General features: G+C 39.5%; 4 protein-coding genes, 2 long non-coding RNA genes and 1 pseudogene across 10 annotated transcripts; 3 read left to right on the top strand and 4 right to left on the bottom strand.

Annotated features, from left to right (window-relative positions):
* The first annotated feature begins 9,039 nt into the window (after positions 1–9,039).
* On the top strand, positions 9,040–22,662 carry LOC110739446. 2 transcript variants are annotated; one of them, XR_002514819.1, is made up of 3 exons: positions 9,040–9,553; positions 9,896–9,969; positions 22,526–22,662. It is a non-coding gene; the product is annotated as an uncharacterized LOC110739446 (long non-coding RNA). The 2 variants fall into 2 exon arrangements; XR_002514818.1 differs by lacking the exon at positions 22,526–22,662 and having other exon boundaries at positions 9,348–9,553; positions 9,896–9,970.
* LOC110739445 (protein ECERIFERUM 1-like) lies at positions 20,479–28,462 on the bottom strand. Its single transcript, XM_021919902.1, has 10 exons — positions 28,164–28,462; positions 26,475–26,695; positions 24,997–25,229; positions 24,563–24,782; positions 22,441–22,816; positions 22,020–22,127; positions 21,589–21,789; positions 21,374–21,475; positions 20,897–21,070; positions 20,479–20,791 (listed from the first exon to the last, which is right to left on the bottom strand). Exons 1-10 carry the CDS (start codon positions 28,221–28,223, stop codon positions 20,627–20,629), a joined length of 1,860 nt encoding a protein of 619 aa, XP_021775594.1. The 5' UTR covers positions 28,224–28,462; the 3' UTR covers positions 20,479–20,626.
* Positions 28,463–30,320: 1,858 nt separating this feature from the next.
* Positions 30,321–51,333, top strand: LOC110739444 (fatty acyl-CoA reductase 3-like). Of its 4 annotated transcripts, XM_021919899.1 has the most exons (12): positions 30,321–30,508; positions 30,851–30,924; positions 46,136–46,191; positions 47,656–47,759; positions 47,921–48,120; positions 48,253–48,353; positions 48,517–48,709; positions 49,444–49,605; positions 49,981–50,062; positions 50,333–50,599; positions 50,701–50,828; positions 50,949–51,333. In XM_021919899.1, exons 5-12 carry the CDS (start codon positions 47,930–47,932, stop codon positions 51,097–51,099), a joined length of 1,275 nt encoding a protein of 424 aa, XP_021775591.1. In that variant the 5' UTR covers positions 30,321–30,508; positions 30,851–30,924; positions 46,136–46,191; positions 47,656–47,759; positions 47,921–47,929; the 3' UTR covers positions 51,100–51,333. The 4 variants fall into 4 exon arrangements, with proteins under 4 accessions (XP_021775591.1, XP_021775592.1, XP_021775593.1 ...); XM_021919900.1 differs by lacking the exon at positions 46,136–46,191; XM_021919901.1 differs by lacking the exons at positions 30,851–30,924; positions 46,136–46,191.
* On the top strand, positions 38,565–39,458 carry LOC110739441 (uncharacterized protein K02A2.6-like). Its single transcript, XM_021919896.1, has one exon. It carries the CDS (start codon positions 38,565–38,567, stop codon positions 39,456–39,458), a length of 894 nt encoding a protein of 297 aa, XP_021775588.1.
* Positions 51,334–59,173: 7,840 nt separating the features above from the next.
* Positions 59,174–75,603, bottom strand: LOC110739443. Its single transcript, XR_002514817.1, has 4 exons — positions 75,278–75,603; positions 62,527–62,568; positions 60,152–60,197; positions 59,174–59,486 (listed from the first exon to the last, which is right to left on the bottom strand). It is a non-coding gene; the product is annotated as an uncharacterized LOC110739443 (long non-coding RNA).
* Positions 75,604–92,868: 17,265 nt separating this feature from the next.
* Positions 92,869–93,408, bottom strand: LOC110739447 (trypsin inhibitor 2-like). The gene has a single exon (XM_021919903.1). It carries the CDS (start codon positions 93,406–93,408, stop codon positions 92,869–92,871), a length of 540 nt encoding a protein of 179 aa, XP_021775595.1.
* Positions 93,409–104,454: 11,046 nt separating this feature from the next.
* Positions 104,455–105,294, bottom strand: LOC110739442 (annotated as a pseudogene).
* Between the last annotated feature and the right edge of the window lie 4,599 nt (positions 105,295–109,893).

Genomic DNA, 109,893 nt, shown 5'->3' with positions numbered 1-109,893 from the left:
GTGCATATCGTTGGAAGCGAGCATGTCTACCTCAAGACAGATTCTCAGCTGGTCGCCAATCAGATCCGGGGGGAGTATGAGGCTAAAGAGCCTTCAATGGCAGCTTACCTCACAAGGATCAAATCGACAATTGCGAAGCTGAGATCTTTCGAAGTTAGAGCTGATCCCAAGGGGTCAAAATGCTCAAGCGGACGCACTCTCCAAACTTGCAAGCTCAACTCTGACTGAGTTAAGCCGTTCTGTCTATGTGGAGGTGCGCCGAGAAAAGAGTGTAGCCGAAGCAATATCAATCTGCTGCGCTGCACTCGAGCCGAGCTGGATGGGATGACATCCTGGCTTATAAACTCAGGGACGAGCTCCCCGAGGATAGGAGTTCGGCCTCCAAGATAAAGCGGATCAGTTCACGATTCCTCGTCTTCGGCGGCCAACTCCTCAGAAAATCCTTCTCCGCTCCATTGTTGAAATGCGTGGGTCCAACGGATGCCGACTATATTCTCCGAGAGATTCACCTCGGCATCTGCGGAAACCACATAGGAGGGAGAACCTTAGCCCACAAAGCTCTCAGGGCAGGGTATTTTTGGCCTACAATGATCTCGGATGCAAAGAACATGGTCAGAAAATGCGAGAAATGCCAAAAATTTGCACCGGTAATCCATCGGCCATGCCTAGATCTCCAGCCAATTCTTAATCCTCTTCCATTTGCACAATGGGGGTTGGATATTCTGGGACCCTTTCCGAGGCCCCATACAAAAGAAAGTGGCTGATAGTCGGAATCGACTATTTCAGCAAATGGATTGAAGCGGAAGCTGCTTCAAGCATATCTGAGCAAACTGTCAGACAGTTCATCTGGCAGAACATTAATAACTCGGTTCGGCATCCCAAAAGTTTTTGTGTTCGACCACGGCAGACAGTTTGACAACCTGCCCTTGCGCCGATACACTGATCAATTCGGGATAAAATTGGCTTACTCCGCGGTTTGCCACCCTCAGAGTAATGGCCAAGCCGAAGCCGCAAATAAACAGATCCTTAACGCTCTCAGAAAAAGAGTAGAGGATCAAAAGTCCAAGTGGGTAGAGGAACTTCCGGGAACCCTCTGGTCACTCCGGACAACCGAGAAGGAGGCAACGGGGCATTCACCTTTTCAGCTGGTGTATGGATCCGAAGCAGTGCTTCCAGTGGAAGTGGGCTCAGAAAGCCTACGAGTAAATCTCTTCTCAGCCGAGGAAAATGAGCAGCTCATGAAAGAGTCCCTCGATTTCCTTGACGAGATTAGAGATCTAGCCCGAGAAAGGATGGCTGCACACAAGCTCAGAATGAGCAAGTCCTACAACCGAAGAGTCTATCAACGACCTCTCAGAGTTGGGGATTTAGTTTTGAGGAATGCTGCAGCTGTTTCAAAAAAGTCGCATTCATGGCAAACTCTCAGCATCTTGGGAGGGACCTTATGAAATTTATCAAGAGCTTCAGCCCGGTACCTTCAGACTCAAACAAATGGATGGCACCGAGCTGAAAAAACCATTGGAATGCCGATGTGCTCAAAAAATACTATGTGTAAATCCTTCGGATAGTACAATCCATGTAAGTACACTGATTTTGTTTGTAAAAAGGCCATCGAGCCAGTATTCATTCAGATTGCGTGTATTCTTTTAAGTCTTTATGCTTTCTACGGTTTTTCAAAAATTCAAGGTTTCATTCGGCGCTGTCCGGGGTATTGCATAATGATGCCTTGTACCTCGGCAAGCCGTAAAACCTGCCAAAAAAGGATACAAGCCCGAAGTATTGCATAGTGATGCCTTGTACTTCGGAGAATCTGTTCCTTTGGGCAAAAAGGCCATAGACTTATCCGAAACATAGCCTAAAAAATAGGAACTGATAAAGCCCCGAAGTATTGCATAGTGATGCCTTGTACTTCGGATGAATCAGTTCCGGGTGGTAGTTGCAACTCTGAAGTATTGCATGATGATGCCTCGTACTTCAGATAAACTGCTGCCCCGGCATGGTGTTTCGGATAGTTGTTCCCTTGGATGAATTGAAGAAAGTGTCACAAGAGTACCATCTCTAGAGTGAAAACTCTCAGGTGGGAAATCAGTACTTTAAAAACAGATGTAGAAAATAAAGCAAAGTGTTCAAAGATCCTCGGCTTAGCCGAGAAAAATTATCAGCCATTCCAGAATTCAGAAGACCTCATCTTCAGATTTCTGGGGGGGCAGAGGGAAATAGAGAAATGGCACAACTGATCTAATACCCTTCAGCTCAGCCGAAGTTTGATACTTATGTCAGTTTTTTCACAAGTTGAAAACATCCGAGTACAAACGGCAAAAAGAAGTCTCAGCAGAAATGATTCTCGCTAGCCGAAGTTCTGCACTTAGCAAATATTTGAAAGATCATTCAAAGAAAGCAGTAAAGTGCGAAGACTGGTAAAGCGAAGAAAAAAAATATACACAAGAAAGCTGAGAAAGTGAACTTCTTTGAAATAAAAATGTTGAATTACAAAAATAGTCGGCAGCCGCCCACAAGCGGAAAATAACAGCTGCCGAAATACGTACATAAGCAAAAAGTAAAACTGCTGTACGACAAGGCAAGCTGAAGCAAAAAACAAGGCAAAAAACTCAGAAAGCGGCGAGTCTAAAGTTAAGCACATGATGAACCGCAAGATTCTGAAGACGACTGCCCGAGTTCCTATGCTTCAGCCGGGGATCAGACTGATCAGCGTTGAGTCCCATGGTGGCCTCAGCCCCAGCAGCAGAAGAGGCGGGCTTTGCATTTTGCCGAGCCTCCCTTTCCCTCTGCTCAGCTTCCAACTCCAGTCTTTCAGCTTCCTCTTCGGCTTCCTCAGCCTTAAGAATTTCAGCTTCAGCTGGAGTCGCATACTTCATGTGAGGGTCTTCGGGATTCTGGGCCCACTCAGCACATTTAGACCAGTCCAGCTTCGGCTCAGCATGAAGGCAGAGTCTTCGGCATACTCGGAATCCGTTTCTGAAACCCATCTCATATTCCTCTTGGGTGTAAACACGGACTTTGAGTAAAGCCTCAGCATCAGCCAGCTTCTTCTGGGTCTCCTCCAAGTCCTCCTTGGATTTCTTCAGCTGTTCAGCGACTTTGGAGGAGGACCCCTTCAGCTCATTCAGCTCTTGCTGAATTTGGAAAGCCTTTGTCTGAGCTTGGGCCACTTCAACTTTCTGGATCAGCAGTTGATCCTCAGCCTCTTGGAATTTAGCTCTTTGAGCTTCAGCAGCAGCAGCAGCCTCTGAGAGTTGGACGTCTTTGGCCAAGAGCAACTCTTCAGCAGCCATTCGGCTGGCTTCAAGAGCCTCTAGACGCTGCTGCACTTCAGCTTGTGCAGCAGTTCCTTCTTGAATTCGGCTCTCAATAGCAGCCTTGAATTTGGAGACGTCCACTCCCATATGCTCCTGGAGGAATTTTTCCCCTTCCATCAGTGGGGGAAAAACCTCCATCTCCATAGCATCGCAGAAGGTTTTCAGAGCTTCGGCAGCTTTTTTACCGTACTCCTCAACCTCCTGCTGCTTCTCTTCAGCTGCTGCTTGCTTCAGCTTAGCAAGCTTAACTTCCTCTTCAGCCACCTTCCTTTCGTGCACAGCAGCGTCCACCCTATCTTGTAGGGAATCTATCAGCTCTACAGTGAGAGTCTGATTGTGCACGAACTGAAAACAGGGCACAAGTTAAAAAAGTAAAAAATAATAGCTGAAAGGTTGAGTTCAGAAAGAAATCAAGGCAAGGAAAAATTACCTGCATCATCAGCAGTTGGTTAGACCTGGCTGGGTCAGGAACTGATCTACTGGATTCGCCCATCCCAGCAGTGGCCTTCAGCGACCAGATCCTTGCCCTGTCTACTTCGGACATGCCAGCAAAATTGCCGAAGTAGGCTGCAGCTCCTTCTCGGTTTTGACCCCATATGAGGTCCCAGATGTGATCTGGGATTGGAATTCGGGGGGCCGAGAAACCCATTTCTCCAGAATGCAGAGTCTGGAAAGAAGGGAAGGACGACGATGGAGCTTGATTAGCTTTGGTTGTCTCAGCATCGTCCTTCTCAGAGGAGTCAAGTACTATGACCTCCTCTTCTTCAGGGGTGAGGACGAAAGCCTCAACCTCTCTTGCGATATCTGCCGTGAAGCCTTCAGCACTTGACATCACGGCATCTTTATTTTCGTGCTCAGCAGCACTCTCCTTGATTTCTTCTTGGACCCCTCCCTTAGGTCCGGGAGTTCTCTGATCCACCTCCATCTCAGGAGGTGGCGGAGGGGTCTTTTGAGGAGATTGGGGTGTTGGCTGGGGAACCCTCGGCGATCCATTGCCTTCCTCAGGTTCCCTTATTGCGACGCCGATGGTCATCGGCCTCTGCTGAAAATCATGAGGGCCGATGATGGCCACCCTTCGGCGCCTTTTCAGAAGGGGCTGCTCGTCCATATCTGAATCTGAAGACTCTTGTATTTGATCTTCGGGACGAACAGGAGCTTTGCCTTCTCTGTGTCTGTTACTCTCTTCAGACTGTAACAGACAGGGGGAAGAAGAGTGAGTAAAAAAAAAAGAAAAGAAAAGAAAAAAGTTGTCTAAAAACTCACCGAGGTCTTCAGCAAAGCCTCGTCTTCTTCAGCTGCTCTAGCTGCAGCTTCGGCTTCAGCAGCTCTGGAGGACCCTTCTCCTCCTTCACAAGCCTCAAGTACCCGTGCAACCTCTTCGGCTGTGCGGGCAGCTTCAGCTTCTTCTTCCAGCAGCTGAAACAAGGGATCCCTCTTCTTCCACCAAGGCTTCTGCCTCTGATACAGAGCAACAGCCTCAATTTGGAAGTGGGAAGAGTCTAGGTGAACCTCTCGGCGCCTTGGTTCAGTGATAGGGGGAGCCCGATCAGTTACGACTCGTTCTCGGTTGACGCCAAGGCGAGCGTAATCAATGCCGATGTTGGTCTCGTCCCGTTCTGAAAAAGAAAAGGGGAGAAGTCAATTCAGTTAGTTCGGCACATCACAAGAAAGCAAAATGAAAGAAGAAAAGAGATAATTAAAAGGCCTCGGCCCCAGCCGAAGAAGATTACCATCCCTAAACTTTCGGCTGAGGCCGACAGCTGCCAGCATATTCTCTTGGAAAACATAGTGCGTATCGGGGAGCCAAGTCTCCGGGATATGCTGCATTCGGCCGCTGCCTCCCCGGTTCGGCAGCTTGCCGAAGATGTTCTGCTGATTAAGGTTCGGGTCTGGCCCGCTATCTTCGGGAGGACCTAAACTTCCCATATCAGGATCCGGCTCGGCAAGATACCGGGGAGCGCTGAAAACATAAGGATGGCTCGGCTCCGTGGGCGCCCTAACCCAAATCCATTGACCTCTCCAGTCCTTGTCTGAAGAGTCGTTCGGCCACATGGTTAGGAACGGGGGCCGAGACTCAATCCGATACCACCCAGAACCATGGCTTCCGTGCCCACTCTGAATATTTGGCACTAGCCGATGGAGCTTTCTGAAGCAGTGCAGGTTCGGCACGTATCTGAAGAATTTGCAGACCCATAAGTACGTCATTACCCTTCGGATGCTGGTGGGGGTCAGCTGGCACAGGGAAACGTTGTAATGGATCAGCAAGTCTCGAACGAATACGTCCAAAGGGAACCTCAGCCCATACTGAAGCTGTCTCGTGTACACCCCCACATACCCCAGGGGTGGACGATGGATTCTATCGGATGCTGAGGGCATTCGGCACCAATATCCATCAGCTTCAAAAATGCCGTAGTGCAACTCAATTTGCTCAGCAAATCGATATTGATCGGCGTTCTCTACCCACCATGAGTAGGGACGGTTCTTTATCATGGCCGAAGCTACTTCGGCATCCTCCCACTCTGAAAACCCTGGGAGGATATCCCAAAGGACAGCGGGAACTTCATCATCCCGTCCTGAAGCTCTCACCCCCTCAGCCCTCTGAGGAGGAGCCGAAGAAATGGGAGTCGCCCTAACCCCTTCAGCAGGGTCAGACTCTGTCCTTCGTCCATTCCAGGTCCCAATCCTGACCCTGGGATCGGGGATTAGCCTTGCTCTTCTTGGAGCACGGGCTCCACCTCTAACTCCCCTCACCATTGACGAATTTCGAAGGAAAAAGTCGAAAAAGGGGAAAGAGTGCAAAGTCGAAGAAAGATGAAATAAAATCAAAGGAATTTACCTTGATCTGAAGCAAAAGCCGCCGATTTACGAATTGGTAGTGACAAGTCTCAGCTTCTAAGCTTAATGCTCGGGGAATTTGCGAAGTTTTGATGCGGGCTCTTGAGCGTTCTTGAGAATTCTGGGTTTGTGTTGATGAGTGAGTGGGGAGAGAAGACGCGCCTCTATTTATATCTCCAGAAATGGGAATTCAAGGAGTCTGCGTTTCAATTTCTCTCAAGCACCCCACTAAGTAACCGTTAAACACACGACCTTGCAGTTAAATCGCCCACTACCCGTCCAACTTCCGCAATTATCCACATTAACTGTTGTTATCTCATTAATCATGGGTTAATTACGGTTTAAATTCACATTTTTGGATCAACAAATCATTCACTTCCCTCCTTTTCTGATTAAATCAAACCCGACCCGTCATCCTTCCAAATCGGGTCTGGGGGGCAAGTTGTTTGGGTCCAATTTAGTCCAATTGGGCCTGGTCACTGAATGATCCAATTAAAAGCCCAAGGCTAAGGTTCAACTCTCCAAATATGCTAAAGTCAAAAACCAACATCCTCAAAGCCATGTCAAGGTCAGTCAACGGCCCAATCAGCTTGGCCCAGCCCAACTGACTTCCGGGCCCAATCCGCCTCCTTCATTAGCCAAGGTATAAAAGCCAACAATTTGGTCAATTCTTGGTAAGACAATAAAGCCTCAAGCAACTAAACTCTTGCACAGCTTTCTCTCTCTAATATACTGACTTAAGCATCGGAGGGGCCTTCCTCGGCGTCCCCCCCGAGGCTAGTTTACGTGTATTTGTTGTGCAGGAAACCCTCGGCTCCTGCGTCGTTCGGACCGAGACCAAGTTCCCTCAAGATAAAAGGATCTTCCGAGATTCGATTGTTTTCATCCGAAACATATATATATATATATATATATATATATATATATATATATATATATATATATATATATATATATATATATATCATGAATTTGTTAAAAATTTTAAAAAAATGAAACAAATACGCAATAAATAGCAATGACGAAGATATACTTGTAGTAAAATAGAGAGTACACCTTGAAGTTACCGAGAGGTTCCCACGGCCAGTGAGAAAAGATACCAGGAGTAGACGCCATACACTTTTATCTCTTACAACTTTAAACTAAGTAATTAGCACTCTCTCTTAAATTAATTAAAGCTACGACTTTATTACTATTATTATTATTATTCAAAGCCTATATATAAGCTACGTCCAACTTTATTATCATTCTCTCTTAACTTAATTATAGGAGGAGCCTGTAAGTAAGTGGCCCTACCCCTATCCCCGAGCGATTTGCTTGAGGCAACTAGCCAAGCTCTTCGTGGCGACACTCACACCAGATGTTTAATGAATATATCAATATATAATCTTAAAATAAGAAGAAAAAAAATATACGAGTAATTCCTTCGTTTTGATTTATTAAATCATGATTTTATGCTTGTCAATACATTACTTTGGCTATTAATATCTTTAATTATAATTTTGTAAAAATTATAAAAAAAATTAATATTCAACAAGTAGATATTAAGGTGAATCTAACTAGATTTCACATATATATTTGACCTTACGGTTAAATCACAAAAGATTGTCAAAAAAGATTATGTAATTAAATAGTGTCAAATTAAAGTCTTTATGGTGCAATAAAAGAAAAACAAAGGAAGTATATCAAATGTACAATATCTTTAATAGACTGGTTCACACTTATTTATTGTGAACCAATAATATTAGAGACACTATGGTTGTTTTATTACAAAAATTAAAAAAAAAATGGTCACTATATTAAAATAAAGGTTATTATGTTGGAATAAAAGTCATTGTGCCATCATAAAAGCTAGAGGGGGTTATTATTTTATTTTATATATGAATAATACAAGTTAATTTTTAAAACTAGGGTCACTATGCTCAACATAACATTGTACTTTAGGTTCATAACAATAATAAAAGTCACACAAGTTTTAATAAATGCTGCTATGTTAAAAATAAGGTTAATATATTAAAATTATGATATGTAGTATGTTCCATATAAAGTCAGCTGCGTGCGTATAAGTCTCGGGTTCACAATGATATTTTTGTGGATTAGCTCCACGCAAGTTTTTTCCTATCAGTTGAGCAAAAAGATCCTTGCCTTGATGGATAAAGGGGTTACATGCAATGAAAAAAATGAGGTTATTCTTTTAGTATATAAGGTGGGATTTTTCTTTTAATAGGAATAAAAAAAAAGGGAAAGAGGTTGCTCAAATGTTCGAACAAATGGGTCAATTTTTTTATTTTATTTTTTTTAATTAATTGATAAAATTAGGTATTAATGATAAAAACACGCATAGATCAGTGTAATTAGTGTGTTTTTGTCATGATTTTTTGAATTTACACAATTTTCAAGAGTGTTTTTAATTCTTACATGTAGCCCTAAGGGCTATGTATAACATGTTCCTATATATAATACTAATTGATAGATAAAATATACTCCGTAATAACATTGATCTAAAACAAAAATTAATGCTTGAATTCATATATTAATTATTAAATAATTAAGGATTTTGGCCAGCTAAATAATTGAGTGAATAATATCGAGAAGAAACATCATAACATAGGCTAACTGCCTTAGTCAAATCACAGATCACACAGATTAAAATGAAATTCAAAAATAGAAGTTTTAATGTCGGCAACTATCATGCATCGATCTTGTATCACTCCACGAGCGTTTAACTTGACGATAATGACTCGAACAAATTAAACATGGATATATTAATTTCTGGTCTTTATATTTAAATTAAAAGTTGGGTACGTATTATTATTATTATTATTATTATTATTATTATTATTATTATTATTATTATTATTATTATTATTATTATTATCAAAAACCAACAATGTCAATCAATTTAGAAGAAATTGGTGGGGAGCCGAGATACAATTTAGGTCTCCACCCCTCTAGTTATAGCAAATCCGATCCTGTTAGTTTTAGCGAACGCCTGAATCCGCTTCAACAGCGCAATAACATCCTTCCCTAATTCCCCCACGAAGAAAAGAAGAAAGAAAGAAAACCATAGCCAAATAGGTAATAGACATGCAACCTGCCCCATCCTTCTCTAGCTTCCAAAAATTGAAATGATCCCGACAAAACCAATAATTATTGATTCCGACAAAAGACAATTGACACCCTATCATTTCAATTTATTTTTGTTAGCACTAAACAGTTAACAGTATAAGATATTAAGAAAGGCAAGAACCACATTGAAATGATAGGGTGCAAAATCTCTTTTGTCTGGATCAATTTGTACTGGTTTCCGCCTCCACCATTGCCGGTTTACTGTGGGATGATGTAATAATTTCTGCCGTTTAGCATTATTTCACCATCGATCCTACTCATTTACACGCTAGGTATAACATCCGTTCTCTTATTTTCTTTCCATTGCTTTTATTTATTTATTTATTTAGGGCATTTAATTTTAACAGAATTTGGTTAAGAAATATAGAATTGTGATTTGCTAATAATCGAATTTTTATTGTGGGAATTAGAAATCATGAGTTTATTACCGGGTTTCAAATCGAATAGGGTATTAAATTGGTGAATTGTGTAGCCATGATTACCAAAGTAACCACCTTCGTAGCGTAGGGAAGTTGAAATTATAAGAGAAATCTTGAGATGCACCAATTTCAATTTCTTGTTAATTATTTGTGGCTGTTTTAATTTGAGTTAATTCTTGGTATTTTAATCAACAGTTGGTAGAAGTTTTGAATAAGTATTTAGTTGTGCAATGGATCCCTCTATCATGAAGCAACTCAAAGAGGATGAGGTATTTAATCCTCTATTGCCGATGTTTTCTAAGTACTTGTATATTACTTTGTGTTGTAAATTTCTAAGTATGTTTTGGTTGCCTTAGAGATGTGCCAGTCTTGGCAGTTATTTTTGCTTATCTGATCCGTCAACAACCCCTCACTTTAACATTTTTCAAAAGATTTCAATTGAATAATGCAAATGAAGTAAGTAGTAAAATATGGATGGTATATATTACTATGTATTATGAATTTTTTTGACGGGAACTATGTATTATGAAATTCAAGCAAAGTAAATTTGGTGAAAACTGAAAAATTATTATTAAACTTAATTCATTGAAATTTTATTATTTTGTATTGAAATTCTAGCATAGTGCATTATTTTGTATTGAAAAAATATCCACTATTATTTAATTTTTATAGGGAAAAAAGTTTGTGACGCGCATCCATTATTATTTAATCAGGGGTAGCTCGAGCCCCTCGGGATACAATGTAGGTCGTTTGCCAGTGGTCACCAGATAAGAATGTTAGTTGTTAGCTTGTTGCTAATGCTAGCTAGGGCCTAGTCCCGACATGTTAAGTGATAGGATGAAACTAAGTTTTCACTGTACTACATTTACAATAACAAAAATGTGAACTACAATTGTGGTGGATGTAGAACAATAATTTAATTGAGCGTACAGAATAAAATTGATTTTAAAAGTGATAAGATTAAGTGTGACATGCAAGTCATGTTAAAGGTGAGTTTAATTTGTACACTTATGTGAGATTGCATTCTAATTATTCCTTAATTGAAATTTTCTTCCTGTAGGCCTGCTTGTATTTTTTTTAAAAGGCGGAATGAATATCTAGTTATTTTATAATGAACATATAATTGTTTAGTAAAGAACATATAATTGTTTTATAATATACATAAAACTGTTTTGTAAAGAACATTCAGTTTTATGTTCTTTTTTTTTTTTATATCTAAAGAAAATCTGTAATGTTAATAAAGAACATGATAATATAATGTAATGAATATTATTCAATCACCATACTCTAAAGACAAAAGTCAAAGAATATTTCAAAATAAACAATGAACATTATAACATTGTACTGACAATCAAAGAACATGGAGATAAAGAACATTATTTAACCATATGTTCTTTTCACTTTAGGTTTATGTTCCTACATTTTACTACTATTTTCTTTTCACTATATGTATATATATGTTCTTTACATTTAATAGTATGTTTTTTTTAACTGTAATTATATATTCATTATATTTCTATAATATGTTCATTCCGCTATTTTTTTTTTACTCAAACGTATACAGTATGCACCAATAAGGATGGTGCAAAAGCCTCCAGGATCAAGCTTTGTTTCTTAATATCCATTAAATTTTAAATTAACCAATCTTCTTTCTTTTACAACGACAATTATTCACATAATTAATTCAATAGACATTTTACTCAAACACTTATCAATTTATATGAAAAAAAGAAGTGTGTGATGAATAAGAGAATCATGGTGAAGAGAAGTGATTTACAAAGTCCAAAAAAAAATGTTGTAGATATGTAGATATGTCATATGTGCAATAGATACAGTTATGCGGAGAAAGTACTTTGAAAGTAAGACATTTATGATAATGTTTACCAACAAAATTGATGTGAGAACAAGTCCAACGTGAATATTATATAGTCATTGTGATATAATTTGAAGCTAGGGTGTGTGTTGGAATTGGAATATGTGCTTCAAATTGTTAATGCGTAATTAATAACACCTAGGGCATGCTTGGATTGAGAGTAATACATTAAGGGGGTAATAAAAGTCAAACTTTAAAAAACAAAAGTAATTAGAGGTGGTGTTGTGGCAGTCCTAATATTTACGATTGAAATAAGATAGTTGTGCCATTAGGAAATGAGAGATGGAGGCCGGAATTATTACTCTTATAATGAGGGTAATAGTTACCCACCCTCCCCCTAGTGTAACCATTGCCTCCAAAATGAGGGTATTAATTCCTGATCTTTCTTTACCTAATACCATACCATCACTACATAATTTTCTTACAGTCACATCATCACTATCTCCTTCTTCCCTATTTTCACATTCATTTTGCTTAGTTTGACTTTTATTACCCCCTTAATATATTACCCCCAATCCAAGCATGCCACTAATGTAAAGGAATTTGCTCTCCAAAGTGATTAGTTTGCCTTAGCGGACTCTTAAGAGTAGTGGGTTAATGCTAGGCATCATCATCATCATCATCGAATCATGTTCACCATGTTTAAATACAAAATTAGTTTCATCTCTACAACTATAATTTAAGCACATTCAAGCAAAGCATGCTCACAATGTTTTGATGTCAACCGACTGCAAATAGTAGCTCTACTAAACTCAGCTTACATACAATAATGCTTTGGATGATTTTTGACTCAAGATCAATTGAAACTATTCGACATGGCGTTATTTGGATGATTATTACGGACTATAGAGTTGTTGAGGGTAAAAATACCCCGTATACGTGGACCAATCCCACAGTGACACGTGGCCCAATTATGGGGTGACACGTGTCACCACGGGAAGATGCCACGCAATCCAGAGTTTTTAAGGTCTCAGGCCAATCCCATGGTGACACGTGGCCCAGCCATAGGGCGACACGTGTACCACGGGAAGATGCTTCTAAAAAAGAGCACGCCAAAAAGCCCTAACAACGTCAGGGCCCAAATTTTGAGAGATGACATTGAAAGCCGCAAAACGGCGCCCTTGGAGGGGCACGTGGCGATCGTTGATTGCGCAGCCAATCACGTCACGCAAGTCTAGGGTATAAACCCTAGAGGGGCACGAATCCCACCCCTATAAATACCCCAATCATTTATGATGAGGGGGGAATTTTTTTCGGACAATTGAAAACACAGAGCATTAAATAGCTCCAACTTCTCTCTACTTTCTCTCTCTAGCCCTTTTTCCGTTCTGATCACTGACTTGATCGTCAGAGGCGAATATTCCGTTGAACGGAATATTCGTGGTTTTGCAGGTGGGACCAACGTATTGCCAGCAAACGTGACCAGTATCCCAGGAGATTCAAAAAAGACCCGAAACATTTGGCGCCGTCTGTGGGGATACTCGTACGTTATGGCGATATACGGCCAGACACCTAATCCAGGCGAGGATGGACATGTAGAGGATATAATCCCTACGATCCGTACTAGTGATCCTCTAATAGCCACATTTGAAGAAGATGATGATCCTCTTGTTACTGCAGCCTCTCTTAAGGCCGCGCTTAACAAAATCAGAAAGGAAATTGAAAACGGAGCCTCTACCTCTAGGCAGCCGCCCAGGAGAGAGGAACAGAGGGCTCCAAGAAAGACACACAGCAAAACAATCCATGCAACGGACGCCGGAAATACTCCATTTCGGAGGCCGACTGGAAGGTCCCCGAGAGTACCGCGGACTAATTTATCTGACTTGTTGGTGAAAACGCAGTCGGCTGGGGGAGGGGTAGGCAGCCTCGTAGAGAAGAGCCTGAACCGCCCAGACGATGGAAGGACGCAAGAGAGTATCTTAGGCATAAGCAGCGGGAACGCGTTGCCCACTCGGACACAGCTTCAACCCCAACTATGCCAGATAATTTTTCAGATCACTCTCTCTCCCAACATACCAACATGGCCACCTCCAGTGGAAGTCAGGCAATTCGCACCCCAACTCCTATTCCAGTCTTCCATGCTCCAACTCCTATTCAGGCCCAATCACTGCAATATCAACCTCAGGGGTTCAATGGCTTGATGCAGCCAAACCCCCAGGCATACGTACAATATGGGCCATATGGGCAGGTGTACGGACAAGCTCCCTATCTGACTGGACCGTCCGTTCAACCGCAACCCATTGATTGGCAAATGCGCCTACTTACTCTGGGAGATAAGCCGCCCCCGTTTTTGAAAGATATCCTAAATGCCCCTCAGCCACCAAAGGTGAAAAGTGTACTTGTGGGAGCCTATGATGGCACGGGCAACCCAGAGGAGCACATCACCTCGTACAGGAACCTAATGTACTTGCAAAGTGTAGATGATGCTACGTGGTGCAAATGTTTCCCGGCCACTCTGAAGGGTGTGGCACAGGATTGGTTCAATAGCTTGCCGGCCGGTTGTATCAATTCTTAGTTTGCTGTTCGTGGGAAATTTTTCATACAACATACCACCTCGAAAGACTAGCCTTAACTTGGCGACAATCGTCCAAGAAAAAAATGAGGGCTTACGCTCGTACGTCCAACGATTTAACCAAGAAAAAGCCCAAATTCATAATCTGCCGGATGAAATGGCTTACTCTGAATTTCTCCGGGGATTAAGGCACAATGGTTTTAAATTTGACTTGGTAAGGAAAAAGATTCGGACATACGCAGGTGTTCTGCGGGAAGCCGAAGCTTATATTGAGGCGGCGGACTTTTGTTCGCTCACTAAAGCAGAAGCGCCGGCCAAGGGGGCTGAGAAAAAATCTTCTTAGAAAGACTCGGCCGGCCAAAAGAAAGTAGGAAAAAAGAGAAAAGAAGTCTGGGTGGTTGATGGCCAGCCGCAGAAAACCACGAAGGTCAAGGCGTACGAGCCCTAGTTTGAATTCAACAAGGATTGTTATTCTATTTTGATGGAAATCAAGGATAAGTTTGAGTTTGAGAAGCCACAGCCGCTGAGAGGCCCGGCTCAGTACAGGAACAAGAACAAGTATTGTCATTACCACAAGGACGTGGGACATGACACAAATGATTGTATCAACTTGAAGAGACTGCTGGACAAATTGGCGAGAAGGGCATGCTGAATTCATATGGGATGAAGTCCAAATTCACTTACACACGGACAAACAACACGTCCGAGCAAAGACAGAAGAATGATAAGAACAAAGACAAAGAGGATTATGGCAACATCACTGATTCGGGCTTTGTGGCCGTGATATCAGGAGGATTTGCCTCAGGAGGTCCCACTATGAGAGGGATCAAGCAGGATGCTCGGAACCTGGGAAAGGTGATGCAGATGGATTCAGTGAAGGCTGAACCCTTCCCCGAGGTAATTATCAGTGAGGCCGATCGGGGGGAGGTCAAAGCCTTGCACAATGATCCCATGGTATTCATTATGAAGATAGCCAATCTGAAGGTCGGACGAATATTAATAGACACGGGTAGCGCGGCTGATATCATCAGCCTGGCCGCCTTGAAAAATCTAAGCTTTCCAAAGGATGCTCTCCAAGACATCACTCACCCGTTGGTCGGATTTGGGGGGAATGTCATCCACCCGGTGGCCGGATAGATTTACCCGTCCGATTTGGGCAAAAAGGGGAGGGAAGAAATATGGTCGTCCGCTTCTTGGTTGTGACAGAGCTTACTGGCTATAATGTCATACTCGGCCGTCCTACGCTGAATGCAGCAAAAGCAGTCATTGTGCCTCACCTAATGCTGCTAAAGTTTGAGAGGACGGACGGGAAAATAGGTACAATCCAAGGAAGTCAGAAGATGGCAAAGGAATGTAATCAGTTGGCGGTTAAGCCTACAGCGCGCGGACCAAAATCGTCCGAGCCAAAAGAATAAGGAACCTTACTCCCAAGACACCAGGTCGGCCAGAAGCATAAGGCGGCCAAGATAGAGCAAGCATAGCAGCTAATGACTGTCAGTCGGCCAGAAGAGTTACGACCCCATTCGGCCGGCAGTCACCAGGATATAGTGCTCGACCCCGATCAACCAAATCGGACAGTTAGTGTGGGCACAATAGCTTTGGGTGTGTTTGGGGATGAGTTAATTCAATTATTGAGAGAGTTCAAGGATGTATTTGCATTTGAGATCGGCGAGATGCCAGGCATAAGTCCAGATCTGACTGTCCGCCAGAAGAAAAGAAATCATGGAGAGGAAAGGAATCAGGCGGCCGCAGCAGAAGTTAAGAAGCTTCTGGACGCCGGTTTCATTCGGCAATGCTTTTACCCAGAATGGGTGGCTAATGTGGTCCTTGTCAAAAAGCCGAATGGAACTTGGAGAATGTGCGTGGATTACACAGATCTAAACAAGGCATGCCCTAAGGATAGCTTTCCCCTGCCCAAAATCGACCGGCTGGTTGATTCGACGGCCGGGCATGCCCTGATGAGCTTTATGGACGCATACTCCGGATTCCATCAGATTCCGTTATGGGAAGAAGACCAGGAGAAAACGGCGTTCGTGATTGAGCAGGGGTTGTACTGTTACAGAGTCATGCCATTCGGCCTTAAGAATGCCCCAGCTACCTTTCAGCGACTTGTAAACACAGTCTTCATAGATCAGCTCGGCCGGAATATGGAGGCGTACATTGATGACATGATTGTCAAGTTAAAAGAGTCGGCCGACCATTTGACGGATCTAAGAGAAACATTTACCGAACTCAGGCGGCATAAGATGATGTTAAATCCAAAGAAATGTGTCTTTGGTGTTGAGTCCGGTAAATTTCTCGGATTTTTAATTGATCAACGTGGAATTGAGGCTAACCCTGAAAAAATCCAAGTTGTCTTGGACATGAAGTCACCAAGGACAATTAAAGAAGTCCAAAGATTGACCGGCTGTTTGGCCGCACTTGGTAGATTTCTGTCAAGATCAGGGGATAAGTGCCGCTATTTCTTTCAAACCATAAAAAAGAAAGCTATGTTTGAGTGGACAGAGGAAGCCGAGGAAGCATTCGTACAGCTAAAGGGCCACTTACATACATTGCCTCGGCTTGTCAGTCCACTTAAGAGCGAAAAGTTGTTCATCTATCTTGCTATCTGAGAGCACTCCTTAAGTGACGTCCTACTTGCTGAGCGGGACGGCCGCCAGATCCCTGTCTACTTTGTTAGCCACGTCCTACATAACGCTGAGCTAAGGTATCCCCCCATTGAAAAATTTGGCTTGGCATTGTACATGGCATCAAAAAAGCTGCGGCCATATTTCTTGGCACATTCAATTGTGGTCTACACAGACCAACCTTTGAAGAAACCATTTACAACGCTAGAGGCAAGCGGCCGTATGCTCAAATGGGCCTTGGAAATGAGAGGTTTTGATATTACATTTGAGCCAAGAAAAGCAATCAAGGGACAAGCCTTTGCTGATTTTTTAGCTGAAATGACTCGGCCGGATCTTCAGACGGCCGAAGATCATATCTGGAAAGTGTTCGTGGATGGCAGTGCGACAGCCACTGGTTGCGGTGCGGGTGTTATATGCCAGTGGTCCATACGAATCACGACCAAAAGTTCCACAGGAGAAACTCCTTTCTTCCTAGTATATGGTGCTGAGGCGGTCCTTCCCATTGAAATGTATGAGCCCACTCTTAGGGTGATGCTATATGATGAAGCGGCCAATTGGGAAGCCATGAAGACCGCTCTAGACTTCCTTCCTGAAGCTAGGGGCAATGCGGCGCTTAGGCATGAAATCTATCGTCTTCGGATGACCAGGGCATACAATTGCCGAGTGTCAAAGCGGTCGATAAAATTGGGAGATTTGGTCCTAAGGAAGATGGAAGCGGTCGGGCGACCAAATGAGGATGGCAAGCTGACCCCAAATTGGGAAGGGCCTTATCGAGTCAGGGAAGAGGTCAGAGATGGGACTTACCGTCTTGAAGCCATGAACGGCCGACCCATCCCGCGTACATGGAACACCGACAATCTGAAGAAATATTATGTTTAATTACTTAGCCAAAAAGCTGTGTATACAGCTAGGTCTGTTGACCGAGCAATGTAAGCCGTACGTCCATGACAATGTAATTTTGACAGATTAATGAAAAAGTCAAACATTGTTATAATCATTTTTCCATTTTATTAATGCTTATTTGTACAAGTCATAATTTATACGGATAGGCCGCGTGAAAGTTTCAAGTAGGTTACTTGCAACATAGCAACACGGTCGCAGAACAAAAATAAATTAAATAAAATAAGAATGGGCAGCTTGAGCCCAAAATTCGCACGAATGCGTCCGCCCTAAATTAATGCGGACGATAGGGGTAAGGTACCCTGTGAAACCCACATAGTGGGGCAAGGGCATACCGAGGCACTCCAGCCTAGCCGAACATGAAAATTTTAAGTTGAGATCACACTTGGAATTTCCTGAGTGCGTCCGAGCGATAGTTTCAATGGGAAAACTCAAATAAATCCCATCGAACGGCCAATTTATGTGTTGATTCGGCGTACCACCAAGTCCAAGGGCAATCATTATTATGATTTGATTAACTTGGTAAAAGTCATACCACCTAAGGTATAAATTCTACCAAGCCAATCGAATCACCCAAAGTATGGACTAGGCGAACGCCTAATAAAGGGGCATACCCCCCAATTGTACGCATATAGAAATGCAAAAAACTCGTTAAGTATAAAATAGGCAAAGTATGAAGCAAAATCGGAAGCCAAATCAATAAAAGGGCCACTCAAAAGGCGGTAAAATATCTTACATAAAAACCGCTCAAAAAGGCGGTTGAAAAAGTCAAGAAAACTATACATAAATAGAGCTTAAAAACATAGAAAGCTGAAAGTCAGGGGGCGGCCGGAGCAGAAGCTGAGTCTTGGAATGGGATGGGATCCTGAAGAGCTGCAGGAGAGGCGTCCTCAGCTGGTACCTCTTTGCTCTCCGCTTCACCATCATTGCCGTCCGCCACTTGATTTTCCTCATCCTCTGAGGTTGTTGGTGTGGCGTCCAGCTCAAGAGAAGGCTGGCTTGCTTTCTTAGCCTCCTCCCTGAGGCAGACGAAGTTGAGGCGCTTAGTGAAGCGCTCTTGAAAGTAGGCGGCCTCCCCATCCTCCACCATGAGCTCTAACGCCTCGAAGAAGAAACTCTTCAGCCTATCCTCAGCGTTCTGCTCAATGCGGACGACCTCGTCTGCGCTAGGGGCCCGAGGTGTTTGCAACTGGAGAGTCAAATCCTCAACGGACTTCTTTAAACTTTCCACCTCGGCCCTCAAAGTGTCCGACTCGTCCAAGGCCTCCTTTAAGTGTTTTGGGCCAAGGCCACATCACTTTGGAGCTTTTTGGAGGCCTCGAACCCTGCCCTCCAGCGTTCGCCGTCCAGTAGGGCTTGGTCCCTCTCTTGTCTCATGGAATCCCTGGCCAAGGACTCTTGCTTTAGGGCCTCGCCCAGCTTCACCAAATCCTCTGCCTGCCGCGCAGCTTTGTCGGACAGCGCATTGATTTGGGTCTCAAAATAGCGGCGCTGGATGGCCGCCTCCCCAGTAACAGCATCCTGGGTCTTTTGAATCTGGGCCCAAGCATGCTTCAGCCGCTCGTTCTCCTTGTCCTTCCATTCCAAGAAGGCATTCAACCGCAAGAAGAGCTGCGTACAGGGTAAATGTGTTAGCAAAATGAGCGAAAAATTGGCTAAGTGCATTTGAGGGAAAGATTTACTTCAGCGTTGCAATTGATCATGGGGCCGAGGAAGCCCTCATGAATTCCCCGCAGCTTGTCTCGCTGCTAGCAGGGACGGCCCGAGCCATGGCCTCCGGCATTGCCTTCCTGTCCGCTCCAGTAAGGGACTGGCCGGGCAGCTTCATTTGTAGCTCCTCTGCAATGTCTGTAGACAGACGCAAAGAGTAAAAAAAAAAATAGAAGAAAAGTTATTGGAACTGACCATCAGAGAAGCTTGGAGGAGTTGGGAGGTTGAAAGTGAATGACGGGGGCGGCATCGGCTCATTACTCTCCTCCCCCGTCGGCTCATTATGAGAAAGTATCACCCTAAAAAGCATATTGCAAAACAAAAATATATAATGATGATCGAATATTTCTAATAGAACGTAAATTTTTCGAGTGAATAATATAACACGTACAGTTATAATTCAGTGATGTTAAAAAAAGCTTTATTGGAAGTTTGTATTTATATAAGGAATTATGGAAGAAAAGGGGTCAATAAAATGAATTAAGAATGTGAGTAAATTGAATTGAAAGATGGAGAGAGAAGAGAAGGTTTAAAAAATTCAATTTGTGATTTAAAATAGAGGTTCAAAAAATTACTAGAAATAAAGGGGGAGATGAAGAGAAGTTCTTTGAAAAGATAAGGAAAAGGGATTAAGGAAAAAATTGATTATGAGGAAAGGTAAAAGGAAAGAAAGACATGTGACAACTTTGGTTTATGTTTTTAAATCTATGTATAGAGTACAAATAGAGGAGCCCCGATCTACAATAGGTGCGTGGAGTCTTAAAAAATGGATAGTTTTTAGGATTTTTTTTTTTTTTTTTTTTTTTTTTTTCAGAAAATACCTAATAAAATCCAAAATTTATGAGAAACTATCCAATGAAAAAAATGTTATAAGAAACTATCTAATAAAAGGTAAAGAGTTTTAAAAAATTACCTTTGGGTGAATTTTCAACTTTGACCAATAATTTTTCAATGTTTACCTACCATGAAACTTCCCCCGAAACCGCCCTTTTTAATTTGGGGTTGAGAGTGGTTTCAGCTTGGCGGTGGCAATTTAAAGTGGGGTGTGTTTGTTTTGGGGATAAAAGCAGGTGGCTTTTGAGGTATTTTGTGGGTCAACATCGAAAAACTAGGTCAGTGATGAAAATCCGGCCAAAGGTAAACTTAACGATTATATAAATATGAAGTAGGTTATAAATTTAATACTTTCATGAGTTATTACAACTCCATCTCCATAATTTGAAGTTTGCACAATACATAGCAAATATTCATGGACTAATTAGTCACTATATACATCAATGCATTAAACTCTTGAGCTAATATGGCTAAGCAAAGGTCTTGGATGGAAGAAATCCATGTTGAAGGGAAGCTTCCCATATTTTTTCAACATCGAAAATCTCATCACCGCATTCATTCACATTCCACCCTTCTAAAGCATGTACAATCCCTGCCACACGCCTCGCGCTAATCACACTTCTTGGCAGCCAGTTCTGCTTATATATGTGCATGCACACCCAAAACACAAGCAATTAAGATCTTCAATTGAGGAATTAATACTCAATTAAGATGATTAATTAATAATGGATTGTACAAACCTCACAAGAATGCAAGTTTCCGAATGATTTAGGAGCCACCAATGATGGTGTGTTGAGATAGAAGCAATCATTTCTTATTTTCTTGGGAGGGAACTGAGAGAAAGGAACAAATATAGTTCCCTTTGATGCCATAGACTGCTCGTCTTTTGTTAAATCTTCTCCGACTAACCATACCTGCATCACATTTTATATGTTAATTATCTATAATTATATAAGAGTAAAAATTATAAAAAGTTGATATTGTAAAAGTATTTTACGAGAAGAATCTATAAAACCCACACATGACTATATTTTTCTTTACGTATAAATAATCATAATATATGATCAAATTAAACAAGCGTGATGAATAGTGTAAAAGTTCAGTTGTTGTAATATTACTAGAACCGAGGATGCATGTGTTCGGAAACATATTTGGAGTCTGCATGCATGCTACCTTCTGATTATACACATTAGAAGATTGAAAGAGCAAAAGCATACCTTTTGATTAAAGCCATTTGTTATAAGAGCCAAATTGGAGCCATCTTCTGTTGTCAAAGACTTTTTAAGCTTCTCATATTCAATATTTCTAATGGTACTAACCTAAATATGATAAAAGCATAGGTTAATTTCATATACTTATATATTGAAATTCACCACATCAATAATGTAGATATCAATGGAGTACATGGCCATAAAAGGCACAAATTTACTACCTGGATGCCCTTGTGACATAGCGCCGAAACAATGGAACAAGCAACCTTCGACAGCCTACCCCTAAACATAACCTGGGAAGTTCCCACAGGAATGCTATTAAGCACCACCGCGACTACTAAGCTACTACCATCTACCACTTTTACTTTGAGCTTAGGGTGCTTTTCCAAGTAAATTTTGCCGTTTCTATTGAACTCTTCCTCCTGAGAAGTTAGTGGTCAGAAGATAAAACTTTTTTTTTTTAAATAAAATTGATTCATAAATAAAGTCATACGACATCTAAAATTGATTTATAAATAACCTGAGAAGTTAGTGATCAGAAGATAAAACTTAGCTATATATATTTCATTGTTTCAATAACATAACATTTCGTTGTTTTAATAACATAACATAAAATCAAAGAATAATAATCATAACTTAATTAATAACTTGCCTGATTTAAAAGTCCTAGGCTTACTACTTTGACTCCTTTCTCCTCTGCCTCTAGTATGGCTTCTTCAATCAACTTGTTTATAGCATCTCCCTTCGTTTGTAAGAGATACTACACCAAATATCCAATAATAAAAGGAAAAATTATCAAAAATAATACAACCTTTGATCCATTTTTAAAAATAAATTTTTGGATTATTTTGTAATAATACAACCTTTAGGAGGTGTTCATTTAAACTAGACAAAATCAAATTCTCGTTGGATTTTGAGGTTACGAAAGATTGTACTGTATTATTTCGTAAAACCCCCTAAAAGTTGTATTATTACAAAATAACATTTTATGTCACTCATAATATATGTTAGTTCCATTTTATGTCACTCATCATATAGAAATAATGTCTGGCTAAGTGAAAATAATTACTCACTTCTTTCTTAAAGCATGGCACAATCCATAATTTTGCCTTAAGCTTCTTAAATGTGTTTCTTTCGATGATGAATGTCCTACCATAGGCCCAAGCTATGAGCGCGTACCAGCATGTGAGAGGCCAGATTAGCCACATGTACCATTTGGAGTTCAAAGGGTTCGAGGCAAGTGAGGCAAACCCAAGCCGGAGATGGTAGACAGACTGCAGAGTTGTCAGATGCGTAAGGTGAACCACATCCGGAACATCTTCCGGCTTCTTCAGAGAACTTTCATAAACTATATCTGTTGATTCATCCATTGTTCCATAGATGTAATCATAGAATGGCATGAAAAGAGAGTAATTTGTCCTGAAACGGGTGTGATGCATAGAGTGATACCTGTAAAATCAGAAAATAGAGCCTTATTACTTTTATGCATTTTAAAATGGAAATTTATCAAAAAAAAGTCCTTTTAAATAGGTCTTTTTGTAGTAAAGGTCCTTTCATAAAAAAGGTGGATCCTTTTATCACACTTAGGTCGTGGAGAGGGTCTTTTGATCAGATTCAAACCATTGACTTTTTTTTTTTTTTTTTAATTTCTGGCCAAAAAAATTCATGTGTGTTGAATATGATCACTTAAATTATAAATCTTTTTTCCCCCTTCCCCACCTCAGCTGGTTCGGTTTGTCTTCAATTGCCACAATTTTAATGTGAGAGACTAGAATCGGAGTTTGATGATTTTTTTTCTTCACAAAATAGGGTTCACTACAAGAAAAAGGTCTAATTCTGACGGAAGGGTTCCGACGGACATGAAAATCCGTCGGAAAACACTTAATTTCCGTAGGAAATTTGCGACGAATTTAAAATTTTCGTCGTAAATTAAGTGTTTTCCGACGGATTTCATTCCGTAGGAAATTTCCGACGGAATGTTTGGCCGGAAATTAAAGCTTCCGACGGAATATAATTCCGTCGAAGAATTTCCGACGGAATATTATATGTTTTCGACATAATTTATTTAAAAAAAAAAAAAACCCAAACCCTAATTAAAAACGGCGCCCCCTCCCTCTTTATATTCTTATTTCTCTTTCTCTCTCCTCTCTTCTCACTCCACCTCTCTTCTCACTCACTCTCCTCTCCTCTCTTCCTCCCATCCCGCCTCTTCTTCTTCGCTCCTTATCACCTATTTCCCATTCTTTTTCAGTTTTTTCTTCTCATCCTTTTCCCCTTTCTTTTTCAGTTTTTTCTTCTCATCCTTTTCCCCTATACTCACGCATGAACATTGAACTCAAATGGGGTTTTAATTTTTTGTATAAATTAAGGTTTTTCATGTCAAATTTGACCATGAAAACTCTAGATCTAGAGTTTTCATGGTCAAATTTAACGTTTAAAACCCAAAAACACGCCAATTTCAGAGTTTTGTTGGTAAATTGCAAGGTATGTATTTTTTTTCTTATTTATTTTTGGTTTTTGCGATTTTTTTTTATTTTATGGTGATTTTGGATGAATTGCGATGATGGTGAACTCGTGGGCGGTGGCGGTGGACTCGTGGGTTAAGATCTGGCCGTGGTCTGGATCAGTTTAAGGGTGGTCAGTTTTAGGGTCGTGGTTTGGGTGGGTCTAGGTGCGTCTGGGTCAATTTAAGGGTGGGTGGCGGTGGTGGTGGTGGTCTGTAGTGGTAGTTGGTTAAGGTTTAGTGGTGGTGGTGATGTGGGTTTGGTTGGGGTTGACAGGGGATTTATGGGTGGTTGGAGGTGGTGATACGCCGTGTCGGTGGTGGCACGACGTATTTTTTTTTAATTTCCCAAAAATAGTTTCCGACGGAATTTCTGTTGAAAATTTCCGACCGAATTATATATAGGGTTCGTTTGCGTTAAGGTTGACGATGAAAAAATTAGGGCTTATTAAAGGGAAAAGGGAAAAAATGGATTTTTGTGCAAGGCATGTGAATTTTTTTTGTTGAAAAAAATAGTTAACTGTTGGAATCTGGTCTCTAAGGACCCTTGTCACAACCTAAGTGCAATAAAAGGGTCTTTTGTGTCACCATTACAACAAAAAAAACCTATTTAAAAGGACCTTTATGAAAAATAATTTTCCTTTTAAAATAGATCGAGAATTGTATTGTACAGTACATGTAAAGTTACTTACGAGGGAGTGTACATGAGATATTTCAGTGGAGGAATCATATCAAACACCCATTTCGGAGTGAACTCAAAGTTGCAATGACCCATGCTGTTCATAAAGTCGATGTAAGTGAGATACAACGCCACAGTAGCTATAGAGATAGTTCCCATGAATGTGGTTACCATCAATGGTAATCCAAGGATAAAATAATATGCTATGTGTTCAGCAAATGGATGAATCACAGCTGCAACCAAAAAAAAAATTGCTCTAGATTAAACACATATAATAATGATGAGTAACATATAACAAGGTCTAGTTGAATTAGTTACTCCACCTATTTCCAATTGATATAACAGTACGTACAACTCAACATTAATTAATCTTATTTTGATTCATATATGTATTTTCCAGGATGTTTGATCATTATGTACAATGATTATTTTGTGTTGACGACTTACCAGTATGGGGTTGAGATACAATAGAAGAATGGTGATGAGAGTGGTAGCGAGAGTAAAGGAAGTGATGGTGTAGAGCGCGATGTAACCAATAGTAGAGAAACTCAACAGGACCAATATGAATTATGAAAACTAGAAGGAGACCATCCATTCTCCATAAAGGCATGTTCTTTGCATCCTCTAGCACCCAATATGAAATATAGAATAAGATCCCATTAAACAGAATCTGGTCATCCCTGATTGTATAATTTACCACATACATAAAATAAACGTGTCACATGTATACAAAGAAAAGGGGGAAGAAAAAAAAAAAGGATTTTTTTGAAAATAACACCACAAATTTTACAAAAAATGGATTATAACACCACATAATCTCAAACTTTGACTATAACACGACAAAAAAAAAATCCAAAAATTGGATTTCACCACCTTCTAACTGAATTTTGGATGAAATCCATTAGTGGGACCCAAGATAGACACGTGGCAATAACACATTGGTTTAAAAAATAAAGGTAAAAAAAATTTAAAAAAAAGAAGAAAAACACCCTATAACCCTAACCCAGCCACTAGCCCACCACCGGCGGCCGCGACTCCACAGCCGGAGACTCCTACTGACGCCGGCAACCCTTCCTTTACCGGCGAAATCACCGGCCATCATCCCCACCCACCACATCCCCCCTCCCCCCCCGCGCAAATCCCACCAATCAATCCGTGCAAACCCTTACCACGAACCACCGAAAACCACCCATGTCGTCGCCTCACCGCAAAATCGACCCAGCTGGGGCTTCGAAAGTGGTTTTAGACCGGTTTGAAGGTGAAGCGGAAGTACAGGGGTGGTTTTTCGGGGAGGAAGCAAAGTGGCTGGGAGGTTTCGGCTGGGTTGGGTTAGGTTTCGGCTGACGGTGGTTCGGCGACGGTGTGGGCTGGGGTTTCGACTAGTTTAGGTTGGGGTTTCGATGGTGTGGTGACGGTATCGGAGGTTTTGGGGCAGGGTATGGTGACGACGGTGGTTCAGCGACGGTCTCGGAGCTTCGAGGGTTAGGTTTGGGTGACGGTGGTGGCTGGTTTAGGAATTTTTTTTTAAAAAAAAAAATTATTTTATTTAATCCAATAGATGAGTGACATGTGTTCAAAGTGAGCCCCACTAACGGATTCTTGGATGGAATTCGTTAGTAGGTGGTGAAATCAATTTTTTTTTTTATTTTTATGTGGTGTTATAATACAAATTCGAGAAAAGGTGGTGTTATAATCCATTTTTTTAAAATAGTGGTGTTATTTTCAAAAAAATCCAAAAAAAAATTAATACCTTCATTTCATATTATTTACAACGATTTAACATAAAGTAGAGAGGAAAAATGTCTAATCGTTGCAAGTAAAATGGGACAGAGAGAGTATATAAACATGTAACTGTCATTATTGATACTATTGCCAAGGAAAAACAAGCAACATGGATGTAAGTTGAGGATGATAAATTACGTTACCATTTGCTTTCCCTGTCAACTTGCTCAAAGTCGATACTCCTATCGACAATAAGGTTGTTGCCTTTTGCTGTTCGATATCGAGACAAACTTATCCATAGCTTCTGGTGAAGCATCCTCCATAGCATACAAAAGAACACAAAGAGATAGAATGGATTTCTCTCATCCGATCTCGCCAAGTACAAGTATATGCTATGAATAATCCCTGGTGCCACTAAAACATACTTCAACCCATACAATTAAATCAACTAGTTAGAGGTTATTTTTAACTGTCATTCGATCAGCAATCAGCATACATGAAATTTTATATTTGTAATGATGAAATTTTGTTGATTTAGACTTTTTGAACGAAGATGTAACATCCAGGAGTAGACGCCTTAGAAAAAGTCATACTCCTGGTAATACAGTATTAAAGTAAGTCAATATATTCTCCACTGTATGCCAAAATAAGGAAAACTCTTGGCGCATAGGCGCTATATATTTTGCAGTTGTAAATATTAACAATAGTATAAAATACCGGTAAATAGTACCATTGAATGGTGTAATGGTATAAATATTTTTTCTAATGGTACAAATAAATATGTAAATGTTGTATCAAATATTGTATTATACCATTGTGAGATATAATAGTACTACTAATACAACCTATAATCTAGTGGTACTATATACATGTACAATAGTAAAAAAAAAAAAAAAAGAGGAAAAAAAAAGCCTACAAATTACCATTATAGATGTCGAACTACTAATGTGTTTCCAAAACACAAAGGGCTTATGCGCCTAGATGCACTACTCTCAAAATAAGTCAATATATTCTCCACTGTATTAAAAATACAGTGGAAAGATCATGCCAAAATAAGTCATGCTCATGGTTTTAGAATATATTAGAAAAAGTCATCCCATTTACTAAAAACTAATACAACTTAGAAAAAGTCATATTTGTTCTTTTGAAAAAGGGGCATATCTTAGAAATTCAACAATTTTAATGATGACATAACTAAGAAAACCCTTTCAAATTTTATGTTCTCCATGGGTGAATGAAATGTATGCGAAATATATAGAATTTGAGATAAACTTATTCATCCTATATATATATGGGGAAATTAAATTTCTCATTTTCAAAAGTAAAATGTCAAGTTTTTTTTTTGTGTTGACAGAGGTTGTAGATGGGAAAAAGCCTGTTGGTTTATTTATTTATTTAGTCTTTACATATAAGAAGAAGAAATAAATTGCTTTCAAATACTACATCATATTTAGTGGTTCATTTGATAGTACTAAAAATATATGATTAAAACTATAAGAAAATTCAATGTTACATATTTCGTATTAAATAATTTTGCTTTAAATATTTTGAAATGAATATATATAAATATTAAAATTTGTAAACTGTGCATCGCACGAGTGCTATACTAGTACTATTAAGATTGTGAGATACAGTCCGACCAAGGCGACCAAATAGTCAAATACTATTTGGTTGCCACGTGTTCTTATTAGGTCATGCAAAATACTTCAATGTTGTAGAATTGCACAATATATATATATATATATATATATATATATATATATATATATATATATATATATATATATATATATATATATATCATGAATTTGTTAAAAATTTTAAAAAAATGAAACAAATACGCAATAAATAGCAATGACGAAGATATACTTGTAGTAAAATAGAGAGTACACCTTGAAGTTACCGAGAGGTTCCCACGGCCAGTGAGAAAAGATACCAGGAGTAGACGCCATACACTTTTATCTCTTACAACTTTAAACTAAGTAATTAGCACTCTCTCTTAAATTAATTAAAGCTACGACTTTATTACTATTATTATTATTATTCAAAGCCTATATATAAGCTACGTCCAACTTTATTATCATTCTCTCTTAACTTAATTATAGGAGGAGCCTGTAAGTAAGTGGCCCTACCCCTATCCCCGAGCGATTTGCTTGAGGCAACTAGCCAAGCTCTTCGTGGCGACACTCACACCAGATGTTTAATGAATATATCAATATATAATCTTAAAATAAGAAGAAAAAAAATATACGAGTAATTCCTTCGTTTTGATTTATTAAATCATGATTTTATGCTTGTCAATACATTACTTTGGCTATTAATATCTTTAATTATACTTTTGTAAAAATTATAAAAAAAATTAATATTCAACAAGTAGATATTAAGGTGAATCTAACTAGATTTCACATATATATTTGACCTTACGGTTAAATCACAAAAGATTGTCAAAAAAGATTATGTAATTAAATAGTGTCAAATTAAAGTCTTTATGGTGCAATAAAAGAAAAACAAAGGAAGTATATCAAATGTACAATATCTTTAATAGACTGGTTCACACTTATTTATTGTGAACCAATAATATTAGAGACACTATGGTTGTTTTATTACAAAAATTAAAAAAAAATGGTCACTATATTAAAATAAAGGTTATTATGTTGGAATAAAAGTCATTGTGCCATCATAAAAGCTAGAGGGGGTTATTATTTTATTTTATATATGAATAATACAAGTTAATTTTTAAAACTAGGGTCACTATGCTCAACATAACATTGTACTTTAGGTTCATAACAATAATAAAAGTCACACAAGTTTTAATAAATGCTGCTATGTTAAAAATAAGGTTAATATATTAAAATTATGATATGTAGTATGTTCCATATAAAGTCAGCTGCGTGCGTATAAGTCTCGGGTTCACAATGATATTTTTGTGGATTAGCTCCACGCAAGTTTTTTCCTATCAATTGAGCAAAAAGATCCTTGCCTTGATGGATAAAGGGGTTACATGCAATGAAAAAAATGAGGTTATTCTTTTAGTATATAAGGTGGGATTTTTCTTTTAATAGGAATAAAAAAAAAAGGGAAAGAGGTTGCTCAAATGTTCGAACAAATGGGTCAATTTTTTTATTTTATTTTTTTTAATTAATTGATAAAATTAGGTATTAATGATAAAAACACGCATAGATCAGTGTAATTAGTGTGTTTTTGTCATGATTTTTTGAATTTACACAATTTTCAAGAGTGTTTTTAATTCTTACATGTAGCCCTAAGGGCTATGTATAACATGTTCCTATATATAATACTAATTGATAGATAAAATATACTCCGTAATAACATTGATCTAAAACAAAAATTAATGCTTGAATTCATATATTAATTATTAAATAATTAAGGATTTTGGCCAGCTAAATAATTGAGTGAATAATATCGAGAAGAAACATCATAACATAGGCTAACTGCCTTAGTCAAATCACAGATCACACAGATTAAAATGAAATTCAAAAATAGAAGTTTTAATGTCGGCAACTATCATGCATCGATCTTGTATCACTCCACGAGCGTTTAACTTGACGATAATGACTCGAACAAATTAAACATGGATATATTAATTTCTGGTCTTTATATTTAAATTAAAAGTTGGGTACGTATTATTATTATTATTATTATTATTATTATTATTATTATTATTATTATTATTATTATTATTATTATTATTATCAAAAACCAACAATGTCAATCAATTTAGAAGAAATTGGTGGGGAGCCGAGATACAATTTAGGTCTCCACCCCTCTAGTTATAGCAAATCCGATCCTGTTAGTTTTAGCGAACGCCTGAATCCGCTTCAACAGCGCAATAACATCCTTCCCTAATTCCCCCACGAAGAAAAGAAGAAAGAAAGAAAACCATAGCCAAATAGGTAATAGACATGCAACCTGCCCCATCCTTCTCTAGCTTCCAAAAATTGAAATGATCCCGACAAAACCAATAATTATTGATTCCGACAAAAGACAATTGACACCCTATCATTTCAATTTATTTTTGTTAGCACTAAACAGTTAACAGTATAAGATATTAAGAAAGGCAAGAACCACATTGAAATGATAGGGTGCAAAATCTCTTTTGTCTGGATCAATTTGTACTGGTTTCCGCCTCCACCATTGCCGGTTTACTGTGGGATGATGTAATAATTTCTGCCGTTTAGCATTATTTCACCATCGATCCTACTCATTTACACGCTAGGTATAACATCCGTTCTCTTATTTTCTTTCCATTGCTTTTATTTATTTATTTATTTAGGGCATTTAATTTTAACAGAATTTGGTTAAGAAATATAGAATTGTGATTTGCTAATAATCGAATTTTTATTGTGGGAATTAGAAATCATGAGTTTATTACCGGGTTTCAAATCGAATAGGGTATTAAATTGGTGAATTGTGTAGCCATGATTACCAAAGTAACCACCTTCGTAGCGTAGGGAAGTTGAAATTATAAGAGAAATCTTGAGATGCACCAATTTCAATTTCTTGTTAATTATTTGTGGCTGTTTTAATTTGAGTTAATTCTTGGTATTTTAATCAACAGTTGGTAGAAGTTTTGAATAAGTATTTAGTTGTGCAATGGATCCCTCTATCATGAAGCAACTCAAAGAGGATGAGGTATTTAATCCTCTATTGCCGATGTTTTCTAAGTACTTGTATATTACTTTGTGTTGTAAATTTCTAAGTATGTTTTGGTTGCCTTAGAGATGTGCCAGTCTTGGCAGTTATTTTTGCTTATCTGATCCGTCAACAACCCCTCACTTTAACATTTTTCAAAAGATTTCAATTGAATAATGCAAATGAAGTAAGTAGTAAAATATGGATGGTATATATTACTATGTATTATGAATTTTTTTGACGGGAACTATGTATTATGAAATTCAAGCAAAGTAAATTTGGTGAAAACTGAAAAATTATTATTAAACTTAATTCATTGAAATTTTATTATTTTGTATTGAAATTCTAGCATAGTGCATTATTTTGTATTGAAAAAATATCCACTATTATTTAATTTTTATAGGGAAAAAAGTTTGTGACGCGCATCCATTATTATTTAATCAGGGGTAGCACGAGCCCCTCGGGATACAATGTAGGTCGTTTGCCAGTGGTCACCAGATAAGAATGTTAGTTGTTAGCTTGTTGCTAATGCTAGCTAGGGCCTAGTCCCGACATGTTAAGTGATAGGATGAAACTAAGTTTTCACTGTACTACATTTACAATAACAAAAATGTGAACTACAATTGTGGTGGATGTAGAACAATAATTTAATTGAGCGTACAGAATAAAATTGATTTTAAAAGTGATAAGATTAAGTGTGACATGCAAGTCATGTTAAAGGTGAGTTTAATTTGTACACTTATGTGAGATTGCATTCTAATTATTCCTTAATTGAAATTTTCTTCCTGTAGGCCTGCTTGTATTTTTTTTAAAAGGCGGAATGAATATCTAGTTATTTTATAATGAACATATAATTGTTTAGTAAAGAACATATAATTGTTTTATAATATACATAAAACTGTTTTGTAAAGAACATTCAGTTTTATGTTCTTTTTTTTTTTATATCTAAAGAAAATCTGTAATGTTAATAAAGAACATGATAATATAATGTAATGAATATTATTCAATCACCATACTCTAAAGACAAAAGTCAAAGAATATTTCAAAATAAACAATGAACATTATAACATTGTACTGACAATCAAAGAACATGGAGATAAAGAACATTATTTAACCATATGTTCTTTTCACTTTAGGTTTATGTTCCTACATTTTACTACTATTTTCTTTTCACTATATGTATATATATGTTCTTTACATTTAATAGTATGTTTTTTTTAACTGTAATTATATATTCATTATATTTCTATAATATGTTCATTCCGCTATTTTTTTTTTACTCAAACGTATACAGTATGCACCAATAAGGATGGTGCATAAGCCTCCAGGATCAAGCTTTGTTTCTTAATATCCATTAAATTTTAAATTAACCAATCTTCTTTCTTTTACAACGACAATTATTCACATAATTAATTCAATAGACATTTTACTCAAACACTTATCAATTTATATGAAAAAAAGAAGTGTGTGATGAATAAGAGAATCATGGTGAAGAGAAGTGATTTACAAAGTCCAAAAAAAATGTTGTAGATATGTAGATATGTCATATGTGCAATAGATACAGTTATGCGGAGAAAGTACTTTGAAAGTAAGACATTTATGATAATGTTTACCAACAAAATTGATGTGAGAACAAGTCCAACGTGAATATTATATAGTCATTGTGATATAATTTGAAGCTAGGGTGTGTGTTGGAATTGGAATATGTGCTTCAAATTGTTAATGCGTAATTAATAACACCTAGGGCATGCTTGGATTGAGAGTAATACATTAAGGGGGTAATAAAAGTCAAACTATAAAAAACAAAAGTAATTAGAGGTGGTGTTGTGGCAGTCCTAATATTTACGATTGAAATAAGATAGTTGTGCCATTAGGAAATGAGAGATGGAGGCCGGAATTATTACTCTTATAATGAGGGTAATAGTTACCCACCCTCCCCCTAGTGTAACCATTGCCTCCAAAATGAGGGTATTAATTCCTGATCTTTCTTTATCTCATACCATACCATCACTACATAATTTTCTTACAGTCACATCATCACTATCTCCTTCTTCCCTATTTTCACATTCATTTTGCTTAGTTTGACTTTTATTACCCCCTTAATATATTACCCCCAATCCAAGCATGCCACTAATGTAAAGGAATTTGCTCTCCAAAGTGATTAGTTTGCCTTAGCGGACTCTTAAGAGTAGTGGGTTAATGCTAGGCATCATCATCATCATCATCGAATCATGTTCACCATGTTTAAATACAAAATTAGTTTCATCTCTACAACTATAATTTAAGCACATTCAAGCAAAGCATGCTCACAATGTTTTGATGTCAACCGACTGCAAATAGTAGCTCTACTAAACTCAGCTTACATACAATAATGCTTTGGATGATTTTTGACTCAAGATCAATTGATACTATTCGACATGGCGTTATTTGGATGATTATTACGGACTATAGAGTTGTTGAGGGTAAAAATACCCCGTATACGTGGACCAATCCCACAGTGACACGTGGCCCAATTATGGGGTGACACGTGTCACCACGGGAAGATGCCACGCAATCCAGAGTTTTTAAGGTCTCAGGCCAATCCCATGGTGACACGTGGCCCAGCCATAGGGCGACACGTGTACCACGGGAAGATGCTTCTAAAAAAGAGCACGCCAAAAAGCCCTAACAACGTCAGGGCCCAAATTTTGAGAGATGACATTGAAAGCCGCAAAACGGCGCCCCTGGAGGGGCACGTGGCGATCGCTGATTGCGCAGCCAATCACGTCACGCAAGTCTAGGGTATAAACCCTAGAGGGGCACGAATCCCACCCCTATAAATACCCCAATCATTTATGATGAGGGGGGAATTTTTTTCGGACAATTGAAAACACAGAGCATTAAATAGCTCTAACTTCTCTCTACTTTCTCTCTCTAGCCCTTTTTCCGTTCTGATCACTGACTTGATCGTCGGAGGCGAATATTCCGTTGAACGGAATATTCGTGGTTTTGCAGGTGGGACCAACGTATTGTCAACAAACGTGACCAGTATCCCAGGAGATTAAAAAAAGACCCGAAACATTTGGCGCCGTCTGTGGGGATACTCGTACGTTATGGCGATAGACGGTCAGACACCTAATCCAGGCGAGGATGGACATGTAGAGGATATAATCCCTACGATCCGTACTAGTGATCCTCTAATAGCCACATTTGAAGAAGCTGATGATCCTCTTGTTAATGCAGCCTCTCTTAAGGCCGCGCTTAACAAAATCAGAAAGGAAATTGAAAACGGAGCCTCTACCTCTAGGCAGCCGCCCAGGAGAGAGGAACAGAGGGCTCCAAGAAAGACACACAGCAAAACAATCCATGCAACGGACGCCGGAAATACTCCATTTCGGAGGCCGACTGGAAGGTCCCCGAGAGTACCGCGGACTAATTTATCTGACTTGTTGGTGAAAACGCAGTCGGCTGGGGGGAGGGGTAGGCAGCCTCGTAGAGAAGAGCCTGAACCGTCCAGACGATGGAAGGACGCAAGAGAGTATCTTAGGCATAAGCAGCGGGAACGCGTTGCCCACTCGGACACAACTTCAACCCCAACTATGCCAGATAATTTTTCACATCACTCTCTCTCCCAACATACCAACATGGCCACCTCCAGTGGAAGTCAGGCAATTCGCACCCCAACTCCTATTCCAGTCTTCCATGCTCCAACTCCTATTCAGGCCCAATCACTGCAATATCAACCTCAGGGGTTCAATGGCTTGATGCAGCCAAACCCCCAGGGATACGTACAATATGGGCCATATGGGCAGGTGTACGGACAAACTCCCTATCTGACTGGATCGTCCGTGCAACCGCAACCCATTGATTGGCAAATGCGCCTACTTACTCTGGGAGATAAGCCGCCCCCGTTTTTGCAAGATATCCTAAATGCCCATCAGCCACCAATGGTGAAAAGTGTACTTGTGGGAGCCTATGATGGCACGGGCAACACAGAGGAGCACATCACCTCGTACAGGAACCTAATGTACTTGCAAAGTGTAGATGATGCTACGTGGTGCAAATGTTTCCCGGCCACTCTGAAGGGTGTGGCACAGGACTGGTTCAATAGCTTGCCGGCCGGTTGTATCAATTCTTAGTTTGTTGTTCGTGGGAAATTTTTCATACAACATACCACCTCGAAAGACTAGCCTTAACTTGGCGACAATCGTCCAAGAAAAAAAATGAGGGCTTACGCTCGTACGTCCAACGATTTAACCAAGAAAAAGCCCAAATTCATAATCTGCCTGATGAAATGGCTTACTCTGAATTTCTCCGGGGATTAAGGCACAATGGTTTTAAATTTGACTTTGTAAGGAAAAAGATTCGGACATACGCAGGTGTTCTGCGGGAAGCCGAAGCTTATATTGAGGCGGCGGACTTTTGTTCGCTCACAAAAGCAGAAGCGCCGGCCAAGGGGGCTGAGAAAAAATCTTCTCAGCAAGACTCGGCCGGCCAAAAGAAAGAAGGAAAAAAGAGAAAAGAAGTCTGGGTGGCTGATGGCCAGCCGCAGAAAACCACGAAGGTCAAGGCGTACGAGCCCTAGTTTGAATTCAACAAGGATTGTTATTCTATTTTGATGGAAATCAAGGATAAGTTTGAGTTTGAGAAGCCACAGCCGCTGAGAGGCCCGGCTTAGTACAGGAACAAGAACAATTATTGTCATTACCACAAGGAAGTGGGAAATGACACAAATGATTGTATCAACTTGAAGAGACTGCTGGACAAATTGGCCGAGTAGGGCATGCTGAATTCATATGTGATGAAGTCCAAATTCACTTACACACGGACAAACAACACGTCCGAGCAAAGACAGAAGAATGATAAGAACAAAGACAAAGAGGATGATGGCAACATCACTGATTCGGGCTTTGTGGCCGTGATATCAGGAGGATTTGCCTCAGGCGGTCCCACTATGAGAGGGATCAAGCAGGATGCTCGGAACCTGGGAAAGGTGATGCAGATGGATTCAGTGAAGGCTGAACCCTTCCCCGAGGTAATTATCAGTGAGGCCGATCGGGGGGAGGTCAAAGCCTTGCACAATGATCCCATGGTATTCATTATGAAGATAGCCAATCTGAAGGTCGGACGAATATTAATAGACACGGGTAGCGCGGCTGATATCATCAGCCTGGCCGCCTTAAAAAATCTAAGCTTTCCAGAGGATGCTCTCCAAGACATCACTCACCCGTTGGTCGGATTTGGGGGGAATGTCATCCACCCGGTGGGCCGGATATATTTACCCGTCCGATTTGGGCAAAAAGGGGAGGGAAGAAATATGGTCGTCCGCTTCTTGGTTGTGAAAGAGCTTACTTGCTATAATGTCATACTCGGCCGTCCTACGCTGAATGCAGCAAAAGCAGTCATTGTGCCTCACCTAATGCTGCTAAAGTTTGAGAGGACGGACGGGAAAATAGGTACAATCCAAGGAAGTCAGAAGATGGCAAAGGAATGTAATCAGTTGGCGGTTAAGCCTACAGCGCGCGGACCAAAATCGTTCGAGCCAAAAGAATAAGGAACCTTACTCCCAACACACCAGGTCGGCCAGAAGCGTAAGGCGGCCAAGATAGAGCAAGCATAGCAGCTAATGACTGTCAGTCGGCCAGAAGAGTTACGACCCCATTCGGCCGGCAGTCACCAGGATATAGTGCTCGACCCCGATCAACCAAATCGGACAGTCAGTGTGGGCACAATAGCTTTGGGTGTGTTTGGGGATGAGTTAATTCAATTATTGAGAGAGTTCAAGGATGTATTTGCATTTGAGGTCGGCGTGATGCCAGGCATAAGTCCAGATCTGGCTGTGCACAAATTAGCGGTAAATCCGGCCGTTAAACCTGTCCGCCAGAAGAAAAGAAATCATGGAGAGGAAAGGAATCAGGCGGCCGCAGCAGAAGTTAAGAAGCTTCTGGACGCCGGTTTCATTCGGCAATGCTTTTACCTAGAATGGGTGGCTAATGTGGTCCTTGTCAAAAAGCCGAATGGAACTTGGAGAATGTGCGTGGATTACACAGATCTAAACAAGGCATGCCCTAAGGATAGCTTTCCCTTGCCCTAAATCGACCGACTAGTTGATTCGACGGCCGGGCATGCCCTGATGAGCTTTATGGACGCATACTCCGGATTCCATCAGATTCCGTTATGGGAAGAAGACCAGGAGAAAACGGCGTTCGTGACTGAGCAGGGGTTGCACTGTTACAGAGTCATGCCATTCGGCCTTAAGAATGCCCCAGCTACCTTTCAGCGACTTGTAAACACAGTCTTCATAGATCAGCTCGGCCGGAATATGGAGGCGTACATTGATGACATGATTGTCAAGTCAAAAGAGCCGGCCGACCATTTTACGGATCTAAGAGAAACATTTACCGAACTCAGGCGGCATAAGATGATGTTAAATCAAAAGAAATGTGTCTTTGGTGTTGAGTCCGGTAAATTTTTCGGATTTTTAATTGATCAACGTGGAATTGAGGCTAACCCTGAAAAAATCCAAGTTGTCTTGGACATGAAGTCACCAAGGACAATTAAAGAAGTCCAAAGATTGACCGGCTGTTTGGCCGCACTTGGTAGATTTCTGTCAAGATCAGGGGATAAGTGCCGCTATTTCTTTCAAACCATAAAAAAGAAAGCTATGTTTGAGTGGACAGAGGAAGCCGAGGAAGCATTCGTACAGCTAAAGGGTCACTTACATACATTGCCTCGGCTTGTCAGTCCACTTAAGAGCGAAAAGTTGTTCATCTATCTTACTATCTGAGAGCACTCCTTAAGTGTCGTCCTACTTGCTGAGCAAGACGGCCGCCAGATCCCTGTCTACTTTGTTAGCCACGTGTTCGTCTATCTTGCTATCTTCAGACGGCCAGAGATCATATCTGGAAAGTGTTCGTGGATGGCAGTGCAACAGCCACTAGTTGCGGTGCGGGTGTTATATGCCAGTCACCTGAAGGAGATAAGTTTGAGTACGCCCTGAGATTCCAGTTTCAAGCCTCTATTAACGAGGCCGAGTACGAAGCCCTCTTGGCCGCCTCAGAATGTGTAAGGCGGCAGGAGCGACAAAAATTGACGTGTGCTCGGACTCCCTACTTGTAGTCGGCCAGGTGAATGGAGACTTCGAGGCGAGGGAGCCAGCCATGATAAAGTACTTGAAGATTGTAAAATAGGAGGCTGAGAGCCTAGATCATTTTACCCTACAGCAGGTCGCACGTTCGTCCAACCATCAGGCGGACGCCCTCTCTAAGTTAGCATCCTCAGCATCATGTGATACTCCCAGGTCAGTGTTTTGGGAAGTAAAGGGGAAGAGGGGCATTGATGTTGAGCCAGTGCATGCAATTGATAGAAGCTCCACTTGGATGGACGAGATCCTGTCTTACCTCAAGGACGGATTACTCCCGGCTGATCCTAAAGAGAGCTGGTTGATGAAAAAGAGAGCGGCTTGGTTTGAAGTTAAGCAAGGAGAGTTTTTCAAAAAGGTATTTGTAAAGCCGTACCTGAAATGCATTACTCCTGAGAGAGGGTATGAGGTCTTGGATGATATTCACTAGGGGCAGTGTGGTTCTCACATTGGAGGACGCGCTTTGGCTGAAAAGGCTGCCCGCCTGGGTTACTACTGGCCGAGCTTAAAGTCGAACGCAATGGAAATGGTGAGGAAATGTGACAAGTGCCAGAGGTTTGCAACATTAATTCACCGACCCGCCAACAGCCTTTCGGCCATCAGTAGTCCGCTCCCCTTTGCCAAATGGGGGGTGGACATCTTAGGTCCATACACACCAGCGTCCGGCCAGAGGCGGTATGTGTTTGTAGCGGTTGACTACTTCACAAAATGGGTAGAGGCCGAGGCCGTCCGAGGCATCAAGTGGACAGATGTTACAGCCTTCATATGGAAGAGTATCATCACGCGTTTTGGCGTTCCCCAGTCTATGGTGTTTGACAATGGACCTCAGTTTGAAACGCCTCAACTCAAAAAATGGTTAGAAGACCAAGGCACAACTCATTGCTTTGCTTCGGTCGGCCGCCCACAAGCGAATGGTCAGGTAGAGGCATACAACAAATTGATCTCCAATGGAATTAAGCGCAAGCTAGAAAAAGCAGGTGGCTTGTGGGATGACGAGTTGATTAATGTGCTGTGGTCCATACGAACCACGGCCAAAAGTTCCACAGGAGAAACTCCCTTCTTCCTAGTATATGGTGCTGAGGCGGTCCTTCCCATTGAAATGTATGAGCCCACTCTTAGGGTGATGCTATATGATGAAGCGGCCAATTGGGAAGCCATGAAGACCGCTCTAGACTTCCTTCCTGAAGCTAAGGGCAATGCGGCGCTTAGGCATGAAATCTATCGTGTTCAGATGACCAGGAAGATGGAAGCGGTCGGGCGAGCAAATGAGGATGGCAAGCTGACCCCAAATTGGGAAGGGCCTTATCGAGTCAGGGAAGAGGTCAGAGATGGGACTTACCGTCTTGAATCCACGAACGGCCGACCCATCCCGCGTACATGGAACACCGACAATCTGAAGAAATATTATGTTTAATTAGTTAGCCAAAAAGCTGTGCATACAGCTAGGTCTGTTGACCGAGAAATGTAAGCCGTACGGCCATGACAATGTAATTTTGATAGATTAATGAAAAAGTCAAACATTGTTATAATCATTTTTCCATTTTATTAATGCTTATTTGTACAAGTCATAATTTATATGGATAGGCCGCGTGAAAGTTTCAAGTAGGTTACATGCAACATAGCAACACGGTCGCAGAACAAAAATAAATTAAATAAAATAAGAATGGGCATCTTGAAACCAAAATTCGCACGAATGCGTCCGCCCTAAATTAATGCGGACGATAGGGGTAAGGTACCTTGTGAAACCCACATAGTGGGGCAAGGGCATACCGAGGCACTCCAGCCTAGCCGAACATGAAAATTTTAAGGTGAGATCACACTTGGAATTTCCTGAGTGCGTCCGAGTGATAGTTTCAACGGGCAAACTCAAATAAAGCCCATCGAACGGCCAATTTATGTGTTGATTCAGCGTACTACCAAGTCCAAGGGCAATCATTATTATGATTTGATTAACTTGGTAAAAGTCATACCACCTAAGGTATAAATTCTACCAAGCCAATCAAATCACCCAAAGTATGGACTAGGCGAACGCCTAATAAAGGGGCATACCCCCCAATTGTACGCATATAAAAATGCAAAAAACTCGTTAAGTATAAAATAGGCAAAGTATGAAGCAAAATCGGAAGCCAAATCAATAAAAGGGCCACTCAAAGGGCGGTAAAATATCTTACATAAAAACCGCTCAAAAAGGCGGTTGAAAAAGTCAAGAAAACTATACATAAATAGAGCTTAAAAACATAGAAAGCTGAAAGTCAGGGGGCGGCCGGAGCAGAAGTCGAGTCTTGGAATGGGATGGGATCCTGAAGAGCTGCAGGAGAGGCGTCCTCAGCTGGTACCTCTTTGTTCTCCGCTTCACCATCATTGTCGTCCGCCACTTGATTTTCCTCATCCTCTGAGGTTGTTGGTGTGGTGTCCAGCTCAGGAGAAGGCTGGCCAGCCTTCTTAGCCTCCTCCCTGAGGCAGACGAAGTTGAGGCGCTTAGTGAAGCGCTCTTGAAAGTAGGCGGCCTCCCCATCCTCCACCATGAGCTCGAACGCCTCGAAGAAGAAACTCTTCAGCCTATCCTCAGCGTTCTGCTCAATGCGGACGACCTCGTCTGCGCTAGGGGCCCGAGGTGTTTGCAACTGGAGAGTCAAATCCTCACGGACTTCTTTAAACTTTCCACCTCGGCCCTCAAAGTGTCCGACTCGTCCAAGGCCTCCTTTAATTGTTTTTGGGCCAAGGCCACATCACTTTGGAGCTTTTTGGAGGCCTCAAACCCTGCCCTCCAGCGTTCGCCGTCCAGTAGGGCTTGGTCCCTCTCTTGTCTCATGGAATCCCTGGCCAAGGACTCTTGCTTTAGGGCCTCGCCCAGCTTCACCAAATCCTCTGTCTCCCGCGCAGCTTTGTCGGACAGCGCATTGATTTGTGTCTCAAAATAGCGGCGCTGGATGGTCGCCTCCCCAGTAACAGCATCCTGGGTCTTTTGAATCTGGGCCCAAGCATGCTTCAGCCGCTCTTTCTCCTTGTCCTTCCATTCCAAGAAGGCATTCAGCCGCAAGAAGAGCTGCGTAAAGGGTAAATGTGTTAGCAAAATGAGCGAAAAATTGGCTAAGTGCATTTGAGGGAAAGATTTACCTCAGTATTGCAATTGATCATGGGGCCGAGGAAGCCCTCATGAATTCCCCGCAGCTTGTCTCGTTGCTCAGCAGGGACGGCCCGAGCCATGGCCTCCCGCATTGCCATCCTGTCCGCTCTAGTAAGGGACTGGTCGGGCAGCTTCATTTGTAGCTCCTCTGCATGTCTGTAGACGAACGCAAAGAGTAAAAAAAAAATAGAAGAAAAGTTATTGGAACTGACCATTAGAGAAGCTTGGAGGAGTTGGGAGGTTGAAAGTGAATGACGGGGGCGGCGTCGGCTCATTACTCTCCTCCCCCGTCCGGCCAGGCTGATCGCCGGCCGACTGATTGGCATCAAGCCAATCAGATTCATTGACTCTTTGGACGGGCGAAGTCTCTTCTGGCCCGGTCGGTTTTGCCTAGGTCGACTTACCCCTATCGTCCGATTTCTCGGACCTAACATGATCCGGCAAGGCGGCCGGATCCATGGACTTGGAGGCCCCGCTATCACTTAGCCGGGGTTGTTCTCCTTTGGACTGTCTTGAGACAGTCCGCGACGTCGTCTTGGCCGCAGAAGTGGAAGTGGTCTTGGATGCGACCGTCTTCCTTTGCTTGGAGGCCTGGCCGTCCTGATCCGTCTTGGACGCAGGAGATGACTGCTTCCGCTTGGAACTGGGGGTTGGAGTGGCCAGCTGTAGAAACAAAATTTAGAAAAATAAAGCAAGATAATATAATAGGCCGAGCCTAGTCAGGAAGAAGATCTCTTCCGTAATGCATACACGGACGTAAGAAAGAAAGCTAGATGGGTTTACTTACTCCTTTAGTTTGCTTGTACAGTCTTTGGCGAGCCTTGTACCGAGCCAGGTCAATCTCGGACATGTTGACCTCCCCTTTTTTCTCCTTGTCCAGCATCTCGTACGCCTCAGCTGAAAGAAGAAGAAAAAGAGTTAGAAGATTTTTCAAGATCAAATATTATGTGTAAGTGTAAGAATATGTGTCTGTGCGTCCACCTTGGGGCAGGTTTCTGTATAGGTCGTAGGCGGACATGAAGGTGGGATCCCGCAGCTAGCCGGATAAAGGGACCCAGTTACTTGGAACGCGCTCAGTCTTGCCGTTCCTTTTCACCCGCTTGACTTTGAAGTATTCAAGCTGGTGTTCCTGGCTGGGGTGGACGGGTGGCTTATCGGACTTGAGATCCCCGCGTCCAATTTGAATTGGCTCAGCATTGAACCGATTCATCCGCAAGTTAAATTCGACGTCCTTAGTTTTGACGCGGTAGAATCGGTGCTTCCAGTCACGCCACTTGGAGACGCGGTCCATCACCACCATGTAATCCCTAGTGGTTCTCAAGATGAGCCAGCCGTCCGTATCCGCGTCCAGCTTAGTCAGTGAGTGCATCTCGCAGAAAACAGCAAAGTCTGGCACGAAGCCCTTGCAGATGCACGTCACCAGGTATCCAAAAATGTTCAACCAGCTGTTTGGCATCAGCTGGAAGAGAGCTATGTCATACTCGTCCAAGATTGTGCGGACGAAAGGATGGAGGGGGAAGCGCAGTCCAACGTCTAAGGCCGCCCTGTAGACGCTGAAGGATCTTTGGCGCGGCCTCTCTTCTTCCCAGGCGGCCAAGGAGCGGGACTTCCTTGGAGGCTGGATCTCAAATCCTTCCCTGAGGAGGAGGAATGCCTTGTATTCCTCAAAGTTGTGGTTCAGGTAGCCCAAGGCCGCGCTACCCACCATGCAGGCGTACGGATCCTTGAAGTTGTCAATATTGGCAACCTCTTCATCGACCGCCCCTTCGCCCTCTGCGGCCGCCGCTCCACCCTCGGCCGCATTTTCAGCTTCGCCCTCCTCTCGTTGAGGAGCGCTCCCAAACTCGGAGGACAACACTCTATCGAGGTGAGCTGCCTCCGCCGAGCTGCGGCTCCTAGAGCTATGGCAGCCTCGGAGGGAGATTGTGTCTTCAAGTGGTCGTTTGCCCTCACCGGCCGCCTGACTCCCAGTAGGAGGGGCTCTGCGAAGGGGCAGGTCGGACGGTTCGTTAAGAGAAATCCCCATTCTTGGTCTGTCCGACCCGCCATATCGGAGATAGAGTTCTGAAGGAGTGGGGACGGACGCATAAGCGTCCGCTCAAGAAGAGGAAGGAGGCCCCTCACAGAGTAGCAACTCGGCCCCATCCATGACCGAGCTGGCATATTGGGGGAACCTCAACTCCGGAGTTTGCCCGGACGTTCCCCCCCACTAAAGGAGCGCCTTGAGTTCTTTGACGCTATTCAAATGAGGAAGTTACCTCCACGGCCAAGCAGTGAGTGCCCGTGGAAGCGGTCGTAGGAGTAGTGGAAGGGGTCTCAGCATTAACTCTGTTTAGGTCATAAGGCAGCCTAGGGTTTACCAGACTTCCGTCTGGATTTCTGGCCGCGTGACGGTCGTGCGTTTGCATCGTTCGTGCCATGTTCAACTGCAGGGACAGAGAAGAATGGGTGGATATGAGTTGGTACACACTAGAAATGGACCCACTCCATGAAGGAGACAACTCGTCTCCGTCCACTCTAACTCCTCAGTCCCAGGCGAACGACCGGCCTCATGAGGAGAAACGGACGAAGCCGAGTGTTGAGCCAGCTTTTAAATAAACAAAGAAATAAAAAGACAAGGAAAAGAAATGCAGGCGGCCTACCTCTGTACGTGTTGAAAACCTGGAGAAACTTGAAGATTGATCGGAAACCTCACCTAATGTCACCGGAAAACTCAAAGTCGTGGCGGAGCTCTTGAAGATTCAAAGGAAAAAACACTTTCTCTCTCTAGGAGCTCTGACTTCTCTCTAGAAAATGTAAAGTTCCAAAGTGCCAAAATGAAGTCAAAGCCCTTGTATATATAGGAAAAATTTATGGGGGTAAGATGGTAAATTCAACTTTCCCGCCCAACATAGCTAAACGGTTACAATTTGAAAAAAGTGACCTAGAATTTGGAAGGACACGGAGCAATTCCGTCAAAATAGACGGAAGGAACGACCTAATAAACGGCTCGTCCAAGGGAAAGCTGGCAGAACTAAGGCTCATTCCGAAACGGCAAGACGGCCGCAAAAATCGACAGCCCAACTTCGTCCGCGCCGCTCGAATAGACAGGCGTTCGCCTTAAAAATGTTAGGCGGACAGAAAGTCGACAAACCGCTAAAACATCTGTACGCGCCAAGGCTATCAAAGGTCAGAGGAGCCGGCCTATTAGCGTGCAAGCCATCCCCTCTGAGGGGCAAATGTTGAGGGTAAAAATACCCCGTATACGTGGACCAATCCCACAGTGACACGTGGCCCAATTATGGGGTGACACGTGTCACCACGGGAAGATGCCACACAATCCAGAGTTTTTAAGGTCTCAGGCCAATCCCATGGTGACACGTGGCCCAGCCATAGGGCGACACATGTACCACGGGAAGATGCTTCTAAAATAGAGCACGCCAAAAAGCCCTAACAACGTCAGGGCCCAAATTCTGAGAGATGACACTGAAAGCCGCAAAACGACGCCCCTAGAGGGGCACGTGGCGATTGCTGATTGCGCAGCCAATCACGTCACGCAAGTCTAGGGTATAAACCCTAGAGGGGCACGAATCCCACCCCTATAAATACCCCAATCATTTATGATGAGGGGGGAATTTTTTTCGGACAATTGAAAACACAGAGCATTAAATAGCTCCAACTTCTCTCTACTTTCTCTCTCTAGCCCTTTTTCCGTTCTGATCACTGACTTGATCGTCGGAGGCGAATATTCCGTTGAACGGAATATTTGTGGTTTTGCAGGTGGGACCAACGTATTGCCAGCAAAGCGTGACCAGTATCCCAGGAGATCCAAAAAAGACCCGAAACAAGAGTAGCCTTTTAACTTCCAGGTTCAATATATCTTAATTAGACAAGTGTAATGTACATCATTTATTATAGAGTGTTAAATGTTAATTGTGACTTGAAATCTAGTGACTTGAATTCTTGAGTTGATTCAAGTTGGAGGTGATAGCTTGTTTAAAATGTTTTCCAACGATAGGTCATATGGCCAATTTCGATTAGAAATGAGAAAGTTATGTGCCCTTCATAGCTTGTCCATGCTTGGTCGCGTGAGCGTTTTTTTGCTTCCAATTTTGGGTACGTTTATGACAGCTACGTTACTAATGATATTCATTGGGGAATAATTAGAGTTTTCTTATGTTATACTGTATAAGAAATCATTGGGTGGACAATTATTAAGTGTTTAAGTAGTGCTCAGATTAATTAGCCTAGCCAATTCAAGCCAATATGTAATACTCTATTCCAGATGTTTTGTGAGATAAAGATAGTTGTATCTCCTTGATTATATCTCTTGTTTATCCTCAGAACGGTGTACATTTCATGTCATTTTTATCCGAATATTATATTTGCATTAATTTATCTAATCCCCCACCCTCTTTTTTAAGTGTTACATTTTTAATTTCTAACGTGACTTTTTTTTTTTTTTTTTGGAGTTTCCAAATGGTACCACTAAATTTGATTTTTTCAAATGGTACCCTTATTTTATCTTTCTTCCAAATAGTACAATTACACTTAGTACAATTACCCTTATTTTAGTCTAATAGCTACGTACAGTAGGTTTACTAAACTCTAAACTTAATTAACAGTGGATTTACTATAGCTATTAGATTTTTTTTTTTTTTTTGAACAATACTATAGCTATTAGATTAATAATTCAATAGTACTATATAATTGAGTATGCAAATTATAGGGTAACTAAATTAAGAGAATTGGTCGTTCATTTGAATTACTGAAGAAAAACATAAAAGAAATCAAAAGAGAAAATGAAATAATGACCAATAGATGTTATTATCAAGTGCGTGCAAACGACATATTTAGTCATACTAAATTACATGTAAAATCACGGACCTTTGCAAGGTTGGCTTTCTAAGTGATTTAGTAAATAGTGTGTTTTTTGTACAAAATAAAATTTCTGCCACTTTCAATTCCTTTTATTCAATTTACAGGTGTGTGTACCCGATGATGATAACATGCTATACCCTAAGTGACAAGGACATTTGAGGTAAGAAGATTACTAGCAAAATGTGTACCAAATAAAATACAAGTAAAAAATAAAAAAATAAAAAATAAAACTACCGTAAATAGTTGATTGGTCAACAAATTAGACGGGTTGTATGTCACTTTAGCTACTTGCTTGGCCTTTGTTCTGATCCTATAAATATGTTAAGCAAAGTGAGCTTATATCATCTTTGTCAAAAAGCTTATTTCATTATATTATAAACAAATCCAATCTACAAGTAAATCAAACTTAGCTATATTTTTGTGAGTTTGATCATGGATTTCAGAAGCATAACCGAGTTTTTAAGCAACAAAACTATCTTAGTTACCGGTGTTACGGGCTTCATTGCTAAGAGTAATAATTTCTCTATCTCCCTTAATAAAATACTATATTGTATAAGGGCCTGTACAAGCAGACCCTTAACATAAGGCTCCAAGTTCATAGGGCCCCGAATTTTGAAGCCTAAATGATTTTTCTTTCTTTTTTTCAACATAAAAATTGCTTCCTTTTGCTTTCCCCATTAAATCAACTTTCAAGTTTCAGTTATACGCTTACATGGTTCAATATTCAAGATTATACTAGAAGTGATAAAAAAATAAAATAAGTCGGGTTGGGTCAGATTTAACATTATATCTCGTGTCCTAACCCGCAAAAAAAATATCAAACTTGTCTGCCCAAAATGGGATTTTGGGCTGGTTTCAGGTTTTTAGGCTTGCCCAAACCCGCCTTATTCATATATATGCTTTTCATTCTAATTCCTCATAAATATTTTGTTTGACAAAATTTTCGATACCACTCATCTTCCTCACTTAATCGACAATTAATTAATTTGAAGTCATGTGTTGTGAGTTGTGACATTGCTGTTATTTTATTTATTTCCACTATTCTCCATTTTTAATATATGCTCCAACCTCCTCTTGCATATGGGTATTTTTATTTTTGGTTGCTTTTGGGAGGTGAAGAAGATGAAACTTTGAAATTTGAAGTCGTGTATTGCGACTTTGCTGATTATTTTATTTTATTTTATAATTAAAAAATATGGAGAATAAGATTATACTTGATATGCTTTGTATCTAGCATGGGGACTTGCTATTCAAAAAAAAAAAAGCATGGGGACATTAGTCATAATTTGAATAAAGTTTGGCTTAAATTTGAATTTATTTATTTATTTATTATTATTATTATTTTCATATACCAGTAGACACTAATATACGATTATACGTAATAATTTTAATACAGTTTTGATATTTTTTTATAAATAAATTATAAATATGAAAATGCATACATTTTTTTATGATTAGAAGCCCACTTTTTAATATTATTAGAACAGGGCCTTTAAAATATTTAAGACCACCCACAGTATTACATACATAAACATAGTGTTATTATGTGCATGCTAGTTTAACATACTTCCTAAGGTTATTTTTTAACGTGTACACTTTAATATATATGTACCATGAATTGCAGTACTTGTGGAGAAGATACTTAGGGTTCAACCAAACGTGAAAAAGTTGTACCTTCTTGTAAGGCCTAGAGATGCTCAGGCAGCCGATGTTCGGGTGCAAGATGAGGTATACTACGACCACAAAGTTATATACTTCGTATAAAATTTATCGAACGACTACTATATGTACGTAGTACATTAGTACTGTTTATTTTCTTGTACCGTTGGAAGTACGTGTAATAACATATATATCTTACGTCGTATTTTGTTATTATGTCTTGGACGTAGGTTTTAGGCATGGAGTTGTTCAAAGTGTTAAAAGAAAATTTGGGAACAAATTTTGAGGCTTTCATGTCGGAGAAAATAAGTGTAGTTGCTGGTGATATTTCGTACGAGAACTTGGGAGTTACTACTGATCAAATGAAAGATATGTACAAGAGAATAGATATAGTTATTAATGTTGCAGCAACTACAAAATTTGATGAAAGGTATACATTAAACTAATTATATTAACGGATTTATTTTAGATTAAATTTATACATAAATAGTAATACGAATAGTTTATTTTGAAACGAAGGAAATATAGTTAATTACGAATGAATTAATTTTAATGAGTGTAGGTATGACATTGCACTGGGCGTGAACACCCTTGGAGCAAGAAACGTCGTAAAATTTGCCAAGACTTGTGCTAATATACAGTTGCTCATCCATGTCTCAACTGGTATGTGATCGAATTCAAAGGTTTTATCCGATGATTTTAGATAATCATATATATATATATATATATATATATATATATATATATATATATATATATATATATATATATATATATATATATATATATAATTAGCTAACAAAATTTAACTAATTTTGTGTTTCAGCGTTCGTGTGTGGAGAGAAAAAAGGATTAATATTTGAAAGTCCATATGCCATGGGTGAGACACTAAATGGTGTAAATGGGTTGGATATTGATTATGAGAAGAAGCTTGCTGAACAAACATTAAGTAATCTTAAAGCCAAAGATCTTCCCGAAAAAGAAATCAGACTAATGATGCAAAATTTAGGGAATCAAAGGTATGAATTTTACAAGTATAGTCAATTTAATTTGATATATGGCTGACAACATTAAATTTATTCATATATGGTACATCCCAATTAAGCTTAATTTATATCCAACAGTTCGAGTTTAACCTTAAGATCATGGGTTTGAAATCTAAGTCTCTATTATTGAAAAATTTTGAAAGAGCTGAGAAGTTCTCAATTTTCCTTGGCCAATCTAATTCTATGCTCGGACGTGATCTAAAATTTTCTACTCTAAATTGATTTTCTAATTTAACTAAACTTAGACCTTATTATATAAGCACTAATTCTTAAGAAAAACAAATTGAGTAATAACGTGTAATTTTCATAAGTTTTTATGTATATGAAGATATTTAATAAACAAACACAAATAATATAATTAAACAGATTTGGTCTAACTACTATGTCGATATGATATGATGTGATCATTTTCGAAATAATTAATCAAGTGCTCAATTATATGTATGTACTTAAATAAGTTGAAGTGAAAAAATCTTAATTATTATGTTCAATGCTCTCATTAATCAAATATATTAAAATCTTATAGGACCACATACACATTAGTCGTTCTATTACATGTTTAGAGCCATTTTGTCCTCTTTTCATATTAATGCCACATTTTTCGTATAATCAACCAAAGGTTATTAGGAGTATTAAAAATCTATAGGTTCATTGACACTTCAAATAATTGATTTGATATTAATGTTCTTATTTACTACATAAATTAGGGCAAAACATTACGGATGGCCAAATACTTACGTTTTTACAAAGGCAATGGGAGAGATGCTTGTAGGGCATTTCCGAGGCAATTTACCAGTGGTTATCATGAGGCCTACCATCGTGTGTAGCACATTGAAAGAACCTTTTCCTGGTTGGGTTGAAGGTTGCAGGTATATATTTTTGAACTTAATATCATGTTTAATATGAAATTTTTAAGAATATAATCTTATGTAACTATTACTGAATCGTGTTCATGATCTATATATATACTACCGATGTATTCACAACTAGCTAGTTAGTCACCCCGACTCAAGTCACTCTACACGATTTGTAAATGTAACTTTGTGTGATTCAAGTAATGGGTGACTAAATCGACTTAATATGTATATTACATCGACATAGTGTATATGCTAAGTTTCCTTACCTATATTGGATTTTATAAACTAAGTCTCTCTAATACAATAGCTCTATTACAAACTATTGAACTTATTGGTACAAAGTAGTACGAAATATTAAAATTTTCATTTCTACTTATTTGATTGCAGGACTATTGATAGTGTGGCCGTGACCTATGGAAAAGGTATCCTAAGTATCTTTCCTATAGATAGGAATATGGTCTTTGACTTGGTTAGTCCTCCCTTACCCTTTTCATTTATTATAGGTAATCGTCTCAAGTTACTTTGTCCATTTGACTTTTCAATTTTCGACCATAAAACCTTAATAAAACCGATAAATCAATTTACTACCTCCGGTCCAAATTACTCGTAACTTTGGGGTATTATTTGTGAAATATAAAATATTCCAAAGTTGCGAGTAATTTGGACCGGAGGTAGTATATCATTATTTGCGAATTTTGGCTATAATTTTGATGATGTTAACCAATTAATAACTATGCAGATACCTGCAGATATGTTTGTGAATTCGATAATTGTGGCAATGAAAACCCATGTCCGTATACCTTGTTTGACAATATATCAAGTCGGAACCTCATACAGAAATCCTGTAACTTTTAAAGAGTTGCATGACATCCACTATCATTACTTCACTAACAATCCATGGAGCAATGGTGAAGGTAACCCTGTCATAATTCGGAAATGTCTTGTGTTGAACAACATACAGATATTCGAAATCATTCTCTTCGTATGTCAATTTTTTATTCAAACCGTAAGTTTAATTTTGTTTTATAATTCAACAATAATGTTTTCGCTTATCCTTTAAAATTAATTATTATTGCGATTTTATCTAATTACTCAATTTGTTTTCAGATTCTATTATTTGCTACTAGAATGGGTCTTAGTGACTTGCAACGTACCTTGTTTAATTTCGACAAAAAGCTGAAAAAAGCTATGAAATTGGTCAACTTGTACAAACCCTACTTGTTCTTTAACAGCATGTAAGTTCAACTTTTGAGCTTAATAATAACATAACTTTTTTCTTTAATTCTCTAGCTATTCAATTCTTATGACTAGTAAGAGTAATTGTATCCTTGCTAATGAATGGTTTCTCTTTATAGATTCGTCGATACAAATACCGAAAATTTGATCAAAACTGCCCGTGAAAATGGTTTGGATGAAGATGTGTTTAACTTCGATCCGTTGTGCATCAATTGGAAAGACTACTTCATCAATATTCACATTCCATCAATTGTTAAATATTTGTTCTAGTTGGTATCTTTGTCAGATTTGCAAGGCCTTGATCAACATGTTATTAGTTCGATCAATTTCTTAAACAATCTAGTAACTATGCACTCTTCGGCCTCATTTAAACAAAGAGTTGATGTATCATATATATAAATCTCGAATACTCATGTATGTGGAAAATTTTATTTGCGAAGACTATATTATATAATTAAATCAATAAGAGTTAGTACATATAATAAAATTTTTAATTTTTGTTGCTACATCGATTTATCATTATCTTAAGTGTTTTATAAATAAACAGTTTTTAGGCTTGGAGCCTCGGACGATTTCTCATGCTACTGCATTATTTCCACGATAAAAATCTTTATTAACATTTATTTTTTTAATAAAATGGCATGTAATATGGTAATAGCTTAGTGGCTAGCACTTTTAAGATTAAGCTTAAGGTTGTGTGTTCAAATCTTGTACCATATTTTTTAAACACGGTGTGAAATTAAATTAAACAAGAGAGTGCAACATGGCTTACACATATGGAGTATTAAAATGAGGAGAGAGCCACGTGGCCTTTTGATAGATATTATAGATATGGATATATATCTTCTGCGTTTCATAATCTCTTACTGCCATACATTTTTAACAAAATCTACTTTCATTGTTTTCTGATACATGTAATCAGATTACTTTAGTATACACTCAACGTCAACTTGTTGCACCTGTTTTAATTGACTGAACTAAACTGGACTTATTGTAGCTGAACTGAACTACTCTGAACTAAACTGAATAGAGCTGAAATAAATTATTTATGAGAGTACGAAATTAGGAGCTAAACTGAAATTAACTGATTGAAGCTGAGCTGAACTGATGAATTTAATTGAAGTTAAGTTGAAGAGAACAAGCCCTAACTCTATACAACATAGTTTACAGTAATTATCACAAGCTTATATTAGGTGGCTTTACATATTAATGTATCATCATGATAAAGTCTCAACCTACAACAATATGAAATCACAAGGACAAAATGTTAGTGCATAGCCTTATTAATAAATGGTGTATGTAGAAAACTTGATCCCCATCACAATTTCCGCTTTGGAATTAAGTAGATAAGTGGTTGTGTCAAATCCCATCTCCTAGGGTTCCTTTATTATTGAATTCAATTATCTTAACTCGTCAATTAGCTATAGATGCTGTATAATTGATAATTTATTAACAAATTAAAAAATTTAGTTCTTGTTTAACTTATCGTTTAATTAATGCTTAGCTTATTAGTACACCTTAGTCATTGTGGATTTCGATCCTTGTTTAACTTGTGCTATATATTGGTGAAGTTATGTTTTTGTTTGAATTAGGAGGCTAACCAACAACCTCATTTCCCTATCTATTTTATGGAACATCAATAATTAATTTTGGATCAAATGTTTCTGGTAACTTAGGGTCAAAATAAGTCTAATTTTACTTTACTCTTTAAGAGAAGATGAAATGGTTTTCTCCTTGACGTCATCAATAGGAGTAGTGACAGTTTGTCAACTTTGTCTATTTAGTTTAACTGTCTATAAAACTTACATATTTGTATTGCTTAGTAATCTAACATGTAGTGCCAGTTTTTAATGAATTAGTGACTTTTTCAAAGTTACCTTTTTACATATAGAGATTCGATATTTTAAATATCTATCCGTGTTAACACTTGCTATAGATACCAATATTTATGATCCCTATTGCTAGTAATATACTTATAGTTATCTGTGTCAAATTTAAATAAGCTAATAGAAGTGCTTGGTGATGAGCTGATTTCACCAAATAAACTCATTTTAAATATAAGCTGCTCAGAAAACTTTTTCATTAACTTATTCATTTATTTTAATGCGAAATGACAAATTATACCTTAAATTAATCTAAAACCCTAACACAACTGAAGATGGCAACGTTCATAATAGTTATTTTCCATACTCAAATAACTTCAAGAAATTAGCTTTTTACCAAACACTTTTTTTATAATCAGTTAAACAAAAGTAGCTAACATGACCAATTTTGTCTTAGTGCTTTCCACTAAATAATAATCTCTCTATTCTATTAGTTTACGTTTGATGATTCATTCATATGAGAATCATAATAACATGCAAAATGAAAGTTAAAAAATAAATTACATATATACGTGTTCCAATCAATATTATATATTGATAAAGTATATAAACTAATTTTTAATCAATTTAACCTAAGTTAATGGTTGAAGTCGAGGATTGCTTAATGTTCTATTCTAATGTACTTTATCAAACAGAGTACATAATATATATAAAAAAACCACCACCACCTCTACCACCAACCAACAACCTCTTCACCTTCTTCTTTCCTTTCCCCCTCCCCTGGCAGCAATCCCCTCACCCACCGGACCCGCCACCTAGATTCTCCCACCTCCGGCGACCTACCTTCACCGTCGGTTGACCCTCCCTTTCACCCTTATCTCCGTTGGCAACCACTATCCCCTTCAAATATCTGGTTCTTATCTACTCAAACATGCTCAAATCAAGTCCAAAACAATTGCAATTTGCTTCTAAATCACCCTAGCATCACATACATACAAAATCAAAGTCAAAACAAGCATCAATTACAAGCAAGATATACAAATTTAAAAACTCCTAAATCTGTTTTCTAGGGTTTTTTAAAATTAAGGAGGTGGTTGTTGCCGGCTGTGATAAAAGGGAAAAGGAGGGTGGTTCGGTGGTGGAGGAGGTTGCCGGAGGTGGGGGGATCTAGGCAGCGAGTCTGATGAGAGAGGGGGTTGCTGCCATGGAAGAGGGAAAGGGAAGAGGAAGGAGCTGAGGAGGAGGAGGAGGAGGAGGGAGGAAAGGGAGGAGGAAGGGGAGGGGGTGGTGGGATTTTTTTTATATATATATATATAAATTTAATCGAATTATTTAATATTTGGTGGGTTAGAGGTTAATTAGAAGAAATAAGAAAAAATTAGAGTCTAATTAAGTTAGTTAGAGCGTGATTAAGGAAATAGGTTTCTTCAAGTAAAAAAAAGAACTAGGTGGTTTTTTTTAACCAAAAAGCTTTTAAAAGGTTTTTTTTTTCTTCGCAAAATGGTGCTTTTAAAAAGTTTTTTCTAACAAATTTTCATAAATATTAATATCAAATATAAATGAAGATAGCATTTCATTACTGGTCAAAGCAAGCACTATTTCCGGTTTATGTTCATCTGAACCCCATCTAAGTTGAATGAAGCCCAATATCCCTCTCTGGTCCTTACATGCCAAATAAGGCCCGAGGTAAGCCTGGCTACCAAATTCATTATTGCTAGTTTTGCAACTCCTTCGGTGCCTTTTCTTTTTTATATTTTGACTTTTATGATCAAATTTATAAAATTTTGACTAAAACAATTCACTTTTATGAATATCAAAACTATATCATATGACTTTTTTTTAATCATATTTAACTTGAAATTTTTTTTATTCATGACGAATCTTTTTGTAAGCGTAGTGTTGTCAAAAGACGGGAGCGCGAAACTCTGATAGATATATAACATATTACTGGCTTCAATTATTAGGTTAAACCTTTGGTTGAGTTTGTCCATTAACATGGTATCTAAGCTGATCTGATATACAGGTCATGGGTTCGAATTCCATGCATATAATAAAGAGATAGGGAGAGATGGGGTCTCCCTGCCTTAGACCTCTAGAGGCTTGAAAGGATCTGGTAGGCTTGCCATTCACCATGACTTGGAAGGAGGAGGAAGCAACACAATTCATAATGAGGTTGGTAGAGGGCTCATCAAAACCATTCCTAGCAAGGCAAAATCTAATGAAAGGCCATTCTAGTCTATCATAGGCTTTTTCAAGATCAATTTTAAGGGCAAACCAGCCAGTAGAACTATTCCTAGTTCTCATGGAGTGCAAAATCTCAGAAGCAGCAATGTAGTTGTTCTGGCACCCCCTACCAGGGAGGAAACTACTATGATTGGGAGAAATAATAGAATTTATCCTAGTTCTAATCCTCTGAACAAGGATCTTAGAGATGACCTTATAGACAGTATTGCAAAGACTGATAGGCCTATACTACTTAATTGATTCAGGGTTCTGGACCTTGGGAATAAGGCAGATGGAAGTTCTATTCACCTCAGCAGGGATAGAGAGAGAGGAGAAACAGTTCTGAGAGAACTCTAAGAGGTCCTTCCAAATGAAGGACCAATGCTTCTGATAGAAAAAAAGGATGGAACCCATCCATACCAGGTGCTTTGAATTTTTTCATGCTAAAGAGAGCCTGGTGCACTTCATACAGGGCAGGAGGGTGGGAGATACAAAAGGAAGACCCATAAATAGGTTGACCAAGGGGGATAGTAGCTTCAGAAGTGAAAAGATTGGAGAAGTAGTTAGCAATATGGTAATGCAGGCAAGAGCTAGACACAGGTTCACCCACCTCATTTGACAAATTTTGGATTCTATTATAAGATCTCCTAATAAGGACAGAGTTATGAAAGAAGGATGTATTTCTATCTCCTTCAGTCAACCAATTAGACTTAGCTCTCACTACCTAGAAAGCTTCTTCCTGGGCATAAGCAGAGGACAGGGAGCAGGACAGGTGGGACTCAAGATTATGCAGGAATTGGTTATTTGGTTCCCTTTCAAGGGCACTTTGGACACCAGCAATCCTTCTATGGAGCTTTTTAGTAACAAGCAGAGGGTTAGGAACAACAACCTTAACCCAACACATAATGGAAGAGGAAATGGACTTTAGTTTCAGATGGATAGGCATAGAATCAAGGGGCCAAGCATTTTCAACCAAATTTCTAAACCCAGGATAGAAGTACCATAAAGGTTCCATTTTAAAGGATCTCAGTGCTTGGTCAGAAGGCTGAGGCTGAACACATTGGAGTTTAATAGGACAATGATCAGAGGTGTCCCTAGTGAGATGAGTAAGGCTAGTTTGAGGAAATTTCTGGATCCATAGGGAGTTTATCAGGGCTCTGTCTAATCTCTGGAAAATAGGCCTCCTCTTTATTTTATTAGACCAGGTAAATCTATTCCCAATGAACCCCACATCAATAAGGCCACAGGAATGGATGCATTCAATAAATCTAGCAGCCCTTCTTTGAACAATGGGCCTACCCCCCAATTTTTCATTAGCAGCAACAATCTCATTAAAATCCCCAATAAAAATCCAAGGCACATTAATAGAAGCACACAAATTTTCCAAATCATTCCAAGTATCAATCCTACCCTTAAACTTAGTACTAGCATAAATAGCAGAAATAAAAAAAGAAAAATTTGAGGAGACTACCTTAAACACACCATGAATGGCATGGATGTCCCTGCTGACAGAGCAAAAGTCCAGCACCTCAGATTTCCAAAGGAGAAGCACCCCTCCAGTTAATCCTCTAGGTTCAGCCAGCTCAAAACGATCATAGGGAAGGTCTTGGATTATGTGCTTGGTGTGAGCACGACTAGTTTTGATTTCAGACAGAAAGATGATATCAGGGGTGTGTTCCTGAATGAGGTGATGCAAATTTGTGAGGGAACCCTTTCTGGCGATTCCCCTCGCATTCCAGGCAACAATTATCATGGGTTCAGGCAGAGGGTCTCGAAGGAAGATTTCCTTCCTCATATGGAGTGGGGTTTGGGGTCCTAGATTGAAGAATTCGTACATCTTGGAGGAGTGAAGTCTGGTGTTTTGCGGCTGGAACACTGCTTCCATCAGCCACAGTTGCAGATCCACATCCAGGAAGAACTTTGCAGTAACCTCCAGCTGCCTGAATTCCATCTCTGTTTTCGTTACAAAAAGGTCATTGCTTGCTTCTAAGAAGGTCAGTTTCTGAGATTTTGAGGTCAATGTATAGATCTTTCTTAATTGAGGGAGCATCGGAGATGGATCCACCAGAAAAGCCAGTTGTGGATGTACAATCCAAGGGAGGTTTTGAAGTTGAGCTTGGTTCATCCACCAAACGAGGAAAGCTTCCAAAACCGGGCACATCGCCTTCAGATCGCAGAGGGAGGGAAGATGGCCTGGTAGGAGAGTCCCCTCCGGTTTCTTGACCATCATCAGCTCTAGGTACGGGGCATCCACCAGATAGGGGTGAAGGATGAAGGAGCGGATCTGATGAATGGTAATCCGCACCCATTTTGACAGGGTTTCGAGAAGGAACTCCATTTTGTTCACATCCGTTTCCGGATATGTTGGGATTGGAGGATCTAGACATTGCACAGAGATTGGGTTCCCCTTGGATCGATCTACCAGGATCGGGAATGGAGGTTGAAGAGGTTGTTTCTGAAAGGGTAGGTAGAATCGAGGATTTTTGATGTGGTACTGACACATGTGTTTGATGAGAGATTGTGGGTAAGGAATTGATTCCTCCTCCTCTGAATCTGTCTCGTGTTTGATAGGGCAATCCGAAAACTGGTCCGACTCGCTGGAAGACATTTTTGCTATGGGTTCGTTTTGCAAGTGGTAGATTCTTGGCTTTTTGTGGGGCGTTGACTGGTTTTTGGTTCAGAGCTGTGGTGGGAGATGAAGAAGGTGTAGCTGCAAAGAGAAAGTGAGGGTTAGGGTTAGGGTTTGGATTTGGGATCTGGTTGTTAGACGAGGGCAAAGGAGTGAGTGAATCAACGGCTGTGATTGAATCCAATGGTTGATATTGCGACACAGGGGCTTGGGTGGTTGAGCAATTAATAAGGGTAGAAGTGGAATTTCCTTTTTCTATGGGTTTGGAATTACCCGGGTTCGATCCTTTTTGAATTGATTTTCCATTTTTGGCAAATTCCCGCTTCTTTTGACTTTTCGATTGAACTGTAATCCACTCACCCTCCTCCGGTGAGTCGACATCCATCTGGTTGGTAGATTGCTTATCCGCCGGAGCATTTCCCGACAATCTAAAGCATTCAGAATCGGAATGACCAATTGCTGAGCAGAGAGAACAGATAGGGGGTATATGACCATAACAGAGGTCCTGCTTATGAGCTCCCAACCAAACAGAGTGCTTTCTTTTTGCTTCAAGGTCGATTAGGCAAAGAATTCTGGCTTCTTGGAAGCGGTTCGAAATTGAAGGAGAGGAATCAGCTTTAATGAATAACCCTAGAGAATTTCCAACCTGGCGAAGGATGAGCGAGTTGTGGAGTTCAATTGGGAGTTCTGGGAGGGTAATCCAAACAGGGACAGAGGTAATTTTGGCTTTCGAAGCTACAAAGCCTGCTTTCCATGGTTGAACATGGACTAGGAATTTCCCTATAAACCAGGGACCCTTCGATAAGATTCTACTCTGCTCCTAAGAAGAAGGGAGATTGAGAACATAGAAACCTCTGCAAAGGGATTGAATAGCAGCATTGGGTTGGAAGTTCCAGAGGGAGGACAGTTTTGATTTTAAGTAATCAAAGGATAAGGATTTACCAATAATCTTAAAGATAACAGCATGTATCCAAGGAGACACAAAATCGGAGATTGAATCCAAAGGAATGGGGATGACAATGTCAGAGTCGAAGACGGAGGAGGCAGAAGGAGGCGAAGAAAGAGACGGGAAGTCGGTTGGGTTGATGATTGAAGATTGAGGGCGTAGGAGAGCATCGGAGAATTATGCCACGGGAATTCTAAATTCGTGGCATAAATTGATCTAGCCACGGGAAAAATAAAGTCAACAAAAAACTTGATTTGTCAACAATATATTATGCCACGGGAAAAAGGAAATTCGTGGCTAATTGAAACTTGTGCCACGACTAAATTTCTTTTCCGTGGCAAATAAACACTTATGCCACGACTAATTATGTTCCTGTGGCAAATTGACACTTGAGCCACAACTAATATTATTCTCGTGGCAAACAAACACTTGTGTCACAGCTCACAGGTATTATTTTCGCCGTGGCATTCAATCTAACACTTGTGCAATATAAAAATTTATTTTTGTGGCAAACATATATTGATACAAACCGATCACGTTGTTTAAGAAAAATAAACTAGGATTAATTCCGTGAATCTTACAACATAGAAGTAATTATTATTTTTATGGTTTAATTTACAATTATTTTTAACCAAGAGATATATCTAATTCCAATAATAACAATAATAATAATAATAATAATAATAATAATACAATTTAAATCAGAATTTATAGGAAAAAAAAATTAGAATTTTATTTATATAAATTAAAAGTTTGTACATTGTTATTTATAAGGAAAATTACAAAATTAAATTATCACTAGTTAAACTAAGAATTCCTTCCCGAAAAAAAAAATTAAAAAAAAAACAACTAACAAAAAACAATTAAAGTTAAAACTAAATCATTTTGTCCCCTAAATAATTTCAGCAATTATTCTTTGGACTGCATTATCATTTGTTTCTCTTGCTTGCAATTTAGGAACAATTCAGGAAGCATCTTCTTCAGCTTTAGTATCCACCTCTAGCATTTTTACACATATCCAATTGATCTAAATCCCCTGATAAACAAAACAAATCAAAACGGTATTTTATATAGATTAATTGAGCACTAAAAAAAAGGAACTTGATGTTTTTTCCCCCCACCCTGAAATTGAAACACACTACTAGAATCGAGTTCATTGAGGACATAAAATCCCGTCGTAAACCTATCATAAAGGTTCATTTATGAATGCATTTTCCATCCAGAGCCCGTCCTAGAAAGGGGTCGTCGTAGAATGTATAACCTGTTATAATCCCATCGCAAAAGCCAATTACCAAGGGCTAAAATCCCGTCATTAAAGCCATTTACGACGGGCAAAAATCTCTTTAAAACCTTGTTGTACTTTTATCATTTACAAACCTGCTCCAACAACTCGAACAAAACAAACAGAACGACTACTACGATAAACAAAGCAAACAGGCTTTTATATGTAACCAGCCAATTAAATCAAACAAGAACAAAGCAAATTTGTATCATAAACTTGCTTACACTCTTTTTTTTCATAGACTTAAATAATCCTCAGTTACACTACTTGAGAAATCTCAAATCTAAGTGATATAATTAGTTTGCCAGATAAACAAATTAATCTAATTTATTTAACAATATGAAATAAGTCACCAACCTTCAAATCATTAGAAGGAGAAGAGACGACACACATAAAATCATTAGAAGGAGAATACAAACCTGCTAGTATAGAATTCAAGGCAGCCTGGTGATATTGTATAAAGTACTGCAGAAAAGAATGTCGAGATTCAGAGAGTGTAATAAACAAAACAAATAGAGCGACTGCTATGATGGTAACCATAGATTGATCAAAAGGCCTTGATATCATGCATGTCAGCATTGATACACCTAGGAGTGTCGAAAAGAGGGATGATACCACTAGGTTGTAGAGAAGTACCTATTGAGAAACACCAGTGCAAAATTTGTAATAATTTCCATCACCATTAGTGGTAGTTAAGTAACTTCTTGAATGCCAGCCAAAGAATGGGAAAGGGATGTAATAAAATGAATAGATTAAGCAGAATAACCCCCTATAAAAACAAGAAGAAATACATTTCATGGGTTTCTGCATGGCAGCATCTACTGCATCATGGATTTCAGAATTGTGTAATTCATAAAAGCTGCTCCACTTCTGGAACTCTCGAGTTGTAGTAAAACAACTCTAACAGAGCAAATAGATGAGACTAAGGCTATGTTTGGATAACAAAAAATGGAAGGAAAGGAAGGGAAGAAAAAGGGAGGGAGACAAACTTCCTTGTTTGGATAAAATGTTGGGGGAGGGAAGGGGAGGGGGAGGGAGGGATCCATTTTCCCTCCTTTAATAAAGACCATCCCTTCAAAATTGGAGAGATTTGGAGGGAAAATGGAGCTCATCATTTCCTCCACTTTCCCTTCCTCCCTCTTCCTCCTATTTCCCTCCCTTCCATTTCCCTTTTTATTTGTTATCCAAACATAGCATAATGAACTACTTACGGGGAATTATGTGTTTCACAAAGATGGTACGCCAAAACTACTCCACCCTTAACTATATCATTCTATCCTCATTATATGGAAGATATTGTGACTGATAAACAGCAAGGACTCAACCCAAGTCGGGTTAAGATAATGGTGCTGCTAAGGTTTTATGTCCAAGATAAAATTCTTAGATGTAAGGTTCTTCTATTTGCAGGTATAAATTTGTAGGATAATTAAGCAATAAAGCAACACTAGCCATAACAATTCACTTGATTATTAATTCGATTAACTTAATGAACATCATTATCTCTCGGCTTTTCATTTATGATTCGAATCAAGTACAACAAGCACACAATAGTGCGACAACAAGTGGCCAGCAGCAGTATTATCACAAAAACAGGAAGGGATGAAATAGTAGGGTAGCAACAGAGGGAAATACTAGGGAAGCAACAACATAAGGACTGCATTTTACTATCAAATAAATTTACATATATACAAGTTTCGAAAACAAATCGAATACGAGACACTGCTAAGTGAAACAAAAGCTACTAATAGAAATCCATGAATACACACGCTTACACAAGCAACATCATTGAGCTAAACAAGCAGCTTTTGGCAAAAGTAATAATAAAACAAAAACAAAAAAAAACAAAAGCCACTCCTTTAGATGGTATGTTACTGAGGCTCCACTGGTGCCTAAGTGTCAACAATGAGTGGTGACCCTGTAATCGCTTAGATCCACCTAACTTCTGAGATAACGAATCAAGGTGATTAAAATCACCCTGAACAAGAATATTAGGGGGCAAAGAATGGAACATGGTATAAAGCTGGTTCCAGACAGCAGAACGTAACTCAAGGTAAGGCGAGCCATACAAAAGGACTAGAGTCCATTCATTCATAGCATAGTGACACACATCTGAGACAGAGCAAATAAAAAAGTTTGGTACATTTCACCCTAACCGACAAGGGTATACTCATTATCCAAAACATTCAAATGTAGCATGTAGAGTAGACTCAATACCATTCCCACAGTCACACACACCGCGTTAGAGAGAAAATGCATATAATGTAGCCTTTCTCAAACTGCAAAGAAACCCTTACAGGCCCTCCAAAGTGTCTAAGCTAATTTCTATTATGTGTCCATATTTCCATTTATCATCCACAAGAAGGGAAAAATAAAACCTTTTACAAAAATATTAAGTATAGATATTATGTGTCTAGTATAAACAATACTACAGAAAGGCATATTTTTCTCAAGAAAGGGTATGTATATCCTGTTAACTTCACTGATTCAGCACTACATTTTCCAATTACCACATCGTGGTTCCATCAATGTATAGGTCTTCTATATGATAAGCTGCTGCACAGCTCTCACTAGAACTTTTATCGATGGTTGAAATACTAAGAAGAAATTAGAGGGTATATGATGTTCTAACCAATTGGACGCAATCAGTAGATAGCATAAACAATATATAGCCCCAGAAAAAAAAAATTAATAATGTTGATGGCAAATATATAATCCAATAACAGACACTATTGACATTTATAAACAAGGTAGTTTTCTTCTTAATTGTCTACAATGTACAGCCAAAAACGATTACCTGCATTCCATGTTTTTTTGCACCTTTTGCATCAGCTAGAGGCTGTCATGAAACAATGATCTATTTTAAAATGCAATCTAGCTAGTGAAATCAGTTCTCGAAAACGCATCAGGCATCATATTCATTGATGAAACTGATTAACTTTTTGATCGCTAATGATCGATTAAACGAGTAATTCAAAAGACATGCTTGTCAACCCCACCCTAATAAAAATAACAACTGCAGAAATTAAGCATTCTATTGATCATAAACATTACAAATAAGGTATCAAATGAACTTAGAAAGCAATCATAAATAAAAAAAAATTACTGAAAACCCAACAAAAGCAATTACAAACTTAGTGTATTGGGTTTACTTAATCTTACTAATTCCCGGGAAGCATAATGCACAGGACCTAGAAAAATTATGGAAAACGATTATGCAGAATTCTTGGGAAAAAAATAAAGTAGAACTAACTAGAAAATATGGAAAAAGATTATGCAGATATCATCAACTAGAACCTAGAAAAATACAGCAAAAAAAATGGCAAAATAATTATACGATATACCACTGAATAAAACGTGAGGAACACTCTTCAATTTCTACAAAATTAACAATTATCAAATAAAACCCAAAAAATTCAGGCTAAGCAATATAACCCAAAAAAATCAAATATTTTCAGAACTCAATGCAGATCCGACCTCAAATCACCCATAAAATGCCCAAAAAAAAAAAAAAAAAAAAAAGAACAAAAACAACTAAATCAAGTAATTATTAATACATCAGCTAATTCGCTGATGGTGACTAGATTGAATACAATTTCACTACCCATGGAAACCTCAAATTGATATCACTCATGTTTGGGTCCAATTTAGTCCAATTGGGCCTAGGCATTAAATGATCCAATTAAAAGCCCAAGATCAAGGTTCATCTCTCCAATTGTGCTAAAGTCAAAGATCAGTCCTCAAGGCAAGCCAATTGGGCTAAGGCCCAACTTCTCCATGTATGCAAAGGTATAAAAGCCATCAATATTACATTTGTACATTCATTCAAGCAAAGCCTCAAGCAATTAATTCTCTTGCATAGTGTTCTCTTTCTACACACTGTACTGACTTTAGCATCGGAGGGGCCTTCCTCGGCAACACCCCCGAGGCTAGTTTACGTGTGTTTACTGTGCAGGAAACCTTCGGCCCAACATTACTTGGATCGAATCTAGTCTTCTCCACTTCATCGGACCTTCGACAAGGTCCCATTGTTTTCACCCGAAACAATTTGGCGCCGTCTGTGGAAAAGACTTTCAAAATTCTTTAAGCCAAATTTCTAACCAAGATCATCTTGCAATAATCTTAGTAGCAATGGCTAAGAACCGCAAGAGCAAAGGCCTCTGTCAAGGAGCAGGCGAAAAGCCTAAAACCCCTACACCATCACCCTCGCCGGACCGGAACTCTCCCGAGGGTGCCAGCTCGGGGGGAGGATCATACAGGGAGGATTCCCTTTCTCCCGTAATTCATAACTCTCATCATAGGCCGAGTCACTCTCGGTCTAGCAGGGGTGAGTCCGATCATAGGACACATTCAGTGCCCCAAAGCCAACCATCGACTGTGCGCTCTCATTCCCATACTCGGCCGAGGACCCCTTTGGCGGGGCCCAGCTCGGAGGAGGTGGCAAGAGCGCTGGCAGTGCTCATGGAGGCAATGAGGGCACAAAATATGCCACCACCTCGTGATCGAACTCCTCCGCATACCCGGCATCAACGGAGGAAGCTAGACCATGATGGTGGGAAGCTTCCTTCCTCCCGGGAACTGGGAGAGTGGGAAGAGGATACCTGGAAAACTGAAAAAGAGAGGAAAAAGAACCCTCAATTTTTCAAAGGATCCTCATCCTCCCGACCTGAAACGCATAAGAGCAGCAGCTCAGCTTCTCGGCCAGAATCTACTCACCGAGAACGACCTGAGACTATTCGCCGAAGCGTCCTCGAGCGACTCGGCGGCAAGGAACCGAGCGTGCACAGTCGCCTCTCGTTCCCTGCGGCCGAGGCCCAGACTTCCCAGCCAGGGACGAAAACCACTCCTACCTCTCTAAGAGGGCGGAGCGCGGTCCCTTCGGCCAAGAACAAGGGCAAGGTCGTTATGCTACCCGCCAGTTCGCCATTCGAGCAATGGATACTGGAAGAGCACGTGCCCACGGTTAAAATACCGTCGCACATCACATATGACGGGACCTCGGATCCGAAGGACCACGTGGCCTTGTATGAGACTCATATGCATCTTTGCCCCAGATCCGAAGCGACTTGGTGCAAATATTTCCCAACCACTCTCAAGGGGGTCGCGCAAGCGTGGATCTCCAAGGGAGTAAAGCAAGGCTCCAAAACAGGGTGGGATGATCTGTCCTCCAAATTTAGGAGCAAGTTTTCCACGGCAAACCGCCGACAGAAGACTATTGCAGAACTCATGAGTCTGCAACAGGGGGAAACCGAAAGCCTCCGAGACTATCTGACCCGTTTCAGTAACGAGTCATCCAGCGCCTCTCAGCTGGACCAGGGACTAGCCGTTTTTGCAATGCAGAATGGCCTTCAGCCCGGGAAGTTCCTAGACTTCATGGTCATGCATACCCCGCAGACCTTGGACGAAGCTCTGAATGCCTCGGATAAGTTCATCCGAGCCGAAGAATGGAACAAAGCGAAAACCCAACCTCAATTCGGGGGAGGGAAACAAAGACAAATACCCTTGTCTGAAGGCCAAGGCCATAAGGAAAAGGGAAAGTCAAAGGCCTCGGAGCAATCTTCGGCCAGCGACCCAAAGAAGGAAAAATCTGCCTCATACACAGGCAGATACGAGTCCTACACTCCGCTCTCTCTTCCACGCGCCAAAATTTACAGCGTGACGAAGGAGGAGTAGAGTTACCGAAAGCCGAGACCACTCCCAGAGTGGTATCAGCGAAAAAATAAAAATCAGTGGTGCGAGTTCCACGAATCTCCTAGACACAACACCGAGGAGTGTATCCAACTGAAGGACCAGATAGAGGACATGGTCCGGAAGGGATACTTGAAAAAATACATCGAGGATCACCGCGAGAAAAAAGAGTCCGAGAAGTCAGCAAAGGACTCTCGGCAAGACCTCGATTTCCCCCGGAAGAACAGTAAAAAGCCGGAGGGGAAATTCTCTCCGATCAATGTTATCTCGGGAGGAATATGCTCTCGGAGGGAGCACAAGAGACACCTTAGGGCTTTGACTCACCAGGTGAACAACGCTGACATTCAGTCTCCCCAATCGCCGGTGCCGAACATGACGTTCACAGCCGCCGACTGCCGGGGGATAACGTTCCCTCACGAGGATCCGTTGGTGATCATCGCCACGGTGGCCAACCACGACGTCAGTAAGGTCCTTGTTGACGGTGGAAGCGGAGCAAACATTCTGTTCCGAAAGGCCTACAATCAAATCAAGCTGAAGCCCAAGCACCTTACGCCGGTACCCTACCCGGTATCCGGGTTCAACGGGGCTTCAACTTATCCAGATGGGAAGGTGACACTTCCTATCACCATCGGCTGCGATGAGGCAGCCAGGAACGTCATGATTGAATTTTTGGTCATTGACGCTCCTTCAGTGTACAACGTGATTTTGGGGAGACCCATAATTCATGAGATCCAAGGGGTCGTCTCAACTTATCATCAGCTGATGATTTACGTCTCAGACGCTGGCTTCCCCGAAAGGATACAGGGCAACCAAAAGGACGCCCGAAGGTGAAACTACCTCAAGCCATCCAGTAGCCGCCCAGATGACGACAAGGATGAGGAGGAGAAAGAAAAAGAAAGAGAGCCAAGCACAAAAAAGCCGAAAGGCCTAAGTGCTTCGGCCCAAGGATCTGTACCCAGAGGTAAAGGGCCCGAAAGGGAAAAGGCTAGCTCTTCAGCTGAACAGCAAGACTCAGAGAGCCAGCCGAAGAAACAAAAGACTGGGACACCTGCTGACATAGGCAGCAGACCAGATTCTGAAGAGTCCAGCCCATCAGCAATGGACATGGACCAACTGACTGAAACAGTTGAGTTGGCCGAAGGAGACGTTGAGAAATGTGTAACAATCGGGATGGACCTTGATCCGAACACCCGTTGTGAACTTATTCAGCTCCTTCGGGACAACAAAGATGTGTTTGCTTTCTCGGCAGCTGATATGCCCGGGATAAGTCCAGACCTCATCTCCCATAAGCTTAATGTTGACCCAACGTGTCGACCAATTAAGCAAAAGAAGCGGAATTACTCCGCTAATAAGAACCGAGACATCGCAGCCGAGGTCAAAAAATTGGTGGAGGCAGGCTTCATCGAGCCTTGCCAATATCCAGAATGGCTGGCAAATGTGGTGATGGTTCAGAAGGCCAATGGTACCTGGAGGATGTGCGTTGACTTCACGGACCTAAATAAGGCTTGTCCGAAGGATTTCTATCCCTTGCCGAGGATCGATCAGCTAGTCGATTTGACAAGTGGCCATGCCTTGCTTAGTTTCATGGACGCATTCTCGGGGTATCATCAGATCTTCATGCACCCCAACGATCGAGCAAAGACAGCATTCGTCACGAACGCTGGGGTGTACAATTACAAAATGATTCCCTTCGGATTGAAAAATGCGGGGGCAACCTATCAAAGGCTGGTGGATCAAGTTTTTTGCCGATCAAAAGGGCCGAAACATGGAAGTCTATGTCGACGATTCGATCGTCAAAAGAAAAAAACCTGAGGACCATGTTATGGACCTGGCTGAAACTTTCGCCACCTTAAGAAAGCATCAAATGAAGCTGAATCCGAAGAAGTGTGTCTTCGGCGTGAAGTCAGGGAAATTCCTTGGGTTCATAGTCAGCAAAAGGGGGATTGATGGCAATCCCTCCAAAGTCAAAGCAGCGCTCGACCTTCCTGAGCCGAAAACAAAGAGGGATGTTCAGCGGCTCACCGGAAGAATGGCAGCCCTCTCGAGGTTCATTTCCAGAGCTTCGGATAAGGGGTTACCTTTCTTCAAAGCCCTGAAACTCCCGAAAACAAAAGAGCTCGTTTGGGAGGAAGAGCAAAAAGACGCCTTTAAACAGCTTTGGGAGCATCTGGCTCAACTCCCAACGCTGGCTAGCCCAGCAGAAGGAGAAACTTTGTACCTGTATGTGGCCGTTAGCCCAGCCACCATCAGTGCAGTACTGCTGAAGGAAGAAAGTAAAAGTCAGCAACCGATCTACTTTGTCAGTCATACACTGACGGATGTCGAGACTCGCTACCCTCTACTCGAGAAAGTCGCTTTCGCGGTAGTAGTAGCTGCTCGGAAGCTGAGGCCCTATTTTGATTGCCATCAGATAGTGGTCTTAACTGATCAGCCGTTGGAAAAAGTTCTCGGCAAGGTTGAAAAATCTGGTAGGCTAGCCAAGTGGGCTTTTGAGCTCACCGAATTCAGCATCAGCTACCGTCCGAGGGCTGCCATTAAGGCTTAAGCTCTAGCAGATTTCTTGGCCGAATGCTCATACCAAGAAGCGCTAGACAATGAAAAGAAAGTCTGGACCGTGTTTACGGATGGATCTTCCACCGAAAACGGTTCGGGGGCAGGAGTAGTGATAACTTCTCCCGAAGGCAAATCCTTCGAGTATGCACTAAAATTTTCTTTTAAGGCCTCGAACAATGAAGCCGAATATGAGGCAGCAATCGCCGGCCTAGAATTGTGCATCTCCCTGGAAGCCGATCATGTCTGCCTGAAAACAGACTCTCAGCTAGTTGCATATCAGATTAGCGGCAGCTACGAGGCCAAAGAGTCCTCCATGATAGCTTATCTTGCCAAGACCAAGTCAGTCATTGCAGAGCTGAAAACTTTTGAGGTTCAGCTGATCCCAAGGGGTCAGAATACTCAAGCCTATGCACTCTCCAAACTTGCCAGTTCAACTCTTACCGAGCTGAACAGATCTGTATATGTAGAAGTGCGTCGAGAGAGAAGTGTCGACAAAGCACCTGAAGTGTGCTGCGCTGACCCAGAGCCTAGTTGGATGGACCCCATCCTAGCTTTCAAGCTTCGGGGAGAAACTCCCGAAGATAAAGCTTTGGCCTCCAAGATGAAGAGAACCAGCTCAAGGTTCATTGTCTTCAGGGGGGAACTTCTGAAAAAGTCCTTCTCAGCCCCATTGCTGAAATGCGTGGGACCAACAGATGCAGATTATATCCTACGGGAGATTCACCTCGGCATCTGTGGGAACCACATTGGGGGAAGGACCTTAGCCCACAAGGCATTGAGGGCTGGATATTACTGGCCCACCATGATCGCAGATGCTAAGGAGCTGGTCCGGAAATGCGAAAAATGTCAAAAATACGCTCCAGTTATCCACCAGCCAGCAAGGGATCTTCAGCCGATCCTTAATCCACTCCCGTTTGCCCAATGGGGACTGGATATACTAGGACCATTTCCAGAGGCTGTGTACCAGAAAAAATGGCTGATAGTTGGTGTTGACTACTTCAGTAAATGGATCGAGGCCGAAGCAGCCTCGAACATTACAGAGCAAACTGTCAGAAAATTTATCTGGCAGAATATCATCCCTCGTTTTGGCATCCCGAGAGTATTTGTCTTCGATCATGGGAGGCAATTTGATAACTTACCACTGAAGCGGTATACAGATCAGTTCGGCATCAAACTGGCATATTCAGCGGTATGCCACCCGCAAAGTAACGGACAAGCCGAAGCTGCAAATAAACAGATCCTAAATGCCCCAAGAAGAGGGTGGAAGATCAAAAGTCCAAGTGGCTGGAGGAGCTCCCTGGAACCCTTTGGTCCCTTCGGACAACTGAAAAAGAGGCAACGGGCTATTCACCTTTTGAACTGGTGTATGGTGCCGAAGTCGTTCTTCCAGTGGAAATTGACTCTGAGAGCCTACGAGTGCACCACTTCTCGGCTGAGAATGAGCGACTGATGAGGGAATTTCTCGATTTCCTCGACGAAGTAAGAGACTCAACCCGAGACAAAATGGCCGCTTATAAGCAGAGAATCAGCAAATTTTATAACCGAAGGGTCCATGCAAGGCCTCTTAAAATTGGAGACCTTGTCCTTCGGAATGCTGCTGCAGTTCAGAAAGGCCGAATCCATGGGAAACTCTCAGCTGCATGGGAAGGGCCTTATGAAATCTGTGATGAGCTTCAGCCAGGGACATACCGACTTCGGCAGTTGGATGGAACTGAGTTGAAAAATCACTGGAACGCTGATGTACTGAAAAAATATCATGTGTAAACCCTTCGGGGCAGAACAATCTTTGTAAGTACATTTTGAATTAATGAAAGGCCTTGGAGCCGCCATTTATACAAATATTCGCAACTTTTTATCCTTTCAAAGTTTTCTCAGTTCTATCTACTCTTTAAGGGTTTTTTATTCAGCCTCGTCTGAAACCTTCGCCTTCGGGTAACTGGGTTTCAGATTGCTGACAAAACTCGTCTTTTTAAAGAACTCTAGTCTTTCAGCTGAAGTCAAGCTTCAGTAAGACTTGTTCTCCAAAGACATGAGTCCATGGACAATTCTGGGATATTGCCTTAACTGAGCCTTGTATCCCAGAAAGCCATTATCCGAAACATTGCCTTCAGTTGGCCCTGTGTTTCGGATATCCATTTTTCAATGATAGACAGTAAATCAAGGATAACAGCAACTGTTGGAAATTGTTTATTCAGCCTCGTCTGAAACCTTCGCCTTAGGGTAACTGGGTTTCTGATTGCTGGCAAACTCGTCTTTTTAAAGAACTCTAGTCTTTCAGCTGAAGTCAAGCTTCAGTAAGATTTGTTCTCAAAAGGCATGAGTCCATGGACAATTCTGGGTATTGCCTTAACTGAGCCTTGTATCCCAGAAAGCCATTATACGAAGCATTGCCTTCAGTTGGCCCTGTGTTTCGAATACCCATTTTTAAGAAATAAAGAAATTGTTTATTCAGCTGAAGCCATACTTCAATTTCTGGGGGGGGGGGGCAAGAAGCACTACCAGTGCAAGTTTATGTTCAGCAGAATTGAAGAAACAGTAAAGCACTCAAAAACAAAGCAGCTGAAGAAAAGAACATCAAATTAATAATTTATGCTCAGAAATTGAGCTACAAGTTCAAATAAGTTAAGAAACTATATCGGCAGCCGCCCACAAGCGGAAAATAACAGCTGCCGAAATACGTACAGAAGCAAAAAAATAAACTGTTTTGTACGACAAGGCAAGCTGAAGCAAAAAACAAACAAGGCAAAAATTCAGAAAGCGGCAAGTCTAAAGTTGAGCGCATGATGAACCGCAAGATTCTGAAGACGACTGCCCGAGTTCCTATGCTTCAGCCCGAGGATCAGACTGGTCAGCATTGTTGGGCCCCATGGTGGTCTCAGCCCCAGCAGCAGAAGAAGCAGGCTTTGCACTCTGCCGAGCCTCCCTTTCCCTCTGTTCAGCCTCCAACTCCATTCTCTCAGCTTCTTCTTCGGCTTCCTCAGCCTTAAGGATTTCAGCTTCGACTGGAGTTGCATACTTTATATGAGGGTCTTCGGGATCCTGGACCCATTCAGCACATTTGGACCAGTCCAACTTCGGCTCAGCATGAAGGCAAACTCTTCGGCACACTCTGAACCCGTTTCTGAAACCCATTTCATATTCTTCCTGGGTATAGACACGGACCTTGAGTAGAGCCTCATCATCAGCCAACTTCTTCTGGGTCTCCTCCAAGTCTTCCTTGGATTTCTTCAGCTCATCGGCGAGCTTGAAGGAGGAACCTTTCAGCTCATTCAGCTCCTGCTGAACTTGGGAAGCCTCTGTCTGAGCCTGGGCCACTTCTTCCTTTTTGGCCATCAGCTGATCCTCAGCTTCTTGGAGCTTAGCTCTCTGAGCTTCAGCAGCAGCAGCAGCCTCTGAGAGTTGGACATCCCTAACTTGGAGCATCTCTTCAGTAGCCATTCTGCTGGCTTCAAGAGCTTCTAGCTGTTGCTGCATTTCAGCTTGTGCAGCAGCTCCTTCCTGGATTCGGCTCTCAATGGTAGCCTTGAATTTGGAGATGTCCACTCCCATGTGCTCTTGGAGGAATTTTTCCCCTTCCATCAGTGGGGGAAAAACTTCCTTCTCCATAGCATCGCAGAAGGTTTTGAGGGCTTCAGCAGCTTTTTTCTCATATTCTTCACCCTTCTGCTGCTTCTCTTCAGCTGCTGCTTGCTTCAGCTTAGCAAGCTTTAACTCCTCTTCGGCTACCTTTTTGTCGTGCTCGGCAGCGTCTACCCTATCTTGTAGGGTATCTATCAGCTCTACAGTGAGAGTCTGATTGTGCACGAACTGAAAACAGGAGCACAAGTTAAAATAAAAAATAATAATAATAATGATAAGTAAAGAGCTGAATTTTAAAGGAGATAAAGGCAAGGAAAATCACCTGCATCATCAGTAGTTGGTTAGACCTGGCTGGGTCAGGAACTGATCTGCTGGATTCGCCCATCCCAGCAGTGGCCTTCAGCGACCAGATTCTTGCCCTATCTACTTCGGATATGCCAGCAAAATCGCCGAAGTAGGCTGCATCACCTTCTCGGTTCTGACCCCATATGAGGTCCCAGATGTGATCTGGGATTGGAATTCGGGGGGCCGAGAAACCCATTTCTCCAGATTGTAGAGTCTGGAAGGAAGGAAAGGATGACGATGGAGCTTCTTTAACTTTGGATGGCTCAGCATCCTCCTTCTCAGAAGAGTCAATTATTATGACCTCTTCTTCTTCAGGGGTGAGGACGAAGGCCTCAACCTCTCTTGCAATGTCTGCCGTGAAACCCTCAGCACTGGGCATCACGGCATCCTCATTCTTGTGCTCAGCAGCACTCTCTTGAACTTCTTCTTGGACCCCTCCCTTAGGTTCGGGAGTTTTCTGATCCACCTCCATCTCGGGAGGTGGCGGAGGGGTCTTTGGAGGTGATTGAGGTGGTGGCCGGGGAACCCTCGGCAATCCATTGCCTTCCTCGGGTTCCCTTATTTCGACGCCGATGGTCATCGGCCTCCGATGAAAGTCATGGGGGCCGATGATGGCCATTCTTTGGCGCCTTTTCTGAAGCGGCTGCTCGTCCATGTCTGAGTCTGAGGACTCTTCTTGTATCTGGTCTTCGGGACGAACAAGGGCTTTCCCTTCTCTGTGTCTATTACTCTCTTCAGACTGTAAAATACAGGGGGGGAGGAAGAATGTGAGTAAATAAAAAAAACAAAACAACAAAACAACAAACAGAAACAGATAAAATTAAGTTTGAAAGCTCACCGAGGTCTTCAGCAAAGCCTCGTCTTCTTCAGCTGCCCTAGCTGCAGCTTCTTCTTCAGCAGCCCTGGAGGACCCTTCTCCTCCTTCACAAGCTTCAATAACCCGTGCAACCTCTTCGGCCGTACGGGCAGCTTCAGCTTCTTCGTCAAGCAGCTGAAACCAGGGATCTCTCTTCTTCCACCAAGGCTCCTGCCTCTGATACAGAGCAACAGCCTCAATTTGGAAGTGGGAAGAGTCTAGATGAACTTCTCTATGCCGCGGTTCAGTGATAGAGGGGGCCCGATCAGTTACAACTCGTTCTCCGTTGACGCCAAGACGAGCGTAGTTAATGCCGACGTTGGTCTCGTCCCGCTCTGAAAAAGAAAAGGGGAAAGGTCAGTTCAGTTAGGTTGGCACAGCATAAAAAAGCGAAGTGAGAGGAGAAAAAGAGATAATTAAAAAGCCTCGGCCCCAGCCGAAGAAGCTTACCATCCTTAAACTTTCGGCTGAGGCCGACAGCTGCTAGCATGTTCTCTTGGAAAACATAATGCGTATCGGGGAGCCAAGTCTCCGGGATATGCTGCATTCGGCCGCTGCCCCCCCCGGTTCGGCAGCTTGCCGAAGATATTCTGTTGATTAAGGTTTGGATCTGGGCCGTTATCTGCGGGGGGACCTAAACTTCCCATGTCGGGATCAGGCTCGGCAAGATACCTGGGAGCGCTGAAGACGCAAGGGTGGCCCGTGTCCGTGGGTGCCCTAACCCAAATCCATTGACCTCTCCAGTCCTTGTTTGAAGAGTCGTTCGGCCACATGGTTAGGTACTGGGGCCGAGACTCGATCCGGTACCACCCAGAACCATGACTTCCGTGCCCACTTTGAATATTTGGCACTAGCCGATGAAGCTTTTTGAAGCAGTGCAGGTTCGGCACATACCTGAAGAACTTGCAGACCCATAAGTATGTCATCACCCTTCGGATGCTAGTAGGAGTTAGCTGACATAGGGAAATATTGTAATGGATCAGCAAGTCTCGGACGAATACGTCCAAAGGGAACCTCAGCCCATACTAAAGTTGTCTTGTGTACACCCCCACATACCCCGGGGGTGGACGATGGATTTTATCGGATGCCACGGGCATTCGGCACCAATACCCATCAGCTTCAAGGATGTCGTAATGCAACTCAATTTGTTCGGCAAACCGATATTGTTCGGCATTCTCCACCCACCATGAGTAGGGGCGGTTCTTTATTATGGCCGAAGCTACTTCGACATCCTCTCACTCTGAAAACCCGGGAAGGATATCCCAAAGGACAGCGGGAACTTCATCGTCCCGCCCAGAAGCGCTCGGCCCCTCCGTTCTCTGAGGAGGAGCCGAGGAAATTGGAGTCGCCCTAATCCCTTCAGCAGGGTCAGACTCTGCTCTTTGTCCATTCCAGGTCCCAATCCTGTTCCTGGGATCGGGAATTGGCCTTGCTCTTCTTGGAGCACGGGCTCTACCCCTAACTCCTCTCGCCATTGATAATTTCGAAGAAAAAAGTCGAAAAAAAGGGAAGGAGTTCAAATTCGAAGAAAAATAAACTAAAATCAAAGGAATTTACCTTAATCTGAAGCGAAAGTTGCCGATTTACGAATTGGTAGTGGCGAGTCTCAGTTTCTAAGCTTAATGCTCGGGGAATTTGCGAAGTTTTGATGCGGGTTCTTGGGTTCTCTCGAGAATTCTGGGTTTGTGTTGGTGAATAAGTGAGGAGAGATGACGCGCCTCTAATTATATCTCCAGAAATGGGAATACGGGGAGTCCGCGTTTCAATTTCTCTTGAATACCCCACAAAGTAACCGTTAAACACACGACCTTGCGATTAAACTGCCCATTATCCGTCCAACTTCCACAATTATCCGCCTTAACTGTTGTTATCTCATTAATTACGGTTTAATTACGGTTTAAATTCAAATTTTTGGATTAATTAAATCATTCACTTCCCTCCTTTTCTGATTAAATCAAACCCGACCCGTCATCCTTCCAAATCGGGTCTGGGGGGCAAGTTGTTTGGGTCCAATTTAGTCCAATTGGGCCTAGCCATTAAATGATCCAATTAAAAGCCGAAGGTCAAGGTTCATCTCTCCAATTGTGCTAGAGTCAAAGATCAGTCCTCAAGGCAAGCCAATTGGGCTAAGGCCCAACTTCTCCATGTATGCAAAGGTATAAAAGCCATCAATATTACATTTGTAAATTCATTCAAGCAAAGCCTCAAGCAATTAATTCTCTTGCATAGTGTTCTCTTTCTACACACTGTACTGACTTTAGCATCGGAGGGGCCTTCCTCGGCAACACCCCCGAGCCTAGTTTACATGTGTATACTGTGCAGGAAACCTTCGGCCCAACATTACTTGGATCGAATCTAGTCTTCTCCACTTCATCGGACCTTCGACAAGGTCCCATTGTTTTCACCCGAAACAACTCATATAAAAAAAGGAAAAAAAAAATTAAACCAATAGAAACCACAAATTGATTTGAAAAAACCTAACTTTAGAGAAGTATTAAATTTCAGATCTTGGAGAGAAGGAAATTACCTATGAATTATAAATTTCCCACTTCAGTTGAGAATAGAGTAGGGTAGAAATGGAGTATGGAGTATGGAGTACGGAGTATGGAGCATAAGTGAAGGGTGATTTCCCATTAGAGAAGTTTTAGTGTTTTAGTTCGATTTTTCACATCTTTTTCTTTTCATTTTTTTAATTTCATTTACATGTACTTAGAGGAGTTGGAGGGAGTTTATCCGCCAAAATTACTTCCGGAAGGATGAATTTTCCCACAAAATTTTAACCAAGTTAAATGCTTTATTGATTATGGAGGTAGTTTTCCCACAAAATAAAAATTTAACCAAGTTAAATGCTTTATTGATTATGGAGGTAATTTTCCCTCCTAAATTTTCATTTAAAAATTGTAAAATTTATAAACAAATTTATTTGTAATATTGTAATTCCATAACCGAGTTTCTCGTTAAATTTAAGATATTGTACAACAATTACATAGCACTTGAGACATGAATAAATATAAATTTACCCGTTCAAAAATATATGTTTATATATATATATATATACGGGGAGGTTCCGCTAAAAACAGAGCTTATGGTGAAAACTAAAAACAAGCAATCTTAGCCATTCATTACTAGCACAAAAGATCAGACGGTTCTAAAGCCCTAAGATCATTCCAACCTTACATATAATCAATTCAACCGTTTAAAAGGTCACTACATGCTTAAAATAAGGTAACTTCATCTAAATTGACGATATTTACATAGAGTCACTATATATAAAAATAACGTAACTATATACAAAAATAGGGTAGCTATATCAATTTTTACAATATTTACATTAAGGTCACTATATACAAAAATAGGGTAACTATTTCAATTTTGACCATATTTACATAGAGGTCACTATATACAAAAATAGGATAACTATAACAATTTTTACAGCATTTACATAAAGGTCACTATATACAAAAATAAAGTAACTATATCGACTGAGTTTTTGACACCATTTACATAAGGGTCACTATATACAAAAATAAAGATCACTATATATAGAAATAAGGTGATTGAAACAAAATTTAAAGCATTTCCATAATTCTAAGGTCATTATATCGAAAATAAGGTAATTATATATGAACTTCGGGTAATTATATCAATTTGACACCATTTACCCAGAGGTCAATAAATATAAAAATAAGTATTAAAAAAGTCCATGTAGGATTCGAACCTACATCCCGTGATTACACGGTGCTCGACCAATTGAGCTAATAGGCTTTCAACATGCCAAAACAACCAATAAAAGCATACCAACATCACAGACCAACATCATACAGACTGAAGCAAAACAAGCTTGACAAGATCAACGTTTTAAGGACAGAAGTAGAGGCAAATGAAAGCATACCAGGAAATCATGATACGAGCAAGCCACCTGTATATGAGGAATCCCGATAAAATGTAGATATTGAACAGGCAGGCACCAAAAATCATACAATCAGAGATAAATCTTCACAAAGGCTGAAGAAGGTTACTACACTAACTCCAGCTGACAAGGTAAGATCAGGAATGATAGAGCTCGCAATAATGCAAACTAGCATACTCGAGTTCTAGAAATAAATTTCTAAAGACACACTTCTACCATTTAACTAACATGTCCTTTACCCTGCATGTTTCAAGATGATAATAAAGTATCAACAGTTATTGAAGATCAAAGGGAAAAATTGATACCTGGTGAAGTACAAATCATGCATCAGATAACAGAAAAAGGTAAGCAATTACATGCCTAAAATTTTCAAGAGCAATTCTTAAAAAAAGACTCCAATTCCCCAATAAAGGAATATACCATCAGAGACTAGAGGATATGTATCCTCTACGAGTTTCTGATCCAAACAAATCTGTTCATTTCCTGTCCATATTCTTTTTTCCATTTGATTCTTACACATATATATTACCATGTTCAAACACCATTTAAACCACAATTGCAAGAACAACCATCAATGCTCTTGGTTAAAGAAAGAAACAAACAAGCTTATCAAACATCCTATAGTTCATCAAATATTATCTTCCTAATATCTGATCAAGAAAAACAGATTTTCAAAACTAATTTATATGTTTTAACGAAAAAGAAATAGATACTAATCCTTCACATTTTACACTACAGATGTCCAAGAGGAATGCGATAATAACTCCTGTAATCAACAACAGAAGCACCAGGAGCCTATAAAGATGGTAAAACAAGAGCCACTCACAGAAGATGAGTTGTTCTTGAAGTAGAAACTCATAAAGAGCTTATCAAATTCTTGAATATTCCTCAATGATTCCAGCAAAATGCAAATATCATAGCAAATCAACGCAAAAATCACAAACAAAAACCAAATCCAAACCCTAATTAACAGATCTACCAAACAAAAAAAAAAGGAAAAAATTAATTAAACCTGAGCAGCCTTGTAGGCTGTGAGAATACTCTCAACGGCTTCTTTCCTCTCAGCACCAATCTTAAACTCAGCCGCAAATACCTATGATAATCTCCCATCATCTTCAAATAAAAGACCTTAGAATCACCACTACTAGCAGGAGGAATAAGCTTAGTGTCCAGAATCTTCAAAATACCGTCACAAATATCAGAAAGGTAATTCTCAATGCAAGTGAAAAATCGTGAAAGCTGTAGATCTTCTTCTACTTAGATCTCCATCTCATCTATCGGCGCTTCCTCTTCAATCTCCTCAAACGCTTCTTCTTCCACTGCAAAAATCAATCAAATCAACAAGTTGAACTTCAAATTAGTTAACAATGGTGGAAAAACTCAACTGAACCGAACAAATCAATGAAATTAAGGAAGAAACTAAATTTAATCGATTAGTAAAACAGGAAATCGAACTAAATTGAACAAAATCGAACAGAAAATCGCAAAATCAAACAAAATCTAACAAAATTGATGAAAATTTCAGAAACCTTAAAACCTCAAATCATGCAAAAAATAGCGAAATTAACACAAAGAACTCACCTGATAATAGATCGTAGAGCTGAAAAATTGCTGAAATCAAAGTAATTGAAGCTGAATTTGAAAAAAGTAGCGTGAAAATTGGGGAAAAAAATGTCGAGAAATTAGGAGAGAGAAAGCAGGAGAGAGGAGGAAGAAAATAACGGAGGAGAGAGAAATTGTTTCGTGGGAGGAGAGAGAAAATTAGTATATAAACGTTAGATGTCATCCGCTAGATTATAATCTACGGCTAGGATGAATCGTTTTCAGTTTTCACCCTAACATTTGTTTTCACATGATCCATACTCTCTCTCTCTCTCTCTCTCTCTCTATATATATATATATATATATATATATATATATATATATATGTAGTTGTAAAATTGCACTACAATGATAAGACAAGCATATGAATTTGGAAAATTTGATTCAAGTAATATAAATCAATAACAATACACTAAAAGACACACCAGCAATGACACGTGTCATCTTCTGATGTGTCCTTAGTATTTTTTTTTTTTTTAAAAAAAAAAAACTTTTATAAAATTGATAAAAATATACGTAAAATATTTACTTCCAAAGTTTAGGAAAAAAAAATTGTAGAATAGTACATTTATAAACTTAAATACCTAACCATATCTTTGTATAAATAAATTCTTATATTAGTAATTACTTTTTGATGTATACTATTTATAGTAAAAACATATCATGAATATATATCTTTCAACTTAACATAGTTGGTGAATGAAAAATTATCATTAATTGAAAAAAAAATGCTATCAAGGTTCAAAATAGAAGAAAGCAATATGATATGAATTCAACAAAGATAAAAAAATAAAAAAATTAAGTAGCTTGATTTAAGATAAAATTAAAAAAAAAATTAAATTGATACTCCGTGACAAAGATTGAAAAACCGTGCATAGCACGGGATCTAACATAGTTTATTAAAATAGTTTAGTTGGGTGGATGTGTAAAACATAAATGATATAATTGAGTAGTAAATATGAGCATATAGTTGAAAAACTGCATATGACGTAATAAGTTGCGATAGCCAAAGACTAAAATATTATGTAGCATTACTAGGTTTACTCTAATCGTATCAACTTTTAATTCGAGATAGTTTACCTTCAATTGAAAACCCTTTTATGAGTCGTACTTGATTAAAATAATTGAAACATGGTTGTTAAAACATCTTATAACAATAAACTAATTACTTTGATAATGTTGTTAGTAAGTTTTTATGGGTCCATTAATTTTTTAAGTTACTCTTTGACTCTTTCTTAGTTAAATGGTTATTTAAGCCTTTGTTAAACAAATTAAAGAATATATATACATATGTAATAACCTCATCAAATATTCAAATCTTAGTTGTAAGAAAGAATCATAATATTATTCATTACTGATCGACTTTATAGCAATGTTTTGTGTTGTTACATGACTTGTACTATGTCTTAGAGATTGATTGCCAAAGTTCACTTTAAAGTCAATTAATAATATTTTAATAACTCAATGAAAGACATTAATTCAAACTCTATAATGTCAGCTGATTTATTTCATTCTTCACGTATGACAAACGAGAACTTTAACCATCAATAACTGTTATTATAATCTATAAGTAAAAATTATTCTCTGGCTATATATGTTCAAATAAATGAAACATTTTCTTAATTTAATAAATTTTCTCTTTTAATTTTGAAATAATATACTATCTATCTACTTTTTAATTAATTTAACTAACCTTCCTAAAATTCCGTGAAAATTAAAAATTTTCATTTATTTAAACACAAAGGGGGTTCAAATTTAACTATATGAAAGGACGTAATTAGCTTATTGATAGGCTCATAACAAATTTTTACATGAATATGTTTTCCCTTCAAATAATTCATAAAAGATGAGTGATTAATAGCGTAAAACCCAAACATAATCTATTAATCTAGATAGGCAAAACTACACGAACCTAATTACCCGAGCTTTATTTGACCTGGTTAAGCTAAAGTACAACTATTGACATGATGTAGTTTTTTAGTGGCATGGTGCGTCGTTCATCCTTGTAAATGTGACGTAATATAATTACTAATTGACTAATTTGAATTTATCTTAAAGTATCTAGAATAACTTATGTATACATTCAGTGTACAATAATTTACAGTACAGCAAGGGTCACTTTTATAAAATTTAGGGTCAATTTTAAAATTTTTTGGGTAACTTTTATCAATAATGAATAAATACTTCGTAACTTTTATTTATGTTAGGGTAACTGTTATTCATACTAGGGTAACTTTGGCTCAATTTAGGATAACAGATGTACAATATTTGTTGTACATCCGATTTATTTAAAAGTTTGTCAAGTATCTGTCCAAAATTGACCCGATCTGAATATCACTTTGTCCAATATATATCGAGACCGAAGATTTATGCAACTTCTAAAGGTTAAACTAGTGTACGATGTAGTATTGCATACATTTTTTTTAGAGAATTGACAACACATTATATTATTATTATAATTATATTATAATATCATTAATAAATATTTCCCATAAGGTAAAAAAAATAATAATACAGCAAAATCAAAACACAGAACCCAAAACTAATTAGGCGCTTAAACTCACTTTCATGTTTAATTATCCGCCAATATTAAACACAAGAAATAAAAAATAAAAATCATCTAAACATTGTAAAACCTTGTTTTATTTGAGAGTTGAGACTCAGAGCAGTTCGCACCCAAACGCTAAAGAGTGAAAGGCAAATTCGTTGGATTCGTGTAAAGACCAATTGCAAGACAAATTCCTTCAATTCGTTGAAAGACCAAGGTAAGATAGTATTTGTTTCGGGTGAAAACAATGGGACCTTGCCGAAGGTCCGCTGAAATGGAGAAGGCTGGATTCGGTCCAAGTTATGTTGGGCCGAAGATTTCCTGCACAGTAAACACACGTAAACTAGCCTCGGGGGTGTTGCCGAGGAAGGCCCCTCCGATGCTAAAGTCAGTACAATGTGTAAGAAGAAGACACTATGCAAGAGAGCTTGTTGCTTGAGGCTTTTATGGAATATATGAGAATATATGAATCTATGAATGAATCCGAATCTTCCCTTGAATGTATCAATATGATGGCTTTTATACCTCATCATACATGGAGAGGTTGGGCCTTAGCCCAATTGGCTTGCTTTGTGGGCTGACCTTTGACTTTAGCACAATTGGAGAGTTGAACCTTGACCTTGGGCTTTTAATTGGATCATTTAGTGCTTAGGCCCAATTGGACTAAATTGGACCCAAACAACTTGCCCCCCAGACCCGATTTGGAAGGATGACGGGTCGGGTTTGATTTAATTCAGAAAAGGAGGGAAGTAAATGATTTAATTAATCCAAAAATTTGAATTTAAACCGTAAATAATGAGATAACAACGATTAATGATTGTGGAAGTTGGACGGATAATGGGCAGTTTAATCACAAGATCATGTGTTTAACGGTTACTTAGTGGAGTACTTAAGAGAAATTAAAACGCAGACTCCTCGTATCCCGTACCTGGAGATATAAACATAGGCGCGTCATCTCTCCTCACTTATTCACCAACACAAACCCAGAATTCTCGAGAGAGAAACCAAGAACCCGCATCAAAACTTCGCAAATTCCCCGAGCATTAAGCTTAGAAACTGAGACTTGCCACTACGAACTCGTAAATCGGCAACTTTCGCTTCAGATTAAGGTAAATTCCTTTGATTTCAGTTTATTTTTCTTCGAATTCGAACTCCTTCCCCTTTTCTTTCGATTTTTTTCTTCGAAATAATCAATGGCAAGAGGAGTTAGAGGTAGAGCCCGTGCTCCAAGAAGAGCAAGGCCGATTCCCGATCCTAGGAACAGGATTGGGACCTGGAATGGACAAAGGCCAGAGTCTGATCCTGCTGAAGGGATTAGGGCGACTCCCCTTTCCTCGGCTCCTCCTCAGAGAACGGAGGAGCCGAGCGCTTCTGGACGGGATGATGAAGTTCCCGCTGTCCTTTGGGATATCCTCCCCGGGTTTTCAGAATGGGAGAATGCCGAAGTTGCTTCGGCCATGATAAAGAACCGCCCCTACCCATGGTGGGTGGAGAATGCCGATCAATATCGATTTGCCGAGCAAATTGAGTTGCATTACGGAATTTTCGAAGCTGATGGGTATTGGTGCCGAATGCCCTCGGCATCCGATAGAATCCATCGTCCACCCCCGGGGTATGTGGGGGTGTACACAAGACAACTTCAGTACGGGCTGAGGTTCCCTTTGGACGTATTCGTCCGAGACTTGCTGATCCATTACAACATCTCTCTATGTCAGTTAACTCCCACCAGCATCCGAAGGGTGATGACATACTTATGGGTCTGCAAGTTCTTCAAGTACGTGCCGAACCTGCACTGCTTCAAAAAGCTCCATCGGCTAGTGCCAAATATTCAAAGTGGGCACGGAAGCCATGGTTCTGGGTGGTACCGGATTGAGTCCCGGCCCCAATACCTAACCATGTGGCCAAACGACTCTTCAGACAAGGACTGGAGAGGTCAATGGATTTGGGTTAGGGCACCCACAGATCCGGGCCACCCTTGCGTCTTCAGCGCTCCCCGGTACCTCGCTGAGCCTGATCCCGAAATGGGAAGTCTAGGTCCCCCCGCAGATAACGGGGCGGATCCGAACCTGGATCAGCAACATATCTTCGGCAAGCTGCCGAACCGGGGGGGCAGTGGCCGAATGCAGCATATCCCGGAGACTTAGCTCCCCGATACGCATTACGTTTTCCAAGAGAACATGCTAGCAGCTGTTGGCCTCAGCCGAAAGTTTAAGGATGGTAAGCTTCTTCGGCTGGGGCCGAGGCTTTTTAACTATCTCTTTTTCTTCTCTCGCTTCGCTTTTTTATGCTGTGCCAACCTATCTGAGCTAACCTTTCCCCTTTCCTTTTTTTAGAGCGGGACGAGACCAACGTTGGCATTAACTACGCTCGTCTTGGTGTCAACCGAGAACGAGTTGTAACTGAACGGGCCCCGTCTATCACTGAGCCGAGGAATAGGGAAGTTCATCTAGACTCTTCCCACTTCCAAATTGAGGTTGTTGCTCTGTATCAGAGGCAGAAGCCTTGGTGGAAGAAGAGAGACCCCTGGTTTCAGCTGCTGGACGAAGAAGCTGAAGCTGCCCGCACAGCCGAAGAGGTTGCACGGGTTCTCGAAGCTTGCGAAGGAGGAGAAGGGTCCTCCAGAGCTGCTGAAGCAGAAGCTGTAGCTAGAGCAGCTGAAGAAGACGAGGCTTTGCTGAAGACCTCGGTGAGCTTTCAGACTTAACTTTTTCTTTTTTCTTTTCTTCTTCTTTTTTTTTTTACTCACATTCTTCCTTCCCCCCTGTCTGTTACAGTCTGAAGAGAGTAACAGACACAGAGAAGGGAAAGCTCCTGCTCGTCCCGAAGATCAAATACAAGGAGAGTCCTCAGACTCAGATATGGACGAGCAGCCCCTTCTGAAAAGGCGCCGAAGGATGGCCATCATCGGCCCTCATGACTTTCAGAGGAGGCCGATGACCATCGGCGTTGCAATAAGGGAACCCGAGGAAGGCAATGGATCGCCGAGGGTTCCCCGGCCACCACCCCAATCACCTCAAAAGACCCCTCCGCCACCTCCTGAGATGGAGGTGGATCAGAGAACTCCCGAATCTAAGGGAGGGGTCCAAGAAGAAATTAGGGAGAGTGCTGCTGAGCACGAAAACAAGGATGCCGTGATGTCCAGTGCTGAGGGCTTCACGGCAGACATCGCAAGAGAGGTTGAGGCTTTCGTCCTCACCCCTGAAGAAGAGGAGGTCATAGTAATTGACTCCTCTGAGAAGGATGATGCTGAGCCATCCAAAGCTAATCAAGCTCCATCGTCATCCTTCCCTTCTTTCCAGACTCTGCAATCTGGAGAAATGGGTTTCTCGGCCCCCCGAATTCCAATCCCAGACCACATCTGGAACCTCATATGGGGTCAGAACCGAGAAGGAGCTGCAGCCTACTTCGGCGATTTTGCTGGCATGTCCGAAGTAGATAGGGCAAGGATCTGGTCGCTGAAGGCAACTGCTGGGATGGGCGAATCCAGCAGATCAGTTCCTGACCCAGCCAGGTCTAACAACTGCTGATGATGCAGGTAATTTTCCTTGTCTTCATTTCCTCTGAAATTCAGCTCTATATATTTTTTTTTTATTTATTATTTATTTATTTTTTGTCTTCCTGTTTTCAGTTCGTGCACAATCAGACTCTCACTGTAGAGCTGATAGATACCCTACAAGATAGGGTAGACGCTGCTGTGCACGACAAGAAGGTGGCTGAAGAGGAATTAAAGCTTGCTAAGCTGAAGCAAGCAGCAGCTGAAGAGAAGCAGCAGAAGGGTGAGGAGTATGAGAAAAGAGCTGCTGAAGCCCTCAAAACCTTCTGCGACGCTATGGAGAAGGAAGTTTTTCCCCCACTGATGGAAGGGGAAAAATTCCTCCAGGAGCATATGGGAGTGGACGTCTCCAAATTCAAGGCTGCTGTTGAGAGCCGTATTCAGGAAGGAGCTGCTGCACAAGCTGAAGTGCAGCAACGTCTAGAGGCTCTTGAAGCTAGCCGAATGGCTGCTGAAGAGCTGCTCCGGGCCAAAGATGTCCAACTCTCAGAGGCTGCTGCTGCTGCCGAAGCTCAGAGAGCTAAACTCCATGAGGCTGAGGATCAACTGATGACACAAAAAGTTGAAGTGGCCCAAGCTCAGACAAAGGCTTCCCAAGTTCAGCAGGAGCTGAATGAGCTGAAAGGTTCCTCCTCCAAGCTCGCTGATGAGCTGAAGAAATCCAAGGAAGACTTGGAGGAGACCCAGAAGAAGCTGGCTGATGCTGAGGCTCTACTCAAAGTCCGTGTCTATACCCAAGAGGAATATGAGATGGGTTTCAGAAACGGGTTCCGAGTATGCCGAAGAGTCTGCCTTCATGCTGAACCGAAGCTGGACTGGTCTAAGTGTGCTGAATGGGTCCAGAATCCCGAAGACCCTCATATGAAGTATGCAACTCCAGCCGAAGCTGAAATCCTTAAGGCTGAGGAAGCCGAAGAGGAAGCTGAGAGAATGGAGTTGGAAGCTAAACAGAGGGAAAGGGAGGCTCGGCAGAGTGCAAAGCCCGCTTCTTCTGCTGCTGGGGCTGAGGCCACCATGGGGCTCAACGCTGATCAGTCTGATCCTCAGGCTGAAGCATAGGAACTCGGGCAGTCGTCTTCAGAATCTTGCGGTTCATCATGTGCTTAACTTTAGACTTGCCGCTTTCTGAATTTTTTGCCTTGTTTTTTGCTTCAGCTTGCCTTGTCGTACAGCAGTTTTATTTTTTTTTTGCTTATGTACGTATTTCGGCAGCTGTTATTTTTCCGATTGTGGGCGGCTGCCGATTCAGTTTAATTGAACTTGTAGCTCAATTTCTGAGCATGAATTATATATCTGATGTTCTTTTCTTCAGTTGCTTTGTTTTTGAATGCTTTACTGTTTCTGTTTCTTCAATTCTGCCGTACATACTTGCACTGAGAGTGCTTCTTGCCCCCAGAAATTGAAGTATGACTTCAGCGGAATAAGCTATTTCTTCACTTCTTCAAAATGGGTATCCGAAACACAGGGCCAACTGAAGGCAATGCTTCTGGGATACAAGTCTTACTGAAGATTGACTTCATCTGAAAGTTGGATATCCGAAACACAGGGCCAACTGAAGGCAATGCTTTGGATATTAGCTTTCTGGGATACAAGGCTCAGTTAAGGCAATATCCCAGAATTGTCCATGGACTAATGTCTTTGGAGAACAAGTCTTACTAAAGTTTGACTTCAGCTGAAAGACCAGTGTTCTTTAAAAAGACGCATATCCGAAACACAGGGCCAACTTAAGGCAATGTTTCGGATAATGGCTCTCTGGGATACAAGGCTCAGTTAAGGCAATATCCCAGAATTGTCCATGGACTAATGTCTTTGGAGAACAAGTCTTACTGAAGTTTGACTTCAGCTGAAAGACCAGTGTTCTTTAAAAAGACGAGTTTTGTCAGCAATCTGAAACCCAGTTACCCGAAGGCGAAGGTTTCAGACGAGGCTGATATAAAAATTTTCAACTGTTGCTGTTATCCTTGATTTTCTGTCTATCTTTGAAAAATGGATACCCGAAACACAGGGCCAACTTAAGGCAATGTTTCGGATAATGGCTCTCTGGGATACAAGGCTCAGTTAAGGCAATATCCCAGAATTGTCCATGGACTCATGTCTTTGGAGAACAAGTCTTACTTAAGTTTGACTTCAGCTGAAAGACCAGTGTCCTTTAAAAAGACGAGTTTTGTCAGCAATTTGAAACCCAGTTACCCGAAGGCGAAGGTTTCAGACGAGGCTGAATAAAAAACCCTTAAAGAGTAGATAGAACAAAGAAAATTTTGAAAGGATAAAAAGTTGCAAACATTTATATAAATGGCGGCTCCAAGGCCTTTCATTAGTTCAAAATGTACTTACAAAGATTGTTCTGCCCCGAAGGGTTTACACATGGTATTTTTTCAGTACATCAGCGTTCCAGTGATTTTTCAACTCAGTTCCATCCAACTGCCGAAGGCGGTATGTCCCTGGCTGAAGCTCATCATAAATTTCATAAGGTCCTTCCCATGCAGCTGAGAGTTTCCCATGGATTCGGCCTTTCTGAACTGCAGCAGCATTCCGAAGGACAAGGTCTCCAATTTTGAGAGGCCTTGCATGGACCCTTCGGTTATAAAATTTGCTGATTCTCTACTTATAGGCGGCCATTCTATCTCGGGCTGAGTCTCTTACTTCGTCGAGGAAATCAAGAGATTCCCTCATCAGTCGCTCATTCTCAGCCGAGAAGTGGTGCACTCGAAGGCTCTCAGAGCCAATTTCCACTGGAAGGACGGCTTCGGCACCATACACCAGTTCAAAAGGTGAGTGGCCCGTTGCCTCTTTTTCAGTTGTTCGAAGGGACCAAAGGGTTCCAGGGAGCTCCTCTAGCCATTTGGACTTTTGATCTTCCACCCTCTTCTTGAGGGCATTTAAGATCTGTTTATTTGCAGCCTCGGCTTGTCCGTTACTTTGCGGGTGGCATACCGCTGAATATGCCAGTCTGATGCCGAACTGATCTGTATACCGCTTCAGCGGTAAGTTATCAAATTGCCTCCCATGATCGAAGACAAATACTCTCGGGATGCCAAAGCGAGTGATGATATTCTGCCAGATAAATTTTCTGACAGTTTGCTCTGTAATGTTCGAGGCTGCTTCGGCCTCGATCCATTTACTGAAGTAGTCGACACCAACTATCAGCCATTTTTTCTGGTACACAGCCTCTGGAAATGGTCCCAGTATATCCAGTCCCCATTGGGCAAACGGGAGTGGATTAAGGATCGGCTGAAGATCCCTTGCTGGCTGATGGATAACTGGAGCATATTTTTGACATTTTTCGCATTTCCGAACCAGCTCCTTAGCATCTGCGATCATGGTGGGCCAGTAATATCCAGCCCTCAATGCCTTGTGGGCTAAGGTTCTTCCCCCAATGTGGTTCCCACAGATGCCGAGGTGAATCTCCCGTAGGATATAATCTGCATCTGTTGGTCCCACGCATTTAAGCAATGGGGCTGAGAAGGACTTTTTCAGAAGTTCCCCCCTGAAGACAATAAACCTAGAACTGGTTCTCTTCATCTTGGAGGCCAAAGCTTTATCCTCAGGAGTTTCTCCCCGAAGCTTGAAAGCTAGGATGGGGTCCATCCAACTAGGCTCTGGGTCAGCGCAGCACACTTCAGGTGCTTCGTCGACACTTCTCTCTCGACGCACTTCTACATATACAGATCTGTTCAGCTCGGTAAAAGATGAACTAGCAAGTTTGGAGAGTGCATCGGCTTGAGTATTCTGACCCCTTGGGATCAGCTGAACCTCAAAAGTTTTCAGCTCTGCAATGACTGATTTGATCTTGGCAAGATAAGCTATCATGGAGGGCTCTTTGGCCTCGTAGCTGCCACTGATCTGATATGCAACTAGCTGAGAGTCTGTTTTTAAGCAGACATGATCGGCTTCCAAGGAGATGCACAATTTTAGGCCGGCGATTGCTGCCTCATACTCTGCTTCATTGTTCGAGGCCTTAAAAGAAAACTTTAGTGCATACTCAAAGGATTTGCCTTCGAGAGAAGTTATCACTACTCCTGCCCCCGAACCGTTTTCGGTGGAAGACCCATCCGTAAACACGGTCCAGACTTTCTTTTCACTGTCTAGCGCTTCTTGGTATGAGCATTCGGCCAAGAAATCCGCTAGGGCTTGAGCCTTAATGGCAGCCCTCGGACGGTAGCTGATGCTGAATTCGGTGAGCTCAAAAGCCCACTTGGCTAGCCTACCAGATTTTTCAACCTTGCCGAGAACTTTTTCCAACGGCTGATCAGTTAAGACCACTATCTGATGGCAATCAAAATAGGGCCTCAGCTTCCGAGCAGCTACTACTACCGCGAAAGCAACTTTCTCGAGTAGAGGATAGCGAGTCTCGGCATCCGTCAGTGTATGACTGACGAAGTAGATCGGTTGCTGACTCTTACTCTCTTCCTTCAGCAATACTGCGCTGATGGTGGCTGGGCTAACGGCCACATATAGGTACAAAGTTTCTCCTTCAGCTGGGCTAGCCAGCGTTGGGAGTTGAGCCAGATGCTCCCGAAGCTGTTTAAAGGCGTCTTTTTGCTCTTCCTCCCAAACGAGCTCTTTTGTTTTCGGGAGTTTTAGGGCTTTGAAGAAAGGTAACCCCTTATCCGAAGCTCTGGAAATGAACCTCGAGAGGGCTGCCATTCTTCCGGTGAGCCGCTGAACATCCCGCTTCGTTTTCGGCTCAGGAAGGTCGAGCGCCGCTTTGACTTTAGAGGGATTGGCATCAATCCCCCTTTTGCTGACCATGAACCCCAGGAATTTCCCTGACTTCACGCCGAAGACACACTTCTTCGGATTCAGCTTCATTTGATGCTTTCTCAAGGTGGCGAAAGTTTCAGCCAGGTCCTTTACATGGTCCTCTAGTTTTTTGCTTTTGACGATCGAATCGTCAACATAGACTTCCATGTTTCGGCCCTTTTGATCGGCGAAAACTTGATCCACCAGCCTTTGATAGGTTGCCCCCGCATTTTTCAATCCGAAGGGCATCATTTTGTAATTGTACACCCCAGCGTTCGTGACGAATGCTGTCTTGGCTCGATCGTCGGGGTGCATAAAGATCTGATGATACCCCGAGAATGCGTCCATGAAGCTAAGCAAGGCATGGCCACTTGTCGAATCGACTAGCTGATCGATTCTCGGCAAGGGATAGAAATCCTTTGGACAAGCCTTATTTAGGTCCGTGAAGTCAACGCACATCCTCCAGGTACCATTGGGCTTCTGAACCATCACCACATTTGCCAACCATTCTGGATATTGGCAAGGTTCAATGAATCCTGCCTCTAATAATTTTTTAACCTCGGCTGCGATGTCTCGGTTCTTATTGGCGGAGTAATTCCGCTTCTTTTGCTTAACTGGTCGACACGTCGGGTCAACATTAAGCTTATGGGAGATGAGGTCTGAACTTATCCCGGGCATATCAGCTGCCGAGAAAGCAAACACATCTCTGTTATCCCGAAGGAGCTGAATAAGTTCGCAACGGGTGTTCGGATCAAGGTCCATCCCGATTGTTACACATTTCTCAGCGTCTCCTTCGGCCAACTCAACTGTTTCAGTCTGTTGGTCCATGTCCATTGCTGATGGATTGGACTCTTCATTATCTGGCCTGCTGCCAATGTCAGCAGGTGTCCCAGTCTTTTTGTTCTTCGGCTGGCTCTCTGAGTCTTGCGGCTCAGCTGAGGAGCTAGCCTTTTCCCTTTCGGGCCCTTTACCTCTGGGTACAGATCCTTGGGCCAAAGCACTTAGGCCTTTCGGCTTTTTTGTGCTTGGCTCTCTTTCTTTTTCTTTCTCCTCCTCATCCTTGTCGTCATCTGGGCGACTACTGGATGGCTTGAGGTAGTTGCACCTTCGGGCGTCCTTTTGGTTGCCCTGTATCCTTTCGGGGAAGCCGGCGTCTGAGACGTAAATCATCAGCTGATGATAAGTTGAGACGACCCCTTGGATCTCGTGTTATTCTGTTGAGCTGGCACCGAGTTACCACCTTGACCTGGTTTTTCGACCACCATAGCTGGTTTCTGTCCTTTAGGAGTGTATTTGCGAGCTGGTTTTTTCACAAGCATCCACGACCCAAAGTCCTCTGTTTCTTCTGGTTTGGGAGCTTGATGGAACAGAGGATTTTCCTCCATTCTAACGCTGGTATCATTCCCCATGTCATCTTGTGGAGTACAGTCATCTCCTATATGGCCTAGCTTCCCACATTTGAAACATACCATACGAATTCCTTCATATTGGACTCTCCATATCCTTCCTTTTAACCAAAATTTCGAAAGAAGAGGCTTTGACAGATCGATTTCCACGCTAATTCTTGTGAATTGACCTCGCTCCGCTTGTGCAGTCGTCTTATCCGCCCTAAGAACTTTTCCAATTCTTGAACCAACTTTGTTCAGGAAGTTGATATCAAAATATTCAACCGGCAAATTTGGAATTCTTACCCAAGCAGTAAGAACCTTGATTGGGGACTCATCTGGAACAAAATTAGGAACCCATTTCCTAATGGTTAAGTAGTGATCATCCAATAGCCATGGACCCTGTGTGAGTACATAGTTATAGTCCGCTTGATTATATAGTAGCTACATCCAATATCAGTTAGAGAAAGCTCTCCTTTGATATTCCATTTCTTCTTGAGCCTACGCATCAGTCCCATATAGCCAATTTTCCCACTGAACATCTTTATTATCAGGGATGTTTTCCAAGGCCTGCGAAGCCTTTTCTTTTCCTCTTTTGATAATTTAATAACAGGACATCTAGCATCGTTCAAGATTTCTTCTGGAATTGTTTCATCGTCAGAAACATCCTCCTCCTCTTCATCATCGATAATGAAAATTGATAAGGTTGAATTTTGTCCTCCATGTCCTCTTACCAGATCTCTGAAGAGAGGAGAGGGATTTCCAGGCCTTGAATTTATTATCCCTTGTTCTCCATTAGGGTTGTCTATATTCATACCAGAATTCTCATCTTCTTCCATCATATCATCCTTTTTTTCATTGTGATTATTGAGGATGAATTGTGTAATCTTTCTCTTAGGTTTTTTATTCGAACGATCTAATTGGTCTCTTTCTTCAATTGATTTTTCAATTTCACTCGCATTCGCATTCAGAGGGTTTTTCTCCATTTTTTTTGGGTATTATTAGTGCCAAATTAATTCATGAACTTTCAGTGTCATAGGATATTTTGTAGACTAACTTTTTTTTTTTTAAATAAGTCTAGAGTGACCTTACACTACATACGAAGCAACACAAGCAACAACGAGAACAGACACAAGGATACTTTTATTACTTTGAGAATGAGATTACTAAACAAGGCAAAGTACCCGAATGAGTGAATTAACAACTAAGGCAAGTCCTCTATGTATACTATTCAAGGGCTGACCATAACCTGGCCAAATAGGCATAACTACCCGCTACGAATTGTCTTACATGAAGCACTATTGCATACCATCTATCAATCTAGGAGTAGTGGGCTACATTGGTGGTTACTATAACTGTCTACTTCTCCACTATATACTCCTTCTAAATTAAAGGAATGACTGACACATCATCATAATGCATCTCAACTGATGAACAGTTACTACTCATACTAATAGTCACCCACTATTCCTACTAAAGGGGTAACCGTGTCTAGTAACTCTTAACCATCGTGTTTAAGGCATGGTGCACCAATTCCGTTTAAGCCGTAGCTGAAGCCAACTACTTAGCCAAATCCCACAGGGCCGTAGCTCCCATAGGCCATCCTATGTCTTAGTCTATGCCCATGGACTTTGGCCATGGAGCCACCCAAGGTCGACCACCAACCTATGAGTGAGCACTGAGCACTTGTCCCTTACATAGCTTTATATTGATCTAGCCAAATAATTCCAGTGAACACCCAATGGCATGGTTGAGGGGTTACTAGCACCTTCTTCGAGTGTCTCGCCTTTGCAAGATCGGGCCAAAGGGTTGCTAGGCAAGTCTATCACATTAGGAGGAAGCTCCTTCTTGGGACTAGCCTTGGTCTTGCCATGCCAAGTGGCTGGTGCGAGTGACCATGTCAATGGCAGGGGCCCTAGCCCCTGATTGTTGCTGTGATACTTAGCGTTTTAGCTATGATGAATCAAATGAAAAACAACATTGCAACTACAAAGAATCATTAAATAGTGCTCTCTAACAAGGATGTATCTTTGAGTGATATAAGTGGGAGAGCAAGATCTATTTAACAATTGTAATCTTTATTTGATTTAAAGTATTATTTCTATTATATTTGTTAAATTTGAATGTCTTTTGTAGATGATATATGATTTTTTTTATTCATGAATAAAATTTGCAATAACCAAAAAACAGTGTTTACAAACTTAACAAAAATAATTGAAAACATAAACTAATGGTCAAAAGAGTGTATTTGTGACAATTTATATTGCAAAAGTGAGAAACATAATCAAACAAAGGTTTTATTATTAATCCAAGGAGGAATTTATCACATTACATAGCATATGTAGAACATCAAACATTGTCCATATTACATTAATCATTACATAATCTGAGAAGTTTGGGTAAAAGCTTTTCTGAAACGAAACCGAACATGATCATTATTCAAGCCCAAAAGTCCATTCTCATAGAATCCAGAACCTTCGCATAGGACGTTGTCACAATAGAATATCTCATATTCATCTGGTTGGGCATCACTAAATGGTGATAGAATACCGAATGGACTAGGCCCGAGCGACTGAGTAGTACCTGCAGCCACATAGATGTGGCCGGTTGCATTATCCCTGGTAAATCGCCACGATAGTGGTTTCGTGCAGGTGGTAGTGTCGTCGACTATGTAGAATTCAGTTGGACCAAATGGAAGGTACTTTGAGCTTATTGGAGAAGTGATTTTGAAAGGGTGGCCATTAGATGAACCATCTTTCTCTTGGGCTATAAAGAGAGGGCACGCCGAGGTTTGTTGTTTTTGTGCCACGGTGAGGCCTCCTCCATTGGCGGTTCTCTGTGGGATGATGTAATAGGTTCCGCCGTTTAGCACTAGTTCACCATCCTCGTCCGTGATATAAGCATATGAGGCGGCCATAGTTGGGAGAGGAATGAGTTGGAGCAAAAGAAGAGCGGTTATTGCAATTGCTGGTTGGAGGAAGGTACTCATTTTCTTGAGATTTTTTGAGCTTTGGTTGCTAAGTTGTTTGAAGTATTTTGGAAATGTAAGAGCTTGTAAAATGATATTTATAAGAGGCTCCAACGAATATAAAGCTGGAAAATTTTAAAAATGTTAGTTACTCACTCTGTTCTAATTACACGATCACTTAATGTTAATAATTTTATTATTCAATACTCCTTTAATCCTATCAAGCAAGTTTTGGTTTAGTTGGAAAATTTACATCTTATGATGGCTATGAGATTATGGGATTAAAGATCAAATTCCAACAGAGGCACGTTAGGGAAGAGAATCCTATACCCTTTATCCTCACTCTCAATGACCTAATCCGTTATCTGGGATTGGATTGACCTGCTTTGTTACCACTAAATCAACTACACTTGTATACAAATTGTGTAATACTTCCTCTGTTCTATTAATATTGCAACAATGAACTTTTTGCACAATTCATCACTCTTGTTTAACCATATAATATGAGTTATACGTTAAGCAAAATATAGTCAAATGGGGTCTTGTTGGATTCGTCTCATATAATACTTTCACAATATCAACTTTTTATAATTTTTACTCTTACACAATTATAGATATTTATCATATAAAATGTGTTTTAGAATGCGTAATTTTCTCCTTGTTGCAATATTAACAGAACGGAGGAAGTACCATATACAATATGGAGTATTTCACGAGATATTTTACGTGAACCGATTTTATATTTTTTATTTTTAAAAATAAAAATTATAGGGTTAGCACGTGCCCCTCTGGTTACAATTAAAATCGGCAGCCAGTGGTCACTCAAGTAGATAAAAATATTGCCTTGTTGCTTATGCTAGCTAGTGGCCATGTAAAGTGATAGGATGAAAATGAGTTTTCATTATTGTACTAAATTAGCAATAACTAAAACGTATATTACCAATCACTCCAAAACATTTTTGGACCACAACTGTTTAAAATTAAAACCATATTCACGAGATTTTTTTGTAAATAGACTTTAAATTTTATTAAAATAAAATTTATGCTCTTCGGATTACAACGTAGGTCCGCCAGTGGTCACACCCAAGTAAATAAGAATGTTGGTTTTTTGCTAATGCTAAGCCATGTAGTGACATGTATAGTGACAGGATGAAACTTAGTTTTCATAGTACAGCATTTGCAATAGCAAAAACGTGGATACATATATTTACCTATGTAATCAAAGAATTTTTGGACTACAATTGTGTGATGCTTAAACCATATGCAGTACGGAGTATTTCACGTACAAGAGATTTTTTGTAAACAGATTTTTATTTTCTAATTTCTGTTTATAAAAAATTTACAGGGATAGCATGTGCCCCTCGGATTACAACGTAGGCCACTTCACCAGTGGTCACCCAAGAAGATAAGAATTTTGGCTTGTTGCCCACGCTAGCTAGAGGCCAAGTAGCGTCATGTACAGTGATAGGCTTAACTTAGTTTTCATTGAACTGCATTTGCAATATTAAAAACTTTAATAATTTATCTACGTAGTCGAAAGATTTTTATCTAATTTATGCCCTTTTCCACAAAAAAAAAGTCAAAATATTTTTAAACTACAATTGTGGTAAGGACAATAATTTGATCGGTATTCCTCGCACAAATCAAGCATAAGCCAAGTCAAAGGTGATATTGCATTCTAAAATTGTGATTTTGAGTTGAGTAACCTGATAGATAATAGATTTATATATTATCTTGTTAATATTCTGTAACATATATCTTGTGTAATTAGGTTTCTCATAATTAGGGTTGTACACACCTATATATATTGATTAATGAGAATACTCCAACTAAGGAGAATTACACTATTCTACATGGTATCAGATTCCTCTTAGGGTTTTATTTTCTCTCTTTTCCCCAAAACCCTATTCAATCTCTTAGACCTCCATAGCCGTCCATCTCCTCCTCCTACCCGTACTTCCAGCCCTCCTTGGCCGGTGACGATGACTCTGCTCTCCCTCATTCTCCTCCCAAAACCAGCCCCTTCCACCCGGCTTTTGCCGTCAGCAACATCAAATCCCTTATGCCCGTGACTCTTGACCACGAGGACGCCCAATATGCTACGTGGGTTGAACTTTTCCAAATTCATGCTTGTGCCTACAATGTTCTTGACCACATTGATGAGAAGGTGAAGCGTCCAAAGGATATTGATGATGAAACGTGGAAGAGATTAGATGTACTTGTTAAGCAATGGATATACACCACTATTTCCAAAGATCTTGTTAATACCATCATGAAACCGGGTGCTACGGCTCAGGAATTATGGAGCCGACTCGAGGAGTTGTTAAAAATGATATCTATTATTAAATCATCATATTTGATTTAATCTTTCTATAAGGTGACCGATAATAGTAAATTTTGCTGAAAAATTAAAATTGTCATTTTTATGTATTGAATTTATATGTATTTGAAGATTTAATTTAAAATTTTTTATCAGCAATATATGGAATAATATAATCTTTGGTTATAATTTTTACACATTTTCTACAATACAAATGACATAAATCTTTATTGTTGTTGTTGTTGTTCATTGTGCTCAAATAGGAAGGTTATATTATAATAATATGTTAAATATAATTCTAAGAAGATTTGACTAAATAAAATAGAGGGAAAAAAAACAGCAACGGAAAGTGACACTTGTCAATTCTGGTGTCTTTTTTAGTATTATGCAATTATGTAATGTAATGTAATGTAAATGTAATTGATATATAATAAATAATATGTGTACTCGGTAAGATATACATAGTAAAAGATATTGGATAATATTGTATGCAATAAAAAGAAATGGAAAATATGTGAATATATTTTGTAATAAGTAAATCACAATTATATGATTTAGTGAATATTTTTTATTTTTTTAAGCATGTGAATCAGAATTATTGGAAAGAAGTGAATATTTTTTTATAAGGAAGTGAATAAAAAAATGTTTTGGAGGGAAATAAAATGCACCAAGAAGTAACACATATCATTCTTGGTGTCTGTTTTATTAATTATGTTATTGATTGATTGATTTTATTATTCAGTATTTCTTCAATCCTATCAAGCAAGGTTTGGTTTAGTGGGAAAATTTACATCTTACGGCAATCAAATTTTATATTCTATTAAAGGTACGTTAGGGAGGAGATTCCTATACCCTTTATCCTAACTCCCAATGACCTAACCTTTAATTTGGATTGGATTGACCTATTTTCTTACCACTAAATCCGCTTCACTTTTATATGGATTCACGTGGTGGATTATAGGGCTTGGGATAGACTTTAATCAATCGCAAGACTTGAGGGTTCAATTTTGAAATCCCGATCAAAAGTGTTAGTTTAATTGCAAAAACTATAATAATCGCAAGCTCACAATTAAATCAACAATTTAATCAATTCAAACAATCATAAACACTCTTTCTGAATTTTATTAACGAAAGAAAATATATTTATAGGACATATATCCCACACTAACTAGAGTTCTAAAAAATAAAAACTAATTATTCTATTGTAGTTGTGAAACAAAGATCACAATAAGATCTAAAATATCTTATCATAAAACTATAACTAACAAATCATAGATAATCTAAAACTCTCCATAATCCTAATTTGACGAACCAAATTGAATAAAAAAACTAGTTTTAATCTTAATCTGTAAAATACTCCAGACCCAATAACTAATCTAGCTTGAGTACCCACTTTGTTCCCACATCACACTTGTTGACTTGTATACAAATGGTGTAACATTTAAACCATATACAATATGGAGTATTTCACGAGATATTTTTTGTAAACGGATTTTTAAAAATTTATTTTTTATAGAAAAATTATGGGGTTAGCATATACCCCTCGGGTTACAATTAAAGTAGGCCACTGGTCACCGAAGAAGACAAGAATGTTGGCTTGTTGCTTATGCTAGCTAGTGGCCATGTACAGCGATAGGATGACTCGGAAAGATTTTTGGATCACAATTGTTTAATGTTATAACCATATTCACAATAGATTTTTGTAAATAAGAATGTTGGCTTTTTGCTAATGCTAAGCCGTGTAGTGACATGTACAAGTTATAGGATGAAACTTAGTTTTCATTGTGTACTACATTTGCAATAACAAAAACGTGGATTTTTGGACCACAATTGTGCGATGCTTAAACCATATACAGTACGGAGTATTTCACGTACAAGAGATTTTTTATAAACAGTTTTTGTTTTTTCTTTTTATAAAAAATTTACAGGGGTAACACGTGTACAATGTAGGTCCGTTAGTGATGACCCAGTAGATAAGAATGTTTGCTTGTTGCTAATGCTAGCTGAAGGCCAGGTAGCGACATGTACAGTGATAGGATGAAATTAGTTTTCATTTTAATACATTTGCAATAACAAAAATGCGCGTGGATATGTATATTTACCTATGTACTCAGAAAGAGTTTTTGACCACAATTGTGTAAAGACGGTAAAGTTTATAAAGATTTTTTAAGAGAATTTTTTTATTTTCTTTTTTATAGGGGTATCACAGTGATTGGCTTGTTGCTAAAGCTAGCTAGAGACAAGTAGCGACATGTCAAAACTCAATAAGATTGGTATTCACCTCGCACAAACTAGATAGATTTTCATTGTAATAGAGTAAAAAACATATTTTTGAGCATCAATCGTTAGCTGAACCTTTTGGTTAACTTGACCTGTTAATACATTGGATTAAGCATAAGCCATGTCAAAGATGAGTTTATAGTACATGTACAAAGTTACCTTACAAAGTTACAAGTCATGTGGGATTGCATTCTAAATTTGTGATTTTGAGTTAAGTCGTCCACCAAATTTTGAATTAATCACTCTCCCTTCTTTTACTGTCACAATTATTAACAATTCGCTAGATATTTAAAGATTAATCATCAAGACGTCAATAACCCCTTCTCATATCCTTTCAACTCGTTATAATAATTGTAGTATTTCTTCTGTATTAACTATGTTGTTACAATATCTAATTCAACCTAATCTATCTTGACCTAACCATGATTTTTACCTCACTAAACCAACATAATTTTACAACAATCTTATATTAACCTAAATTTTTTTTTAACTTAAACATAATTACTTCGATTCATGTAATTATTTATTTAATTAATTGCTAAGAACTTTTTTTACTTAAATATGACACAACAACATGTGGCCATCCTCAATTTATCTATAATTAGTTCATTTCTTATTGTCTAATTTATATAGATATGGTAAGGTATTGACAAATTGTGACTTAAAAGATAAAACTTATACATGACGGACCTAATCTACTAACAAAACTAAGAAATATTAATGACACAATATGAAAGATAATACATAAAAGACCTAATAGTGACCCAATGATAAGGTATTAACTCAATAATTACCCTGGTTTAATAATGCCCTTATTTAAATATATAATTTGGTCATGTTGACCCAAATTTAGACAAACTCAATGCAATAAGATTTTGAATTGGGTCGGAATTGACTTAATAATGACTCAGTTGTATCATAACCAAACTAAACTGAATCAAAATCATTTGAACCGTAATCAATCCCACCCAAAGTCATTTGATCCAAAATTAATCCAATCCAGCTAATATAAGTTTGAGCTCGATACGAATATATCAGAAGCGAATATGAATGAAGTTGACCCAACCAAAACACAACGCTAAATCGATTGATCTTTACCCGATCCTAACCGAGGTGGGTGAAAATGGTAACTTAGATATTTTATTACTTAATGTAGAAATATGTTTGGTAAATAGATGATTATTTCAAGCTGATTGATTATGTAAAATGATCAATAAGCCAATTGTGGGGTAATTAGTTCATATACTATTTTTTTCTTAAATGAGGGTATAAGTATCATTTCACTATAAGAATTGAATAAACTAATTAAAAAAGCCCCTAAAATGAGCTTTTTGAAAAAGAGCTTATTTAGTAGAATAACCTCTTTAAATAAGCTTCCCATCAAACACCTTGAATTAGCTTATTTATAAAGTACGTTGGAGCTAGTAAGATATTTATAACGATAACATGTCGTACATTATTGTTCTTCATAAAACCTTCTTAATCAAGAACATTATATATAATGATGAGTACATGCGTAGTAATGCACTTTGGAGCGAGGAAGACGCCGCGGCAATTAAGCTTTAATGAAAAAAAACATTAGGCCAGTACTGAAATAATCATCTGGCCTTATTGGAAATAGACTTAACCAAATCATACGGTGGTCATCTGTGAGATTATCAATACTACCATCGATAGCCCCGCATACTATATCTTTCTTGGTTGCAAACGCATCGATCGTATTACTTGATGGACAGTACTCGAGTTGGTAAAACCCCGGATCACCTCTTCTTTTCTCTATCTTGAACCAATTGGCGGCGGTCTGAGGGCTCGGGTTTCCAATACCACCTCCGGTAGACAAGAAGAGATCACCGGAGTTGGCATCGGGGGTAAGTTGCCATGCCCCTTGCGAGCAGGCACTAAATGAGTTGTTGAAGACTACGTTGACGTCTGTGGAAATGTGGACATGTTTATGTGATGGGTCTGATGGGAGGAACTTTATTGGGGATTCGCGGTACCAGCCTTCGCCTAATTGGGCTACGTATTGAGGGCATTCGGGTTGGTTTGGTTTGGATGCCGCGACTATGCCACCTCCCCATCTAAATGTTGACTGGGGAGTACGGACGTAGTAAAATGAACCTACTTCGAGTGGGTTCCCTTCGATATCTAGGACAAGGGAGTCTACGTTGTTGGCGGTTGTGGCTGAAGAAACCATGGAAATAGAGAACATAAGGAGGATTGTGGTGTGAAGTTGGAGATAAAAATTAGCCATCTTTTTAGGGTTTGTTCGTTCTTTATTTTTGGAGTTTGAAATATGATGTAAACAAGAGCTCTGGAACTTAAATATATATATAAAAAAAAAAAAAAAAAAAAAAAAAAAAAAAAAAAGCTATGTAAACCACCTCACATTTCTTCAGACCTCAACATTTGAAAATTCTACTACCAAAAATTTTAAAATTGTACTGTTGTGATTTAATGATTTTTAAATTATTTTTAAATGCTAAAATTTATTTTTCTCATTTTAGGAATTCGTTGTAAATATTTGAAAATTAGTCATTCTAATTTTTTATTTTTTTCAATATATATTATTTTCTTTACAATATATAACAACTTTGTTTCTGTTTTATTTATTTATATATATATATATACCGATACATGGTGCACTCGGGTGCAGGGATGGATACAGCTAACACCAAGGGTATGTATGTGCATAACCTACATGTGCATTAAAATAAAATTTATAGCAGCTTTATGGCAAACCATTAAGCGTAGCTAGCTGTTTATCTAATTGTCTATTAAGCGTTATTTGCTTCCTTGAATTGTCACTTTAGTCTATAGTTGGAATCCATTGTTAAACAATTTTCCCAACTATTATTTTTGCTGACTACTACATGTTAAGATCGTTTATGCAAACAGGTTAGGATTATTGTCTATTAAGTAAATAATTGTGCACACCTTGTTTGTAAATTCTGAATACGCCACTACCCAGGTGCATAGATTAAGAATTATGTATAAAGAAGTTTTCTGATCATAATTATCCCGCCAAGTGAACATTTCACATAGGAAAGTGGAGCTTAAAATGTGTTTTGATTATGTGGTAATTTATTGCTCGAAGTGTCAAATTTAGTCCATAAACTATTTTTTGTCAATACTTTTGCCAACTCAGCATAGAATATTAATAATTTAATTAATGTCGACGGAAAACAAATGACACATACCAAAGTAAGATCCCTAAACTCTTACTGATTATGATTAGTTTCTAAACTATTTGGTCAGAAAACACCTACATTGGCTGTTGAAGGATCAAAAGTGACATTTAAGAGTTAAGGGATCAAAAGTGCACAAGTAAAATAGTTTATTAGAGACTTTAATTTTACTTAACATTTTTTTTTCTTTCACTTCATACCGTTTTGCGTCATTTATTCAAAATATATAAATAAATAAATAAAAATTACATTATAATTTTTTTCTCGCCGTTGAGGATCATTATGTAATAATCTTTGAAAAAACATTTACTCGTACCATAATTGTCACCGATTATATTTTGGATTAAATAACAAGATAGCATTTGCTTGGGACATGGACCACATTGTCCACATAGTGGTTTAACTGGTGGTCTTCAGAATTTAGAACTGGTGGTTTAACTGATGATTTTGAGGTTACTACTACTATTATTTAATGGGGGTTACTATTGTTGTTGATAATGGAATGATTTTGATGATGGTTACTATAAGGTTACTGTTTTTTGTACCGGGGTTACTGAGGGGTTTAATTTTATGGGGTTACTAAAAAGATTAGTAAAGGGGTTACTAATGCTATTATTTAATAGGGGTTACTAGAGTTGTTGATAATGGAATGATTTTGATGATGGTTACTATAAGGTTACTGAATTTTCTACTGGGGTTACTGAGGGTTTTACTTTTGTGGGGTTACTAATCTGAATTTTCTACTGGGGTTACTGAGGGGTTTACTTTTATGGGGTTACTAAAAATATTAGTAAAGGGGTTACTACAGTGGTATTTGAGGGGATTACTAGAGGGAATTATAAGCAAATGCTGAAAGGGTTACTGAGGGAGTAATATAAGGGGTTACTAAATTTCACTTATTACGTTACTTATCTTAATTTTTAAAATTTACAGGGATTCAGTATGTATTTTTTTACTACCTCAAATAAAAAAAATTTACATACCTTGGTGTTCAATATTTTCTAATAGAAGTTGCTTGATTTCTGTAATTTTGTTTTCGATCTCCAAATTCATGAATGAATCTTCAATCTCTTCGATTTCCATTGATTCTTATGAATCCAGGAAATTGTATTCTTCGTCTGCCATGGAATTTAGTAAAAAAGATGAAAATTGAGGTGAAAAATCAATGTGTTAAAAGCGTCGGTGTTAAAAGTGAAAAAGTTTTAAAAGAAAAATTGGAGTAAATGGCAAATGAGTGGCGGCGTGTTTTTTAGGTTTTGGGAAGCGTGCGTGAGACGCTTTTTGGTTGGTTTTTCCAGAAATTTCCAAAACGCGCGTTTTTGGAAAGATATTTCATTCTCCGTTATTTTGGTGAGTCCTGTTATGCCGTACGGTGTGGCCGGGGTACCAAAAACGCGCTGTACATGCACCCATTAATATTTATTTATTAATTCTTTATAAGGAAAAAAAATTGGATTTATATCCTTCACTTATTATCAATATATTTCTTGGTTATATTATCCTTTAAATATTGCATAGTCACCCAAGTAGATAAGATTATTGTTGGCTTGTTGCTAATGCTAGCTAGAGTCCAAGTAGCGACACGTACTGATAGCTTTCATTGTACTACACTTGCAATAACAAAAACGTGGATCTATATTTACCTATGTACTCTCAATGATTTTTAAACCACAATTTGTGGTATACAAACTTAATAGATTTTCATTTGGATCAAGCGTAAACCACCATATCCACGCAGAGTCTACCAATTTGAACAAACACGGCAGTAGAAGACCTTCAAAATTGATGTGAGTTTACCGACATGCCCCTAACTAGATGAATGAAAAATCGGAAATACCCTTTCCACACTTATATTTTTTTGAAAAACATTCTAATGTTGTGATATTAATTAAGCTAACTCACCAAATTTTTGATTAATCACTCTCCCCATTTAATGAGAAGACATTGTGTGAGGTAAAATGAATACTTCCTCTGTTTTTTTTTACTTGACCTACTTTGACTTTTACACTATTCACCACTCCTCCTTTGACCGTGTTTTGTGAATAATATGTAAGGAAAAATATATTCATGTTGGATCATTTTGAATTCGTCTCAGTAAGTACTATCATAACATATAACTTTTATATATTTTAATTATAGAGAATTAAACTTATAGACCGTTAAAGTTTTACATTGACAAGCGTGATAAAAGAAACAGGTCAAGTAAAAAAGAACAGAGGAAGTATAAGTTATTTGATATTTTATATATATTTTTTTAATATAATTTTAAAATTAAATATAAGTTGTTGGACATTTCATAAATACTCTTAAAACTTCCATGTAAATTATTCATGGTCAAACTATATATAATTTGATGTGCTACTTACAATGCTCTATATAGATTATTTAACTCAAGATCAGCTAATTCTATTAGACAACATTGATCATCTAGTGTATTATATATATGCAAAGTACAATTTCGAGAGGTCATGTTTACAAGGAAATAGATGCGGTCAATAATTTCCACCTATTGGACTATCATTATTTTTATCATTAATGTACCCTAATTGTGGCCCGTGATATTTTGGAGAACTTGTGGACATACAATAATTCCCCATATATTTAAAATACCATTATTAAATTAACTAGAGACATGGTGTTTGAAACTGTGAATTAGAGGTAACAAAATCTAACTCGTGTGACCTGATTTATTCTGATCGACTCGAAAAAAATCATGTTTTAAATTTCTACTCATATGAATACAATAATTTAGCATGACTTAATTTGAAATAGATATAACTCGACCTGATCCAATATCACCCAGTCCGACGCATATACTTGAATTGACATCTAATTGTTGTCTTTGGACCACTACATATCCACAATAAAAGCTCAAAAATATATGAGGCCAATAAATGTTATGTGTACGACGTCTAATTTATATCATTTTATGTTGAATAACATTGTTAAATTTATGTGTACAAAGTACCATTCATATCAATTTTTAGCCAATATTTTATTTGCACTAATCTATTTAACTCCTTTTATATTTGAAAGTGACATATTTTCTCAATGTGACTATTTTTTTTTTTAAAGTATTATACTTTATTTTTTAATAAAATACTACGAAATACGAAGTACATTTTATCATTAATTTTTCTTATATCAATGTCCTCTCATTATTAAGCTTCTCTAATACTACAAAAATACATTCATAATTAAGTAATCAAATGAAGAGAAATTTCCAAGATGAAATTCTTTTATTGATAAGATCAACATCATACATTATTGTTCTTCATACAACCTTCTTAACAATCTATATGCTTAAGTACATGCGTAGCAACACTTAAACTTTAATGAAACTTAGAATGTGGAAGAAGTCTGCCCTTCTTGGAACTAGACCTAACCACAACAAACGGTAGTCATCTGTGCCCGAAGTAGCGTCAATAACGCCACATACGATATCTTTCTTAGCTGCAAACCCATTGATTGTACTACTAGACGGACAATATTCGAGCTGGTAAAACTCCGAACTAGCAATACTTTTCTCTATCTTGAACCAATTAGCTGCGGTCTGAGGGCTCGGGTTTCCAATACCACCTCCGGTAGACAAGTGGATTTCACCGGAGTTGGCGTCGGGGTAAGTTGCCATGCCCCTTGCGAGCAGACGCTAGAGGAGGTATTGAACATTATGTTAAGGTCAGAGGAAATGTGGATGTGTTTTTGTGATGGGTCTGATGGTAGGAATGTAATTGGGGATTCGCCGTACCAGCCTTCGGCTAATTGGGCTACGTATTGAGGGCATTCGGGCTGGTTTGGTTTGGATGCCGCGACTATGCCACCTCCTATTCTGACTTTTGAAAGTTCTGTACGGACGTAATAAAATGAGCCTACTTCGAGTGGGTTCCCTTCTACATCTAGAACAAGGGAGTCTACGTCGTTGGCGGCTGTGGTTGATGTAACGATGGAAAGAGAGAAAATTAGGAGGATTGTGGTTGAAAGTTGGGAATAAAGATTAGCCATTTTTTTTGGGTTTTGTTCGTTTTTTACTTTAGAAGTTTGTGAAGAAAAGCACTAGTACTCTAGAGCTTATTTATAAAAAATGCTAAGTAAACCAACTAGTGTTTGATCTGTGCACCCAGGTGCACCATGCGTTTGGTGTACTCGGTAAAACTAAAAAAGACAGAAAGAACATACATATGAAAATAAAAAACATACTACTATTTGAAAAAGAATATACTTGTATTTGAAAAAGAACATACCTGTGTATGACAAAAATATATGTTTGTGTTTGACAAAGAACATAATATTTCAAAGAACATAAAGTTTTTATTGAAAGAACATGATATATATTAAAGAACATGATAAAGTTTTTATCATGGTTACATAGGTGGTTGAATTTAACATTTTTTTTCATGCACGTACATTAAAGAAAATATCGTATAATGTAAAGAACATATAGTTCAAACTCAAAGAACATATTATGCTCGCGTTTTTTATAAATGGCTATAATATATTTTTTAAAATATGCAAATGTTCTTTCCAAGTGCACCACGTCCATTCCAGATGTTCAATAAAAATTTCATTGACACCTATAAATTACTAGTAACTAAAGTATAAAATCACGGGGTTCAATATCATAAACATGAGAATTAAATTATCAAGCTATCCCTTGTTTATTAAAATTAACAAAAATTAAAATGCTAACTGTTAATCAAACACATTTTTTTTAAATGGCAGTCATCCTTAAAATGACTATCAATCACTATACTTAATTCCCATTGACCTAGTTATTTTTTTTTATTATTTTTTTATATTTGCTTCTCAAACTTAAGATATGATTTGTCTAAAAAAAAAAAAACTAAAGAAATGTATTTTTTTTTTTAAATCATTTTTTCAAAAATTAATTATAAAAAGTAAATTTTGCAATAAAACCACCTTTAAATAAATCTCGTTTTTTTTTGCATATAACCACCTTTAAAACAATGTTGTAAAAGACCATAAATTTTAAAAATTTTGGTTGCAACTTGTCACCATTTCAATGTAAAACAATTGATAAATTTAGCTAAAAAAGTTGTAATTTTGAAAATATTAAACTAATGGTCAAAAGGGTGCATCTGTGACAATTAATAATGCAGAAGCGAGTAACATAATCAAACAAAGGGATTATATATTTTGAGCATTGGTGTGTTACACATATGATATAAAAAATGATTTAACACAAGAATGTAATAAGAGCAACACTTGAGTTTTATTATTAATCAACCGACGAATTTGTGCACATTACATACATAGCATGGAACATCAAACATTGGCCATATTAAATCAAACATTACATAATCTGTGAAGTTTGTGTTAAAGCTTTTCTGAAACGAAAGGTAAATTTAAGATTAAAATCAGTATTCATGCCCAAAAGTCCATTCTCAAAGATTCCAGCAAGTTTGCATATGACGTTGTCACAATGGAATATCTCATATTCATTTGGTTGGACATCGCTGAATGGTTAATGTTATACTGAATGGACTAGGCCCGAGCGACTCAGTAGTACCCGCAGCCACATAGATTTGGCCGGTTGCATTATCCGTGGTTTAATCGCCACGCTAGTGGCTTCGTGCAGGTGGTAGTGTCGTCAACAACATAGAATTCAGTTGGACCAAACGGAAGGTACTTTGAGCTTATTGGAGAAGTGATTTTGAAAGGGTGGCCAATAGATGAACCATCTTTCTCTTGGGCTATAAAGAGAGGGCACGCCAAGGTTTGTGGTTTTTGTGCCACGGCGAGGCCTCCACCATTGGTGGCGATGATGTAATATGTTCCGCCATTTAGCATTGGTTCACCATCCTCGTCCGTGATATAAGCAAACCAGGCAGCCATGGTTGGAGGAGGAAAGAGTTGGAGCAAAAGAAGAGCGGTTATTGCAATTGCTGGTTGGAGAAAGGTACTCATTTTCTAAAGATTTTTTGAGCTTTGGTTGTTAAATTGTTTGAAGTATTTTGGAAAAGTAGGAGCTTGTAAAATGATATTTATAAGAGGCTCCAAGCTCCAACGAATAAAACTAGAAAATTTTAAATGTTAGTTACTCCCTCTCTTCTAATTACATGATCACTACACCAGCTTTTGCCCGAATTGTTATTATTTTATGTCAATAAGTAGCTTAGGACCAGTAACATGCACGATTATTACTGAATTATTATTTTTTGTTATCTTAATCCTAAAATACAAAAAATATAACATTAAGCTTTATTTATGTAAAATATGCATAAAAATTTGAGTACAAAATAGGGAAATATATTATAAACGTTATACAACAATAAAAGGTTTAAATAAAATAAATTTTGTCGATTTGTACTCAATTTTGTATGACAAACCCTGATAGAAAAAAATAAATTTCTTTAAATTTTATTAATAAAGTGCTAAATAAATTATATTAAGAAAATTTGAATTTTAACACCATAAAAAACGGAAAAATGGATTTTCTAAAAAAAAAAACTTTTATTTTAACACCACAAATTTTTTTAAGAAAATTGAGTTTACCATCGTCCAAAAATCTGTTAAGTGAGGTCCATTGTGCCACATGTCGTCATATTATTAGTTTTAAAAAAATTAAAAAAAAAAACCCTAAATTACCGAGCCAACCCCATCCCCACCACAAACAGGGCAGCGTCGGCCATTACCCCACCCCAAACACCACCGTTTCTAGCCCAGCCGCCGCAAACTCCGTCTCCTCCCTTTACCCCTACCCAAAATCGAATAAACCTCCTAATGACCGCTTAAAATGGCGTGTCGTTTTTTCAAACCACCCAAAATCGACCACCACTTACGGCAACTAACGGTCGAAAAGTGACCCTAAGTGGTCGTCTCGACCATACATTGGTCTTTTTTGGCCCTTAAAACCTGTTTTTGGTGGTGGTTTGAGTGGTTCGAAAAACAACCACCCGTTTTTTGTGGTTGTTTGGGCAAGGTTGCTGGTTTTAGAGAGGTGGAAAAGGAGGGGTAGAGAATCTGGTGGCTTTGGCAGGGAGTAGGGGTGTTTGATTGGGTGGGGAAGTGATCGGTGCTGCCTAGCTGGCGGTGGGGACCTGGGCTAATTTAGGGTTTTTTTAATTATTTTTTTGTCAATAATATGCTGACACGTAAGCAATGTGGAGCCCATTAACGGATTTCATCCATGAAGTAGTTAAGTGATGGTAAAAAACAAATTTTAAACTTTTAGTGGTGTTAAAATAAAAGGTGGATTTTTTTTTTTTTGTTGTTGTAGTGTTAAAATCCATTTTTTTTCGTTTTTTTTGTGGTGTTAAAATTTAAATTTTCCATTAAATTATCTTGATTGTTACATAAGTTAATTTTAATTTTTTAATGATTCAGTAATGTTTATAAGTAATAAGTACAAATTATATGGTCAAATAAAATATAAAAATAAAACATTACTTATATATTTGCATTGCAAAGTTTCATATGCATCTTTTACAACATTCTTTTTAGTGTATGTATTTCACTATGTGATCCAACATGTAATATATTTTGTTAAAAATGATATCTATTATTAAATCATCATATTTGATTTAATCTTTCTATAAGGTGACCGATAATAGTAAATTTTTGCTGAAAAATTAAAAATTGTCATTTTATGTATTGAATTTATATGTATTTGAAGATTTAATTTAAAATTTTTTATCAGCATATATGGAATGATATAATCTTTGGTTATAATTTTTACACATTTTTCTACAATACAAATGACATAAATCTTTATTGTTGTTGTAACATATATCTTGTGTAATTAGGTTTCTCATAATTAGGGTTGTACACACCTATATATATTGATTAATGAGGAATACTCCAACTAAGGAGAATACACTATTCTACATGGTATCAGATTCCTCTTAGGGTTTTATTTTCTCTCTTTTCCCCAAAACCCTATTCAATCTCTTAGACCTCCATAGCCGTCCATCTCCTCCTCCTACCCGTACTTCCAGCCCTCCTTGGCCGGTGACGATGACTCTGCTCTCCCTCATTCTCCTCCCAAAACCAGCCCCTTCCACCCGGCTTTTGCCGTCAGCAACATCAAATCCCTTATGCCCGTGACTCTTGATCACGAGGACGCCCAATATGCTACTTGGGTTGAACTTTTCCAAATTCATGCTTGTGCCTACAATGTTCTTGACCACATTGATGAGAAGGTGAAGCGTCCAAAGGATATTGATGATGAAACGTGGAAGAGATTAGATGTACTTGTTAAGCAATGGATATACACCACTATTTCCAAAGATCTTGTTAATACCATCATGAAACCGGGTGCTACGGCTCAGGAATTATGGAGCCGACTCGAGGAGTTGTTAAAAATGATATCTATTATTAAATCATCATATTTGATTTAATCTTTCTATAAGGTGACCGATAATAGTAAATTTTGCTGAAAAATTAAAATTGTCATTTTTATGTATTGAATTTATATGTATTTGAAGATTTAATTTAAAATTTTTTATCAGCAATATATGGAATAATATAATCTTTGGTTATAATTTTTACACATTTTCTACAATACAAATGACATAAATCTTTATTGTTGTTGTTGTTGTTCATTGTGCTCAAATAGGAAGGTTATATTATAATAATATGTTAAATATAATTCTAAGAAGATTTGACTAAATAAAATAGAGGGAAAAAAAA

Source organism: Chenopodium quinoa, unplaced genomic scaffold, assembly GCF_001683475.1.
Source record: "Chenopodium quinoa cultivar QQ74 unplaced genomic scaffold, ASM168347v1, whole genome shotgun sequence".
Taxonomy (NCBI): Eukaryota; Viridiplantae; Streptophyta; class Magnoliopsida; order Caryophyllales; family Amaranthaceae; genus Chenopodium; species Chenopodium quinoa.
Note: the sequence above shows the minus strand (reverse complement) of the source record. Positions and strands in the feature narration are given on the sequence as shown.

Bases quoted from the DNA above. Each gene is read 5' to 3' on its own strand.
- LOC110739445 (XM_021919902.1), bottom strand. From the start codon at position 28,223: ATGGCGTCTACTCCTGGTATCTTTTCTCACTGGCCGTGGGAACCTCTC. The intron at 24,783-24,996 runs GTAAGTCGTCAA...TTTTGGTTGCAG, and splicing joins TGTATCTCAACCCCATACTG to CTGTGATTCATCCATTTGCT. The intron at 21,071-21,373 runs GTATGCTTTTGC...AATGTGATGCAG, and splicing joins CAAATGGCTTTAATCAAAAG to GTATGGTTAGTCGGAGAAGA.
- LOC110739441 (XM_021919896.1), top strand. From the start codon at position 38,565: ATGGAAATGGTGAGGAAATGTGACAAGTGCCAGAGGTTTGCAACATTA.
- LOC110739444 (XM_021919898.1), top strand. From the start codon at position 46,464: ATGGATTTCAGAAGCATAACCGAGTTTTTAAGCAACAAAACTATCTTA. The intron at 48,354-48,516 runs GTATGTGATCGA...TTTGTGTTTCAG, and splicing joins GCTCATCCATGTCTCAACTG to CGTTCGTGTGTGGAGAGAAA. The intron at 49,606-49,980 runs GTATATATTTTT...ATTTGATTGCAG, and splicing joins GGTTGGGTTGAAGGTTGCAG to GACTATTGATAGTGTGGCCG.
- LOC110739447 (XM_021919903.1), bottom strand. From the start codon at position 93,408: ATGGCCGCCTCATATGCTTATATCACGGACGAGGATGGTGAACTAGTG.